Source organism: Lepus europaeus, chromosome 1 (genome assembly GCF_033115175.1).
Source record: "Lepus europaeus isolate LE1 chromosome 1, mLepTim1.pri, whole genome shotgun sequence".
Taxonomy (NCBI): Eukaryota; Metazoa; Chordata; class Mammalia; order Lagomorpha; family Leporidae; genus Lepus; species Lepus europaeus.
Window position 1 is genome coordinate 176,291,774 of NC_084827.1, and position 141,763 is coordinate 176,433,536.

Genomic DNA, 141,763 nt, shown 5'->3' on the forward strand with positions numbered 1-141,763 from the left:
ACGCTGCTGGATCACCGTGGTCAGAAGACCCTCTCAGTATCAGGAAAGCACATCTATTTTTACTTCCTCGGAATCCTCTGAGATTAACTGGCTGTTTCCTTGGTCCAATTTGACCAAAGGAATTACCAGTTATTGCTGAATAGGAACCAGTGGATGGGGAGTCAGGGAGACAGGTCGTGCACAGCCTGACCATACAGGGTGCCTGGACCCTGGCGTATTCAGAGCATGGACTGGGTGTCTCCAGTGTGCTCAATCTATCCCGAGTGGAACTAGTGATCCCAATAGATGTGGACCATCCCAGCCACAGGGATTTGGCTGATCCTCTTACTACTGAGAAGAGCTATTTGGGCCATGGTCTGTGCATGTCATCACTTAAAAAGCCAGTGTAAGGGATCTGAGCAGACGCCATCTTTGAATACATTTTCTTAAAAAAAAAAAAAAAAAAAGCACAAGAATTCAAAAGCACCCCATCAAACCAAGAGCTGCCTCCCAGCGCAGAAGTCTGTGGCTGTTGCTGCCAGTGGGGGTAACGTGTCCAGGGGAGGGTCCCCCCAACTCCAGGGTGTAGGTGTAAACTATGGGCTTCCCAGGGGTCCGCACACTTTCTCTGCTTGCAGAAATCAGGCCAAACCAAAGCCCTAACTTCTTTGCATTAAGTGATTCGTTGCGAACAACACAAGTATTTCTGTCCAAAGTTGGAAGCTGTCATTATCACTTTTTGGGGAAAAAAAGCCCACATACATTGAGAGAACAGTTTATTTCACTTTTCATCACAATGAATGGCTTACAAACGAGGCGAGTGTGCCTCCTGGGGCCGGCGGGGCAACACCCCCACGCGTGGTTCATGTAGACTTTTTCCTGTAACTCCTTTTTGTTTTTATTTTGAAATCCATACATAGTCCTTTAAAAAAACATATTTATTTGAGGCTGTGCTGCCTGGGATCCTCTGTGCAGGCTCTAAAGCTCCTTGTGACTGCCCAGAGAGCTGAACTCTAGCCCGCAGCCTGCGCAGGTCAGGAATGGGACTACCCTTTGGCCCGCTAAGCAGCACACGGCGGGAGACCGCAGCCACCCCGTGAGTGGACGTATGTTCCTACCTGGTTTACCAGATGCCTCTCCTCACCAGTGTTTCTCAACGTCTGGCCCACAAATGCCTGCGTCCGTCTCCTCGAGGGCTTGCACCTGCAGACTTCGGGACCCCACAGCTCCTGAACCAGGATCCGCGAGTGGGGCCAGTGCCTTCAGGGTCCGAAAACCAGGGCCTGTGGATTTCCTGCCCACTGTCATCCCGGCTTGCGGGCCGTTCCTGAAGGGCCGACCTCCTGCATTGCTCGTTTGTGGTAAAACACTGACACCTTCGAGCTGGGTACTCACCCGCAAAGAGCGGGTAGGCTTCTGAGAACTAGCCTGTACTTCCTGTTTTTCTCAGAGTGGCTAGCTGAGACGGTGCCTGACAGCCTCGGGTGGCCAAGAGGGTAGAACGCCTTTCTTCCCTACAATGTGCCCCGTCCCTCTGGGAGCACCCCAACCCCCCAGGGGTGGAATTCTGGGGAGCAGGTAGGGCTCAGGAAAAGGGAAGGAGCTGGGTCCACTCTGAGAAGAGAGCTGGCATTTCCAGAAGGCAAAAGGAAACCGATCTGTTACCACCGTGTTTCCTCACGTGCTCTTTGGTATCTGGTAAAGAGCCCTGGAAGACACCAGGTCTGCCATGAGGAACAGAACCCGCGTGCAGAGCTGGCCGCCGAGAACGCCCTGCCTCTTCTCCTTACCCTGGCTGCAGGCAGATCCAGGCAAGGGGCAGAGATGCAGGGCAGGAATCCAGGAGCACGGGTGACACCAGAGACAGCTGTGTCCCCAGTGGCCTCTCCTGCTCTGTCGCCTCAGACCTTGCTACTTTGGTAACTAAGAAACTTCTCATTGGGGCCAGCACAGTGACATAGAAGGTTAAGCTTCTGCCCACAGTGTCGGCATCCTACATGGGCGCTGGTTTGAGTCCCAGCTGCTCACTTCCAATCCAGCTCTCTGCTATGGCCTGGGAAAGCAGTAGAAGATGGCCCAAGTCCTTGGGCCCCCGCACCCGCATAGGAGACTTGGAAGAAGCTCCTGGCTCCTGGCTTCAGATCTGCAAAGCCCCAGCCAGTGTGGCCATTTGGGGAGTGAACCAGTGGATGGAAGACCTCTCTCTATCTCTGTCTCTGGCTCTCCTTCTTTGTAACTCTTTCAAATAAATAAGTAAATATTAAAAAAAGAAAAAGAAACTTGTAATTGTTGGCATTTTATAAAGGACAGTGAAGGTTACCAGTAGCTCACAGGGAAGTTCCTTAAAAAAAGGATCTTTCTGGTTTCCTTGTATGTTAGGGCTGACAGCGCAGCCCAGGTAACCGCCAGCCTCCTCTGACCACTGCCTGATAGCCACCTGGCCTCCCCCTGCCCAGACACCTTTCCGTCGTCCTGCAGTTAGGATCACTGTTTAACTTCTAGTCTCTCACGGGGGATACAGGACAAAAGTCCCTATTCTAAAACCGAGAACTTCTACCCTTTCTGGAAACCTCTTGAACAAACGAACACTGTAAAGGAATGGATAAAGGCAAAAGCAGCAAACCAAGGGTGCGTGTTGTTGTGGATGAGAACCACTGAACATCAGGTTTCAAAGACTAACGTCAAGGTCATGGGTCTTGTCCATGTACGTTCCCCGTTCGTGGAAGGCGGCATTCAGGAACAAGACCGACCAGTCGATGCCCACACTAGAAGGCAGCTGTGAGCCTCGTTCTGAGAAATCTCTTTCTTCCGGTCACAGAGGCAGGTTCAAGCTCCAGAAAGAAGGAGAGATGAAAGCAATGCCATGCTAAAGACTGTAGGAATTTTTTAATTCATTTGTTTTAATTACAATCCGTAATAATAATATCACAGTCTATTTTACAAGTTAAGTGTATGAGAATGTATGAAATAGAAATGATAGGAAAAAACTAGGCGTGGGTCAGGAATATGAAGTTTTCCAAAACCAAGGGCCAAAGGAAGACACGCAGCCCGCAGGGCCCGAGGAGGAGGCAGGGAGGGAGCAGGTACGGCATCTGCTCGCGGTATGTCCTTCCTCGTGTCTGCACGGGAAGTAGTCGAGGCACGGCCCCTGCCTTGGTCTGGGGTTGGGTATTAGTCTGGTCAGTGAGAAAAAAGCCATCTGGTTACCTACACTGAGCTGGTCCCCTGGTGGCCGCAGGTGGGTTCTGCCATAGAGGGAATCAGGGGTGGAAGTGCCAAAAATCAAAGGTGTGGAGGGAAAAAACAGGAGTTTCCTCCTCCCTCCCATAACCCCCAATCTTGAAATGCACACACATTCTTCTCTCAGACGTAGAAAAGTCTCACTCTGGATGTGCTTACAAGAAGATCGTCGTCAAAAAACTTTGTTTCTATGATAACGTTCCCACTGGAAGCAGGGGAGAAAAAGGGCAAGAGAGAGTGAGCATGTTAGGCACGAGATTCCACTCCCACACACCAGTCTCTCTCTGGCTGCGCTCGACACGTGTTCACCCAGAGCCTCAGCCTGGGGACACTCAACTCCCAAATCCTGGCCTGGATGGGGTTGGAAGCCTCACGTGACGTCTAACGTACGTGATGGTGCTAGCCCTCTCAAGCCAGCGCGTGTCCCGGGGGTCTCTGAAGCCCTTGCTGGCAGGCTCTGCACGCAGGGAGCGTGAGGATCTGACTGCCTGACTTTTGGACGCTGGCTCCGCGGACAGCGCTGGCTGGATTACGCACGGAAGCCTGCAGACCCTAGGGTGGTGCCTCCCCCTACCATGCCTGCTACAGTGGACAGCTGGGGTTTGGCCTGCCTGCTTCTCCTCTCCTGACTTTGGGTAACAGCACTCTGCTCTCCATTTGGGGGTCACTCCCCATTCCTCCAGTCCAGGAATCAGCGGAGTGGCTCCTCCCTTCCTTGGCCAAGGGGTGGGCCCAGGGCCCATCTAGGCCAGTCAGACGCTCTCCTTGACCAGGGTCCTTCCCACGCCCGCTCCTCGAGGAAGGCGCCATGGATTCCTGCCCTGCATCTTCCAAGCTGTCCCAGCTTGTCCCCTTCCTCCTTCAACTATTAGCCAGAGTCTGTTTCTGTGGCTTGGGGACAAAACAATGCACCTGCACTGTGATGCGTTTTCCTTGGGGGTGTCTCAGTGACCTCACCAAACCACTCTTGAGCTGAGTTAAGGGCAGCTGTTTTGTGGGCTTCTACAAACTATCATGTTTGAGAGGCTCTGAAAGGGGAGACGTGACTTAAAGACGTTATCAAGGCTGGTGCTGTGGCATAGCAGTTCAGCCACCACTTGTGGTGCCAGCATTCCAAATGGGCGCCTGTTGGAGTCCCAGCTGCTCTATTTCTGATTCAGCTCCCTGCTAATCCACCTGGGAAAGCATCGGAAAATGGCCCAAGTGCTTGGGCCCCTGCACCCGTGTGGGAGACCCAGAAGAAGCTCCTGGCTCTTGCTTCCATCTGGCCCAGCTCTGGCTGTTGTGGCCATTTTGGGGGTAAACCAGCAGATGGAAGATCTCTGTCTCTCCCTCTCTCTTTCTGTAACTCTGCCCTCAAAGAAAATAAATCATAAGAAAAAAAAGAAAGAAAAAAAAACCTACCTCACAACACCACCACATTAGTTTCAGAGGGAAAAATATATTAAAACCATAGCATAGCATACACATAGGTAAATACATAAAGACATTAAAACAATGTTATCACAGACTTCCTGGTTTTATTTCCTGAAAGAAATCAGGCCTGACCAAGAAGTCTAATGAAGATTAATAAAATATAAACACAAATAAAATGCCCTCTTATACTACTCGGTACTTTTCCAGAATAGTTAATAACTAATAGGTACATTTCTGCTTGTAATTAATTGCTAAACGGGTAAATAAGGTAATCAACATCTGACTGGCTGACGGAATATACAAATATATTCTGTTGCAATTAAAATCTACTAGGGTACGCATTTAGCCTAGCAGTTAAGATGCTGGTTAAGACCCTCGCATTCCACGTGGGAGAGGCTGGGTTCAAGTCCCCGCTCCACTCCCAGTTCCAGCTTCTTACTAATGTATATCCTGGGAGGTGTCAGGCGATGGCTCAAGCAGTTGGGTCTTTGCTACTCATAAGGAAGATCTGGGTTGAATTATCAGCTCCAGCTTTGGCTTTGCTTAAACCCTGGCCATTGTGAGCAGCTGAGGAGTGAGTATGCCTGCCTGCCAATCTCTATCTCTTGAACTAAAACAAAAAACAAAAAAAACCAGGGCCGGCATTGTGGCATGGTGGGTAAAGCCACCACCTGTGACACTAGCATCCCATATGGTGCTGGTTAGAGACCTGGCTGCTCCATTTCCAACCCATCTCCCTGGTAATGTGCCTGGGAAAGCAGTGGAAGATGGCCTAAGTGCTTGGACCCCTGCACCAACGTAGGAGACCCAGAAGAAGCTCCTGGCTTCAGGCTGGCACAGCCTTGGCCATTGTGGCAATTTGGGGAGTGAACCACTAGAGGGAAGATCTCTCAGAGTTACAGAAAGGCAGAGAGAGAAAAAGAGAGCAATCTTCCATCCGCTGGTTCACTCCCAGCCATAGCTAGGCTGATCCAAAGCTAGAAGCTTCCTCTGGGTCTCCTAAGCAGGTACAGGGGCCCAGGGACTTGGGCCACAGAGAGAGCTGGATTGGAAGTAGAGCAGCTGGGACGTGAACCAGCGCCCATATGAGATGCTGGTACTGCAGGCTGGGCTCTAACCCGCTGCTCCACAGCGCTGGCCTCTTGTGTTACTCTTTCAAATAAATAAATAAATCTTTTAAAAAAATCCATTAGAGAAAAAGCTATTAAAAAAAAAAAAAAGACCCTATTTACAAATTCTGTGTGGCTTTCACAAAGAGCCTCCTGGAAGAGATGATCCGATGGCACAGTCATCTGTGGACTCCTTGTCAGGACCCACCACTGACACACTAGAGAAAGACTAACATCAATGCCTGAGAAGATGGCACATGGGCAGTTACTATGTTTTCAGACATTTCTTTGAGCAGAAAGCACTATTATGAAGTTATAATTTATTTTCTGAGAAACTGTACCCAAACATTATCCTCTAAGCCAGAATTGGGACTTTAGCGGATTCCAGAAAAGTAACCCAAAGTCCAGAGACACCAAAAGCATGACAATCAGGAAAGGGAAGAAATTAGCATGAATTTGGTATATATAAGATTTATTTTTCGATTTGTTTGAAAGGCAGAGTGACACAGCAATCGATCCTCCATCTGCTGGTTCACTCCCCAAAAGCCCACCAGTGTGCAAGGCTGGGTCAGGCCAAAGCCAGGAGCCATGGGGCCGGTGCTGTGGTGCAGCGGGTTAACCCCCTGGCCTGAAGTGCTGGCATCCCATATGGGTGCCAGTTCTAGTTCCAGCTGGTCTACTTCCAATTCAGCTCTCTGTTATGGCCTGGGAAAGTAGTAGAAGATGGCCCAAGTCCTTGGGGCCCTGCACCCATGTGGGAGACCCGGAAGAAACTCCTGGCTCCTGGCTTCGGATTGGCACAGTTCCAGCCGTTGCGGCCAACTGGGGAATGAACCATTGGATGGATGACCTCTCTCTCGCTCTCTCTGTGTAACTCTTTCAAATAAATAAATAATTTTTTTTTTTTTTTTTTTTTTTTTTTTTACAGGCAGAGTGGACAGTGAGAGAGAGAGACAGAGAGAAAGGTCTTCCTTTTCCGTTGGTTCACCCCACAATGGCTGCTGTGGCCAGCGCACCGCGCTGATCCGAAGCCAGGAGCCAGGTGCTTCTCCTGGTCTCCCATGCGGGTACAGGGCCCAAGCACCTTGGCCATCCTCCTCTGCCTTCCCGGGCCACAGCAGAGAGCTGGACTGGAAGAGGAGCAACTGGGACAGAATCCAGCACCCTGACTGGGACTAGAACCTGGTGTGCCAGCACCGCAGGTGGAGAATTAACCTATTGAGCTGTGGCGCCGGCCATAAATAATTAAAAAAAAAAAAAAAAAAAAGCCAGGAGCTAGAAACTCCATCCTGGTCTTTCACATGGGTGGCAAGGACCCAAGCCATCACCTGCTGCCTTCCCAGGAAGCTGGATCGGAGTGTGAAGTAGCCAGGACTCAAACAGGCACTCTGATGTGGGAATGGGGTCCCAAGCAGTGGCTTAACCTGCTGTGCCACCCACCTGCCCCAGATCTGGTGTCTATTAAGTGCCAGCTTCCTTCCATATCACCTCATTTTATCTTCACCACACCTCTGTGGGAGAGAAGTATTCACCCCGTGTGTGGAGATGGAAGACGAAGGCTCACAGAGGTACAATACATCCTGCCCAAGATGGCTTAGCTGGTCAGGGTGAGTCAGGACTTTACAACGAGGCCTAATCCAAAGTTTTCTACTCTTTCTCTCTGTCATGCTGTCTTTCTCCTAAGACAAAGGTCAGTAACCAGTAAACTAAGATACCTGGATACTCTCTTCCCATCACAGCTCAACCCAGTTCCCTGCTCACTGAACAGAGCCAGGCGTCCCACCGGCCTGGAATGTCTGCTTCTAGACACACTTCAGTTTGCTGCGACCTGCGCACTCACGTTAGCACGCTTGCTGGCATCATCTGGGACTCGGGCGCTGCCTCTATCAGCGACTGCCAGGTGTTGGTGGAGTGGGGAATCACAAAGCCGAATTCGAAGAACCATTCTGAAGGAAGAAAGAAGAGCTGCGGTGAGCAGGTGCCCCCACGTAAAACTTAGGGGATCTTTGTCCCTTTCCTGTGAGATGAACCTTTCCTACCCTGAGAACCACCAGAGGAAGCTACCAGAAACCTCGCAGATCAGAGGCATAAAAAAGGAAAGTGTGGGTTCTGACGCACTGGAGTCTACAGCCCAGGGCCAGCCAGCAGGATGTGAGGCTGGGTGTGGACACCAGAAGTAGCCTTCTCCCTTGGAATTTTAGCTTGAAGGTGCCTGGGTGCCCTTGTCTGCGCCACGGTGAGGACTCAGCTCAGGGTGCAGAGCCAGGCCCACCTTAGGAGACTGTGTGTAGAGCACAGTATGCAGCCCTGCTCATGGCCACGGCCTCCACGAACACACGGCAACACCACAGCAGCGCCGAACCATGCGCCCACAGCCAGGCTCTGAGCGCCAGAGACCCTGAAGCCCCTGGTAGTGGCCTGGTTTTGTTTGGTTGGCTGGACTGGGGGTCCCCAGCTTTGCAGTCCTACTACAAACTGACATGAGAGGAGAGGTATGGAAGCCCTGCCTTGTCTGCCGGCCCTGCCACCCTACGCCCTGCGTTCAGGCATGCAGGCCGCAGGATACCTTCTAGGCATTGCCCTTTGAAGTAAACTTTCTGCTCCAGGCGGAATTTTTCCATTTGCTCTGCTGAAGAGAAGTTCAGCTCTCGGGACACTGCTTTGCACTTGAGGATTTTCTTGGGAACACGGGCTGATAAGAGAAAAAGAAAGGTTGAAGCCATTCTACATAAAAACCACATGCCTATGATGCGTCTAGTTTCTGGGCGTCCCTTACAGCTCATGTAGGGGACACATTCCGCACGTGCCATTTCTGACAGTGCCTTGAGAACTGCACTGCACTTCTCCGTGGGAGGCAGAGGCCTCTGACTGGCCACTCCTCTCTGAAAGATCTGGGGGAGCCCAGGTTCGCCAGCCCAGGGCCTCACCGCTACTGCCCCAGGCCCAGGGACACTGGGCTATCTTCTTTGTATTCCACTCTGCTGGTCTCAACCTCTTAGTTTTTCTTTTACTTCATGGAGATAAAAACACAAGTTTTGGGGAAAAAATTGAGGTCTTAGTTTATATATGGAGGTATGTTCTAACGCTAAAATTTCAGTACAAAATGGGTTTTGGGAAGTGGAAGAAAGAAATGTAGAAAGGAACAAAAATGGCAACAAAACGTGAACCAGCAGCCGTGTCCTGGGAGCTCACCCCCTGTTAGGCGAGCGCTGGCTTAGCTCCCCGTTGCCCAGGCTCTGTCCTGACGTTGGTCACAGCCCTGCACACACAAAGTACCTTCATGTTCCACCCCAGGGACGGACAGGTCTTCAGTTCCTTGCCAGAGTATCTTCCCTGTCTCTGCATCCCGGAGGTTCATCCAATTTCTGATCAAGCATGATTAAGGAAAACAAGCTCTGAGAATGATCCTACGTGGTACTCTGGGTGTCTCCTGTCTGCTCTTCCCATCTCTCCGCAAGTCGGCCAAACTGCTAAGCAGACAGAATGGAGGAGTCCAGGTGTCTAAAGGCAGAAGCAGAGACCAGATGTTCTATTTACAACACACAAGGAAGGTGCTTCAATAAGTTTGTGGAAAAAAGGAATTAAAACACAAGTTTATTTCGGCATACAAATTTTGAAATATATGCGTAGTTTTTTTCATGTTACACATTTTCTTTTCTTTCTTTCAGATTTGTTTATTTGAAAGGCAGAGTTACAGAGAGAGAAGAGAAAAGAGAGAGAGACATCTTCCATCTGCTGGTTCACTCCCTAGATGGCTGTAATGGTCAGGGTTGGGCCAGGCAGCAGCCAGGAACCAGGAGCCAAGAGCCACACCATGTCCGGCTTTTAACCCACTTCCAAAGGGGAGTGGTTAATTAACCTGATTGGCTGGTGGGCACCCAGGTGTGGCCAGGTAGGGGAATGAGGCCACACAGGGGCGTGGAAAAGGCATCAGGTAGGGGCATGAGGTCACACAGGGGCGTGGCAAAGGCGTGGTCTTACAGTCACAAATCTAATCAGTTTTAACCTGTATGCCTGCCTACTTCATAAGTACTTGGGCCCCTGCACCCAGGTGGGAGACCCGAATTAAGCTCTGGGCTCCTGGCTTCAGTGTGGACCAGTCCCAGCCCTGGTCACTGAGGCCATCTGGGGAGTGAGCCAGAGGATGGAAGAGTTGTCTCTTTTTCTATAACTCTGCCTTTCAAATTAATTAATTTAAAAAAATTCCCCACATTCAAAGTGTCCAGCAAATGCCCAAGTCATATTGCAGTAATTTGCAAAGCATCAAAGATAGAGAGAAGCTTCCTTCTGGAGGAAAACAAGTTACTAGATAACAGTCAAAGTCAGAATGGATTAAAAAAAATCAGAATGAGTAAGACTTTTTTTTTAAAGAGGAATTGATGGAACAAAGACACAAGCCTCAGCCGTTCTGTCTCACTGCCCAAAAGTTAGATAAACACTGGAATGTATTCCTTGCCCTTGAATCTCAATTGGGTCCCACACCCTATTGCCTTCATACCCCACCCCTCACTGCCACCTCAAAGACCAGTCGCTGAAACACCTGAAAGACCAGTTCCAGGAATTCACCTCCGCCTGCAGCCCCCTACCCCCACCCCCAGCCCTAGCCCTCCTAAGATATAAAAAGGCCCGGCCCCTGGGGTCAGGGCCTTCTGCCATGTGTTCCATCCATGTGCACATGGGCAGTTGGTCACCCACCTCTGCGAATTTATTTTCTCTGAATAAATTCAGTCTGGCTGTAAATTCATATACTGCCTCCTTTCTATTCTGCACGTGTTTTCCTAACAGATTCCTGGAAGATAGAAAATCGAGTAGTGCCTTAGAAATTCCCAGAGAAATGATTCTTGAAACAAACAAAACAATTTTGTTGTCTCAATAAACTAAGGATAATACACACTCCATCAACATGACTGGGAGAACCAAGGAAGAGAGCATGGGAACCTAACACAAGAAGCTGGGGAAGGCCGGCGCCGTGGCTCAACAGGCTAATCCTCTGCCTTGTGGCGCCGGCACACCGGGTTCTAGTCCCGGTCGGGGCGCTGGATTCTTTCCTGGTTGCCCCTCTTCCAGGCCAGCTCTCTGCTGTGGCCTGGCCTGGGAGTGCAGTGGAGGATGGCCCAAGTCCTTGGGCCCTGCACCCTCATGGGAGACCAGGAGAAGCACCTGGCTCCTGGATTCGGATCAGTGCGATGCGCCGGCCGCAGTGGCCACTGGAGGGTGAACCGACGGCAAAAAGGAAGACCTCTCTCACTATCCACTCTGCCTGTCAAAAAAAAAAAAAAAGCAGCAGCAGCAGCAGCAGCAGCTGGGGAAGCGAATCCCCCAAGTGACAGTGGAGGAAGGTCCAAGACAACAGGTCTTTGCCAACTGGCCCAGTGTCCAGATGGGAGCAGGGCAGAAGCACAGGGAGAGGTTTGTTTCTAAGCTGAAATTCATAGAATACCTAACATGTTTATGTGGAAAGGATATTTATTTCATTAGGAGAGATTTGGGGGTCAAATTAAGTACAAAGTACAGAAAACCTCGGCAAATGAATTGAAACACAATATAATTATTGATATTTGGGAAAAACCAAAGCTAGTACTGGAAGAAAAAAGTAGTCACAGTACACTGCATGGCTTTACTGCAAAGTGTTGACATAGCCATGATGAGAGAAACACAGGCTATAGTTGCAGAACAATAATCTGGGTGTGCCGTGCTGAAAAACCAAACACCACATCTCACAGTGGGAAGCTGAGGACAGAGCCAGAGTGCTCTTGGGAAATATCAACATAGGGACAGGGGCCATTGCTGTGGTATAGAAGGTTAAGCCTCCACCTCCAGTGCTGGCATCCCAGACGGGCGCCTGTTCCAGTCCCGGCTGCTCCACTTCCAATCCAGCTCCCTGCTAATGCGCCTGGGGAAGCAGCGCATCCTGCACCCATGTGGAAAGACCCAGAAGACGCTCCTGGCTCCTGGCTTTGGCCGGGCCCAGCTCTGGCTGTTGTGGGCATGTGAGGAGTGAACCAGTGGATGGAAGATTTCTCCCTTTCCTCTCTATTTCTGCCTTTTAAGTGAATACATAAATAAATCTTTACAAAAAAAAAAATCAAGATAAACACCAATTAAATTGGCTAAACATAATTGAAAATACAGAGTCTTCAAACAACGCCCTGAGGAGTAGGTGGGCATTTGGTGTAGCAGTTAAGCTACACTCTACCCTGGAGTGTCTAGATTGCTTTTTTTTTTTTTTTTTTTTTTTATTTTTGACAGGCAGAGTGGACAGTGAGAGAGAGAGAGACAGAGAGAAAGGTCTTCCTTTGCCATTGGTTCACCCTCTAATGGCTGCCGCGGTAGCGCTCTGGGGCCAGCGCACCGCGCTGTTCCGATGGCAGGAGCCAGGTGCTTATCCTGGTCTCCCATGGGGTGCAGAGCCCAAACACTTGGGCCATCCTCCACTGCACTCCCTGGCCACAGCAGAGAGCTGGCCTGGAAGAGGGGCATCCGGGACAGGATCGGTGCCCCGACCGGGACTAGAACCCGGTGTGCCGGCGCCGCAAGGCGGAGGATTAGCCTGTTGAGCCACGGCGCCGGCCTTTTTTTTTTTTTTAATAGATCTTACACCTGCTGGTTCATGCCCCAAATGGCTGCAATGGCTGGAGCTGGGCCAATCGGAAGCCAGGAGCCAGGATATTCTTCTGGGTCTCCCACGTGGGTGCAGGGGCCCAAGGACTTGAGCCATCTTCCACTGCTTTCCCAGGCCATAGCAGAGAGCTGGATTAGAAAAGGAGCAGCAGGGACTCGAACCGGTGCTCATATGGGATGCCAGGGCTTTCCCACTACACCACAGGTGCCAGTGAAGGGCATGTTGCCCTTTCCCTAACCCCTCTACTCCCTGGTTCCTCCCTCTTGTTGAGACCCTTGGTGCCAAACCAGACCCTTCCAGACTCCTTGCAAAGCAACTGGCAAAACAGATAAACTGCACAGGGCAGCTTGTGAACCAGACAAGAGGAAAGTTCCCAGAGGCTTTAAATACCTAACACCCCCTCCTCCCCGGCACTGGCAAATTCCCTCCTTAACCAGATAAAAACAGCTCTACCTGCGCCCTGTGCACAGTGTCTTTGAAGACTATCCCCACCTTTTTGCTTCAATAAAGCAACCTGTCTCTGTTGAGGTCGGTCTCCTTCTTCCATCTCTCCTTTCTGGGGGTGTGAAAGGCCAGAACTATTCCAAACCTAACAGCAGTCCCTAGCTCTTCTCTTAATTCCAGCTTCTTGCTGATGCAGACTTGGGAGGCAGCAGTGGGCATCTCAAGTGGTTGGTTCATGCCACCCCCTCGCGGAAGACCTGGACTGAGTTCCCAAGCTCCTGGCTTCAGCCCAGCCCAGTCCTGCTTGTGTGGCATCTAGGAACGAACCAGTAGATGGGAGCACTCTCTCGCTGCCTCTCATGTAAAACTCATGGAAAATACATATTATGAAAAATCTACGCATGCCTTTCAAAAATTTTTGCACCAAAGTAAACAGCTCCAGGTCTCCCACGTGGGTAGTAGGGGCCCAAGGTCTTGGGCCATCTTCTGCTGCCTTTCCCAGTCCATTAGCAGGGAACTGGATCAAAAGCGGGGCAGCTGGGACTTGAATCAGAGCCCATCTGGGATGCTGGCACTGCAGGCAAAGGCTTAACTTACTATGCCACAGCACTGGCCCCAATACAAACACTTTAAAAGGTGAAAAAGGGCCGGCACTGTGGCTTAACAGGCTAATCCTCCGCCTTGCGGCGCTGGCATACCGGGTTCTAGTCCTGGTCAGGGCGCTGGATTCTATCCCGGTTGCCCCTCTTCCAGGCCAGCTCTCTGCTATGGCCCAGGAAGGCAGTGGAGGATGGCCCAAGTCCTTGGGCCCTGCACCCGCTTGGGAGACCAGGAGAAGCACCTGGCTCCTGGCTTCGGATCAGCGAGATGCGCCAGCCGCAGCGGCCATTGGAGGGTGAACCAACGGCAAAAAGGAAGACCTTTCTCTCTGTCTCTCTCTCTCTCTCACTATCCACTCTGCCTGTAAAAAAAAAAAAAAAAAAAAAAAAAAGTAAAAAAGTAGATACTGAGCTTCAGAATTAATATAATTAACTTTTTTTTTTTTCTGTCTGGCAACCAAACTCTCTTCCCAATGGTACCCTGTAACCCTGTAGCCTCGAAGATGGCCCAAGTACGTAGGCCCCTGGCACCCACATGGGAGCTCCAGGCTCCTGGTTTTGGCTTGGCCCACCCCCAGCTGTTACGGCCATTTGGAGAGGGAATCAGTAGACAGAAGATCTCTCCCTCTCTCACTGTCACTCTGCCTTTCAAATAAAGAAAAAATGTTAGAAAAAAAAGAATGGGTATTCCAATAAGGGATGCTGGCAATGTGAGTGGTGGCTTAACCCACTGAGCAGGTCCCATGTGCTACTATTTTACTGCTACAAATATGTCTGCCATCTCTATATGTGAAGAGAAAGCTTCCCTAGCTGGAGAAGGAAACAACACATAGGATTGCTGCCCCAGCCTGCCCTGAGCTCATATCTACCCAGAACCGTCTGGACCTCCAAGCTCAGGGCTTTCCTGTCCTCTTCAGCTTGCTCTGCACGGGCTTTGCATTCTCTTCCAACAGTGTCCTGTTTACCCAATACGGCAATGCAGGGCGTCATTCTCAAACTAAACAAAGCTAACGCCACGTGTACAGTTCCAGGCTCACAGGCAGGTGACGCATTCTTGTTAGTCAAATGGCGCTGCCTTGCTTGTGGTGCCACCTAACCCCAGACGCCATCTTAGGCCCTGGCCCCTGTCGCCAGTTGCAGGATAGGCTTTGGCCCTAAACCTCATGGTCCAACCACCGGTGTCAAGCTGCACCCCCACCCTAATGGGATTCGCTACTCCTACTTCCCTACGCCCACCTGGAAAAGGGATATCAGGACCCGTTCCCGGACACGTGCCCCTTTATCCTCCTTTGTCTTTCCCTCGGGTCTGTCGGGTTCCCCCAGTAAACCCTTTCCCTTACTCCGGTGTGTGGTGTTTTGTGGGCCTTACAATTCTAGCACAGGTACTGCAAGGAACAGGAGTCCCCCAACAAAGTCACAGCTGGATCAGACCTAGCAACCTGCAGAAAAAGCATTACTGCCACAGGCCCAGGCGAGCAAAGACAAAGCATGGGACCAGGGCTTACTCTTCAATTAAGTGATAAAATCAAGAAAGCTTTAGCGTCTTCTGATACCTAGTAGACAGTGATTTTAAGATTCTTCCACTTCAGAGCAGGGGAGAGAAGCAGCTAAAGATGTGATCACCACCACACAGCTGTCTCTTTTCGTAAACCATCAGGTTAAGGACACAGGGAAATACATTTTATACAAATATCGCTGGCCAGTTTAATTATTCACTTTTCTTGCATGTACTAATCTGGAAAATTTCCTGTCAATATTTATATTATGTGCTTCATTTAAAATCCTAACAAGACTTGTAAGATGTTATCCTCAATAAGTGATACAAAATTAGAGAAATACAAAGATTCCCATCCACCGATGCTGGCCCCTTACGGCCCCTCTAATTTTAGGGGTGAAAAAGAAGGCTCTTTGTACACTGTGGAGAAGCAACACCATTCGGGAAACATAAAAACCATAAATCATAAAAATGCAAACCCTTAATAGCCCATTTGTAAAAAGAAACACAAATGACTGAGCTAAGTGTCTTACAGTAACAAAGCTGTCCTCAGAAGAGGAAACATTTGAAAGGAAAGGCAAACTTTGGTGTCTCAAGGCCCTCTGGCTGAAAACATTTTTGTTCTAACAGCTTTTGGCTAGCTAGATTTTTCGGACAAAAGAAGCCGGAGTTTTAAGACTCAAAGGTCAAGTCACTTCCAATCCTGAGAGAGGAGGATTAGGCGGACAAGCTTTAAAGGGGGAGGGGGGGCTAGTACTATTTATAAATACCACCCTCTGGGTCAGCTGGGTCTTTTCTCATTTAAAAGCTCCCTGGTGATTTAGACCAGGGATGAGCACGAAGGAACACTCCTAGACAACAGGAAGCCTCCTGCTCAGCACAGGCTGTCCCTGTCCCTTCTACTTTAGAACTGGGCTCACCTAAAGAAGCACTCGCATATGTAAAAGTAAGACATCTTTAAAATAAGCTTCAGAGCACAGCCAATAGTATGCAAAGTACTAAGCCCTAGGAAAGGTGGAAAAAGGAAGTGAACATTCCCTAGACATTTGGCAGAATGGGGGATCCTTAGTTCAACGTGGCAGGTTACTTGAATTCTCTAATATTTTATTTTTTTAAAAAAGATTTATTTATTTGAGAGTTACAAAGAGAGGGAGAGACAGAGAGAGAGAGGGCTTCCATCCGCTAGTTCATTCTCCAAATGGCCACAATGACAGGAGCTGGGCTTGATCTGAAGCCAGGAGCTCCTGCTGGGTCTCCCACGTGGATGCAAGGACCCAAACACTGGGGCCATCTTCCACTGCTTTCCCAGGCCATCAGAAGAGAGCTGGATGGGAAGAGGAGCAGCCGGGCTTGAACTGGTACTCTGATATGGGATGCCAGTGTCACAAGCAGCGGTTTAACTGCTGTAGCACAATGCCGGCCTCTCTCGTGTATCTTAAAGAACAGGTATGCTCTGGCGCGATGCAAGTGCAGCCAGTGCAGGAGCTGGGGACAGAGCTGATGTAGAGAAGGCAGTGAGGGCCTACAAGGAGTGTGGGAAGGGAAGGTTTGGGGATTGGAAGACACCAGTTAGAGGAATGGGGTACTCCTTAGGACACACTGTTGAAGGGGTGGCGAAGGGAAAGAGAGAAAAGGAGACTGTAAGAGAGAGAGAGAGGAGAGAGGAGAGAGATGAGAGGAGGAGAGGAGCCAAGAGATAAGAACCAAGAGAGCACGTGTTCAGGAACAGGCCCTTTTAAAACTTCGCCCAAGGGCGGGCAGGGAAGCAGGAGCCCAAATCCCATTAGGATGGGGGTGGAGCTTGACCAGAGGTTGGGCCATGTGGCTAGCTGGCTAAAACTGTGCCAGTTTCCTAACACACAAATGTAGGAAAGGGGGTACAAGGATTTAAAGTATTTTGTAACAATCCTCTAGAATTTTTGGAATCAGTATAGTTCTGGGAGTCTTAGTTTTAAATGGAAATGGTCAACATCATTTTTTTTTTTTTGCTTTACACCCTGTCCCCACCCAACTGCCCAACTTTTCTATAATAAACAGACCCACTGCCCATGCTGAAATCGGACATGACCCCCTAAAATTTACACAAAAATGTGGCCCCTTAAAGTTCCCCAGAAGCACCATCTAGGGTGCCACACGTGCTACTGTTACCGGAGAAATGCAGGGTTCTTGTCTTCCCGCAAGAAAGAATTCAGGCGTGAAACAGAGAGTATGGGAGGTAAAATAGCAAGGTTTATTAGGGAAGGAACACCCGTAAGGACGGATGGGCACCTCTCCAGACAGAGCCTGAGAGACTGGGGGCGGGGGGAAGGAGCGAGGTTACATGTTGAGTGGAGAGATTACACCTGACCAGGCCAGGCGGGTGGCTCAACAGAGGCAGAGGGCTGAGCACGCAGTCCGGTTGAGGCCGGGGTGGGGGTGGGGTTAAGGAGACGGGTCTTGCTTCCCCACCTCTGCTCCTCTTGGAACAAAGGGCTTTTTGGATGTAAATAGAAAAATTTCTCCCTGAGTTTTCTCTAGAAGGTCTGAAACAAAGGACTTTATGGATGCAAATGTTATCAGACCTGAGGAAGGGAGCAGGGTCTTTGAGATGCAGATACTGGGCTGCACTTGGGAGATTGTGGAAGATTGTCAGGCAGAAGGGGTGGGCACCTCCACCTGGCAGGTTATCAGGTAGAAGGGGGCAGGGCAGGATGTGAATACTGGGCTGCCCCTAGAAACACCAACGGGATGACATTGAGATGCAGCATATGCTGGACATAGATGTTGTTATGTCGCACACACATAAGCTCATAACTGACTTCCTACCTAACACTACCAGAATTTGGGGTGCCATCCGATTTCACCATATGCTTATTAATAAATCCCCAATGTAAATAAGCCCGAGAGGGTTCTTGCCTAATATTTAGAGAAGAATTCTAAATACCAGCACAGAGAACCAGCCACGTGGAGGAGCATCTAGGCTAGGAAGCCTAGGGCACGCCCTGGAGGCACAGGGCTACAGCAAGCCCCCTCCTGGCAAGAGGCCAGGGCCGAAGAGAAGGGGCCGGACACACCATGTCCCAGGCTTTTAACCCACTTCCAAAGGGGGAATGGTTAATTAATCTGATTGGCTGGTGGGCACCCAGATGTGGCCAGGTAGGGGCATGAGGTCACACAGAGGTATGGGGAAGGTGTGGTCTTCCAGCTCACAAACTTAATTGATTTTAACCTGTATGCCTGCCCACTTCAGGTGCCACTTACCAGGTGCTATTGAGCTCGACTACCTCCGTGAAATTAGGGTTAAATTTCTACCTTTTTTTTTTTTTTGACAGGCAGAGTGGATAGTGAGAGAGAGAGAGAGAGAAAGGTCTTCCTTTTTGCCGTTGGTTCACCCTCCAATGGCCGCTGTGGCCAGCGCATCTCGCTGATCCGAAGCCAGGAGCCAGGTGCTTCTCCTGGTCTCCCATGTGGGTGCAGGGCTCAAGGACTTGGGCCATCCTCCACTGCACTCCCGGGCCATAGCAGAGAGCTGGCCTGGAAGAGGGGCAACCGGGATAGAATCTGGCGCCCCAACCGGGACTAGAACCCGGTGTGCTGGTGCCACAAGGTGGAGGATTAGCCTGTTAAGCCACAGCGCCGGCCAATTTCTACCTCTTAAGTCTTCACAGGTGAATATGAAAGACATGCCTGACTATTCCAATAAGCCAATCAGAAACCTTCAGTACTTCAAAGCAAAAAGGATAAGTAAAACTTTTGCCTTTGTCTCCTTAAGGCAAACATGCTGTACCTGCCTTTCTTGATTATCTCTGGGAACTGTTATTGATAATAAAGCTACCTAATGACTTCTTCTATTATAATTCTCTATACTCAAGCCAAATGGGTTTATAATCTACATAAGGGTAGCCTATCACTTCCCACTATCTGGGAATCTGTAAGATATGTTGTTTTCATCTAAAGGGGCACCCCACCTACAATCGGTTTTGCTCCAGTTTTGCCTTTGCTAATTATATGTTTCAGAAGTCGACTTCTAGGAGTAACTGACCATGCAGGGAACACAGATGTTGGCGATGACCGAGACTGCTCCAGCTCACAGAGCAAATTTTTTGGAAAGGATAGGCAGAGACTTCCAGACCTTGGATAGGCAGGGCCTGCACTACGCCCCTCAAAAGCAGGAAGCAGTTACAGAAGAGATGATTCGATGTCCATCAACTCCCTTTAGGATTAAAGGGATGGAGTCTGAGGGGGGAATGAAGTGGGCAGGCATACAGGTTATAATCAATTAGGTTTGTGAGCTGGAAGACCACACCTTCCCCATACCTCTGTGTGACCTCATGCCCCCCTACCTGGCCACATCTGGGTGCCCACCAGCCAATCAGATTAATTAACCACTCCCCTTTGGAAGTGGGTTAAAAGCCTGGGACATGGTGTGGTGTGTCCGGCTGCCCCTTCTCTTCGGCCCTGGCCTCTTGCCAGGAGGGGGCTTGCTGTAGCCCTGTGCCTCCAGGGCGTGCCCTTAGGCTTTCTAGCCTAGATGCTCCTCCACGTGGCTGGTTCCTGGTGCTCGGTATGAACAGATATTTACCTCTCTCTTAGATAAAGCCCTCACTCTCCTATGCACCTGACTAAATAAAGGCTTAAAATGTACCATGCTGCCTCGTTTCTCTGTGCTGGTATTTAGAATTCTTCTCTAAATATTAGGCAAGAACCCTCTCGGGCTTATTAACACTGGGGATTTATTAACAAGCATATGGTGAAATCGGATGGCACCCCAAATTCTGGTAGCACATGTGGCACCCTAGATGGTGCTTCTGGGGAACTTTAAGGGGCCACATTTTTGTGTAAATTTTAGGGGGTCATGTCCGGTTTCAATGCCAGCCCCTCACTGGCCAGCTGAAATTATGATAAAGGAAGAGTGGAGTGAGAGGGAATGGGGAAGGCAAAGAGAAGAGACAAAAAAGAAACACGGGACAGGGACACACACAGAGGGAGGAAAAGACAGGCAGGGAGTGAAGCAAGGAAAAGACAATGAGAAAAAGACACCCAGCTCCGGCCATTGCAGCCATCTGGGGAGTGAACCAGAGGATGGAAGACCTCTCTCTCTGTCTCTGCCTCACTGTAACTCTGCCTTTCAAATAAATAAATAAATCTTTTTTTTAAAAAAAGATACAAATAGAAATGCTCCACTGGCACCACAGCTCACTAGGCTAATCCTCCACCTGTGGCGCCGGTACTCCAGGTTCTAGTCCTGGTTGCTCCTCTTCCAGTCCAGCTCTCTGCTGTGGCCCAGGAAGGCAGTGGAGGATGGCCCAAATGCTTGGGCCCTGCACCTGCATGGGAGACCAGGAGGAAGCACCTGGCTTCAGATCGGCACAGCGCTGGCCATAGCAGCCATTTTGGGGGTGAACCAACGGAAGGAAGACCTTTCTCTCTGTCTCTCTCACTTCACTGTCTAACTCTGCCTGTCAGAAAAAAAAAAAAATACATACAACTCAACCAGGAGACAGGGCCAGGACAGGCGGAACCAAAGGGGCTCAGGAGGTTTGGGGATGAGAGCCCCTGGTCTACTCTTCCATTAACAATGGCGGCTGCCTTGGTTGTGGCCTTCACAGAATGGTTTGAGCTGATAGGCAGGAGAGAATGAGGAAGGAGACTGAGCACTGCAACTGTTAAGCTTCTTCCCTTTTCTTATTCAGTCACTTATCTACGCGAGTCCATTATCAAATACCGACACCCAAGTTTTTATCTCCAACATGAAAATATTTTTTTTTTCAAACTTGGGGGAAGAGTATTTTTTTTTTATTTTTCATTTAACAGATAGAGTTAGACAATGAGAGAGACAGAGAGAAAGGTCTTCCTTCCGTTGGTTCACCCCCCAAATGGCCGCTATGGCCGGCGCTGCGCCGATCCAAAGCCAGGAGCCAGGTGCCTCCTCCTGGTCTCCCACGCGGGTATAGGGGCCCAAGCACTTGGGCCATCCTCCACTGCCTTCCCGGGCCACAGCAGAGAGCTGGACTGGAAGAGGAGCAGCCGGGACTAGAACCCGGTGCCCAAATGGGATGCCGGTGCAGCAGGCGGAGGATTAGCCAAGTCAGCCACAGCACCAGCCCCAATATTTCAACACTAAGCATTAGCTTAAAAATACTTATTTGGTGAGTGAAATTGAGAAAAAAAAATTTACTTGGGGGGCCCACATGGTGGTGCAGCAGGTTAAGCTGCCACCTGCAGTGCAGGCATCCGATATGAGCAGTTGGCTATTCCACTTCTTTATTATTATTATTATTTTTGACAGGCAGAGTGGACAGTGAGAGAGAGAGAGAGAGAGAGAGAGAGAGACAGAGAGAAAGGTCTTCCTTTTGCCGTTGGTTCACCCTCCAATGGCCGCCGCGGTAGCGCGCTGTGGACGGTGCACTGCGCTGATCTGAAGCCAGGAGCCAGGTGCTTCTCCTGGTCTCCCATGGGGTGCAGGGCCCAAGCACTTGGGCCATCCTCCACTGCACTCCCTGGCCACAGCAGAGAGCTGGCCTGGAAGAGGGGCAACCGGGACAGGATCGGTGCCCCGACCGGGACTAGAACCTGGTGTGCCGGCGCCGCAAGGCGGAGGATTAGCCTAGTGAGCCGCGGCGCCCGGCCGGCTATTCCACTTCTGATCCAGCTCTCTGCTAAATGTTTCTGGGACAACAGCGGATGGCCCAAGTCCTTGGGCCTCTACACTTCTGTGGGAGACCTGGATGGAGTTTCAGGCTCCTGGCTTCAGCCTGGACCAGCACTAGCGGTGCAGTCATTTGGGCATGACTCAGCAGATGGAAGATCTCTGTCTCTCTGTAACTCTGCCTTTCAAATAAATAAACCTTTAAAATTTTTTCCTTGGGACCGCTACATAGGAGTCCTAGGAATTAATTTGGTTTGGGTGGGGCTGGGAGAGGAGACCAGAGGGCATGTTGATGCAGAGTTACAAGGCAAAGCTGGGAGGGGCAAACACAATTGGCTTAGGGCAGTACAGACCTGCAGTGCAGTCCGACCTGGCAGCTATGTATTCGGAGATAAAGTCATTTAGCTTGCCTGGGTTCTGGTTCATAAACAACAGATAATATCAAGGTATTACGATTGTTATATGAAATGCCCACAAATGATATGTAAATTATAACACATGATACAAGTATATAACACTATAACAATTTTTCATGATTGGAAAAGGCAAAAAAATGAAAGTAACTTCTTCTGAACTATTTCAAATTCTTTAATGAAAACACATATTATCTTATTGTCTTTTAAAGTAATCTTCAATAAGGGAAAAGTGACTGAAAACGAAGTTGTAATAACAAATGTTTGACTTTGGTTTTGTTCATCTGAAACCAGTAATTCCCAGAAAATCTGCTGCAGTTTTCTGTGCTACTCATATAAGAGTACTTCACAACACTCATGGGGGCTAGTACTGTGGTGTAGCGGTTAAATGGCTGCCTGAGATGCTGGCAACCGATATGGGCACCAGTTTGTGTCCCAGCTGCTCCAGTTCTGATTTAGCTCTCTGCTAATGTGCCTGGGAAAGCACCAGAATACGGCCAAAGTGTTTGGGCCCCAGCCACCCAGGTGGGAGACCTGTACTAACATCCTGGCTCCTGGTTTTGGTCTGGCCCAGCCCTAGCTGTTGAGGCCATTTTGGGAGTGAACCAGTGGATGGAAGATCTCTTGCTCTCTGTAATTTTGCCTTTCAAATAAATAAACAAACCTTAAAAAAAAAAAAAGTTCATAGAAAATGGAATTAAAAGATGAGCTTATTTTGGTACAAAACACAATTGTGCCACAATACTGGCCCCAACACCTCTACCTTTTTTTTTTTTTTTTAATATTTATTTGAGGGGCCGGTGCTGTGGCACAGTGGGTTAACGCCCTGGCCTGAAGCGTCGGCATCCCATATGGGTGCCGGTTCGAGACCTGGCTGCTCCACTTCCAATCCAGCTCTCTGCTGTGGCCTAGGATAGCAGTAGAAGATGGCCCAAGTCCTGCACCCGTGTGGGAAACCTGGAAGAAACTCCTGGCTCTGGATTGGTGCAGCTCTGGCCGTTGAGGCCAACTGGGGAGTGAACCATTGGATGGAAGATCTCTCTCTCTCTCTGCCTCTCCCCTCTCTGTGTAACTCTGACTTTCAAATAAATAAATCTTAAACAACAACAACAACAACAACAACAAAAAACACAACCAACTCAAAAAAATTACAAAGCCCAAATAGCCCATAACCATTAAAACAAAAATAAAGATTTATTTGAAAGACAGAGTTACAGAGAGAGGTAGAGCCAGAGAGAGAGAGGTCTTCCATCCGCTGGTTCATTCCTCAAATGACCACAATGGCCAGAGCTGAGCTGATCCGAAGCCAGGAGCTTCTTCTGGGTTTCCCATGCAGGTGCAGGGGCCCAAGGATTTGGGCCATCTTCTACTACTTTCCCAGGCTATAGCAGAGAGCTGGATGGGAAGTGGAGCAGCTGACTTGAACTGGCGCCCATATGGGATGCTGGCACTGTAGGCCGGGGCTTTAACCCACTGTGCCATAGTGCTGGCTCCAAAACCTCTACTTTTTTTTTTTTTTTTAAAGATTTATTTATTTGAAAGTCAGTGTTACACAGAGAAGAGAGGCAGAGAGAGAGAGAGAGAGAAAGAGGTCTTCCATCCGTTGGTTCACTCTCCAGATGGCTGCAATGGCTGGAGCTGTGCTGATTCGAAGCGATGAGCCAGGAGCTTCCTCTGGATCTTCCATGTGGGTACAGGGGCCCAAGGACTTGGGCCATCTTCCACTGTTTTTCCAGGCCATAGCAGAGAGCTGGATTGGAAGTAGAGCAGCTGGGACTTGAACTAGCGCCCATATGGGATGTCAGCACTACAGGCAGCGGCTTTACCACTGAGCCACAGTCCCAGCCCCAAGACCTCTACTTTTTAAATTTTATTTATTTATTTATTTATTTATTTTGACAGGCAGAGTTAGACAGAGAGACAGAGAAAGGTCTTCCTTCCATTGGTTCATCCCCCAAATGGCTGCTATGGCCAGCGCGCTGCGCCGATCCGAAGCCAGGAGCCAGGTGCTTCCTCCTGGTCTCCCATGCAGGTGCAGGGCCCAAGCACTTGGGCCATCCTCTACTGCCCTCCTGGGCCACAGCAGGGAGCTGGACTGGAAGAGGAGCAACCGGGACAGAAGCGGCGCCCCAACCGGGACTAGAACCCGGGGTGCTGGCGCCGCAGGCAGAGGATTAGCCTAGTGAGCCGTGGCGCCGGCCAGACCTCTACTTTTAAAAATATAATTTCTCTGATCTCATCTCTTCATACAATTAATTTTTTTCATTTTTTTCTCTTTAAAGCCAAAGAATTTGTAATGCATCATGGTTGTTATCAAGGGCACTTCACAACAAGCATAAGTGTTCAATATTACCTCAAGCAAGGGTTAAGACCAAACTAACTGCATCAGAAACAACACAGCAGTATAATTTCATACAACCAAGAGAGCGTGAAATTCTGTAATGGTAGCAAGAGTTGGCAGAGGTGGCTCTGTCAATTTGTTCCTGTCGACATCATTTCCCTTGGTTTCAGTCAGTAGCCCAGGGGAGGGCCACAGGGTGTGCTTCTGACTGGTAACAACAGCAGAGGCCATGGAGTCCCTCCCCGGCCTAACCTGGCTCTGCGCCTTCCCTGGAAACAGGGTAAAACTGGGGACACGCCAGACCAAACAGAACGAGTAATCAGTAGTATCATGACACTTTTGGTTGGCTACTTGGGGAGCATGGAACTGTCCGCCACAAGAAGGAATAAAATGAAATTCTTTAGAGCTGGCGTTGGCAGGGAAGTCCACTAAGTGTCCCTGTTTTCTTTGCTTGGTTTCTCACTTTATTCTTTTTCTGCCTGCAGCTGGGCCTGGCTGGAGGTAAAAGCTAAAAAGCAGCAGGCTCCCTGACACTCAGAATAATCACAGAGCATTTTATCCAGGTAAAACAGTGGCTAACGGTGCTGTGCCAATGCTGATCCCCTCGTTTTGATATTATACCATGGCTACGTAAGATGTTATTTATCGTCAAGGGACTCTGGACCAAGGGGACATGCAGACTCACTCTGCTATTGTTGCAGCTTCTTATGTGTCTAAAATTATTTAAAACTAAGTTTAAAAGTTTCAGGGCTGGTGCTGTGGCGCAGAGGGTTAAGTTGCTGCTCGGGACACCTATATCCCATATCAGAGTGCCGGTTCAAGTCCCGCTTGCTGAGGACGACAGACCAAGTACTTGAGTTCTTGTCACTCATGTGGAAGACCTGGAAGGGGTTCTGGGCTCCAGGCTTCAGCCTGGCCCAGCCTTGGCTGTTGAGGCCATTTGGAGAGTGAATCTGTAGATTTATTTGCCTTTCAAGCAAATAAATGGATATTTAAAAAAATTTAAAAGTAGGGTAAGCATCGTGGCACAATGGGTTAAGTGGCAGCTTGGAGACACCTGCATCCTGCACTGGAGTGCCTGGGATGGAGCCCTGCTTCTCCTTCAGGTCCATCTACCTGCCCGTGTGCACCCTGGGAGGCAGCAGGTGATGGCCCACACACCTGCGTTCCTGCCTCCCATTTGGGAGACCTGGATGGAGTTCCTGGCTCCTGGCTTCTACCTGGCCCAGCCCTGGCTAATGCAGGCATTTGGGGAGTGAACCAGTGGAAGGAATATCTCTCTCTTTGTCTCTCTCTCTCTCTCTCTGTTGCTCTTTCAAATGAATAAATCTTAAAAAAAAAAAAAAAAAAAAAAAAAAAGGAGTCAAAGACACCCATAAGTACATCCACACCAGAGGGCCACTCTTTTTTTTTTTTTTTTAAGGTTTATTTATTTATTTGAAAGTCAGAGAGAGGAGAGGCAGAGAGAGAGAGAGAGAGAGAGAGAGAGAGAGAGAGAGAGGTCTTCCATCCACTGGTTCACTCCCCAGTTGGCCGCAATGGCCGGAGCTGTGCCGATCTGAAGCCAGGAGCCAGGAGCTTCTTCCAGGTCTCCCACGTGGGTGCAGGGGCCCAAGGACTTGGGCCATCTTCTGCTGTGTTCCCAGGCCATAGCAGGCTGGACTGAAAGTGGAGCAGCTGGGTCTCGAACTGGCACCCATATAGGATGCCGGTGCTTCAGACCAGAGTGTGAACCCACTGCGCCACAGCGCCGGCCCCTGGCCACTGGCTTCTAAGACAACATTTCAAGACTCAGAGGCTGTGTTTTTCTTTATGGCCTTCACTTATGCTTAAAACACAAGTTAGACTTTCACTTATGGCACCGGCATCCCATGTAGGCGCCAGTTTGAGCCCCGGCTGTTCCACTTCCAATCCAACTCTTTGCTAATGGCTTAGGAAAGCAATGGAAGATGGCACAAGTTCTTAGGCCCCTGCACCCACATGGGAGACTGGAAGAAACTCCTGGCTCCTGGCTTTGCATCAGCCCAGCTCTGGCCTTGTGGCTATTTGGGGAGTGAACCAGCGGATGGAAGATTTCTCTTTCCCTCTGTATAACTCTGCCTCTCAAATAAATAAAATAAATCTTTAAAAAAAAGCATTATCACTCAACTTTTTTCATTAATAGTATCAGAAAAGTGACCAGTGCTGTGGCATAAGTGGGTTAAGCTGCTGCCTGCAGCACTGACAGCCCATATGAGCTCCAGTTCCAGTCCTGGCTGTTCGACTTCCAATCCAGCTCCCTGCTAATGTGCCTGGGAAAGCAGTGGAAGATGGCTCAAGTCCCTGGACCCCTGCAATTCACCTGGGAGATCCAGGAGTTCTTGGCTCCTGGCTTCAGAGAAAATGATATTTCAGTACAAGGGTACTTCAAAAAGTTCATGAAAAAATACAATTAAAAGATAAATTTAGTCTTATCTTTTAAAAAAAAGATTTATTTTATTTATTTGAAAGGCAGTTACAGAGAGAGGTAGAGACAGAGAGAGAAATGTCTTCCATCTACTGGTTTATCCCCACTGTGCCACAGCACCGGCTCCTATTATCTTTTTAAAGATAAAAGGAAATAAAATAAAAAAGACAAAGATAGGTTTACTTTTATCTTTTCGAAACATTGAAATTATATATACAGGGTCTTCAAAAAGTTCATGGAAAGTACATATTATGGGGGTCGGTGCTGCGGCATAGCGGGTTAAACCACGGCCTGCAGTGTCAGCATCCCATATAGACACCAGTCAAGTCCTGGCTGTTCCACTTCAGATCCAGCTCCCTGCTGGTGCTCTTGGGAAGGCAGTGGTGGATGGCCCGAGCGCTTGGGTCCCTGCACCCACATGGGAGATCTGGAGGAAGCTCCTGGCTCCTGGCTTGGGCCAGGCTCAGCCCCAGCTGTTGTGGCCATTTTGGGGGGGTGAAATAGTGGGTGAAATATCACTGTCTTTCCTCTCTCTATGACTCTACCTTTCAAATAAATAAATCTTCAAGAAAAATAACAAAAAAGTACATATTATGAAAAACAAGGCACATTTCAAAAGTTTTTGCACCAAAATAAAATTACTATCCAATTTTCCGTGAATTTTTTGAAGTACCCTTGTAACATCATATTAAAGATTTCCATAAACAAGTGGAATTAAAGAGAAACTGCAGGAAGGGCCAGGAAAAGGAGTTTTTGGACTTCTTATTTCTTGTTCTCTGTTGTCAAGGTGATTATTCTCATCCTGAGAAATAAAAGTTTTGAGGTGGAGAAAAGTGCTGGGAGCTGGTGCTGTGGCATAGCAGGTTAAGCCTCTCTGCCTGCAGCGCTGGCATCCCATGTGGGTACCGGTTCTAGTCCTGGATATTCCTCTTCTGACCCAGTTCCCTGCTAATGGCCTGGGAAAGCAGTGGAAGACGGCCCAAATGCTTGGGCCCCTGTACTCATGTGGCTGTGTCGCCTGACATTAAGTACACTCCGGTATTCTAGAAGCTACAATAATTAGTACGGTGTTAGCATACAATAGGCAGATTTATGTATTAGATAACCTATGTCTGACATCAGCATATATTAATACTTAAAATGTTTATTAATTAATATTTTAAAATATATATTTATTTTATTTGAAAGGCAGAGTTACAGAGAGGCAGAGAGAGAGAGAGAGAGTCTTCCATTCGCTGGTTCACTCCCCAAATGGCCACAATGGCCAGAGCTGTGTGGATCAGAAGCCAGGAGCCAGGAGCTTCTCCTGGGTCTCTCTGCGCAGGTGCAGAAGCCCTTCTTCTATTGCCTTCCCAGGCCATAGCAGAGAGCTGGATTGGAAGTATAGCAGCCAGGAATTAAACCAGCACCCATATGGAATGCTGGCACCGCAGGCGGTGGCTTTATCCGCTATGCCACAGCACTGGCCCATTAATTAAGTTATTTGAGAGGGAGAGCAACAGACAGACAGACAGACATTGACAGAGAGAGATTTTTCATCAGCCCTGGGATGCCGGCTCTACAGGTGGTGGCTTTACTTGCTGGGCCACAGTGCCAGCTCCCCCACCCCACCCCCCGATTTAATTTTAAAAGTTTTTACTTCAGAAAGGAAAAACAAATAAAACCTTCTATATATCAAAATCATCATAAACAAAGTTGAGTCAAATGAAAAACTAGAAAAATATTTATAATATGACAAGCAGAGGGATAAGGTCTCCAATATTTAAGGCGCCTCTAAGATGAGGATGAATGGATAAAGACCTCCAAAGAACACCAGCTGAAGGAAACATGAGGGCAACGTAAGCTTTCACCTGTCAAGCTGGCCCCTGAGTCTGGCCCTTAGACAAGGACAGCTATTCCCTAGGGGGTTCCTGGGCAGCTGGCCTCCAAAGGGGGAGTCAGGTTTCCCAGGGTGCAGGAGGCTCCGTGACAGCTCCCGGGCTTAGAGGTTTTTGTTAACATAGAGGTTTTTGCCAGGGCAGTGGAGGTGTTGGAGAGACCTTCCTGGGTTGACAAGGCAAGGACATGAGACCCCAGAAAGGACTGACCCTTGAAGGACTCTGTTTTGGGAGGTGCACAATGTTTATGGGAAGAAGAGGCACGGAGACAGAGACAATCCTAAGGTTTCCAGTCTGTTGAACAAAGCTATTCTGGCACCAACACTGCCTGAGGAGGTTTCGGCTCTCTGGATGCTGTCTTTCCTGAGCTCTCCTGAGCTCTTTCCAGACAGCCCCCAGGTCCTAACATTTCTTCCACTCCCGGGCACTGTCGGGTTCCCACATTGCTGGACTTCTGCAAGAACTTCCTGACCTCTTCGTCTCTCTCCCTACTTCCATGTCAGAGAAATCTTGCTTTTCTTTTTTCAAGATTTATTTATTCACTTGAAAGTCAGAGTTTTTCTTGAATTGCACCTGGATCATGTCACCTCCCTGAGCAGCACTTTTCAATGCTCTCCCTCGCCCTGGATCAGTTCCAAATCTCAATTCTGAGGTTGTCACTCCCCTCAGAAAACATCTGCTCCAGCCCAAGTAGGTCAGCGGCTGGCCTGTCCTGCTGGTGACAAACCTCTATGCGCTTCTCAACCCTGACTTCCCACCTGAACATCTTTTTCCTTTTTCTTTCTTCCCCATTTCCCAGCATTCTTTCACGGTCTGTCTGTTCCATTCTCTCTCCTCCCATCTTTCCACGATGTGGTTAGACCACAGGCATGGACTCTCCCAACCCTGGACATATCACGGCTCTGCCATTTAGTAGTTCTGTGACTTTGGGCTGAGTTTCTCAGTAAGCTTAGTATGCCTCAACTCCAAAGTGTAATAAATACTTCCACGATTTTTGTGAAGATTCAATGAGATTCAATGTATGTAAAACTAATAGAGCACCTGGGACACAGCAAAATCCTCACTACATTAGTATTTGTGTTATTGTTCACAGGTGTCTCAGCGCATAAGGCCTTTCTCACTAGCCTGTGTGCACTGTCATTTTCTCTTAAACTTTTTACATTTAGCTCTTGTTTCCTCACACGTTATGTATTTCACTTTTTTTTTTGACAGGCAGAGTGGATAGTGAGAGAGAGAGACAGAGAGAAAGGTCTTCCTTTTTGCCGTTGGTTCACCCTCCAATGGCCGCTGCGGCCATTGGCATCTCGCTGATCCGAAGCCAGGAGCCAGGTGCTTCTCCTGGTCTCCCATGCGGGTGCAGGGCCCAAGCACTTGGGCCATCCTCCACTGCCTTCCCAGGCCATAGCAGAGAGCTGGCCTGGAAGAGGGGCAACCCGGATAGAATCCGGCGCCCCGACCGGGACTAGAACCCAGTGTGCCGGCGCCTCAAGGCGGAGGATTAGCCTGTTAAGCCATGGCGCTGGCCGTATTTCACATCTTAACAGGTGTGGGGGTAGGCACTATGGTGTAGTGGGTTAAGCCGTTGCCTGCATTTGGGCACCAGTTCGAGTCCTGGCTGATCCACTTCTGATCCAGCTCACTGTAAATGCTCTAGGGAAAGCAGCGGAAGATGGCCCAAGTGCTTGGGCCCCAAATCCATGTGGGAGACCCAGAGGAAGCTCCTGCCTGGCCCAGCCCCAAATGTTTCAGTCATCTGGGGAGTGAACCAGCTGATGGAAGACTTCTCTCTAACTCTGCCTTTCAAATAAATAAACCATAAAGAAAGAAAGAATTTGATACTTAAAAAAAAAAAAGTAGGTATGCCAAGTCCTGTATTAGATGCTTTACATACACAGACCCTACAGTGTTAGGTCTTCTGTCTCCATGACTTCACTATCTGGACGGGAAAACCCAGTTTTGTACATATTAAAAACTTGATCTAAAATGAAGCAGCTAGTGAATAGGGGGATGAAGATACAGGTGCTATTTTTGATTGAGTGCTTTTAAATCTTAAACATCCCTAGGATTCCTATGAATTATCACTGGGCAGTGCTAAGGAGCAGTTCTATGGCTGCTCCCTCACCAGATGTCCCCCAGGAGAACGGAGCATCACTCCCCAGACGGCCAGAGCCTGTGCTCCCCACAAGGATTGCCATTACTTTTTGGCTTTCAGAAAGCAGCTTCATGCTTTGTTATAAGAAGAGAAAGATCCTTTCCAAAGTCAGAAATCATGCCATCAGGCATCAAGAATAAAACACAAATTTCCACCACCAAAAAGCACCCTTTATCTTCTTGTAGTTTTCTGAGAGAAAAAAAGGGACAGGCTCTTAACAGAGAGAGCCAACCCTCCCGAGTACAGAAAAGGGCAACTTTTCCCAAAGGTAACACATAAAAGAGTGTGATGTTAGGAGTCAGAAAGATAAAATCTTTTTGGGGCATGAGAGGACAAACCCCCATTCTTATTTATTCTTTTGTCTGATCTATTAAATGATAATGCCATTGGATACAACTGAATTTTTTAAGTTGAGGGAATACATAAATAAACTGATATCATAATTATGTTTACAAGCTGATTTTCAGTTGAATCAACATAGTTTGGGCCTTTTTAGGAGCCTGTAGCTTCCAGACTGTGAAAACACATGGCCTCTGAGCTAACATGGATTTACTAACTCTCAAACTGCTTTGGCTGACGTAGTTTAAAGAATCCCTCCAAAACAGCCTAGCAAGGGAAGCCAACAACCATAAAACAAAACAACAAAAAGTACAGGCTTAAAGGATATAAAAAAACAACAGGTTCTGCTTCCTATGAAATAAAGAAACACACTTTCCCTGCTATACTCTCTCTAACCGTCTGGTATATTTCAGCAGTCAGAGAGTGGAATATACACCCCCAACAGTGGGGATGTCAGTCTTCGGAACACTCTGGTGTGTGGATGCTCTGTTTAGTGTTTCTGACTCCCAGGGTTAGGAGACTGGGAGCGATGGCTATCAGGGGTATTGGGGTATCCTTCACTTATCATTTTCCTCAGAGGCTGTTTGTGGGGGAAGGGCAAATAACTTTAAAATACCTCTCATTAATCTCTCCTGTAGGTTAAAAAAGATTTGCACCATTGTGGTGCAGGGGGTTAGACTGCTGCTTGTGATGCTGTCATCCCATATTGGAAAGCAGGTTCGAGTCTTGGTTGCTTTGCTTGCAATCTAGCTTCCTGCTAATGTGCCTGGGAAGGCAGCAGAAGATGGCCCAAGTACTTGGGCCCTTGCCACCCATATGGGAGACCTGGGTGTTTTTGGCTCCTGGCTTCATTCTGGCCTAACTCTGGTTGTTGTGGCCATTTGGAGAGTGAACCAGCAGATGGAAATCTCTCTCTGTGTCTCTCCCTCTGCCTTGCACATAAATAAATCTTAAAATCCTGCCTGATTTCTTTGCAGAAATTGACAAACAGATCCTAAAATTTACATGAAAATTAAGGGACTCACAGATGCTAAACAATCTTGAAAAGGAGAACAAAGTTGAATGACTCACTCTTCTGGATTTCTAAACTTATTACAAAGCTACAGTAATCAAGATAGGGTGGTAGAGGCATGGGCACAGACATGCAGATCAATGGAATAGAATTGAGAGTCCATAAATCAATCTCACACTTCCACTCTATTGATTTTTGACAAAAGTGATAGCCAAGACAATTCAGTTTGAGAAAGGACAGTCTTTTCAACAAATGATGCTGGGTCAATGGGCCTGCTAATGAAAAAAATAAAGTTGGGCTCCTACTCTCACATCCTGTATAAAGATTAACTTAAAATGGCTCATAGACTTCAATGTAAGAACTACAATTATAAAACTCTTAGCTGGGCAAGCACCGTGGCTTAACAGGCTAATCCTCTGCCTTGCGGCGCCGGCACACCGGGTTCTAGTCCCAGTTGGGGCGCCAGATTCTGTCCCGGTTGCCCCTCTTCCAGGCCAGCTCTCTGCTATGGCCTGGGAAGGCAGTGGAGGATGGCCCAAGTGCTTGGGCCCCTGCACCCACATGGGAGACCAGGAGAAGCACCTGGCTCCTGGCTTCGGATCGGCGAGATGCGCCAGCCGCAGCGGCCATTGGAGGGTGAACCAACGGCAAAAAGGAAGACCTTTCTCTCTGTCTCTCTCTCTCACTATCCACTCTGTTAAAAAAAAAGAAAAAAAAAAAAGAAAGACAATGTGGCAATTCCTCAAATGGTTAAACATAAACTTACCATTTGGCCTAGCGATCCCACTCTTACGTATTTATATATCCATGAGAAATAAAAACATGTTCACATAAAAATATGCCCATGGGTATACATACACTTTTCATAATAGCAAAAAAGTGCAAACAACTCAAATGTTCTTCAGCTTATAAGAGGGTAAAATGAGGTATATCTACAAAATGGGCTTTTCAATCATAGAAAGGAATTAAATACTGATATATACTACAACAAAGATAAACCTTGAAAACATGCCAAGTGATTCTATGATTCCATTTATATATAATGTCCAAACCAGGTAAATCTATAGATAGAAGACAGACTAATGATTTCTTTGGACAGATATGGGAACATAGGGAAGGTGGGAGCTGATTGCTAATGAGTACATCTTCAGGGTGATGAAAATGCTCTAAAAGTAACTGAGTGAATGGTTGGACAACATTGGGAATATATTTAAAAAATCAATGAACTGGATACTTCAAATGGGTGAATTGTATAGAACATGGATTATATCACAATAAAACCTTTATACATTTAAATTTTTTCTTAATTTGAGAGGCAAAGAGACAGAGCTCCCATCTGTGGGTTCACTCCCTAAATGCCTGCAATGCTCTGGGTTGGGCCAGTTGCTGAAGCTGGGTACCCAACCTAGGCCTCCCACATGGGTGGCAGGAACCCAATCAGCTGAGCTGGCATTGCTGTCTCCCAGGGTCTACATTAGCAGGAAGCTGGAGTCAGGAGCTGGGTATTGGATATCAAACCCAGCTGACAACCACAAAGCATTTTTGACTAATAACTAAGAAGTATGTTTTAGGGCCGGCGCAGTGGCTTAACAGGCTAATCCTCCGCCTTGTGGCGCTGGCACACCGGGTTCTAGTCCCGGTTGGGGCGCCAGATTCTATCCCGGTTGCCCCTCTTCCAGGCCAGCTCTCTGCCATGGCCCGGGAAGGCAGTGGAGGATGGCCCAGGTCCTTGGGCCCTGCACCCGCATGGGAGACCAGGAGAAGCACCTGGCTCCTGGCTTCGGATCGGCGAGATGCGCCGGCCGCAGCAGCCATTGGAGGGTGAACCAACGGCAAAAAGGAAGACCTTTCTCTCTGTCTCTCTCTCTCACTATCTACTCTGCCTGTCAAAAAAAAACAAAGCCCCTCAGTAATGAGCATTGTCTGCTTTAAAAAAAAAAAAAAAAAAAAAGTATGTTTTAAGGCAGTAACTGCCAGGCATTCAAAACTCAAAAATGTGTTTCACTTATCCACCTAATATTTTACTATCAGTGGTCAGAGAAATATTTCTTCAATTTGTATTTTCATATTTTATTTAAGAGTCAACTCACTATGATGACAGAAATATAGGGTATACACAACCCCTAAAGCATAGTATCCATTTTGATCATAAATACATTTGATCTAAAAATCTAATCCCCAGGGCCGGTGCTGTGGCGCAGTGGGTTAATGCCCTGGCCTGAAGCACCAGCATCCCATCTGGGCGCCGGTTCAAGACCCAGCTGCTCCACTTCCCATCCAGCTCTCTGCTGTGGCCTGGGAAAGCAGTACAAGATGGCCCAAGTCCTTGGGCTCCTGCACCCATGTGGGAGACCTGGAAGAAGTTCCTGGCTCCTGGCTTCAGATCGGCGCAGCTCCAGCTGTTGCGGCCAATTGGGGAGTGAACCATCAGATGGAAGACTCTCTCTCTCTGCCTCTCCTCTCTCTGTGTAACTCTGACTTTCAAATAAATAAATAAATCTTTAAAAAAAAAATCTAATCCCCAAATTTTGAAATAATTTTAGATTAAAGTTTCACAATTCCTTTCCTTTCCCTCCAGAGTATGCAGGACAGTTACCTATTTTACAGTTATTAAATAATATTAACTTATTATATATTAACTAATATTAACTTATTATATGTGATCAACTTATAATAAAGAGATAAGCTAATGCAGATTTGAATATGACCAAAGGGTTTTGGATCACAAGACTAAACTGGACATTTCCCATGTCCAACATTTTCTGAACACTTAGGAGTGTTAGGCCCAGGGCTAGGATATACAAGAATTAATAAGAAATGGCCCCTGCACATGGTCTTTGGAGTTCCTCCAGGTAGGGAAAATCACCAAGTAAAAAAATAATTACAATGCAATATGAGAAGGACTATCTATAATGGAGGTTTGTGCGAAGTACCATCTCTGGCTTGCCTGTGATAAGGTCTTGTGAGATAAGATAAGCATCAGTGTCTAAAGCATGTCTCTGAAATTGAATAGCCACTCACTAAATTGTATCATCTGTCAGTACTAGGTTATACTCAGGTGTCTCCTCTCTTTCTCATTTGCATACCCAGACAAGATTGCCAAGATGGATAGGGCTCCAGGCTCAGGTTAAGCTAAAAGCTCAAACACTACTCAAAGAAACACACACGTTGTCACAACCTTATTCAACAGGGACAGCTCCTGAAGTCTTTAGGAATATCTTGTAATCTTTGTCTTTGGAGGAAATGCTAAGTTTATAAGCTCTGTGGCAACTTCAACTCTGTGAAAAAAAAAAAAAAATCTACCTTATTCCTCAGAAACTAAAAACCGCATACTTCTGAACTTTATACCTAGATTCTGGCGCAGAAAAGGCAAAAAGGGGTAAAATTATGACAGAAAACCATTTCTCCTGCAAGCCATTGTGCATCTGGAGAATGTATATTAGCCTGCAGTGCCACAGGGTAGGCCCCAACACCTCCCTTTAAACATCTCCCCTGCTGTGGATAGAGCTTCCAAACACTAACTTCCAAGAGTTAGCCGGTCTCTTAAAGATCTCACATCAACATGTAAATGTATTTTTAAGGTAAAAATCCAGTCATCTTGGATAAAGAATATATACACATACATACATATATATGTAAATGTATATTTAATGGATGAGAAAATGATTATAATGATATGTGAAATCACATGATAAACTTTTCTAAATTAAGAAAGTTTATAAAACATGTATAATGTGATAGCATTTATTTTATTTATTTGAAAGAGTTACGGAGAGAGAGGTTTTCCATCTGCTGGCTACAATGGCTGGAGCTGAGCTGATCTGAAGCCAGAAGCCAGGAGCTTCTTCCAAGTCTCTCACATGGGTGCAGGTGTCCAAGGACTTGGGCCATCTTCTGCTGCTTTCCCAGGCCATTAGCAGAGAGCTGGATCAGAAGTGGAACAACTGGGACATGAACCAGTGTACATACGGGATGCCAGCACTGCAGGCTGTACCACAGCCCTGGCCCCATGATTGCGTTTATTAAAAAGTATATATGGGCAGTTGTTTGGCACAGCAGGTAGGCTGCTGCCTGGGACACCCCATCCCATATCAGAGTACATGGTTTCAGTGCTTACTCCACTTCAGATGCAGCTTCCTGCTAATGGGTGTCTTGGGAGGCAGCAGGTGACGGCTTAGGTAGTTAGGTCCCTGCCACCCATAAAGGAGACCTGGATTGAGTTCTGGGATCCTGGTTGTGGCCTGGCCCAGCCCTGGCTGTTGCATGTATGTGGGCAATGAACCCGCCACTGTGCATGTCAAATGCAATTAAAATTTAAAAATTTCATTCTTATGATCTTCTAATAGGCTTAAAAAGAAATAAATATACACATATAAGAATTCTTTACCAAATACCATGAGCTACTAGAGAAAGTTTGGAAATTAGAAGCAAAAATATATAAAACAGCTATAATCCTATAACTCACAGATTACAATCTAATATTTTGATATATATTTCTATTTTGTATGCATATATATTTCCTCCCCTAGATATAATTGTAAAAATGTTTTTAAGTCATCAGCTTTGTATCAATTAATCTATATGATAGTGTAAGAAACCAAGGCAAATTAGAAGATTCACGTACAACAGTGCTTCTTAACTCATATGCAAGCTAGAATCACTTAGAAAATTCTAAAAATTTTATTTATTTAAGAGGTAAACAGGGAGAAAGAGAGAAACAAAACATATACAGAGAGAGAGCTCCCATCCACTGGTTCACTTTCAAAATGCCTGCAAAAGCCAGGACTGGGTCAGGCAGAAGTCAGGAGCCAAGAACTCAATTCTGGTCTCACACTTGGGTGGCAGAGACACGACTACTGGAGCCATGAATGCTGCCTCCTAGGGTACACATTAGCAGAAACCTGGAATCAGGAACCAGAGGTGGGTATCAAACGCAAGCACTCAAACTGCATATTAACTGCTTAGCCAAATGGCCACCTCATAGGGAACTTTTTTTTTTTTTTTTTTAATGTTTATTTACTTGAAAAGGAAAAGAGACTGAGATCTCATCTGCTGGTTCATTCCCCAAATGCCTGCAACAGCTAGGGCTGGGTCAGACCAAAGCCAGGAGCCAGGAATTCCACCTAGGTCCACCATCACATGCTGGCACCCAGCATGCACATCAGCAAGCATCTGGAATTGGGAGTGGAGCTGGGACTCAAACCCCTGCACTCTGACACCAAGTGGCATCACAACCAATGTGTCAAACACCCAACCCCTGGGGGAAATTTTAAGCCTCCCAATGCATGTATACCTGATCCTGCAGCCCAATCAAATCAGTCTCTGGAGACGGATCCTCAGCATCAATATTTTTCAAAGTTCCCCGGGTGACTCCACTGAAGCCAGGGGTAGAGAACACCCATTGACAGTTTCCCTGACCTTGAGCAAAAGATGATGTACAGCAGTGCCTTCTTAAAGTTCCGTGTTCATATGAAGCACCTGGGGATTCTGGCTCGGTAGGTCGGGGGCAGGACCTGAGATACTGCATTTTTGCAGCTCACAAGCAATGCCAGTGCTACTGGTCTAGGGACCACACTGAGTAGCTTTAGAGTTCTGGGAAAGAAAACTCTTAGAGAACAGAAAGAAAAAATTATAGCCACTGAAGCCCACACTCTCCATCACTGGGCAGTGTGGGTATGGTCTATAGTAGATTCAAGAGGCATCTATAGTAGATGCAAAGAGGCAAGGTTGGGAATCAAATCAGGCATTTCTAAGAAATAGCATTTTAGCATTGGAAAGGTTTGAAACAACAACTCACGTTTGTAGGGAAAAAAGTTATTTGAGCTTATGAATTTGCATGCACAAAGACGGGCAGGCGGGCATGGGGAAGAAGAGTGGTGGGCAGTGAGAGAAAATGATCAAGTGTCTAAAAACACCACGATGGACAAATGAAACCTGTGGCTACAGAGCTGGAAAGGGATACAGAAGCACTACAAAGGGACCTGCAGAATCTATTTCTTTGCCAAAAACATGTTTGGGAAGCATACAGCTAATAAACTGAAGCTGGTGTAGATTAATAACTACCTTCCATCAACTCCCTCCTGGGGAAAGAAGAGACCCAGGAGTATAATTCTCCCCTGGCAGTGCTCTGGGAACCAACAACAAACAGTGAACTATTTGCCCAAATGCTGCTCTCCATGCACAGAAGAACATCAAGCTCAAACATGGGGTCCCATTGCAGCTGCCTGGCAATACCTTTCTGTGAATTTCTAAACTCCAGACTTCACCAGAGTTAGAACCAAAAAACAGGGGCAGGAGGGTATTTTTTTTTCCCCCCCTCAAGGACTTTTCCATGGAAATTGGAAATTACAGTACATTGTTTAGAATGACGAAGTAAATATTTAATATAGAAATACTAATAAGTCACCACAAGACCTTTCTTCCTCCAAAATAATTTCTAAAAACAATATAATAGGAAAACTTTCATATATAATTATCTGAGGCAATTATATAAATTGGCTGGTATACTTTATCAGACAATCCTTACCAAATGGGGCATATCTAACGACGTGAATAAGAACTAAATGAACAGAAGAAACTAAAAAAGACTCTACCAAGAAACAAAAAAATCTCTTGTCAGAAGATTCATGGAACATATCTCTTGGATGTAGGAATCTTTGGCAGAAAAACACCAACCTTTACATTCAGCACTTACATACTGTATGGTAACAATGGCTAACGTGTATTGAGATGTGAATACTACACTATGTGCTTTTTCTACATCTAAATCTGAATTCGTTCTCACAATTCTATGGAAAGGACATTATTACTGAAGTCCTTAAATGGACAAGGAATCCATGGTTTGAAGATGGTAAGCACATTGCTCAAAGACTTAAATGTGGTAAAGTTGGTAAAGTAAGTGGTAAAGTTGGTTTTTGCCTGATTTTAGTGGCTATATTTTTACATTTACATACCACCAGCCATCCTGCATGCTCAGTTTGTCCCAGGGAGAGACAATGTTCAAGACTGTAGGACCAAGAGAAATAAGTCATGATCCCTAAGTTTATGACACAAAACAAGCAGTCCCTCCAGGACATGAGGCTAGAAAGACACTTTTTTTTTTTTTTTTTTTTTTTTTTGACAGAGTGTACAGTGAGAGAGAGAGAGAGACAGAGAGAAAGGTCTTCCTTTGCCGTTGGTTCACCCCCAATAGCCGCCGCGGCAGGTGTGCTGCAGCTGGCGCACCGCGCTGATCCGAAGGCGGGAGCCAGGTGCTTATCCTGGTCTCCCATGGGGTGCAGGGCCCAAGCACTTGGGCCATCCTCCACTGCACTCCCGGGCCACAGCAGAGAGCTGGCCTGGAAGAGGGGCAACCGAGACAGAATCCGGCACCCCGACCAGGACTAGAACCCGGGGTGCCGGCGCCGCTAGGTGGAGGATTAGCCTGTTGAGCCACAGCGCCGGCCAGAAAGACACTTCTAAACACTGCAGAGGGTCTGGTGCTGTGGCGAAGTAGGTTAATCCTCTGCCTGCAGTGCCAGCATCCCATATGGGCGCTGGTTCTAGTCCCGGCTGCTCCTCTTCTGATCCAGCTCTCTGCTATGGCCTGGGAAAGCAATAGAAGATGGCCTAAGTCCTTGGGCCCTTGCACCTGTGTGGGAGACCCAGAAGATCCTGGCTACTGACTTCAGATCCGCCCAGCTCTGGCTGTTGTGGCCATTTGGGGAGTGAACTAGCAGACAGAAGACCTTTCTCTCTGTCTCTCCCTCTCACTATCTATAATGCTACCTCTAAAATAAATACATAAAATCATCAAAAACAAACATTGTAGAGGTCTTTTGGTGCCATGGAAGACAGCTTGGATTATACTGCTAGTGTATTCCACAGGTCAGAACTCATTTACTTTTGGGGTTCCTGATTCTTGATCTTTTCTATTATCCTTGATAGACAAAAAACAAATTTACAACGAGGACATGCTCCATGTCTCGAGACACTATTTTCTAGCTGGGGCAACCTTTCCAGAAATTACTGAACCACATCAAGCTATATAAAATTGATAAAGCCGTAGGAATGTCCAGATAACAGAGCTAGTAGCAGCTGAGGGGTTAGCCTCTTCCACATGCAATGACAGAGTGCTGCCTGACAACCTCATCCTTGAATACACCTGTACTGAGAGCACAGAAGTTCTCATCTCTAAGTTTCCATTAAACCTCCAAAGGTTAAGGGAAATCCCATCGATAATATAGATTTACTTATTTGAGCCAGCGCCGCGGCTCAATAGGCTAATCCTCTGCCTTGCGGCACCGGCACACCGGGTTCTAGTCCTGGTCGGGGTGCCGGATTCTGTCCCGGTTGCCCCTCTTCCAGGCCAGTTCTCTGCTGTGGCCCGGGAGTGCAGTGGAGGATGGCCCAAGTCCTTGGGCCCTGCACCCCATGGGAGACCAGGATAAGCACCTGGCTCCCGCCTTTGGCTCAGCGCGGTGTGCCGGCCGCAGCATGCTGGCTGCGGCGGCCATTGGAGGGTGAACCAATGGCAAAGGAAGACCTTTCTCTCTGTCTCTCTCTCTCTCTCCCTGTCCACTCTGCCTGTCAAACATAAAATAAATAAATAAAGAAAGAAAGAAAAAAGATTTACTTATTTGAAAGTCAGAGTTATCGAAAGGGAGGGAGGGAAGGCAGGAAAGAGGGGGAGGGGGAGGGGAGGGAGAGGGGGAGGGGGAGGGGGATGGAGATAGAGACAGAGATAGAGAGATCTTCCATCCACTGCTTCACTTCCCAGAATGCCAAAGCCAGGAGCCAGGAGCTTCTTCTGGGTTTCCCACGTGGGTGCAGGGGCCCAAGCATTCAAGCCCTCTTTTGTTGCTTTTCACAGGCCATTAGCAGGGAGCTGGATTGGAAGCTGAGTAGCTGGGATTCGAACTGGTGCCCATATGAGATGCTGGCATCGCAGGCAGCAGCTTTATCTGCTATGCCACAACACTGGCCAAAGGTCAATAACTCTTAATCTATGTTTCATTATCAATGAAGACCGTCTTTTTTTTTTTTGCACAACAGAGGGTTAGCTTCCTAATAATCTTGCTTAATAATTTAGAGTTATAAGGTCAAGGGAGAGATGGACAATAATTCCAGCCTTTTCAGGCTTCTATCTATATGTAGGCCTTACCAGTAAACCTCAAACAAAGAGGAAACAGAGTAGAAAAACTAATATTTGAGTACCAATGTTCACTAAATATGCCAAGTGCCGTGTTCACAGCTCCCTTATTTCTGTTTTTCAATCTTATTTCATACACATCCCCAAATGAAGTAGTGGTGCTCCCTGGGAAATAACATAGCTAGCATTCACACAAGGTCTGGCTACACTGCCTGCCCTTGGAAGTGTAGCAGGCAGTTGCAGTGTCTTGGGAACTTTTGGAAGGACTTGTGTAAAGAGCTGGAAACTGCTGAGGGAGCTGATGAGGATGAGGAAGAACGGTTAGTGGACTCCCAAACACACCACAGAAATGGTCCTTTGAAGTCTCCTGTGAGGATTCTCTTGTGATATACTTAGTAGACAATGAGATGATATATTGAGTTACTGAAGCTGTGCTTATCCACATGGATAACAAAATTCTATTTTGAATTTTTTTTTAAGATTTATATTATTTGAAAGAGCTACAGAGAGGTAGAGGTAGAGGTAGAGAGAGAGAGAGAGAGAGAGAGGTAGAGAGAGGTCTTCCATCCCATGGCTCACTCCCCAGGTGGCCACAATAGCTGGAGCTGCGCTAATCCAAAGCCAGGAGCCAGGAGCCTCCTCTGGGACTCCCATGTGGGTGCAGGGGCCTAAGGACCTGGGCCATCTTCTACTGCTTTCCCAGGCCATAGCAGAGAGCTGGATCTGAAGCGGAACAACCGGGACTAGAACCGGCGCCCATATGGGATGCTGGCACTTTAGGCCAGGGCTTTAACCCACTGCACCGCAGCGCCGGCCCATATTATTTGAGTTTAAATAATTCAAAATAATGATCTCCTTTGAATATAGCTGTATGTTTGACAATTAAAACATAGATTCCCTGTTTTTCTATCCACTGAATGACACCATGAATTATTTTATTTGAAGGAAATTCAAGAACTTACAATTTGGTTATTTATTTAATTTAATTTAATTTTATTTTTTGACAGGCTGAGTAGACAGTGAGAGAGAGACAGAGAGAAGGGTCTTCCTTTTCCATTGTTTCACCCTCCAATGGCCACCGCGGCCGGCGCACTGCTGATTGGAAGCCAGGAGCCAGGTGCTTCTCCTGGTCTCCCATGCAGGTGCAGGGCCCACGCACTTGGGCCATCCTCCACTGCACTCCCGGGCCATAGCAGAGAGCTGGCCTGGAAGAAGTGCAAGCAGGACAGAATCCGGCGCCCCGAACCGGGACTAGAACCCAGTGTGCCAGCGCCGCAGGTGGAGGATTAGCCTATTGAGCCAAGGCGCCGGCCACAATTTGGTTTTAAGAACTTAAGATTTCGGGCCGGCACTATGGTGTAGCAGATAAAGTTGTCACCTGCAGTGCTGGCATCTCATATGGGCACCGGTTCAAGTCCTGGCTGTGCCACTTCCCATGCAGCTGTCTGCTACTGCACCTAGGAAAGCAGTGGAAGATGGCCCAAGTTCCTGGGCCCCTGCACTCACATGGAAGACCCGGAAGAAGTTCCTTTGGATCAATCCAGCTCTGGCTGTTGAGGCCATTTGGGGAGTGATCCAGCAAAGAGAAGTGCTCTCTCTCGCTTTCTCTTTCTCTCTGTGTAATTCTGCCTTTCAAATAAAATACATCTTAAAAAAAATTAAGATTTAAAGTATTATAAAGCAATCTGAAATTATCTGAGTTGACATAGAAGACTTGTTACAAAGGTTTTGGTAAAAAGACTTCTTAACCTATTCAACTAAGTTTTTTTCAAAGATTTTTTTATTTGAAAGAGTTACAGAGAGAGAGGCAGAGGCAGAGATCTTTCATCTGCTGGTTCACTCCCCAGATAGTCACAAAAGCCAGCAATGGGCCAGACTGAAGCCAGAGCTTCATCTGGGTCTCCCACAGGGGCAGCAGGGGCTCAAACACTTTGGCCATCTTCCACTGTTTTTCCCAGGCCATTACAAGGAGCTGGACTGGAAGTAGAGCAGCCAGTGCATAAATCAACGCCCATAAGAGAACAGCAACACAGGCAGCAGCTTTATCCTTAAGCCACAATCCTGGCCCCTCAGCTAATCTTCTGAGAAGACACAGAGAAAACAAGAAAATCTCAGGCAGGGAAAGAATGTGACAGTAGGGTCCACATCACAATATAGAGAAACACACTGATCTGAAGCCGGTCTCGGTCAATCTCGATCTGCTTGGGACAAGAAGTTCAGATAAGCCAGCTGACAGCTTTCTGTAGTCATTTACAGTAAGTTATATATGCAGCAAGATCAAAACCTGATTTCAAAGAAATTCATGCAGGGAGTTTATTAGTATGTATCTACCTCTCTGGAGAGTCAGAAGAAAGATGTTTGGAGTTAGCAATGAGAAAAAGTTGTATTCAGAGGGTAATGTTATCATAATACTTTACTTTTTCAATCATTTCCCTGTAGTTCTCCAAAGAGAGCATCTGTCCTTTTTCCTTTGCCTACTACTATAATCATGTTCAAGCACAAGTTGTATTGGGGATTCCACAGCTGGGCTACTCCAAATGTGGTCCACACACTGGTGTTGGACTGTGAATCCCTTTTGTGACTAATCTGAATGACAGTTGAGAGAGAAAGAAAGAGGTCTTCCGTCTGCTGGTTCACTCCTCTAATGGCTGCAATGACCAGGTCTGGGCCAAGCAGGAGCCAGGAACTTCTTCCAGGTCTCCCACATGGGTGCAGAGGCCCAAACACTTGGGCCATCCTCCTCTGCATTCCCAGGTGCATTAGCAAGGAGCTGGATCGGAAATGGAGCAGCTGGGACTTGAACGGGCACCCATGCAGGCACTGAGACAGCAGCTTAACCTGCTATGCCACAATGCCAGCCCCTTGATTCTAATAAATTTTTTTAAAGATTTATTTATCTGGGGCCGGCGCCGTGGCTCAGTAGGTTAATCCTCTGCCTGCGGCGCCGGCATCCCATATGGGCGCTGGTTTGAGTCCCAGCTGCTCCTCTTCCAATCCAACTCTCTGCTATGGCTTGGGAAAGCAGTAGAGGATGGCCCAAGTCCTTGGACCCCTGCACCCAATTATGGGAGACCGAGAGGAAGCACCTGGCTCCTGGCTTCGGATTGGTGTAGCTCTGGCCGTTGCGGCCATTTGGGGAGTGAACAAGCGGATGGAAGACATTTCTCTCTGTTTCTTCCTCTCACTGACTGTAACTCTACTTCTCAAATAAATAAATAAAATCTTTTAAAAAAATTATCTATTTGAAATGAAAAGTTACAGAGGCAGAGGCAGAGAGGTCCTCCATTGGCTGGTTCATCCCCAAATTGGCCACAACAGCTGCAGTTGGGCTGACCTGAAGCCAGGAGCTAGGAGCTTCCTCTGGGTCTCCCATGCAGGTACAGGTACCCAAGCAGGGAGTTGGATTGGAAGTGGAACGGCTGGGACCCTAACCGGCGCCCACATGGGATGCTAGCACTGCAGGTGGTGGCCTTACCTGCTATGTCACAGTGCTGACCCCAATCCTAATAATTTTAAAAACTTATTTTTTCTGTCATTTTTCCAATAATTAATTTTACTGTATTTCACTAAAATATTAGTCTGTGAAGGATTAGAAATAAAAACCTGGCTGTTCACCAGCTCTACTCTAGGGGGACAGGAAGAATAAGACATGACTTCTACTCTTGATAAGGCCTGGCTAGCCTTGTATGTCCCCAGAAAAGGTCCTTCCACAGTGGTATTTTGGCACAGGGGTTAAGTTGCCACTCAGACACCCACATCTCATATCAGAGTGCCGATTTGATTCCTAGCTTCTTTCCTGATTCCAGCTTCCTCTTACTGCACACCCTTGGAGACAGCAGGTAATGGCTCTATTAGCTGGGTCCCTACCATCCATGTGGGAAACTTGGATTGAGTTCTAGGTCCTGGCTTTGGTCTGGTTCTATCTTAGTTGTTGCGGGCATCTGGGGATTGAATCCGTGGTTGGGAGATTTCTCTCTGCCTTTCAAAGAAGGAAAGAAAGAAAGAAAGGTCAGGGTTCAGGCTGGGCTTTTTGGTGCAGTGGGTTAAGCCATTACTTGAGACACCCACATCCCATGTTGGAGTGCCTGGTTTGAGTCCTGGCTACTGCATGCTTCTGATCCAGCTTCCTGCTAATGTGCATGGGAGGCAGTGGATGATGGCCCAAGTACTTGAGTTCCTGTCACCTGTGTGGGAGACCTGGGTGTAGTTTCCAGTTCCTGGCTTTGTCCTGACACAATCAAACATTTGGGGAGGGGCTGGCACTGTGGCATAGTAGGTTAAGCCTCCTCCTGTGGCACCGACATCCCATTTGGGCACCAGTTCAAATCCCAGCTGTTCCACTTCCAATCCAGCTCCCTGCTAATGGCTTGGGAAAGCAGCAGCAGATGACCCAAGTGCTTGTGCCCCTGCACCCACATGGGAGACCCAGAAGAAACTCCTGGCTTCTGGCTTTGGATTGGCCCAACTCCAGCTGTTGCAGCCATTTGGAGAGTGAACCAGCAGATGGAAGATCTTTATCTCTCCCTCTCTTTTTCTGTAACTCTGCCTCTCAAATAAATAAAATAAATCTTAAAAAAACACTTGGGGAGTAGATTAGTGAATGGAAGATCTATCTCTGCCTCTGTGTTATGTTTTTCAAATAAATATATGAATAAATCATTTTTCTAAAATATTTAATTTTCAATCCAAACACATTTTATTTTTATTTATTTATTTGAAAGGCAGAGTTACTGAAAGGCAGAGGCAGAAGCAGAGAGAGATATTTTCTATCTACAAGTTCACCCCCAAAATGGCCGCAACAGTGATAGCTGGGCCAAGTTGAAGCCAGGAACTTCATTTGGGTATCCCACATGGGTGCAGGAGCCCAAGGACTTGGGCCATCTTCTGTTGCTTTCCCAGGTACATTAGCAGGGAGCTGGATTTTAAGTGGAGCAGCTGGGACTTGAACTGGCGCCTATGTGGGATGCCGACATTGCTGGCTGCAGATTTACCTGCTGTGCCACAGTGCTGGCTCCTGAATAAACAAATCTTAAAAAAAAAAAAGTCCTTCCATCCTCAGATACACTTTTCTGAGGAACATACAAGGCCTAGGATTTGTAACCAGGTTTGGTGAGTACTGGTTTTTAAGAAATGAGTTGCGAATAGTTTAAGAAAACAAGAAACAAGGGTAGGATAGGGAGGTAGTGACAGTAGGAAGGGCTGTTTGATAAAGAACAGGAAAACAACAGGCAACCAGGAGGCCATTAGATTACCAAATTGCTATAAACTTGGCACAAGAAAGTCAAGATAGCAAAGCAAGGCTTAGAGGAGGGAGAAAGTCTCTGCCATCTATTCCGTTCTCCAGAGTGCTGTCTGTCCCAGCAACACCTCCCACCATGGCCGCCTGTTTGTATCTGCACCATGTATATACGTGTTTGCAAGTCAAAGTCCACTGACACAGTATTATTTTTCTCTTCCCAGTGCTGTGTATATAACTGACACTCAAGTGTGTACTGAGACTGAACACTGAACATCAGAGAGCATGTCAGAAGGTTGGTCAGAATTCTCTCAGTCTGAGCAGCCAGAAAGCCAGGTTTATTAAAGAGTGTCCACGCGCCAACCCAGCACAGCTGTTCATTCAAGGTTCAGCAGCTCTAGAAAGAGCACCTTCGAGCTGGAGATCAGCTAAACACACACACACACACACACCCCACCCTCTCCAAGGAAAACAGTCAAGTCAGACAGCTGAACTGTAGGCAAAAACAACATATTAGAATTTAAAAGTCCACTCTGCATTAAGTTAGATCTATGACTTTGCAGGGCATTTGTAAATTATATATGTGTATGAGGCTCTAAGTAATTTTAAGGTAAGTAGATTTTCCAGGTAAAATGACTGACTCAGCATATAATGATATATGCTAATGTCTACCCTAGCAGACCAGAAAATATGAGGTAAAGCTTTAATACCGAGGTCACAGGCATAAAGAAAATCCTCTCTTCTCATTCCTTTGAGGGTAGAAGCAGCTGCCCGACTAGCATTCAAACAATGGAGTTTCTATTTTGTGGTATCCTGAACATTTTCATCAGAGGAATGCCTTTCTTGGCTCAGCTTTCCTTGATTTTGGTTGTGGCTTTTTCTTCTTGTTCTTTTTGCCTTTTTACACTGTGATTTCATGTTCTCTCCCCTCTCAAATTCTCTCTTCCTTGTTCACTTTCTGAACTCACTTCCTTCTCTTACTTCCACCTTCATTAATTCTTAAACACCACTTCTGTAAAAGCCCTTCCTCTATGCTTTTTCTGCCCTGGTGTTGAATTATACAAAGCATCTGGTCCTTTAGTACATTCTTAAGAACCAATTCTAACTCACAGATATGTAAACACAGTAACTTCCCAGTGATCTTCCCATTTATTGGGAACAAGGTGAGAACATACAAATGGATCCCGGAGAAAGCAGGTTTCTGTACCCTTGACATACAATACGCAGCAGTGTGACCACGGGTGATATCCCTGTGAAAACAGTACTCTGGCCTGGAGTCCCTGTGGTTGGGCAGTGTACAATCAAAATCCAAACTGGCCTGGGAAACAGTGGAGGCAAGTCATTTAGTAAAGAGAAAAAGGTCACTCACGACACATAACACAGTTTTCTTTAACAAAGTCGGACAATGAAACAAACCTTTCTTTTTCTAGCAGCTCCATTATTCTTATATGTGCAGTTACACACCCGAAACTGGTCAGAAACAAGTTAGAAGAGACTTATCCAAAGAGACTCTTAGAGACTCCCTTTGCATTCTTTTTCTTCCTAGCATCTCCTGGTGGAAAAGATTACACAAGGTCCTTTCCCCAGAGTGTTTCCAAAAGGGCTACTGTTTTCTTTCACATTTGGAGGTACAGGGGTGTTGCCTTGAATCCTATCAAGATCTACATTCAGAGATTTCTGAATTTCACCCAGTTTTTAAAAAATGCTACAATATTAAGAGGTCAATCACCTTCTTCAAATTATAACCTTAAAAAAAAAAAAAAAAAAAAAAAGCAGCTGGCCTGCAGCTCACTAAGCTAATCCTCCACCTGCGGCACCGGCACCCTGGGTTCTAGTCCCGGCTGCTCCTCTTCCAGGCCAGCTCTCTGCTGTGGCCTGGGAGGGCAGTGGAGGATGGCCCAAGTCCTTGGGCCCTGCACTCGCATGGGAGACCAGGAGGAAGCACCTGGCTCCTGGCTTCAGATCGGCACAGCGGCACCGGCCGTAGAGGCCATTTGTGGGGTGAACCAATGGAAGGAAGACCTTTCTGTCTCTCTCTTTCACTGTCTAACTCTGCCTGTCAAAAAAAAAAAAAAAAAAAAAAAAAAAAAAAAGCAAAGCCAAAGATGATTTTGGTTTTTAAACAGAAACTGAGTGTCATCTAGGGGCTTCCTCTGTCACTCCCACAGCCACAGAATTACCTTCCAAAACTGTGAAAAAGGGCTTTCAGATATCTGAACAGGAATAAAAAGAATCACTAAGACTTTTTTGCAATATTTATTTATTTCTTCATTTGAAAGGCAGGGAGTTACAGACAGAGAAGAAGGGGGAGAGGGAGGAGGGAAGAGACAGAAATCCTTCATCTACTGGTTCACTCTCTAAATGGCCACAATGGCCAGGCCAAAGCCAGGAGCTTCATCCAGGTCTCCCATGAGGGTGGCAGGGGCCCAAGCACTTGGGCCATCTTCCAATGCACTTCCGGTTGCATCAGCAGAGAGCTGGATGGGAAGTGGAGCAGCCAGGTCTGGAATTGGCACCTATTTGGGATGCAGCACTGCAAGCAGCAGTTTAACCCGCTGTGCCACAGCACTAGCCCTGACTGGCTTTTCTGCTATCCTGAAATATTAAAACTACAAATTTGCAAAATAGAAAGCAATCCTGAACTTCAAAGCAAAGATAAATAAATGTAATAATGCAACAGCAAGCATAATAGATTAGAAAAAGCTATAGTTTTTGAAGTGAGTTGGCATGTAATATTTCATACAAATTGCACATCTATGTAAATCAGACAGAACATCAACCTTGTTTTACAGATAAACAACCTGCACAAAGTTGGATGGTTTAAATAAGTGATTTCCATTACAAAAAAAATCTCTGTATTCACTCAAGCTATTTCCCTAATGTCTGCTTTATAGGTTACCAGATTCTTTTTTTTTTTTTTTTTTAAGAAAAACCTATACTCATTGACTTAATTTCACCACCTATCATTCATTTTCTTTTTCTTAAGATTTATTTATTGGGGCCGTCATCGTGGCATAGCAGATAAAGCTGCCACCTGAGACAAGGGCATCCCATATGGGTGCTGGTTCAAGTCTTGGCTGCTGTACTTCCCATCCAACTCCCTGCTAATGGCCTAGGAAGGCAGTAGAAGATGGCCCAACTCCTTGGGCCTCTGCATTATATGGGAGACCTGGAAGAAACTGCTGGTTCCTGGTTTCAGATCAGCGTGGCTGATCTGGTTTTCAGATTGCAGCCATTTGGGGAGTGAAACAGTGGATTAAGATCTCTCTCTCTCTCTGTAACTGTGTCTTTCAAATAAATTGTTTAAAAAATATTTTAAATTTTAAAAGATTTTTTTAAAAGATTTTTAAAATAAATACACCATTTTTTTAAAAAAAGATTTATTTATTTATTTTGAAAGGCAGAGTTAAGAGAGTGGCAGAGGCAGAGAGGTCTTCCATCTGCTGGTTCACTCCCCAACTGGCCACAACAGCTGGAGCTGGCGGATCTGAAGCCAGGAGCCTGGAGCTTCTTCCGGGACTCCCACATGGGTGCAGGGGACCAAGGACTTGGGCCATCCTCTACTGCTTCCCTAGGCCACAGCAGAGAGCTGGATTGGAAGTGGAGCAGCTGGGACTCTCACTGGCATCCATGTGGGATGCCAGCATTGCAAGCAGTGGCCTTACTCACTATACCACAGCACCGGCCCCAACAAGATTGATTTATTTAAATGAAAGGCAGAGTTAGAGAGAGAGGGAGAGACAGAGATGTCTTCCATCCTTGGGTTCACTTCCCAAATGGTCACAAATGTGGGGGCTGTGTCAGGCTGAAGCCAGGATTCAGGTTCCTGGAACTCCATCTATATCTCACAGGTGGACTGCGGGGACTTAAGTAGTCGGGCCGTCTTTCTGCTGCTTTACCAGGCACATTAGCAGGGAGCTGGACTGGAAGTGGAGCAGCTGGGACTGAAACTGGCATCATATGGGATGTTGGGGTCATGGGTTTTTGTTTAACCCACTGTGCCACAAGGTATGCTCCTATTACCTACTTTCTAATCTTAGCAGATTATAATTAATTTCTTAAAATACTTGTATCTATCATCCTTAAAAAGATTGCCAATGACCTAGAAGGAAGGTATCGGGGACTCTCAGTTGATTTTCAAATGTTTGTGGGATGAACGAACTTTTCTGCAATTTCAGGACTTGTTTCTGAGACTCACTCTTCCTCATTCTTGAGTAAGACTCACTCCGAAACTCTCCCCTTCCTCATTTTGTGAGAGTCACTTTTCTTCTCTGTTATCCCCTGGTATTAAAAAAAAAAGTTTAAGTTGAAAGTTGGAGTTACAGTGAGGGAGAAACCAAGAGTGAGAGGTCTTCCAACTGCCAGTTCATTCCCAAAATGGCTATAAAGAACAAGGCTGAGCCAGGCTGGAGCCAGGAACCTGGAGCTGCTGCTTCCCGGTCTCCCACATGGGCACAGGGGCCCAAGGACTTGGATCATCACAGCTGCTTTCAAAGGCGCATTAGCAGGGAGCTGCATGGGACATGGAGCAGCCAGGACTCGAACTGGCACCCATATGAGATGCTGGCACCCAGGCTGGGGGTTTTAACCCACTGCATCACAGTGCTGGCCCCTGCCCATCCACATTTTTAAAAATTAACTTTAATTTACTTGACAGGCAGAGAGAAAGACAGACTGACCGACAGAGAGCTCCCATCCACTGGTTCACTCCCTAAATACCCCCAACAGCTAGGGCAGGGCTGGGGCAAAACCAGGAGCCAAGAACCCAACTCAGCTTTCCACTTGAGTGGCAGCGACCCAACTACACGAGCCAATACCTGATGCTTCCCAGGGTATACATTAGCAGGAATCTGGAATTGAGTGGAGCTGGGACTTCAATCCAGGCATTCTGATATGGGTTGCAGACATCTTAACCACTAGGCCAAACACCTGAACCTTCATCCATATTTTTTATCAAAGAATTACAGAAAAGGATATAGTCTGTTAGATTCTAAATGCATACATACCTATCGAAACCTTTCAAATTAACCCTGTGGTGTGATGGTAAAGCCACCATATGGGTGCCAATTTGTGTCCTGGCTTCTCTACCTCGGATCAAGCTCCCTACCAATGGCCTGGGAAAGGCGGCAGAAAATGGTCCAAGTGTTTGGGCCCCTGGATGAATCGCGTGGCTTTGGTCTGGCCCAGCTCTGGTCATTGCAGCCACCTGGGGAATGAATTAGAAGATGGGCAATCTCTCTCTCTGTCTCCCCCTCTCTCTGTGTAACTCTGATTTTCAAATAAATAAATAAGTCTTAAAAACAAAACAAAACAAACAAACAAAAAAACTAACTCTAAAAACAGTAAAAGAAATGCAAAAACAAAAGAAGGAAAAAAAAAAACCCCAAAACAAAAACCAACACCTAACCCTAAATGTGTAACATTCTTTTTTTTTTTTTTTTTTTTTTTTTGACTATAGAGTGGATAGTGAGAGAGAGAGACAGAGAGAAAGGTCTTCCTTTTTGCTGTTGGTTCACCCTCCAATGGCCGTCATGGCCGGCGCATCTCGCTGATCCGAAGCCAGGAGCCAGGTGCTTCTCCTGGTCTCCCATGTGGGTACAGGGCCCAAGCACTTGGGCCATCCTCCACTGCCTTCCCGGGCCATAGCAGAGAGCTGGCCTGGAAGAGGGGCAACCGGGATAGAATCCGGCACCCCAACCGGGACTAGAACCCGGTGTGCCGGCGCCACAAGGCAGAGGATTAGCCTGTTAAGCCACGGCGCCGGCCCTAAATGTGTAACATTCTATAACAGAAACCCTAGAGTTGGTTCCAAAATTTACCCACAACATACTTTCCACAGAAATTTAAGGAAAGGTTCCAGAACAAAGCTGAAATAACTTAAGCTACAGGGTAGCTCTGTTCTGACAAAAGCCAGGAGATACCTGCTTATCTGTCCTGACATCCAAATGGATCTTGTGAGATTCTCTCACCTTTTCCTATTAATGAGATGATCAGAATTTCTCATCTGAAGACTATGTCCTTAGGGATAAATTTTGTGAGTAGCTTTCCTAGATAAAACTATATGGACACCACCTTGTATTCATCAGACTTTGGGCAACAAACTCCTACATTAGATCACCATGATAGTTGTTAATCAGATTCCTATGAATAGCTACTTCTTGACGATGAAGAATTATGTTTAAGATGGGAAAGATATTCAAGCAGAATATATTCACCTGCTGCTTAAATGCTTTCTGGAAAATGTGTTTGTTCTTAGGCAACTCTAAAATAAACTCTGCCCCACTCCTGTGAAAGTAAAGAAAAAACAAAGACCAATATAGGGTATCTGAGCTCAATGGAAGAGAAAAATTTTCAAGTGAAAAATAAATCAGACTGTGAATTAAACATTAAGGAAAAAAAAATTTTTTTTTTTTTTGACAGGCAGAGTGGACAGTGAGAGAGAGACAGAGAGAAAGGTCTTCCTTTGCTGTTGGTTCACCCTCCAATGGCCGCCATGGCCGGCTTGCTGGGACTGGCACACCGCGCTAATCCGAAGGCAGGAGCCAGGTGCTTCTCCTGGTCTCCCATGGGGTGCAGGGCCCAAGAACTTGGGCCATCCTCCACTGCACTCCCAGGCCACAGCAGAGAGCTGGCCTAGAAGAGGGGCAACCGGGATAGAATCTGGCACCCCAACCCGGACTAGAACCCGGTGTGCCGGTGCCGCAAGGCGGAGGATTAGCCTATTGAGCCACGGCGTTGGCCAACATTAAGGAAAATTTTAAAACTCAAACTCAATAATATAGAGACAATTGTATAGCAATAAAAACAAACTCTCCAGAGATGCATCATAGTACATTGTAGAAAATGTAGGCTTTGTAGGGAGATAAATCAATTTAAATGAAGATTTTGGGGCCCAGCACTATGGTGCAATGGGTAAAGCTGCTGCCTGCAGTACCGGCATCCCATATGGAGGCCAATTCAAGTCCCGGCTGCTCCACTTCTGATCCAGCTCTCTGCTATGGCCTGGGAAAACACTGGAAGATGACCCAAATCCTTGGGTCCCTGCACATGAGTGGGAGTCCCAGAAGAATCTCCTGGCTCCTGGCTTCTGATTGGCACAGTTCTATCCATTGAGGCCATCTGGGGAGTTAACCAGTGAATGGAAAACCCCTTGCCAGCACTGTGGCGCAGTGGGTTAATCCCTTGGCCTGAAGTGCCGGCATCCCTTATGGGTGCTGGTTTGAGACCTGGCTGCTCCACTTCTGATCCAGCTCTCTGCTATGGCCTGCAAAGACAGTAGAAGATGGCCTAAGTCCTTGGACCCTTGGGCCCCTGCACCTGCGTGGGAGACCTGGAAGAAGCTCCTGGCTTCAGATCGGTGCAGCTCTGGCTGTTGCGGCCAACTGGGGAGTGAACCAGCAGATGGAAGACCTCTCTCTCTCTCTCTGCCTCTCCTCTCTCTGTGTAACTCTGACTTTCAAATAAATAAATAAATCTTTAAAAAAAAGAAAAGAAAACCCCTCTCTGTGTGTCTCTCTGCCTCTACATTTCAAATAAATAAATAAATCTTCAAAAAAAGTAAAAATAAATAAGTAAAGATTTTGCTTTTATCCCAAAAACAACCTTGATAATTGTCAATTTTCTCATTTATAAAATAGGGATAATAGTACACAATGTTGTTGAAATAATGCCATAAAAATACATCAAAGTACTTTGAAAAACTTAAACACACTATAGGAATATCAGATATTATTAGGCCACCTCTTTTCTTCTTGTGGCTGTATTTGTAGTATTATTTACTTTCTATTTATGTCAAGTTCTCAAGACTTTATATTCAGGGCAATAATTTCTCTAATTCTGAATCAGTGTAATCACAACACACTCAACAACAAAAACTTCATCAATACTGAAATCTGAGAAAACAGTTGTCTTCAAAACAGAGGCAACGATATGTTTTAATTACATCAAATCACACAAAAAATGCTTTGCCTATTTTAGGTGTAGAACCTATCTCAATAGAAATACCTGCTGAAAAGAGTTCTTGTCAGTTGAGAAAGGTTATCACTAAATCAAAGAACTGCAGTGTTGGAAAGGAATTTGAGTCTTTCTGGAGATCATGTACTTGAAAACACACACATTTGGTGCATACACAATTTCCTTCTGCAACACTCTTGATGGACAGCCATTTATCTGCTGCTTAAAATACGTCCTGGAATTAGGTAACTCTGTTAAAAACTAGGCTAAGTTCTGTCTCCTATAATTTCTACCCTTGTGTCTTGTACTCTGAGAGCCACACAGCTCACAATTTTTCCTTTTTAGGATAGTTTTTTAAACTGTACATGAGAACACACACATCCCTTGCCCTACTCTTTCCATCTTTAAGTTCAATGCCCCCAGTTCCCTAATTACTGAATATATTGCAGGCTCCTTTTAAATGTTCCTTATTTGGGTAGGATCCACATGGCTACGCCCTGTTCACTTAAGACTAAAAGGCTCCCAAGTATGGGGCAGCACTGTAGCATAGTGGGTAAAGCAGCCGCCTACAGTGCTGGCATCCCATATGGACACTGGTTCAAGACCCAGCTGCTCCACTTCCGATCCAGCTCTCTGCTATGCCTGGGAAAGCAGCAGAAGATGGCCCAGGTCCTTGGGCCCCTGCACCCACATGGGAGATCCAGAAGGAGTTCCAGGCTCCTGGCTTCGGATTGGCCCAGCTCCAGCCATTGTGGCCATAGGGGAGTGAACCAGCAGATCGAAGACTTCTCTCTGCCTCTGCCACTCTCTAACTTTGCCTTTCAAATAAATAAACTTAAAAAAAAAAAAAGGGCTCCCAAGTATGCTCATTTAGTAGACCATCACCTTCGCCAAAAATGTGCTTCTTTAACCCAACCCACTGAGATCTGCATGGATATTGGAGTATAATATATTTGCTTTTCCTCTCAGCTTCAAAATTATCAGCAGGTTAAAAGCAAAAAGAGAATGCTGCTTTTGAAATCTTGACAATTTGAGTCTTAAGCATTCACACAGTGGTTAGAATAATCGAGCTGCTGGACAAGATGATCTTTAAAATCCCTTCCTGGGGCCGGCACTGTGGCGCAGTGGGTAAAATCCCTTCCTATGATGCTAAAGCTCAGGAATAGAGAGTTCTATACATTCAGAAGTCTTGTCCTCCCTTACCATGGAGATTTCAGATTGAGAATGCTGACCAGTGAGGTCTTCAAGCCCAGTAAGAAGCTAGAGGGTTGATGTTATGGCACAGTGAGTTAAGCTGACTCTCACATCAGAGTGCCAATTCGAGTCATAGCTGCACTGCTTCAGATCTAGCTTCCTGCTAATGTGCCTAGGAAGGCAGTAGAAAATGGTCCAAGTACTTGAGCCCTTGCCATCTACATCAGAGACCTGGATAAAGTTCTTGGCTCCTAGCTTCAGCGGCCAGGAGGTAGTGAAGGAGTGGATGGAAGATTTCTCTGTCACTCAGCCTTTCAAATCAATCAACTTTTTTTTTTTTTAATTTGACAGGTAGAGTTATAAACAGTGAGAGATAGAGAGACAGAGAGAAAGGTCTTCCTTCCGTTGGTTCACTCCCCTAATGGCCGCCACGGCCGGCGCTGTGCCAATCTGTAGCTAGGAGCCAGGTGCTTCCTCCTGGTCTCCCATGTGAGTGCAGGGATCCAAGCACCTGGGCCATCCTCTGTCCCCCCCCGCCCCCCCCCCCCCCAGGCCACAGCAGAGAGCTGGACTGGAAGAGGAGCAACCGAGACAAGTACCTGGCACCCTAACCAGGACTAGAACCCGAGGTGCCAGCGTCGCAGGCGGGAGATTAGCCAAGTGAGCCATGGCGCCAGCCTATCAATCAATCTTAAAATAAAAACAGAATTGCCAAGGCTCAGCACCAAATTCTATCAAATATAGTGATGGTACAAGTGAAATTTTGCATGAGTCTTCCTATAATTTTTGCAGAAGCTACTATAATGTTTCACTTATAAACACAATCCTGGAAAGAAACTAAGGTCTGATCTGAATAAGACTATAAATATCCAAGCAGGCATTTGGTGCAGCAATTAAGATACCATTTAGGATGCTCACACTCCACATCAGAATGCCAAGGACTGAGTCCCACCTCTGCATCCACCTAATTAACAGGTGATGGCTAATTAGGGAAGCAGCAGGTGATGGTTCCAGGAGTTGCATCCCTGCCATACACATGGCTCCCAACTTCAATCTTGCCTAGCTATGGCTATTGCAGGCATTTGGGGAGTAGATGGAAGATCTGTGTCTTAGTCTTATCTGTATCTTTCAAATAAAACAGAGAAAAAAACAATGAAACCTACTCCAAATTCCTCTTTAAAACACAAAAACGGGGTTGACACTGTGGCACAGTGGGTTAAGCAGCTGTCTGAAAGTTCATATCCCATATGGGTGCTGGTTCAAGTCCCAGCTGCTCCATTTCCAATCCAGGTCCCTGCTTACGTGCCTTGGAAAGCAGTGGAAGATGGCTCAAGTGCTTGGGAGTTTGTATGGATGAATGAAACAGCTCCTGGCTGCTGGTTTCAGCCTGGCCCAGCCCTGGCAGTTGTGGCCATTTGGGGAGTGAGCCAGCAGATGGAAGAGCTCTCTCTCTCTCTCTTTCTGTAACTCTTTCAAATAATAACTACATTTTTTTATTTTTAAATTTTTTAAAGATTTATTTATTTATTTGAAAGTCAGAGTTACAGAGAGAGAGAGGAGAGGCAGAAATAAATTAGACGCCAAATAAATTAATCTTAAAACACACACACACACACACACACAAAGCAGGAATGTCTGTGTAAAAATCTTAAGTAACATAATCAATGGTACATTATACTCAATCCACTCAGAATAACCATAACAATTTCTCTAATCTATGCACAAGGAAAATACGCTACCAATTACAATATACATGGCATCCACAACTAGACAGTCTGTGATCAGTGTTCATGAGCTGTATGGATTGTATGTTTTGGTTGCTGTCCAAGAACTTTGGTTGATAGACAAAAGCAATTTTTTTTTCAAGAGAAGTTGAATAGTTGACTACTTTCAATAAGGTAACTTAAGTGAATAGAAGATGTAAAGCCAACAATTGTTGACTGGAGAGTCAAAGTGCTATGAGGAAGATATGGGGGGGCTGGCGCTGTAGCACAGCAGGTTAATGCCCTGGCCTGAAGCGCCGGCATTCCAAATGGGCGCTGGTTCGAGACCTGCTGCTCCACTTCCAATCCAGCTCTCTGCTGTGGTCTGGGAAAGCAGCGGAGGATGGCCCAAGCCCTTGGGCACCTACACCCACGTGGGAGACCCAGAGGAAGCTCCTGGCTCCTGGCTTTGGATCGGCGCAGCTCCGGCCGTTGCGGCCAGTGGGAGTGAACCATCAGATGAAGACCTCTCTCTCTCTGCCTCTCCTCTGTCTGTGTAACTCTTTCAAATAAATAAATAAATCTTAAAAAAAGAGGCTATAGGGAACCAAACTGTAGGACAGGAAATGCAAGAATACAAGACGTTGCTTTCAGAAACCTTCTAACCCAAACAGGTTCTTTCTTTTTGTGAACTTGCATTAAGTTGGAATGAGATATGTCCCTAGACAACCAGATAAACCGTAGGCATACATCAACGCTCATTAATTTCATCACTTACTCAGAGACACAACAGAAATATTACAGTTTCTTAGTAAGAAAATAATAGGAACGGGGGTTGTGTGTAGGTTGTTAAGCTTCTGCCTGTGGTGACGGCATCTCATATGGATGCCAATTCAAGATCCAGATGCTCCACCCAATCCAGCTCCCTGCTAATGGCCTGGGAATGCAGTAGAAGATGGCCAGAGTATTTGGGCCCCTGCACCCACATGGTAGAGCCAAAGAAGCTCCTGGCTCCTGGCTTTGGATGATCCCAGCTCTGATCGTTGCAGCCATTTGGGGAGTGAACCAGTGGATGGAAGATCTCTTTCTGTCTTTCCCTCTGTAACTCTGCCTTTCAAATAAATAAATAATTTTTAAAAATAAATCTTTAAATAAATCTTTCTTTTTAAATAAAGGGAAAACATGGGGCTGGTTCTCTGATGTAGTGGGCAAAGCTGCCGCCTGTGGTGCCAGCATCCCACATGGGCGCCAGTTCCTGTTCCGGCTGCTCCGCTTCCGATCTAGCTCTCTGTTGTGCCCTGGGAAAGCAGTGGAAAATGGCCCAAGTCCTTGGGCCCCTGAACCCATGTGGGAGACCCAGAGGAAGCTCCTGGCTCCTGGCTTCGGATCAGCCCAGCTCTGGCCATTGTGGCCACTTGGGGAGTGAGAAAAAAGATGGAGGACCTCTCTCTGCCTCTCAAATAAATAAATAAATAAATAAATCTTATTAAAAAATAGATAATAGCATGATGGCATGTTATATCTCAGAAAAGTGACTGCATGGTCATATTGACATCATTATTACTAATATTAATAATAAATAAATGACAGCAGTCAACATTTATTATTTGCTGTGGGCCATGCACCGTGCCAAGCAGTCTGTATGCAGTCTCCCTGAATTCTCTAACAATGCTCTGAAGATGCTAGCTGAGGCCCGAAGCACTTGAGGCTCTGCAGAGTTACACCACGGAGGAACCTGGTCTGAACTTAAGGTCTATGCTGTTCACTAGTGTGCCCTATGCTCTCCTGAAGTGTAGACTCTGGACAGATGCCAACTACTTGCCATAGAGCCTACACACATACTCAAAAATACACACACAGCAAAGGAGAGTATCTCCCTCAAAAGTTGCCAACACTGAGTATTATCAATCTTTTAAATTCTTACTAATTGGGAATAAATATTTAAATTATTTGAAAGAGTTACACAGAGAGGAGAGAGAGAGAGAGAGAGAGAGAGAGAGAGAGAGAGAGAGAGAGAGAGATGTTCTCCATCTGCTGGTTCACTCCCCAATTGGCCACAGTGGCCAGAGCCGCACTGATCCAAAGCCAGGAGCCTCCTCCAGGTCCCCCTCGAGGGTGCAGGGACCCAAGGTCCGGGGCCATCTTCCACTGCTTTCCCAGGCCACAGCAGAGAGCTGGATCAGAAGTGCAGCAGCTGGGACTCGAACCAGCGCCCATATGGGATGCTGGCACTGCAGGCAGTGGCCCCATCTGCTACACCACAGTGCTGACACCTGGACTATTATTTTAATAAAGGTGAGTATTGGCCGGTGCCACGACTCAATAGGCTAATCCTCCGCCTGGTTCTAGTCCCGGTCGGGGTGCCGGATTCTATCCCGGTTGCCCCTCTTCCAGGCCAGCTCTCTGCTGTGGCCCGGGAGTGCAGTGGAGGATGGCCCAAGTTCTTGGGCCCTGCACCCGCATAGCAGACCAGGAGAAGCACCTGGCTCCTGGCTTTGGATCAGCACAGTGCACTGGCCACAGCGTGCCAGCTGCGGCGGCCATTGGAGGGTGAACCAATGGCAAAGAAGACCTTTCTCTCTGTCTCTCTCTCACTGTCTGTCCACTCTGCCTATCCAAAAAAAAAAAAAAAAAAAAAGGTGAGTATCTCTTCATTTACTCATTTTCATTCATTTTTATTCTTCTGGGGACCTTTCATATAATTTGATCGTAAGTTAAATATATATTTTATTGATCTGTATTTTCATTTATATTGAAGATACTATATTAATATCTGGAGCACAAGTAAATGAAGACAATTAGCCAACCATTAAAAAAAAGTTAACAGGCTGGTGTTGTGGTGCAGTGGATTAGCCGCAGCCTACAACATCAGCATCCCATATTGGTGCCAGGTTGAGTCCTCCCTGTTCCACTTCCAATCCAGCTCCCTAATGAACCTGAGAAAACAGCAGCAGATGGTCCAAGTGCGTATGGCCCTGCACCCACATGGGAGACCGTGATGGAGTTCCAGGCACCTGGTTTTGGCCTGGGCCAGCCCTGACTGTTGCAGCCATTTGAGGAGTAGACTAGTGGATGGATGGTCTTTGTCTCTCTGTCTCTCTCTGTCTCTCTGTACTTTGCCTTTCAAATAAAAAAAAAGCTTTAAAAAGTTAAAAAAAAAAAAAGTTAAAGCACTACTTCATATCTTTTATCAAAGCAAATTCCAGATAGATTACAAATAAATTATAAAAGTATAATCCACCATTATGGCAGACTGCTGCCTTTTTTTCTTTTTTAAAGATTTATTTATTTGAAAAAGTTACACACAGAGAGAAGGAGAGGCAGAGAGAGAGAGAGAGAGAATCTTCCATCTACTGCTTCACTCTCCAATTGGCTGCAACGGTCGGACCAATCCGAAGCCAGGAGCCAGGAGCCAGGAGCTTCTTCTGGGTCTCCCACACAGGTGCAGGGGCCCAAGTACTTGGGCCATCTTCTACTGCTTTCCCAGACCACAGCAGAGAGCTGGATTGGAACTGGAGCCAGGACTCGAACCGGCGCCCATATGAGATGCCAGCACTGCAGGCGGTGGCTTTACCCACTACACCACAGCGCTGGCCCAGAGTCTGCTTCTTTATATTAACTTGATAAAGCTAAATATTTATGTTGATGAAAAAGTAACTTGAAAAGGCAAAACGGTGCATTACAGATTATGCAAGATAGCTAGTAAAAGAGCAATATGGATACCAGCGCTGTGGCATAGTAGGTTATGCCTCCACCTGCAGTGCTGGCATCACAGCACTGGTTTGAATCCCAGGTGCTCCACTTCTGATGCAGCTCCCTGCTAATGGCCTGGGAAAGCAGTAAAAGATGGTCCAAGTGCTTGGGTCCCTGCACTCACGTGGGAGATCTGGAAGAAGCTCCTAGTTTCTGGCTTCAGATCGGCTAAGCTCCTGCCATTTGGGGAGTGAACTAGTGGATGGAAGACCAATCTTTCCCATCTCTCCCTCTCTGTCTGTAACTCTTCCTCTGAAATAAATAAAATCTGGGGCCCGCACTGTGGTGCAGCAGGTTAACGCTCTGGGCTGAAGCGCCAGCATCCCATATGGGTGCCCCGTTCTAGTCCCGGCTGCTCTTCTTCAATCCAGCTCTCTGCTATGGCCTGAGAAAGCAGTAGAAGATGGCCCAAGTCCTTGGGCCTCTTCACCCGTGTAGGAGACCTGGATGAAGCTCCTGGCTCCTGATCGGCACAGCTCCGACCCTTGTGGCCATCTGGGGAGTGAACCATCAGATGGAAGATCTCTCTCTCTCTCCCCCTCCCTCCCTCCCTCCCTCTCCTCTCTCTGTGTAACTCTTTCAAAAAAAACAAAATATTTTTAAAAAAGAGTAATATGACAGGGGCTGGCACTGTGACACAGCAGGTAAAGCCACTGCTTGTGATGCTGGCATCCCATATGGGCACTAGCTCGTGTCCCTGCTGCTCTACTTCCGGTTCAGCTCCCTGCTAATGGCCTGAGAAAAACAGCAGAGGATGGCCCAAGTGCTTGGGCCCCTGCACCCATGAAGGAGACCCAGAGGAAGCTCTTGGCTCCTGACTTCAATGTAGCTCAGTCCCAGCTATTGCAGCCATCTGGGGCATGAACCAGTGGATAGATTCTCTCTCTCTCTCTTTGTAACTCTTTTACATGAATGAATGAATAAATAAATAAATTTAAAAAGGAGTAATATGGCATATCTATGTCACTGAAAACAACTGGAGGAGCTGGCACTGCGGTGTAGTGAGCTGGGCCTCCACCTGCAGTGCTGGCATCCCATATGGACACTAGTTCATATCCTGGCTGCTCCTCTTCCAGTCCAGCTATCTATCTGCTTATGGCCTGGGAAAGCAGTGGAGGATGGCCCAAGTGATTGGGCCCCTGCCCCAACGTGGGAGACCCAGAAGAAGCTCCTGGCTCCTAGCTTCGGATTGGCCCAGCTCCAGCTATCTGGGGAGAGAACTAGTGGATAGAAGACCTTTCTCTCTTTCTCTCCCTCTCTGTGTCTGTAACTCTGTCAAATAAATAATAATAATAATAAATTGGAAATAACTATCTCAGAAATTATGAACATGGTAATTTATTACATTAAAAAGTATGTTACAAGGCCGGCGCCGTGGCTCAATAGGCTAACCCTCCGCCTTGCGGCGCTGGCACTCCAGGTTCTAGTCCCGGTCGGGGCGCCGGATTCTGTCCCGGTTGCCCCTCTTCCATGCCAGCTCTCTGCTGTGGCCTGGGAGTACAGTGGAGAATGGCCCAAGTGCTTGGGCCCTACACCCCATAGGAGACCAGGGTAAGCACCTGGCTCCTGCCTTCGGATCAGCGTGGTGCGCTGGCTGCAGCGTGCTGGCCATGGCAGCCATTGGAGGGTAAACCAACGGCAAAGGAAGACCTTTCTCTCTGTCTCTCTCTCTCACTGTCCACTCTGCCTGTCAAAAAAAAAAAAATAAATAAATAAAAAGTATGTTACAAAATAATACTCATAATCCCATTTTAATAAAAGCTCTAAACATTAGCCATATTAGGCTATATTAAAATGTTAAGAAAGGTCATTTTCTAGGTAGTTTATAATAGGAAAATTAAAAACAATTTTCCAAAATACACTGCTTTTTAAGGTATCTCCTCTAACCAGACATAAAAATAGCTAAGCTTCTGAAATGAATTCATTTTTGTATTCTTCAAATACAGAGTACTCTCTTCTTAACAGACACCTTTGTTGAGTGAATGATACGGAGAATGTGGGATTACAAATAACAATCGAAGCTGCTTAAAATAACCAAATCCAAAACGTTTGTAGGAGAATTACATTTGTTCCCCAAGTCATATTTCATTCATGGTTTTAATTTACAGCTAGGAAATGTGCTTTTAACAAACAGAAAAGAAACACAGATAATGAGTGTCAGTTAAAAAATGGTGGGGTGTAGATGACATGAAAATCTTACAAATATTTTATTTTTGAAATAACAAGGCAAATAAAAAAGCTTACACTAAATTTTCTCTGACCATATCTGATTTATGTAATTTGTAATTCACATTTATTTGGTTTCTACTTGTATAATGGACAGATGGGCAATGTTCTGTGTGAATAAAAGGAATGCAAATATTTATAGGGCCCTTACAATGACTTTAAACACATGTACTCTGTTCATGAAATACCAATCCTACTGTGAACTATACTAAATCATACTATAAAACTATAGTAGTTAAACTAAATGTGCACAGGCCCAGGAAGCGACAGATGGATCAATGAAATAAAAATATTCTAAAAATAAAATCCATCTCCTATGGAAACTTTCTGTAAGACAAAGATGGCATTTCAAAACAGTGAGGAAAGGACGGACCAGCTATTTAGTGAATAGTCCTGGGACGACTATGGAAGCAGCGGTTAGATTTCCACCACACACATGTAAACACCCTGCAGTTAGGTTGAGGAGCTAAATATTGAAAAGAGAAGAAAACAGGCTATTTGATTAATCTTGGGATAAGCAGGTCTATTTAAACAATATGCCACATGCAGAAGAAGGAAATACTAATAATTCTGAAATAATTTAAAAATCCTGTTCAACAAAGGAAGGGGACAAGCAATACACTGAGAAAAAATACCTGCAACATACTTCATAGCCAAAGGATCACTACTAAAATGCAAAAGAAACAATCAAATATGAGATCTGGAATTTCTCTCACAACAATAGCGAGCACACGATGCTCACACCAGGTGCTTTTCTGAATACTTTAGAGATCAATTCATTTCATCTGACAACCAAGTATTGTTATTATTTTTACAGTTGAGAAAACTGAGGTAGAGGTTACAGAAATTGTGCAGGGATACGGGGTCAGGAATGTAAGGCTAGAATTCCAAGGTAGGCAGTACTGCTCCACAGTCCAGCACAGCTCTTAAGCGCTATGCCACATCACCTCTCCAGGGAACTATGGATCCAGGAAAATACAAATGAAAACAGGGGATCATTTGTTGTCTACATTGGCAAAAACAAAAACCAAAAAGAGCTGACATAGTCACTGTAAAATTGAGTGGTGTCAGCCATGTTGGTGGGAGAACATAACGGCGCTTTCTTTTTGTAGTCATAAACCATTCTTACAGAAATCAATACTCTGAAACAAAGTTCAGAAGAGCCACTTAACTCACCCAATAGGTGGAAGAGTCAGGTAGTTTCTCACTGTAATGTCAGTTTTTTTTTTTTTTTCCTCTGAAGAGAGCAGCAAATCCTACGGTTCTCGCTTTCCTTATCTCTCTTAATCCTCAGATGCTAGTAAAGGACACGGAGGACCAGCACTCTCACTTCACTGCTTCCCAACTGTACGCGGCTGCTCCCCTGTCCCAGGGCTGACCTAGCTCCACTCAAACTTTCCCTGAAAGCCTGTCTGTCCATGCAGCGACATCCCAGCTGAACTGGGTAATTCCCCATTCCTGCCAGTGGGCTGACACTCGCCTGCTCTCTGCTCTTTCATATCTGTCCTCCGCTTCTTTCTCACCAAGTTCAAGAGCCAAGACCGAACGCACGGTGAGAAGCTCAAGTGCTCCTTTTCTGCCTTGTTCAAAAACCATCTTCCGGGGGTTTTCAGAAATACACTAATCGCAATCCGAAATCTCAAATTCTCTGGTTTACTGTCTGCAACACACATGGGAAGTTTAAAGTATGCAAGAGAAAAAATGAAATCCATGTCATCGCTCTCCGAACACTTGAGCTGTGCCTATCCCTGTCGAGGCTCCATTATGAAGAGAAACCCAGAAGGGAACATGGAGCTTTGAGAGGCTGTTCCTGAACCCCACCACATGAAAGTACTGAAAGCTGAACACAAATGAAGGCTGCAGAGCTAACACAGCCTTGGGTTTTTACACAAGCTTAACAGGTTTCCACTGGAGATTTTCATCTGTACATCCCAAACCTCCTGCCCCTCTTCTCGCACTGTGTTCTACTACCAACTTGGTTTCTGGCTATGACAAAATAATTCAAATGTGTAGGGGTGAAATGGGCACTGTGACAACCCGACAGGTGGGGGTCGGAGAACAGCGCTTTGCTAAGCACCCAGGGGAGGGTCCCCAAAGCGATGTCGGTATTTTCACCCAAAGCGATATTTAAGAATGTTCCTCACTGAACGGATAGGGTGCTAAGAAGAGATTAAGGTCAGTAGGAGAATGTAAAATTGGAATACGCAAGATCACATTGGCCAGACTAACCTTCCACTAAAACACCAAGCTCTCGGACTACCGGCTCCACTCAGGCCCGAGGCAGGGGCTTCCACAGCCGACCGGGTCCCCAACGCAAGCCAACCCTTGCTGGACAGCTCCGCCACGACCCCGGCGGTAGCCACCCCTAAGGCACCCCGGCCAAGGCACCTGGAGGCATCCCACCACCCGCGAGCTCCACGTCCTCACCGGGCTGCAGGGAAGACCGAGGGGCCCGCCCCCCACCGCCCTGGGCTACTCCAGCCCTGGAAGCCACAAGTGAGCAGGAGAAGTTGTGGCAACCAGACGGGGTGAGGCGAGGTGAGGCGGGGTGAGGCGTGGGGGGGCAGAGAATTTAAAAGCCAGGCATCGGCGCTGGTCCCACGCAAGGTCGTTCATCCCAGTCGCTTCTCTGCTCCCCCGGGCGGGCTTCCCGCCAAACACGCCGCCCGGCTTCGAGGCCAGCCCGCCGCGCCCCCTCAGCCCTTCCCGGCGGGCCGCGGCCCCTGCCGGCCGGAGCTCCGAACCCAGCCCGCCTCCCGACGCCCAGCGCCCCTCGCCGCCCAGTCCCCGGGGCTCCGGCCAACGTCCCCCTCCGCCCTCAGGACGCCCTCAGGACGCCCCCGTGCCGCCTCCCGCGCCCCGCGGCGCCGGGGCCCGGGACACCGGCCCTTCCTGTCCCCCCTCGCTGCCCTTCTGCTCGCGGGCCCACCTGGCGCCCGCCCCAGCCCCCGGCCGGTCTCCTCAGGGAGCGACCGCCTCCCCAGTCCTCCCGGCCCCTCCCCGCTCCCGGGCGGATACAGTTTGAAGCCTCTCAGGATCTCCCTGGCCCGCTCGTCCTTGGCTGACATGTTGCGGCGGCCGCCGCCCGCGGCTCTCTCACGCTGCCCTGCGGAGCCTCGCGGACCGTGCCCAGGAAGCGAGCACAGAGCCGCAGCCCGGCCTGGAGACCTCGGGCAAGCAGAGGCAGCGGCCAGACCCGGACCGGCCTCTCCCTCCCCTCAGCTCCCGCTCCTGATCCCTTCTCCTTCCCTCTGGTCGCGGAGCGCCCGCCCCTAAGCCAATGGAAAGCCCGCCTCGGCGATTGGCATTCTCACCAGCCAATAGCAACGCTCAGCGGCTTCGCAGGGGGACGAAGAGCATCCATGGGAAGCGCCCTCCCCGAGAAGTCCCACAGGACAAAATTTTCACTGGGTGTTGTTGCCTAGAGTTTGCCCCAGTGGGGGCTTGGCTTGACATCTGCAGAGGCTCTAGGGGCCTGCTCCTGCTGCTGGGCTCACTAGTCTCCTGAGACGACCGCAGGTTGCATCGTGCTAAGGGGCAGAGGACTACATTTCCCAGAATTCCAGTAGAGCGCCAGGGGACCACAGATCCCAGCACGCAGCAGAGAGGCCCAGGGACTACAAATCCCAGCATTCGTCGCGTCCCGAGGCTCTGTAACTTAGGCTCCAGTGTGCCGCGCAGTGTGCGCAAATTCATAAACCTGCCGGCAAGGTCGGTGGTTTCTGAATCCCGAGACTGGAAACCAGGCGGGAAGACCCTGCGGCCCGGTGCAAGACGATGACAGCCCACAGAGAATTAACTTCTGTTTACATGGAACTCAGAAATCGCCTGCAAATCATGGTAAGGTTGCAAACAACAAAAACACCGATTAAACCACGAAAGAATGTAACAAAACGACTTCTTCAAACCCTGCTTGTTTGTTGGGCTGGGGCGCCGTTTGCGTGTTTTGCGGGGACCTCTGGTGTGTTCCTGCCTCGGACCAGGAGAGCTATCGATTGTGTGCTCTGTCAATACGGGAAGGTACTTGAAAGAATTTGCTAATCCTGCCCCTGCTGTTTTTACGTGCGAGGGAATTGAGGCCCAGAGAGGCGAGAGACCGGCCTCAGGTCACTGCAAGTTGGGGCAGAGTTAGGATTCGGCCCCGCAGTCTGGGAGGTGATATTTTTAGCAGTATGGCAGTGCGATTGCTGCCCGCCTTGTTGAGTAGTTTGCCCATCCAAGGTTGGAACACCCAGAGGGGTAAAGCATTTATTCGGTGGATTTCTGGCAGGTGAGGAAGTGTGTGGTACTTGTTTATCTTCAGTTTTGGTAGGGCTTGGTCTTTTGATTTGTTCTTTCTTTGTCGCTCAAGGTGACATTTCATGTGATTTCAGGAAGTGGGTGAAGTCGCAGGGTGAGCCGGCGCTTCCTGGGAGATGCTCTGTGTGTTTTCCTAGGACTTTCTTCCTCTTGTCCCGCTCTGCACCCGTCTGGCACTCACTCAGCTTTTCCTTCTGGGTAATTCAACAAACGTGCTTTCTGCTTCTGTGATTTGTCGGGCACTTAGTGGGTAGAAGACATGGTCCCTGCCTCCACAAAGATGACTGTCTATTTGTATTTAGGGAGACTCCACTGAGAATCACGATGGAGTGTGACAAAGGGCATCAAGGTGACAGCAGTATGCCACGGAGGGCTCTGATGGAGCGATTTACTATAGCTGGCCAAAGCTGATGGAGGAGGTGGCCTTTGAGCTTGAAGGATAGGCAGGATTTTCTGTTAAAAATTTTATCTAAAAATATTTTGTTAATGAGATAGAATACTACATTTGGTAAGGGAACACTTTTCACATATGTGAAAACCCCTGTTGTCATTCCCCAAATCAAAACATGGGAGACTTCCAGCCACGCCTTCTGCCCGTTTGCAATCAGTATTGCATCCTGACATCCAGAGAAAAGCAATGCTTCTGACTTTATTTCTGCAGATCAGTTTCATCTGCTCTTGAGTTCCATTTTAAATATAATCAAACAGTAAGGACAATATGTGTCTGGTTTGTTTTGTTCATCAGTATTTTTGTGAGATTCATCCATGTTGTGTCATTTTTTTTTTTTTGAGTAGTATTCCATTGAACACACACACACACATTGTATACCACAGTTTATTCTACTGTTGGAGGGCATTTGGGTTCTCATCCTTTTTGTGGCTGTTATAACGCTGCAGTGAGCTTTCTGGCTTCTCTTTGTAGATGTTGGTGTGCTTTCCTGGAAGGGCTGCCGGCCTGCAGGCTACGCACATCCCCAGTGAGAGCAGATACTGCCAGTTTTCCAAAGTGGTTGTAACAGTTTTATGCCTGCACCAGCAATGTGGGAGGGTTATGGTTGCCTCTGATCCTTGTCAACCCAGAGCGTTTGCTGTCACTCTTGTTGGCCTTAATCACACTTTTCCTGAGATTAAGCCCCTTTTCATTTGCTTATTGCTACCTGAATGTCTTCTCTTGTGAAGTGCTTGCTTTTTACAGATTGGGCTGTTTGTCTTCCTATTAATTTGTAGTTCTTTACATAGTCTGGGTAAGGACCCAGTTGTCTACATGTCTTTGTATCTTTCCCAAGACTGTGCCTCGTCTTTTCACTCTCTTTTCAAACAGAAATTCATGGCTTTAATGTAGTGCAAACTCAGTGCTTTTTGCATGAATTTAAGAAGTTATTGTCTGTGGAGCTGGTGGGATTTTTACACCCAAATATAAGAGAAAAGCATTGCAAAGAAGAACAGAGAAGGAGCCCGAGCACAGGGCTGGTGTGGTCAGGGGGGGATAAACGCCTGGAGCTTGGGCGGGGAGGGTGGCGCGAGGCACAGCTGGGCTGGGAGGGATGGGAGGGAGGACCCCAGGAAGGGCTTTGCCTGGAGCCTTGGAGTCTGGACATTGCTCTGGAGGAACCAGAGGCTTTGCTGGGACACGTAAGAGCTCACGCTGGACTCAGTTGCCTTCTTCCCACCCCCAAGTGTTGCCCCTTCTCCACCACGTACTTTGTTCACTTAGCACCTCCAGGTAGCCCTGGCTGCCCAGGCCAGAATCCTGGGGCGTATCTTCCTACCTTCTCCCTGAGTTCAACTGATCACCAAGTCTTACAGTTTCTGTGGCTTAACGTCTCCAACAACGCTCCTCCTTTTCCATTCCCAGCCGCCACTGTCTTTGCTCGAGATCACACGATATTTTATCCTGAATCACTCAGTCACCTCCGTGGTTGGTTTCCTTGCTTCCCTCTCTCTACAGCCCCTTCTTATAGCACCTAGTGTGATCATTCCCAGATGAAAAAAGCCTAAATAGTTCCCCAGTGCCCGACAGAGTGAAAACCTCATGCATCTGGCTTATACCCCTTGCAGTTTGCATTCTTTCCCCAGATTCAGTGTAAACTCCAGTCTTCAGAAGGCTGCCCTGAATCACCTTTCCCCAGGGCGCAGTCAGGAGAGCTTCATCTGGACCCCCAGGGTGCTTGTGGCAAGCCTGTCCTAGCCAGGCAGCTCTGTCTCCTCCTGGCATGCTAAGCTCTTCAAGGCGGGAACTTGGCAGCATTTAGTTTTTTCCTGGTATGGGGACTCGAACTCTGTGCTCCCCATTGCTCACTCCTGAACCCTGGGTTCCAGCTTCACTGGGTTTCTTTCCCCCATCAGTGTATCCTGCACAGTGCAATTGTCTGGGATTATGGGCACCCCTCCCCATTCTCCTACTTTATGTCTGGAAAATGGTCCTTGTTTTCTTCCCTAATCTCTTCTCTTCTGTGCTTCCAAAGTGTTTCTCTCCATAGCACTTAAACACATGGGAGCTTTCTGAGCATAAGGATCTTGTGTTATCTTCACATCATCTGAACATGATAGGCACCAAGCACATCCGTGAAGGGGTTGGCACCAGGCTCCCTAGCGTCAGCCCTGTCTGATCTCTGTCAGGCACAACAGGCAAACAGGGCTCTTTTCTTCATGTTCAAGAGGGGAAAGCCTGGTGTGTATTTAGCTGACCGGTTTCCCCGGGGAATTGGTAAGCACCAATGCAATGCCATGTATGTCATTTTGGTCACAGACCCATTGCTGGCTCAACCCACCCCTTGCTTATTTTAAGATCTTTTCTGAATAGCGCTCAAGAACTATTTGACTTCATATAGCCTGGGTTCCAGTGCTGGCTTTGCCACTTACTGATTTTTGGATTTTTAGGCGCAGGCATCTCCCTGGAAAAATGGGACTACTATTTCAGGCCAATAGAGTTAACGAGAATTCAGTGAGCTAATACACGTGCAGTACTTGGCACATGGAAAAAGCGCTCAACACTCGACAGTGGTTGTTGGGCTTAATATTCCGTAGCCAGGGTGGGTAGACCAGTCGGCTGAGAAAACTCTCGGGGTGGACTTTGGGCCCACGATGGTGGGCCCCAGTACTAGCTAGACCGCATTCCTGTACCCGGGCCCCTCGCCAGCCCCCGGCTCAGTCCAGGTCCCCCGCCGGCCGGGACCCTCTTCCCAGGCCCTTGGCCCCACTGGAGGCCGAAGGCTGCGAACGCGGCGGGGGAACCTTCTGTGGGCGGAACTCGAGTGCAGCGGCGGGAGGCTTCCGGGGGAGCCGCACGGGCGACGGGTCGGCGGAGGCAGAAAAGCGCCGGACGCCGGGCCGATCATGGACGCTTGACAACCTGCGGGCAGCGCCGGGAGGCCGAGCCAGAGACGAAGAGGACCGAGAGGCGGCGCGGACAGGTAGGGGCCGGCGTGCCAGTCTCGGCCGAACAGGGCGGCTTCGCGCCCGCCGCCCAGCCCCCGGCCCGGGGAGCGCGCCGCGCGGCTCCTCGCCCCACGCCCGCGGCCCTGCCCGGAGCATGCCGCCCGCACTGAAGTCCACCCCAGCTTCCGACCCCTTGCTTTCGCGCGGTGCCTGCTCTGGCTGCCCCGCCCCCCCAAATCTACCCCTGCGCCAGCGCCCGCCCGTCAAGTAGCGCCCTCCCGGACGGGCATTCGTCTCCGCCGGGTCCCCAGCCTACTCCTCTGGTCCTCCAGGTCCAGAAGCCCCCGGGCGTCGCTCCTCAGGCCGAGCTCTTTGGAGGGGACCGAAGTGTCCCCATTTCCCTGCCCCCTCTCCGCTCCCAGCTCCCTTCCGTTCAGTCCCGTGGCCGGGATCCCCATTCGCCCAGCGCCCTTTGGACAGGCGTTCGCGCGCCTCCTCCCCTAACTGGTATCACCTGCCGCCCTCCCCTCGCCCCTTCCCCCTGCCCTCAGAACCCTTTGTTCCCCAGCACGCCGCTGTCCGTGTTTCTTGGGTAACCCCAAGCCAGGCGGCCAGTGTGTTTCTCCACGGGAAGACGCGGTTTCTCTTGCATCAACTGCCTTCCCCGGATTGTTCTCTGCTTCGTTCTGCTGTACAGGCCTGTCAGCCTGCATTGTATCGGTCTGCCCCATAGGGGTCATTCTGGGGGGCGGGGAGAAACCTTTCCTCCGCGGGACCCCTGTGGAGTAGTTACACAGTGCGTCTGCGTGCACTCTGGGTCATTAGCTCGCACAGGTGGGGGAGCCTCATGACTTCGGCCTCTTCCCCCTAGTCCGTTCATTGTTTTCCCGAGGTCCTGTACAAGTTCGTTTTAAAAATGATGCTTCCCCGTTTTGTATACCTAACTGAGTTCTTTGAATACACCAGGCATCTTTCTTGTCTGCTTTTTACGTCTCTCACCTGTGTTGGATGTAGATGGGGTTCTGGGGACGTGCTGGACGTCGTAGCTGATTCCTTGTGCTTACATTTGCTGCCTCTGTGTATGGGCAGCGGCTCCTGGTTCTTAACCAGAGTCTATGAGTGAGGTGGATATAAACAGCTTTGTTTTTCTTTTGTACTTGCTATTTTTTAAAAAAGATTTATTTGAAAGTGACAAGAAAGTGATCTTGCATCTGCAGGTTCATACTCCAAATGCCTGCCGATCAGGTGAAGCCGGAAGCCAGGTTCTCCACCTGGGTATCTCATGTGGGCGGGAATCCAAGTCCCTGGGCCCTGGGCCGCAGCCTCCCAGGTGCATTAGCAGGGTGTTGGATCCGAAGTGGAGATGGGACTCTGCGGGTGGTCACAGGCACAGACCTGGCTGGTTGTGCTTTTCGATCATGTGTTGGATGCTGTGGAGAGTGGGTCTGGCACCCTTGTTGAGCGTGTCTGCATGCGCGTGGTGGCTGACTTGGCTGGGTGGTTCATCGCCTTCGTGACCACCGTGATGCCTTTGCAGCTGGCTTCCCGTGTGATGCCCACAGTCAGTTCTCCAGCGTGGGATGTGGGCATCCTGAGCAGCAGCTTAACCACTGTGCCACAGTACCCGCCCCTGTGCCACAGTACCCGCCCCTGTGCCACAGGACCCACCCCTGTGCCACAGTACCCCGCCCCTGTGCCACAGTACCCGCCCCCGTGCCACAGTGCCCGCCCCTGTGCCACAGTACCCACCCTGCCCCTGGGCCACAGTACCCGCCCCTGGGCCATGGTCCCTGCCCCTGGGCCACAGTGCCCGCCCCTGGGCCACAGGACCCGCCCCTGGGCCACAGTACCCGCCGCTGGGCCACAGGACCCGCCCCTGGGCCACAGGACCCGCCCCTGTGCCACAGGACCCACCCTGCCCCTGGGCCACAGGACCCGCCCCTGGGCCCCAGGACCCGCCCCTGGGCCACAGTACCCGCCCTGCCCCTGTGCCACAGTACCCGCCCTGCCCTTGTGCCACAGGACCCGCCCCTGGGCCCCAGGACCCGCCCCTGGGCCACAGGACCCGCCCCTGGGCCACAGTACCCGCCCCTGGGCCACAGTACCCACCCTGCCCCTGGGCCACAGTACCCGCCCCTGGGCCATGGTCCCTGCCCCTGGGCCACAGTACCCGCCCCTGGGCCACAGTACCCACCCTGCCCCTGGGCCACAGTACCCGCCCCTGGGCCACGGTCCCTGCCCCTGGGCCACAGTACCCGCCCCTGGGCCACAGGACCTGCCCCTGGGCCACAGTACCCTACCCGCCCCTGGGCCACAGGACCCGCCCCTGGGCCACAGTACCCACCCTGCCCCTGGGCCACAGTACCCGCCCCTGGGCCATGGTCCCTGCCCCTGGGCCACAGTACCCGCCCCTGGGCCACAGGACCTGCCCCTGGGCCACAGTACCCTACCCGCCCCTGGGCCACAGGACCCGCCCCTGGGCCACAGTACCCTACCCGCCCCTGGGCCCCAGGACCCGCCCCTGGGCCACAGTACCCGCCCCTGGGCCACGGTACCCGCCCCTGGGCCACGGTACCCGCCCCTGGGCCACAGGACCTGCCCCTGGGCCACAGTACCCACCCTGCCCCTGGGCCACAGTACCCGCCCCTGGGCCACAGTACCCGCCCCTGGGCCACGGTACCCGCCCCTGGGCCACAGGACCTGCCCCTGGGCCACAGTACCCGCCCCTGGGCCACAGTACCCGCCCCTGGGCCACAGTACCCTACCCGCCCCTGTGCCACAGTACCCACCCTGCCCCTGGGCCACAGGACCCGCCCCTGGGCCCCAGGACCCGCCCCTGGGCCACAGTACCCACCCTGCCCCTGGGCCACAGTACCCGCCCCTGGGCCATGGTCCCTGCCCCTGGGCCACAGTACCCGCCCCTGGGCCACAGGACCTGCCCCTGGGCCACAGTACCCTACCCGCCCCTGGGCCACAGGACCCGCCCCTGGGCCACAGTACCCTACCCGCCCCTGGGCCCCAGGACCCGCCCCTGGGCCACAGTACCCGCCCCTGGGCCACGGTACCCGCCCCTGGGCCACGGTACCCGCCCCTGGGCCACAGGACCTGCCCCTGGGCCACAGTACCCACCCTGCCCCTGGGCCACAGTACCCGCCCCTGGGCCACGGTACCCGCCCCTGGGCCACAGTACCCGCCCCTGGGCCACAGGACCTGCCCCTGGGCCACAGTACCCTACCCGCCCCTGGGCCACAGGACCCGCCCCTGGGCCACAGTACCCTACCCGCCCCTGGGCCCCAGGACCCGCCCCTGGGCCACAGTACCCGCCCCTGGGCCACGGTACCCCGCCCCTGGGCCACGGTACCCGCCCCTGGGCCACAGGACCTGCCCCTGGGCCACAGTACCCACCCTGCCCCTGGGCCACAGTACCCGCCCCTGGGCCACAGTACCCGCCCCTGGGCCACGGTACCCGCCCCTGGGCCACAGGACCTGCCCCTGGGCCACAGTACCCGCCCCTGGGCCACAGTACCCGCCCCTGGGCCACAGTACCCTACCCGCCCCTGTGCCACAGTACCCACCCTGCCCCTGGGCCACAGGACCCGCCCCTGGGCCCCAGGACCCGCCCCTGGGCCACAGTACCCACCCTGCCCCTGGGCCACAGTACCCGCCCCTGGGCCATGGTCCCTGCCCCTGGGCCACAGTACCCGCCCCTGGGCCACAGGACCTGCCCCTGGGCCACAGTACCCTACCCGCCCCTGGGCCACAGGACCCGCCCCTGGGCCACAGTACCCTACCCGCCCCTGGGCCCCAGGACCCGCCCCTGGGCCACAGTACCCGCCCCTGGGCCACGGTACCCGCCCCTGGGCCACGGTACCCGCCCCTGGGCCACAGGACCTGCCCCTGGGCCACAGTACCCACCCTGCCCCTGGGCCACAGTACCCGCCCCTGGGCCACGGTACCCGCCCCTGGGCCACGGTACCCGCCCCTGGGCCACAGGACCCGCCCCTGGGCCACGGTACCCGCCCCTGGGCCACGGTACCCGCCCCTGGGCCACAGGACCTGCCCCTGGGCCACAGTACCCGCCCCTGGGCCACGGTACCCGCCCCTGGGCCACAGGACCTGCCCCTGGGCCACAGTACCCGCCCCTGGGCCACAGGACCCGCCCCTGGGCCACAGGACCCGCCCCTGGGCCACAGTACCCTACCCGCCCCTGGGCCACAGGACCTGCCCCTGGGCCACAGTACCCTACCCGCCCCTGGGCCCCAGGACCCGCCCCTGGGCCACAGTACCCACCCTGCCCCTGGGCCACAGGACCCGCCCCTGGGCCACAGGACCCGCCCCTGGGCCCTGGTCCCTGCCCCTGGGCCACAGGACCCGCCCCTGGGCCACAGGACCCGCCCCTGGGCCACAGTACCCTACCCGCCCCTGGGCCCTGGTCCCTGCCCCTGGGCCACAGTACCCGCCCCGGGCCACGGTACCTGCCCCTGGGCCACAGGACCCGCCCCTGGGCCCCAGGACCCTACCCGCCCCTGGGCCACAGGACCCGCCCTGCCCCTGGGCCACAGGACCCGCCCCGGGCCACGGTACCTGCCCCTGGGCCCTGGTCCCTGCCCCTGGGCCACAGTACCCTACCCGCCCCTGGGCCCCAGGACCTGCCCCTGGGCCACAGTACCCTACCCGCCCCTGGGCCCCAGGACCTGCCCCTGGGCCACAGTACCCTACCCGCCCCTGGGCCCCAGGACCTGCCCCTGGGCCACAGTACCCTACCCGCCCCTGGGCCCCAGGACCTGCCCCTGGGCCACAGTACCCACCCTGCCCCTGGGCCACAGTACCCGCCCCTGGGCCACAGTACCCACCCTGCCCCTGGGCCACAGTACCCACCCTGCCCCTGGGCCACAGGACCCGCCCCTGGGCCACAGGACCCGCCCCTGGGCCACAGTACCCTACCCGCCCCTGGGCCACAGGACCCGCCCCTGGGCCACAGGACCCGCCCCTGGGCCACAGTACCTTACCCGCCCCTGGGCCACAGTACCCGCCCTGCCCCTGTGCCACAGGACCCGCCCCTGGGCCACAGTACCCACCCTGCCCCTGTGCCACAGGACCCGCCCCTGGGCCACAGTACCCACCCTGCCCCTGGGCCCCAGGACCCGCCCTGTGCCTGTCATTTTTAAGGACTCAGAAGGTGGTGTCCCCAGGAGTGGCACAGATGGGGAAGAAGTGGCTTTTACAACATGTTTCACAGCTCAGCACTGAGGCTGAATTCCAGGTTGGACCCTACCCGTCCACAAGGTGGTTGTTGCCTCTGCTCAGGAGCTGCTTTGTCTGTAAACGCTGTAAAACTGAAGTGTTCCGGTGTCCGAGCCCGTGTTAAATACAGACAGACTGCGCAAAGGAGAAGGAAGAATGACCGACTCGCCTTTTCTTTTGGACAGACCTCAACGCCAGAGAATGGCAGGTGAACAGAAACCTTCAAGTAACCTCCTGGAACAGTTTATTTTACTAGCCAAAGGTACCAGTGGCTCAGCCCTCACCGCTCTCATAAGCCAGGTGTTGGAGGCTCCGGGAGTGTACGTCTTCGGGGAACTGCTGGAGCTGGCCAATGTGCAAGAGGTAGGAGTGGTTTCCAAGCAATTTTTCTCCTCTTTGTCATCGCAAGCCCTTCTGTGACTCCTGGTTTCCAAGGACTTCAGTGCTGAAGTCCTGTGGACCTGTGAGCTGCTCTGTCGAGGGACGGATTGGACTTGGTGAGGCAGGGAGGAGATGAGGATGCTGCCTTAGGCGCCTTTCATTCAATATTTTCATCTGAACTTGGGGAGGATTAGATTGGGTTGCTAGGAATGAATATGAAAGATAGTGAAAAGACTGAATTATCCTGATAAATTAGAGAAAGTTGTGCTTTAAGCATGGGCTGCTGTTTAATAGGAGTAGTTTCAGGGATTCTTCAGACAAAAATTGCACTTCTAGTGCAATATAAACAAGAAAGATTGGTCAGGGACCTACAGAGCAGAGAGATACTGCTATTGAATAGGAGATGGGCGCGAATAGGACTAGGTTGTTGTGCTGAACAGATGTGTTAAGATTAGATGTGAAGAGCTGGGAAGTAGTCTAGTTTTCTTTGCTTGTTTATTGTTAGGACCTTGAATTTCCAGTTTTGGTCATCATGTCTCAAAAAGGAAAAGATTCACTGAAGAACGACCAGATAGAATAGAGATGTAAAGCAACGTACAGGGCACTTTCCAACCTCTACCTGTCACTTGGGACACTTGTGTTTTTATTTGCTTATGAGGGAAGTTTGCAGACACCTCTGTTGCTTGGAGGTGGTACTCAGGCACTCTTGGTATGTTGGTGGGCGGGTCTGCCTCTGCTCTGCGGGTGGTCACAGGCACAGACCTGGCTGGTTGTGCTTTTCGATCATGTGTTGGATGCTGTGGAGAGTGGGTCTGGCACCCTTGTTGAGCGTGTCTGCATGCGCGTGGTGGCTGACTTGGCTGGGCGGTTCATCGCCTTTGTGACCACCGTGATGCCTTTGCAGCTGGCTTCCCGTGTGGTAACCACAGTCAGTTCTCCATGACCACCTATTGCACAGGCCCATGCATGGCTCCTCTCCCTATGATGGCCAGAGGTGGAAAGAGGCACTGTAATTTTTTTCTTTTTTCCTTTTTTAAATATTTATTTATTTGAAAGTCATAGAGAGAGAGAAGTCTTCCATCCGCTGGTTCACTCCCCAGTTGGCCACAATGGCTGGAGCTGTGCCATCCGAAGCCGGGAGCCAGGAGCTTCTTCCTGGTCTCCCACATGGGTGCAGGGTCCCAAGGACCTGGGCCATCTACTGCTTTCCCAGGCCACAGCAGAGAGCTGGATCAGAAGTGGAGCAGCTGGGACTTGAACTGGTGCCCACATGGGATACCTGCACCACAGGCAGCGGCTTCACCCGCTATGCCACAGCGCCAGCTCCGGCCCTGTAATTCTAAATTTTATTATTATTATTATTATTTTTTGTTAATTACTCAAACGTTTCATGTTTTTATTTAGCTTCCTGACTTTGTGCTTGTGCCTTCAGCACTTTCACAACATTTTCCTGCTCCTCGATAAGGAAAGCTTGCTCCTGTCACAGACACATTTAGCGCACACGGAGCCACCGCAGGCCCTGCCGACGTGTTTTCATTTTAGACAATCTCATCAGAACTTTAGGTCTCACAAGGCGAACCCCATGAGGTCTGCCTGGGCACACGCCACATGCAGAGTTTGGTGCCTTCCCAGCCTTCTTAGTAGAAAGGTAAACAGTGCTGTGACAGTTCTGTTACTAGGACTTCGGGACAGTCTGGTTTTGTTGGAGGCTGTATTGTAGGAGAGCCTCCGGCGGTATGTCGAACGCTGGACCATTGTGGCCGCCTCTAAGCACCGTCCCGGAAGAGGAAGTTTATTATTTTTTAAAAAAGATTTTATTTATTTGTTTGAAAGGCGGAGAGAGAGAGAGAGAGAGAGAGAGAAAGAAAGGAAGAGTGTTATCTTCCATCCACTGGTTTACTCTCCAAATGGCTACAACAGCTGAGGCTAGGCCGAGCAGAAGCCAGGAACCAGAAACTCCAGCTGGGCTTCCATGGGCAGCAGGGGCCCAGGTATGTGGGCCGTCCTCTGCTGCCTTCCCTGCCACATTAGCAAGGAGCTGGATCGGAAGTGGAGCAGCTGGGGCTTGAAGCAGCACCCCAGGACGGGATGCCAGTGTTACAGGTGGCATCTTACCCCCCTGCTTCACAAAGCTGGCCTGGGAAATTGTTAGCCTCCGTGTGTCTTGCTCGCAGTGAGTGAGCTCTGTGGGGATCAGGTCTGCTGTGGTCACCATTTCCTTAGGGCTGAACACATGAGCTGACATGCAAGGCTTTCAGAGATGGACAATCAATCCTGTAAGGAAGAGTTAAGGAAACTGTTCTTCAACAGAAATAGCAGACAGGGTAATATGTTCGTTCAGATTCATAAAAAGCCTCAATGAATACGTATAGGATTTTTCACCCCTAGTACAGGTGCCCAAGCACTTGAGCCATCTTCTACTGCTTTCCCAGGCCATGGCAGAGAGCTGGATCAGAAGAGGAGCAGCCAGGACTAGAATCAGCGCCCAAATGGGATGCTGGCACTGCAGGCAGAGGATCAACCTACTGTGCCACGCCACCGGCCCTCTCTTCTATTTTTAATTCAGGGACCTCACGAAATTTGTGGTAACGTGGGAAGGTAGACTGAGATATTAGGATGCCAGAACTCTTACTGGGATGCTTAGCAAATCACCTTTCTCTCTCCATGCTGTGTTTTTCCATATGTGAACCAGGAGTATAGCTACTAGTTGCTTTTTAGTGGTCTGAAATTATGAATGCAGTTCTTGGAACTTCTTTTAGAAAGTGGCTACAGTGGAATAGTACTGCTGTTGGTAGCTGCAGAACCCTACTTGTCATCCTGTCTAAACTGTAGAGTTTGCCAGGTTAGAAGAGGACAGGAGCATTTTTGTGAGTGAAGGAGACATTCAGTCAGGGCAGTTGCGAGCGGAGCCATTCTAGGCAGTACAGTGGCTCCTTGCCGACAGCACCAGTGAAGAGTCAGTCATTTTAGTGAAAGTTCTTACTGGGAGCAGCCTTATGCGCTGGTTTCCTGTCCCAGTCTGGCTTTTCTTCACATCGTATGCTGTGCTAATCTCTCCCAGGGTTCACAGTCCACATGTAGTCCTGAAACGTGGAGTCAACCGTAACCCTTGTTCCGTTAGGGTTGATAGGGGCTCATGCTGCACCTCCTGAGCTGATGTGTGGACAGGGCCGTTTCAGTCTGTGTTTTAATGCAAAGGGGATCCTGAGAAAGCGTTAACTGTGTGCAGTGCTTAATGGTGTGTGTGTGTGTGTGTGTGTGAGAGTGTGAGAGTGACACACACAGAGGCGGCTATTGGGCATGCCATGTGGCGTGTAAGAAATCTTCCTGAGTGGGAAAATTTAAGTTTGAGGCGTTAATAATCAGATTTGTAAAAAATATTTAATTATTTATTTGAAAGAATTACCCACAGAGATGGAGAGATGGAGAGAGAGAGAGAGAGAGAGAGAGAGAGGTCTTCCATCCTCTGGTTCACTCCCCAGTTGGCCACAATGGCTGGAGCTGCGCTGATCTGAAGCCAGGAGCCAGGAGTTTCTTCCAGGTCTCCCACGCGGGTGCGGGGGCCCAAGCACTTGGGCCATCCTCCACTGCTTTCCCAGGCCATAACAGAGAGCTGGATTGGAAGTAGAGCAGCCGGACCTGAACCGGTCCCTATATGGGATGCCAGCACTGCAGGTGGCGGCTTCACCGGCTACGCCACAGCACTGGCCCCCCAATTTGTTTTTCTTCCCAAGAATCAGAGAGATGGAAGGGACTCCACCTAATCAAACAGTGTGGAACAAACAGCCAGGGCATCTTGGCGAGGGGGTCCCCCATCGTCGGCTTAATCACTGCAGTGACTGGAGACAGCTTGATCTGTGCTGAACACTTTCCTCTTCTCTTCAGCTTGCGGAAGGAGCTAATGCTGCTTATTTGCAGTTGCTGAACCTGTTTGCCTATGGAACATACCCTGATTACATAGGTGAGTCGGTTAAGATCCTTCAAAGACTTGTTTGCAGTGTGTCGCTCAGTGTGGAGCATCACTGAGGTTCCCGGGATGAAGGGAAGGGGAATAGTTTCCGCTCTGCCGAGCTCTGTGGGCGGCTCAGGAGTGTCCCTTCTCGCCTTGTGTTTTACCCAGTGGGGACTGTCTGTAAGCTCGCCTGTGATTAGTGCCCCTGTTTGCTTTCCAGGTGAGATTCTTGAGGACTAGTGTTTGTAGGGTGCTAGGAGTGCTGGGAAGTGTCAGAATACCTGCTTGTAAACTCCTTCAGAGTCTTATCAAAACAGTTGCTGTGTTTAAGGACACTTGGAAAACAAATTAACCAGTGACTCACAGCTGAGCCCCCATTAAGCTGCCATTAGCTTAATAATCTGATTTTTGGCTCGTGTGTTCTGTTACGTGAGTGCTGTCAGGTTGTGTGGACAGTTTCCTGTCTTGTTCTCCCACTTAGAGGCGTCCAAGTCCTTGGATTCATTACAGAGCATGGGAGTCATTATAAATTAGAGTCTTGCTATCAGCAAAGTCCACATCCTAGCTTACCTTCTGCCCTCACCATTTTTGCCCACGTCCCTAGATGTTTCTGGTGGTGTGACAGCCCTGAGGCTGAAGGCCTTCCCTGCCACGTCCCTGACGTCCTCTTCTTTGCTCTGCTCCCTTCTGCTTGCTCCGTGCTGCTGTCGGCCTGGACAGTTTGCTGCTTTTTGGGATAGCAGTTTCTCCTGGCCCCCGCTGTGTTCCATGAGTGTGTCCTCCGTTTCTCCCCGTCACTGCAGAGGCAGCACTGCGAGGCTTTGGAGCCAGACTGCTGCGTTTGTGTTCTAGCTCCGGTTCTGCTGGGCGTGTCCTTTACCACTTAGTCTGCCTTTTAATTTCAGAGGCAGAGAGAGCAAGAGAGCTCTCCCATCTGCTGAAAGACTCCCCCTGGCAGGGACCAGAGCTGGGTGTCCCTTGTGGGTGGCAGGCACCCAGTCAGTTTGTCCCCCATGATCTTGAGCAGGAAGCTGGATTCCGGGGCCAGAGCAGGGGATCAAACCCAGGCACTCTGATGCGGAATGCAGGTGTCTTAGCTGCTGGGCCAAACACCTTCCCCCTCATAGTCTTGTGTGCTTCAGTGTCCTTACCTGTAAAATGGCAGTAGTAATACAAGTCTGTGATTCTTTGTGCTCCTGGAGATGAAGTGATTGAGAATTTAGAATTTGGGAGACTCTAAAAAGGTAATATGCATATGCCTTTTTATGTAACATTCCCGGAGGAATGCAGGCAGCATCTGTTACCAAACACACTTGTAATTTTGCCGCAAATCAAGTGAATATTCCCAGCAAATCGGGTGAGGAGCCTGCCTGAGTGCAGGTCAGGAGTTGCCACCAGATGAAGTTCAGCACCGGGCTTTTTATTTTTAATCAGTTAGGATTCAGCTTTTTTGGAATCCAAATTTATGGCTAAGGGATTGAGGATCCCTGGGCTCTGTCTTGTGGTGGGGTTGTGAGGATTAGCTGGGGGTGTGTCCACGTGGACCTGTGTGTGATCCACACGCCGCGAGGCCAGGGTTCTGTGTTAGCACAGCTGTTAACGTGACTGCTGGTGCTGACCTGTTGCCCGGCCTGCAAATCTCAGACCAATCTCTGCCGTGGAGCTTTTCATTCTTTCAGCTCCTGTGCGTCCCAGATGAGGCTGTGCTCACTCCCTCTTGCTCGCTCTCTCCTTTTCTCCTTCCCCTCTCCTCCCTGCCCCTCCAGCTCACCCTCCTTTTCCCCTCTTCCCCCCCCCCCCAGCTTCTCTCCCCTCTGGTAGTTTATTCAGCCTTGTGTTTGCAGCTATTGAAACATCTGATTGAAAGGCTGAGGACAGCTCCAGGGCCACTGAGTTGCTCCTGCGGGTGGCTGGTGCCTCTGGGGTTGTGCAGTGTAGCGGCCCTGACAAAGCCCGTCTTGTTCAGCCTTGGGTCCCTGAAGACAGTGCATTGCACAGAGCACCTGCTCAGTGAAGATGTGTTGGACTGAATTGGACTTCACAAGGGGCTCGGCGAGTAGTCCGTTCAGATAATTGTCGTATCATTGTGTTTGCATGCCTGCCTTTTCAGGGGACTAGGGGTACCAGACTAAGTCTTCTTGGGAAGCCTGTGGTCTTCCAGAGAGGTCGGGAGTTGCTCATGGAGTGTTTGCCCGGTGAAAATGCAATGCCATGGCAGTGATTTACTGGTAGATTTGGCTTGGGGTGTTGGTGAGCCGATTCCATAAAATAAATCCTAATTGTATTTTGTGTCTTGATTTTTGTGGTGGGTGGGACTGAGCAGCCAACAAGGAGAGCCTGCCAGAACTGAGCACAGCTCAGCAGAACAAGCTGAAACATCTGACCATCGTGAGCCTGGCCTCGAGAATGAAGGTACAGTCCTGACCCCTTTCCCGTCTTCCTCCTCACCCCGAGTCAGGGGTCTGGGTGTCACTGAGGGAGCTCCCAGCTACGTACAGGAGGGTCACATCATCAATGCCCAAGAATTACTTGGCAAAGGAAAAGAGAAGATCAAGATGGTGTGCACAGTTCCTCCACATCCATCCAGGATGGCATGCATGGCAGTGGTGGTGGTCAGTGGGTGCTGTGGTGCCTGTGAGCATCTTGCTGTGCTTATGTGAGGCTGCTGTTGAAAGATTCCCTTTTTTCAAACAACAAAGCATCTCACAGCAAGTTCACAGCTTCATCTGCTGCTTGGTGCACAGTGAATTGTGCCCTCCTGGAGGAAAAACTTGCTGTACTGGATTCATTTTTAATATACTGCCTTTTTCTGAGATTCCTCAGGTTTGTTACACTGTTTGGAGAACACCTTAGTTGGCTTGAGGTCTTATTTGAGGGTATCACGGTTCACTTTAGACCCTCTCCTTCCATGAGATGCCACGCCCCTACCCCTGCTCGCGCTCTGTCCCAGTTGGTTTAGAAGAAGCGTGCAGCTGGCTGCTCACAGCCGTTAATAAGAGGGTCCACATTCTGTTAATTAATTTTGGTTTTGGCTCTCCGCCTAACCTCAGCCTAGCTGTGTAAGATTTCCTGGGGCTATGTGGAGAAGGTTTTCTGTTTGCATTTCCCCTCTGATTGAGCTTGAGAATTGTATATTTGTTTGTGGGGTCGCCATTTCCATTGTACCTGGTCTAATCACAGATTTCTGACTCTGGCTGGCATTTCAGGCGGAAGGCCTGTTTTCTTGTCCTGACTGTGGGCTCTCAAGTAGAAGTAAGAGTGACTTTCCGTCATTGTAAGCCCCTCTGCAGGCCCTGGTTATCACACTTTGGCCTTAGAAAACCCTTCTGGGTTTGTTTACTGTTAACGACTTCTCTTTGTACATCTGTTTCTACAGATTTGATCACTGTGTTAATTTCAAAACTAGTTGTGATGTATTGGAGGATTTTTCAGACAACTTGCTGTGTAGATCTGTTGTCTTGGAGTCATGCAGAGTGTTAGTACAGTCTCTCTCTCTCTCTCTTTGCATTTTCCTTTATTTATTGTTATTTTAAATTTTAGTTTCCTTAAGACTATTTTATAGTTTGTTCAATCATTGTCTTTTATTTTTATTTTTATTTTTATTTGACAGGTAGAGTTATAGACAGTGAAAGAGACAGAGAGAAAGGTCTTCCTTCTGTTGGTTCACCCCACAAATGGCCGCTATGGCTGGCGCGCTGTGCCGATCCGAAGCCAGGAGCCAGGTGCTTCCTTGTGGTCTCCCATGGGGTGCAGGGCCCAAGCAGTTGGGCCATCCTCCACTGTCCTCCTGGGCCACAGCAGAGAGCTGGACTGGAAGAGGAGCAACCGAGACAGAACCGGCGCCCCAACCGGGACTAGAACCTGGGGTGCCGGTGCCGCAGGCGGAGGATTAGCCTAGTGAGCCATGGCGCCAGCCTCAATCATTGTCTTTTTAAAAAAATTTATTTAAGTTATACAAGTTTCATATATTTCATGTATGCAGATTTAGGACATAGTGACTTAATGGGAGTCCCTACCCCCATGGCTGTTCCAACCCTTCCTCCCCCTCCCTCTCAGATTCCCGTTCTTAATTTTTACAGTGATCTGTTTTCGGTGTACTTAGTGCTCGAATAGTTAACCCTACTCCAGGAGTTCAACAAATAGTATGAAGAGAAAGAAAACAGAAATACAGCCTCTTAAAGGACTGTGAGTGGGGAAAGAAAATAGGGTGGTCTCTGAGCTGGCAGTGCCTGCTGGTCACCTGTAGGTGGCGGTGCTGGCCTGCAAGTTTAGCTTGTGCTGTGCTGGGCGTGCAGCACTTCTCTCCAGTGCGGGGTCTCTGGAGCTTTGTGACGATCTGTGTTTTATGCAAAATCTGCAAGTTTTCAGAAGGTGGTGGAGAAGCCTACACTCTCTGCTTTGGAAGGAGTCTGGACTCTGCAGTTAGGCTCTTGAGTCTGAAAGAGGAAGGCCAGGTGGAGTCCAGCAGGCAGAGGACCGGGGGCGCCTTCTTAGATGGCTTGAGGTCTTGTTTTAGTCCCTTCGGCCTCACAGGTCACTTTTCTCTGTGCCTGGGTAGTAATCATTACCACTCACCTGCATTGCCCACGTCCGGAGGCAGCTGTGGGTATGTGAGTAATGCCTGCGTTTTGCTCAAGCTTACCAGATGATTTTTATAACTGTCACATGGCCTTATCTACAGTGTATTCCCTACTCCGTGCTGCTGAAAGACCTGGAGATGCGGAATCTCCGGGAACTGGAAGACCTCATCATTGAGGCTGTCTACACTGACATCATCCAGGGCAAGCTGGACCAGCGAAACCAGCTGCTAGAAGTGGATTTCTGCATTGGCCGTGACATCCGAAAGAAGGATATCAATAACATTGTTAAGACCTTACACGAATGGTGAGGCTGAAAGAGGATCCTTTGAACCTGTGCTTGCAAAAATGTGACCTGTTGGTGTCAGCTGAGGGTGTGGGTTAGGCCTGGGGGCTGGAGCCTAGGGACCGTGAGCCACAGAGTGTGACCACGGTGTGACAACAGCCATGCAGTCCCAGGAATCATTTGAGGCCATGCATGGAATATTGGAGAACTATGTTGTGGGGCAGTGGTTCCCCTTTTCAATGGGGATCCGTTTCAGGACTCTGGTGGATGCCTGAAGCTGCAGATAGTGCCAAACCCTGTGTGTGCAAACCCTGTGCTTTGTTGTCTCTACATGTCTGTGATAAGGTTTAATTTATAGATGAGGCACAAAAGAGATTATCGACAACAACTGATAAAATAGTTACAACAGTGTACTGTAATAAAGGTCATGTGACTGGTTTCTCTCTGCCTCTCTCTCAAAATGTCTTGCTATATGTACTCACCTTTGTGTTCCTTGATAGCGTGAGATAATCCAGGGCTGGTGTGGTGAACGAGGTGAATGACCTAGGCATTGAGACAGCGTTAGGCTCTCACGTCAGGGTTCCTTGCACACAGCACTGTGATGCTCAAGAGCTGGTCAGGAGACGGGTGGCTGCTCAGTGGCTGACAGGAGGGCGTGTATGCAGTGTGGAGGCCGTGGCGTCCAGGCAAACGGATGATTCACTTCCCTGGTGGGCAGTAGCTGCATGGCGTGAGGTTTCATCAGGCTGCTCACAATGGCATGGAGTTTAAAACTTACACATTGTTTATCTGGAATTTTTCATTTAATGTTTTCAGACCATGGTTTACGGCTGAATGCAAAAAGAATTGGGGGCTGGGCATTGGCCTGGAGATAAGACACTGGTTAGGGTGCTTGTCATACGTTGGGAGTCCCTGGGTTTGATCCCTGACTTCAACTCCTGACACAGCTTTCTGCGCACGTGGACCACAGGAGGCAGCGGGATGGCTCGTGTAGTTGGGTTCTGCCACCTACATGGGAGACCTGGCTTGAGTTCCCAGCTCCTTGCTTTGGTCCCAGCCAGCCTCAGCCCTTACAGGCATTTGGGAAATAAATTTGTGACGGGAGATATTATCTCTCTTTCTTTCCCTCCCTCTCTCCCCCTTCCTTCCCCACTATTCCCCCCCTCCCTCTCAGCCTTTCAAGTAAAATAAATCAAAAGGAAAAAAAAATTTTAAATACTTGAAACGTTTGCATTTAGTCTGTTTTAACAGAATTTCATGGGCTGGTGTTGTGGGGCAGTGGATTAAGCCACCACCTGTGACGTTGGCATCCCATTTGAGTGCTGGTTTAAGTCCCACCTGATCCAGGTCCTTGTTGGAGCACCTGTGAAGGCAGTGGAAGATGGCCCACATTCTTGGGCCCCTGCCACCCACTTGGGAGGCCTGGATAAAGCTCTTGGCTTCAGCCTGGCCCAGCCCCAGGTATTGCAGTCACTTGGGGAGTAAACCAGTAGATGGAAGATTTTTCTCTTTCTTTCACTTTTCAAATAAATAAATAAATAAATCTTTCAAATACATAAATAAATAAATCTAAAAACAAAAACCACTGAATTTGGTATTTGCATGAGCTGTCACACATTTCATGGGGATTTGTTGTTGGGACTTAGAGAGGTTTTTTTTTTTTTTTTTTTTTTTGACAGGCAGAGTGGATAGTGAGAGAGAGAGAGACAGAGAGAAAGGTCTTCCTTTGCCGTTGGTTCACCCTCCAATGGCTGCTGTGGCCGGCGCATCTCGCTGATCCGAAGCCAGGAGCCAGGTGCTTCTCCTGGTCTCCCATGCGGGTGCAGGGACCCAAGCACTTGGGCCATCCTCCACTGCCTTCCCGGGCCACAGCAGAGAGCTGGCCTGGAAGACGGGCAACCGGGACAGAATCCGGCGCCCCGACCGGGACTAGAACCCGGTGTTCTGGCACCGCAAGGCGGAGGATTAGCCTGTTAAGTCACGGCGCCGGCCAAGAGAGGTTTTTGAATTGAGGGGCTATCTTCCCAGGCAGGCATATAGCAGATGGAGGTTATAAAACAAGAGGCCAGCCAGCTTTATGCAGAGGGATGGGGACACTGTTCTGCTCTTGTTGTTTTTTAAAGATTTATTTATTTTACTTGAAAGTCACAGTTACACAGAGAGGAGAGCAGAGAGAGAGAGAGAGGTCTTCCATCCACTGGTTTACTCCCCAATTGGCCACAACAGCTGGGACTGCGCTGATCCAGAGACGGGGGGTTCTTCCCGGTCTCCCACGCAGGTTCAGGGGCCCATACACTTCGGCCAATCTCTGCTGCTTTCCCAGGCCATAGCAGAGAGCTGGATCGGAAGTAGAGCAGCCAGGACTCGAACTGCCGTCCATATATGGGATGCTGGTACTGCGGAGGTGGCTTTACCCGCTATGCCACAGTGCTGGCCCCCGTTTTTAAACAGACAGCATCTCTGGCTTATTCTGAAAAGAGCATATCCAGGGATGAGCAGCCTAGCTTTGACTCCCTAGGGTCTGATGTGCCTGAGTTTGCCTCACTTAACCACTGTTAGAGTCTTCCCCGACCCCTCAACCCATATTCTGTCCCAAGTGTGGCCCTAGATGCCCTCCCTTTATAACATGCGACACAAGCCGGAGCTTTCAAAAGATTGTAAAACAATACATCAGAATAAATAGGAGCTAAATGTAGAAAAAAGCCATGTAATATAAAAATGCTGACATACTGGGGCCGGCGCTGTGGCACAGCAGGTTAACGCCCTGGTCTGAAGCACTGGCATCTCATATGGGTGCTAGTTCTAGTCCCGGCTGCTGCTCTTCCAGTCCAGCTCTCTGCTATGGCCTAGGAAAGCAGTAGAAGATGGCGCAAGTCCTTGGGCCCCTGCACCCGCATGGGAGACCCGGAAGAAGCTCCTGGCTCCTGGCTTTGGATCAACGCAGTTCTGGCCATTGCAGCCATCTGGGAAGTGAACCAGAGGATGGAAGACCTCTCTCTGTCTCTACCTCTCTCTGTAATTCTGTCTTTCAAATAAATAAATCTTTAAAAAAAAAAAATCTATCCTGACCCCTTTCTATCCTGACCCTGTCCTGGCACTATCCTTTCTATCCTGGCACTATCCTGACCCCTTTCCAGCATATTCACTAGTAGGCATTCTTTTATGTGTTGTATTTGAAAGGCAGAAAGAGAGGGAGAGAGAATGGAAGAGATAAGAGACCTTCTATCCACTGGCTCGTTCTACCACAACAGCTAGGACTGGACCAGGCCAAGGCCAGCGGCCTGCAGCTCAGTCATCTATGTCTTTGCATCCCAGGTGTGCATTAGCAGGAGGCTGGAATCAGAAGCAGAGCCAGGGCTGAGCCCAAGGGATATAGGATGTAGGTGTCCCAAGAGGCATATCTACCCCTAGGAGAGATTTATAAAACTCCTATTTAGGGGATTGGAATTAGATAGGAAACAAAATTGCTTTATAGAGAGATCCAACAAGTATGATACAACTTTGATAACTTTCGAATCTTGAGTCATTTTGAATTTTGAATCATTGTTCTATCAACTTTTTTTTTTTTTTTAAGATTGATTTATTTTATTTGAAAGCCAGATTACAGACAGGCAGAGGCAGACAGAGAGAGAGAGAGGTCTTCCATCTGCTTGTTTACTCCTCAGATGGCCGCAACAGCTAGAGCTGTGCTGACCTGATGCCAGGAGCTTCTTCTTTTGGGTCTCCCACGTGGGTGCAGGAGCCCAAGTATTTGGGCCATCTTCTACTGCCATAACAGAGAGCTGGATCAGAAGTGGAGCAGCCAAGACTTGAACCAGCGCCCATGTAGGATGCTGGCACTGCAGGCGGCGGCTTTACCCACTACACTGCAGTGCTGGCCCCAACTTTCTTGTTTCATTTATTTGAAAGGCAGAGTTACAACAAGAGGGAGAGACAGATTTTCCATGTGCTTGTTCAAATGGCTGCAATGGCCAGGAGTTGGGACTCCATCTGAGTGGTCCAGTTACTTGGGCTGTCTTCCACTGCTCTCCCAGGCACATTAGTTGGGAGCTGGATTAAAAGCGGAGCAGGTGGGTTTCATATTGGATAGAGCATCCAGAGCCCATATGGGATGCTGGCCACAACCCCAGCCCCTCAGTTTTTATTTCTGTTTTAAATTTTTCAAAATAAGAAGTTGGGAGCATGACAAGCAGAGACATGACAGTTAGAAAGTAACTTAAACTTCTGAGGAAAGGGGCACTGCAGAACAGATGGAGACTTCAAAAAGTTCACTGGAAAATGGAATTGAAAGATAATTTTTTTTGGTGTAAAAAAATCTGAAATCCATGCATATGAGAAATTGTCAGAAGTTCATGGAAATTCATGTTAGAAAAACACTACTTATGGATCAGAAAATTTTTTTTGCACTAAAATAATATCTTAATTTCATTTTCCATGAGCTTTTTGAATTACATGCAAAGGATGCTTTTAGAAAGGGTTTTTTTTTTTTTCTGTTGAGAAAAGTAACTCATCAGTGCCACCTGTGAAGTATCTCCTCCTTCCTTCCTTTACATTCTGTGAACCATTTCGTGCGGGTGCAAATGTTGAAAGTCAAACCGATGTTCTAGGAAGCTCCCTCCAGATGGCTGTGTCTGTCTCCTTGTGTCCTCCGCAGTGTGTTTAGATACGCTTGTCTTTAGAAAGGACTGCAGGAGGGATGAGAGCCTTGGCTCGGGGGAGGGGGTTGGGAGCAGTCCGCACAGGGCGCTGGGAGGGAGATCTCGGGGCCTCTGCGGCTAAGGCTGGTGCTCTGCTCGCCAGGTGTGACGGCTGTGAAGCGGTGCTGCTGGGCATCGAGCAGCAGGTCCTGAGAGCCAACCAGCACAAAGAGAACCACAACCGGACCCAGCAGCAGGTGGAAGCAGAGGTAAGGGGGACGGGGTGTTTGATCCTCTCTCTCTCCAGGTGGGCCTGTCTTCCTTTTTTTTGGTGTTTTTCTTTTTTATGTGAGTGTTGGTGTAGGTTAAAGAAGCAGTTAGCCAACAAGCAGGCCCTGGGCCTGGTGCCGGGACACAGGGATGAGTGGGATATAGTTCCTGCCCTGAGTGCTGTCGGCCTCCCTTCTGATTCCTGATCGGCAGAGGATGTGCAGGCCGCAGAGCAGAGGAGGTTGAAATTTCGCAGAATACCTGCACTTTGCAACTGTAGCACCAAAAAAAAAAAAAAAAAAAGAGTCTGGGGGATGGATCTTAAAAATGGGCAAAAGAGGGGCTGTGGCTGTGGTATAGTGAGTAAAAGCCACCGCCTGTGGCACTGGCATCCCATGTGGGCACTTGTTCAAGTCCTGGCTATTCCACTTCTGATCTGGAGGATCTATTTATTTTCATTTGAAAGTTACCCAGAAAGAGGAAGAGACAGAGGGAGAGAGATCTTCTATCCACTGGTTCACTCCTTAAATGGCCACAATGGCTGAGGTTGGGCCAGGCCAAAGCCAGGGGTCAGGAGCTTCCTCTAGAAATCCCAGGTGGGTGCAGCAGCCCAAGCAGTCAGGCCATCCTCCGCTGCTTTCCTAGGCACAACAGCAGGGAGCCGGATTGAAAGTGCAGTGGCCGGCTCTCGAATCTGCATCCATTTGGGATGCCGGCTTTGCAGGTGGTGGCTTTACCCACTACACCACAATGTAGGCCCCTCAAATAAATAAGTAAATTTTTAAAAAAGGGACAAAAGGAAGGTTGGCATTTGGTGAAGTGGTTACTGGGACACCTGCATCTCATCAGAGTGCTTGGGTTTGAGTCCTGGCTCAGCTTCTGACTCCGGCTTCCTGGGAGCAGTGAGTGATGGCTCAAATACTTGTTTCGTGCTACCCGTGTGAGTGGTATGGATTGAGTTCCTGGCCGCTGGCTTCAGCCTGACTCAGCCCCACCTGGTGCAGGCATTTGGGGAGCAAAGCCATGGAATGGACGATCTCTCTCTGTCTCTCTGCCTTTCAAATAAATAAAAACAAATATATTTTTTAAAATAGGGAGATGGTGGGTACCAGGTACAATGGAGGGAGGGGTGCAGGTAAGCAGGGGTACGTGGGCTTCAAGGCCTTGGTAGGGTTCTGATTTTTTTTTTTTTTTTTTAAAGATTTGTTTATTTGAAAGGCAGAGTTACTGAGAGAGGGAGAGACAGAGAGATATCCATCTGCTAGTTCACTCCCTACATGACTGGGCCAGTCCACAGCTAGGAACCAGGAGCTTCTTCCAGGTCTCCCACTTGGGCCATCCTCCGCTGCTTTCCCAGGTACATTAGGAGGGAGTTGGATGGCAAGTGGAGCAACCGAGGACACAAGCCAGCACCCATATGGGATGCCAGTGTTGCAGTTGCTGGCTTCACCTGCTACACCACAATGCTGGCCCCAGGGTCCTGATTCTTAAGTGGTGAGGCAAGTGTATAGCATTCTCTCTGCCCTAAAGAAGGAGAGTTTGTAATGTGTGGGTATGTATTATGAACTTTAAAAAATCATGAATAAAAGTGAAAACATTTGGTGGTTGAGACTCAGTGAAGGTAAGCAGGTGGGAATGGTTTTAGTGACATCTGGGTGTTCAGGACATTTTTTTAGCCTCTTGGATGTGTGCAGGCTTCAGCCTTTATGTTCTGGGTGCTTGTTTGTGGGCCTGTAGCCTGACAGGTGCAGTGCCCTCAGAATTTGTTTGGAACCCTTAACGTCAGAAGCTTTGATCATTATCCTTTTCTAATGTGGATGGGCTGTACGTGTTAATGGTGTTTCATGAGTTTTTACAAATCAGTTGTCCAAGAGTGTGGCAAAGAGAGGCCTAGAATTGCAGCTGAGGAGCTTAAGAAGTGAGTGTATGTGAAACTTGGAGAGTTCCCTTGCCCCTTGGAAATATAACCTGTGTCTTATTTGTCTGTAAACCCAGCTCCTTGTCCTACACCTCAGCCATGTGCAGTGCGCACTCAGATGCTGTGCTGAATACTTCCGGTACACCAAGGAGGGTGTCAGCGGCTGCTGAACTGGGTTCTTCATGGACTCGAGCTCATTTATTTTGAATTCACCCCCCCCACACACACACATATACGCTCTGTGGGTGTTTGGTCTATAGTCCTTTTTTTTTTTTTTTTTTTGACAGGCAGAGTGGACAGTAGAGAGAGACAGAGAGAAAGGTCTTCCTTTGCCGTTGGTTCACCCTCTAATGGCCGCCGCGGTAGCGCGCTGCGGCCGGCGCACCGCGCTGTTCCGATGGCAGGAGCCAGGTGCTTATCCTGGTCTCCCATGGGGTGCAGAGCCCAAACACTTGGGCCATCCTCCACTGCACTCCCTGGCCACAGCAGAGAGCTGGCCTGGAAGAGGGGCAACCGGGACAGGATCGGTGCCCCGACCGGAACTAGAACCCGGTGTGCCGGCGCCGCAAGGCGGAGGATTAGCCTGTTGAGCCACGGCGCCGGCCATTTTTGTTTTTTTAAGATTTTATTTATTTGTTTGAGAGGTAAAATTACAGACATTGAGAGGGAGAGACAGAGAGAAAGGTCTTCTATCCATGGTTCACTCCCCAACTGGCCATGACAGCTGGAGCTGCACTGATCTGAAGCCAGGAGCTTCTTCCAGGTCTCCCGCGCGGATGCAGGGGCCCAAGGACTTGGGCCATCTTCTACTGCTTTCCCAGGCCACAGCAGAGAGTGGATGGGAAGAAGAGCAGCCAGGACTAGAACTGGGGCCCATATGGGATGCTGGTGCCACAGGCAAAAGATTAACTTACTGTGCCATAGCCCCAACCCCCATAATTCATTTTTTAATCCTCCTACTTCTGGCCACAGTGTGTGAACTACATTTAACAGTAGCCAAAACAAGCCTGTCGCCTCTCTAGTCAGCTGAGTGCAGTCACCCTCCCATCGATGGTGACTTCCTCTCTGGCCCGGGAGGAGGTTCAGAGCAAGGGAGCAAGAGTTAACCACTATCTTTCTGTTTGTTCTTCCCTGCAAGTCAAAGCCTGGAGGAAGAGGTGAACCACAGCCTTGGAGTAGGCCTGAGTCAGACCAGCGGTCCTTATCCTAGCTGGAGGCACTGGGCGGGCTGGTCCTTGTGGCTGGTTTCTGCTGCTTGTCCCCCAGGCTTGCTGATTGTGTTAGGCTGTTAGCGGAGATGAATGTTACCAGTTGTAGAATTTTTAACCGTTCAAGTTTATTTCTGTGATAAATGGCGTATTGGACAAAAGGCAAATATGAACAGAACTAGTACAGAACTTGGCGCATGCTCGAAGCACACCTCACGCTTGCACAGCAGTGCAGGTCGCTCAAGTCATGGTGGCTTAGAAAAGAGTGCCTGGCAGCGCACTTGTTCATCTGTGTGGAAAACGCAGCTAGCCCTGTCGGCAGAGCCTGATGCTGCCAGCAGGGGGCAGTAAAGATTTAAGTCTGAGGGAAAGCCGAGGCAAAAGCCAAGGCTGCCTCCACCACCAGTTCAAACCATCTGCTGGCTTAGTCGTCTCCTAGCAGATTGCGGACAGTTCATGTGGAAAAGTGAGAACCTGGTGGGAGCTCAGAGCCTGGTCAGTTCTTCCATTCCGTGACGAATGACCTGGCTCCTAAGTACAGAGTGTCGATGCTGGAGCCACACAGGAGCTGTCCCCAAACACCCCTTGTCGTGAACAGAGCAAGTCTGCAGAGAACGAAGGGGGCTGTGTCACGTTCTGCCTGTGCTCCTGCCTCTGTTACCCTGGGCCCAACTCCGTAAGCCATTTCTCAGCTTGGTTGGTGGTCTTTTCTCTTCTTGTCCTTGAAGTAGATGGCTTGTTCTCAGAGGGGACAACTTGGTGTCCCTCCTCCCCCAGATCTTAGATCACAGCTTCCGTCCGGTGAGCTGCAGCTTCCAGTGCGCTTCCTGGCAGTGCAGGCTGCCCGATCAGAAGCCGCCTGAGAGTTGGTTCCTTGTAGTGTTTCCTCGAAGTGGCGCATGCCACTTGGTTACAGCTGCAGCATAGCTGAGGGAGAGCGCGCAGGAACGGCACGTGCCGTCTCGTTGTCTCTGAGCAGGCGCTCTGGAGGGGAAGCTGTGGGCGTCGCAGCATCACAGAGCACCTCCCTTATCCTGGATTTTGGAACATTTGTGTCTTTCTGTTTGAATGTGTCCTTGTCTGATGTTCTGTGACGTTTGTCCACAGCTGTTGCTGCGTTTACGAAGTAGAATATCTCACTCAGGTGGGCAGGTCAGGATAGCCGCCGAGGAAGCGCTGTTTTCCGTTAGGTAGACAGTGCCCCGGGGGGCCAGCTGGTGGCAGGTCTTGAGGCTTGCTGGCATTACCGTGTGCTGACAGCGCGCCTCCTGGCGCCTCCTGGACAGGGCTCTCTCCACCTCTCAGCTTTCCTTTTCCAACTGCAGGCTCTCTGGCTGTTCCCTTTTACTTTGCCCCACAACCGAAGGAAGTCTCCTTGCTCTAGGGAGCTCCTCTCTTCTTTTAATGAATCTTTAAGTCTCTGATGGAGCGAAGCTGCATTTTTGCTGGTGGGAGCAATCCCATTTGAAAATTCCTGAGGTTCACGTTTTGAAGAGTGACAGAGGCTAGACCGTCTGGAGTGAGTGGCATGGGGAAGGCCTGCAGCCAGGCCACTCAGAAGAAAATCAGAAGGGACGAGGTCAAATTCAGGCCAGAAGACGAGTCGGGGGATTGGTGTGTGTTGTCAGTTGAAGGCCGGCACCGTGGAGGAGGGATTGGACTTCTCAAGTCTGCGAGGCTCACATGGGTTTGACTGTCGGGCTGACCTAAGCAGCTGATCTGGCATTCGGAGCAGCCGTCCCCGTGTGGACCTGCCCAGCTGCTGCAGAAGCTGCTGGATTCCGCTGTGAGCATCGTCAGTGGTGCGCCAGCCCCCTGTGCACTCTGTGTGCTGAACGTGGTGGCAGTGATAAAGCCGACGTGAGCAGGGCACCTCTGCGTGGAACCCAGTGCGAGGGCGCAGCCTTTCCCCTCTGGGGCTGAGTCTTCGCGAAGAATAGAGGGCTTCCTTTCTTAGGCTCAGGAGACACTTTCCCAAGAAGGCGTTTTTTCTCCCGTGCAGTGTTATGCCTCCAGGTGATGATGACTGTAGCCGACTTGGGTTCCTGGGGTCTTCCTGGAGGAGCACAGAGACAGGGTGGTGTATGAGTGGCTGCGAGTGAGAGGCTGAAGGGAGCAGGTCCGTGTGGGTGGAGCACTCTGCTCTCCGGGCCAGGTCTGAGGGGCTAAAGAGCAGTGCTGCCTGGGCTGGAGTAGGTTCCTGGGAGGCAGAAAGGCAGAGGGGAAATAGCTGCTTCCAAGTCTGGTCCAGGACCAGCGTGGCTTGACCCAGGATAAGGAGGGAGCAGTGTGGGTGGAAGTTGCCGGATCTTGAGAGGTTCTCTCAAACTAGAGAAGGAACTCGGTTCTCCCCTGAGCCAGCTCTCCTTTGTCTTTTCTTCCACGCCAAGGCCACTGAGCACCCAGAACAGCTCATCAGGAGGGTAGTTGCTCTAAAAGGAAACTGCTTGAGGAAGTAAATGAACCTTTGAATGGGCCTCCATGCTTCTGTCTTATTTTGCTCAAAGCTTTTGTCAGGATCTTGGATCAAAGGCCTTTTAACAGAATCGAGTCACTCACTATGAGATAGGGTGACTCTGCTCTCCGGGGTGGGTGGGATGCATGACAGTCCAGCAGAGCAACGGGCAACTGGAGAAGAGCACTTATGGGTTCCCTCAGGACCTGGAGTGAGAGGGAACCTGTGAGTACAGCTCACTGCCTGGGAAAGGGGGAACCTGTGAGTACAGCTCACTACCTGGGAAAGGGGGTACCTGTCAGTACAGCTCACTGCCTGTGAGGGGGGGAACCTGTGAGTACAGCTCACTGCCTGGGAGGAGGTGGGGAACCTGTGAGTACAGCTCACTGCCTGGGAAAGGGGGAACCTGTGAGTACAGCTCACTGCCTGGGAGGAGGGGGGGAACCTGTGAGTACAGCTCACTGCCTGGGAAAGGGGGAACCTGTGAGTACAGCTCACTGCCTGGGAGGAGAGGGGGGAACCTGTGAGTACAGCTCACTGCCTGTGAGGACGGGGGGATCCTGTGAGTACAGCTCACTGCCTGGGAGGAGAGGGGGAACCTGTGAGTACAGCTCACTGCCTGTGAGAATGGGGAGAACCTGTGAGTACAGCTCACTGCCTATGAGGACGGGGGGAACCTGTGAGTACAACTCACTGCCTGGGAAAGGGGGAACCTGTGAGTACAGCTCACTGCCTGGGAGGAGGGGATCCTGTGAGTACAGCTCACTGCCTGTGAGGAGGGGGGAACCTGTGAGTACAGCTCACTGCCTGTGAGGGGGGGAACCTGTGAGTACAGCTCACTGCCTGGGAGGAGGGGGGGAACCTGTGAGTACAGCTCACTGCCTGTGAGGGGGGGAACCTGTGAGTACAGCTCACTGCCTGGGAGGAGGGGGGGAACCTGTGAGTACAGCTCACTGCCTGTGAGGACGGGGGGGACCTGTGAGTACAGCTCACTGCCTGGGAGGAGGGGGGAACCTGTGAGTACAGCTCACTGCCTGTGAGAATGGGGGGAACCTGTGAGTACAGCTCACTGCCTGTGAGGACGGGGGAACCTGTGAGTACAGCTCACTGCCTGGGAAAGGGGGGGAACCTGTGAGTACAGCTCACTGCCTGGGAAAGGGGGGGAACCTGTGAGTACAGCTCACTGCCTGTGAGGACGGGGGGAACCTGTGAGTACAGCTCACTGCCTGGGAGGAGAGGGGGAACCTGTGAGTACAGCTCACTGCCTGGGAGGAGGGGGGGAACCTGTGAGTACAGCTCACTGCCTGGGAAAGGGGGAACCTGTGAGTACAGCTCATTGCCTGTGAGGAGAGGGGGGAACCTGTGAGTACAGCTCACTGCCTGTGAGGACGGGGGGATCCTGTGAGTACAGCTCACTGCCTGTGAGGAGGGGGGGAACCTGTGAGTACAGCTCACTGCCTGGGAGGAAGGGGGAACCTGTGAGTACAGCTCACTGCCTGGGAGGAAGGGGGAACCTGTGAGTACAGCTCACTGCCTGTGAGGGGGGGAACCTGTGAGTACAGCTCACTGCCTGGGAAAGGGGAACCTGTGAGTACAGCTCACTGCCTGGGAGGAGGGGGGGAACCTGTGAGTACAGCTCACTGCCTGGGAGGAGGGGGGAACCTGTGAGTACAGCTCACTGCCTGGGAGGAGGGGGGAACCTGTGAGTACAGCTCACTGCCTGGGAGGAGGGGGGAACCTGTGAGTACAGCTCACTGCCTGGGAGGAGAGGGGGGACCTGTGAGTACAGCTCACTGCCTGGGAGGAGGGGGGAACCTGTGAGTACAGCTCACTGCCTGGGAGGAGAGGGGGGATCCTGTGAGTACAGCTCACTGCCTGGGAGGAGGGGGAAAACCTGTGAGTACAGCTCACTGCCTGGGAGGAGAGGGGGGACCTGTGAGTACAGCTCACTGCCTGGGAGGAGGGGGGGAACCTGTGAGTACAGCTCACTGCCTGGGAAAGGGGGAACCTGTGAGTACAGCTCATTGCCTGTGAGGAGAGGGGGGAACCTGTGAGTACAGCTCACTGCCTGTGAGGACGGGGGGATCCTGTGAGTACAGCTCACTGCCTGTGAGGAGGGGGGGAACCTGTGAGTACAGCTCACTGCCTGGGAGGAAGGGGGAACCTGTGAGTACAGCTCACTGCCTGGGAGGAAGGGGGAACCTGTGAGTACAGCTCACTGCCTGTGAGGGGGGGAACCTGTGAGTACAGCTCACTGCCTGGGAAAGGGGAACCTGTGAGTACAGCTCACTGCCTGGGAGGAGGGGGGGAACCTGTGAGTACAGCTCACTGCCTGGGAGGAGGGGGGAACCTGTGAGTACAGCTCACTGCCTGGGAGGAGGGGGGAACCTGTGAGTACAGCTCACTGCCTGGGAGGAGGGGGGAACCTGTGAGTACAGCTCACTGCCTGGGAGGAGAGGGGGGACCTGTGAGTACAGCTCACTGCCTGGGAGGAGGGGGGAACCTGTGAGTACAGCTCACTGCCTGGGAGGAGAGGGGGGATCCTGTGAGTACAGCTCACTGCCTGGGAGGAGAGGGGGGACCTGTGAGTACAGCTCACTGCCTGGGAGGAGGGGGGAACCTGTGAGTACAGCTCACTGCCTGGGAGGAGAGGGGGGATCCTGTGAGTACAGCTCACTGCCTGGGAGGAGAGGGGGGACCTGTGAGTACAGCTCACTGCCTGGGAGGAGAGGGGGGACCTGTGAGTACAGCTCACTGCCTGGGAGGAGGGGGGGAACCTGTGAGTACAGCTCACTGCCTGGGAGGAGGGGGAACCTGTGAGTACAGCTCACTGCCTGGGGAGGAGGGGGGAACCTGTGAGTACAGCTCACTGCCTGGGAGGAGAGGGGGGACCTGTGAGTACAGCTCACTGCCTGGGAGGAGGGGGGAACCTGTGAGTACAGCTCACTGCCTGTGAGGACGGGGGGATCCTGTGAGTACAGCTCACTGCCTGGGAGGAGGGGGATCGCATTGGAAGGAACAAGCACATCCCCGAGGAAGTCTGCAAAGCAAGCAGCGGGCGTCGGCCTGAGCCCCAGTGAGAACATGGCTTGGTGGATGAGCCACAGGCAGTGTGCTTCCTAGGGCAGGCCAGGCACTGACCCCTCAGCTCAGCTGCTCTAGAGCCACTGTAGAAGATATGCTGGTTATTTATGTCTTACCAGATTGTGATGACTTTATACTCCAGAAACACAGGGACATGGGAGTGAATATAGAACTGTATGGGGCTGGCGCTGTGGCATAGCAGGTAAACCCACTGCCTGCAGTGCCAGCAGCCCACATGAGCACTGGTTCTAGTCCTGGCTGCTCCTCTTCAGATCCAGCTCTCTGCTATAGCCTGGGAGAGCAGTAGAAGATGGCCCAGGTCCTTGGGCCATTGCACCTACATGGAAGACCTGGAGGAAGCTCCAGGTTCCTTGCTTTGGATTTGCCCAGCTCTGGCCATTGTGGCCAATGGGCGAGTGAACCAATGGATGTAAGACCTCTCTCTTTTTCTTTCTCTGCCTCTCTGTAACTCTGCTTTCCATATAAATATGTAAGTCTTTAAAAAAAAAAAAAAAGAAAAAGAAAATAGAACTATAGGGCCAGCCTTGTGACATAGAGGGTAAAGCAGCTGCTTGTGATGCCATCATCCCATGTGGATACTGGTTTCGGTCCCAATTGCTCCACTCCTGATTCAGCTTCGTGCTAATGGCCTGGGAAAGCAGCAGAAGATGGCCGAAGTCCTTCGGCCACTGCCACCTACATGGGAGACTCAGATGAAGTTCCTGGCTCCTGGCTTCAGCCTGGCCCAGTAGGCCATTGTGGCAGTCTAGGGGAGTGAACTAGCAGATAGAAGAGCTCTCTCTCTCTTTCAGTAGAGTTAAAATTGAGTGAGTGAGTCAGTACAGCAAACCATGCAGGGTAAGCTGATCGTTTCGTAAAAATTATTATAAAACTTGAGAAAGTAAGTTTTTGGTGTTATTAGCTGTGGTGAAATTAAGAAAGCTATTTTGGGAGGGTTCTATTTTTTAATTTTTAATGAAGGTACTTTGCTAAATGGGAAGGTAAGAATTAGCTCGACAAGAAGCCACTTTTGGAATCAGAGGCCTAGAAAAGAAAATCTGTTAGTTTTCTAATGTCTTCTTTGATTACGTCTTGCCCGCTTTGGGGAAATCTCACACGCTCCCTCAGCTCATGTTAGGTTGCCAGATCTTTCAGTGCTTTAGCAATCAGAGGTGAGTGACGTGCAAAGACAGAAACGTGAGTCGTGCTGTTCCCACTGAGGTTTTAATCAGTCTCCCTCCTGATCCTTACAAAGCATTTCAGACGAGCAGCCTTGAATGTTATTTATGAGGCAGTTATACCTGAGAAATCACATTTCTTTCTTTCTTTTTTTTTTTTTTTAATATTTATTTATCTGAAAGGCAGTGTTAGAGAAATGGAGGGATGGAGGGAGGGGGAGAGAGAGAGAGATCACTCTTCCATCTGCCTCCATCTGATGGAGTCAGGAACTTCATCCAGGCCTCCCATGTGAGTGCAGGGGCTAAGGACTTGGGTCATCTTCTACGGCTTTCCTAGGTACATTAGCAGGGAGCTGGATTGGAAGTGGAGTAGCTGAGACTGGAACCAGCGCTCACCTGGGAGGCCAGCATTGCAGGCGGCTGCTTAACCCATGATCCCCAACTCTGGCCTCAATCACGTTTCTTGGTCTCTCCTTCAAGGCCATCAAAATATGACTCGAAGTAAGAGAAATAAGCAATAACAAATGTCCTTCTTAGAGAAGGGGGATAGAGAAGCCATCCACTTGCTGCACAGTCTTCCTTGTCCCACACACCACCTGACTGCTGGATCAGAGGCACCCGCGCAGCAGTGAGTGCCAGAGCGCGCTCTGCCTGGCACCGGGTGCCTGCCCTTGATGTTGACGGCCCAGCCCTCAGTCCTCTGTGAGTCTCCTTTCAGAAAGATGAGTGTGCTGAGTGAGCTTGCAGTGGTTTGGGGGCGTGGCTGATTCCTGCATCTCAAAATGACAACGACAAACAACTGCCCGCAGTCTCATCGGGGTTGACTCTGCAGATGCTCGCTCTCTCCAGGAACCAAAAACTTGTCTCACTCGAAAGCACTGTTTCCTCTGCGTTTGGACCCTCTTACTTGGGTTCCGACTTTCTGACCTGTTCAGAACTTGTGGCCCTGCCCACTCCTCCCTGCTCTGTAGAAATCCAAGCCTCTTGCCTGTCAGAGAACACGGAAGCTGTGGAACATGGGAAGCACCTTTCTTCCCACCAACAGACACACACCTCATTCTGCACCAGCCTTCTCTAATGATTTTAAACCCAGGCTAATATTTGGTTGGCCAGCTCTCCCCCCCCACCTCGCTTCTCTCCCTGCTTTCCTTCCCTGTGAGCTGAAGAGCAGAGGTATAAAAGACCCATTAGACCAGCGTCAGGAATGTGTGTGCCACAGGCATGGGGGAGGTACACATCAGGGCAGTTATGCCTGAGAGGGCGACATAGCAACACGGACTCAGCTATGAGAAGTGCATCCCCTCTCCCAGAAGTGTTTTTGGAGCTGTATTCCCAGACGTTTGGTGAAAAACAGCTGAGCACAAAATTCTTGGGTCCCCTTTCTGTTTCTTAGGACATGGAACCATTAGTTTCTTTCACCTCCTTGCTGTATCTCTGCCGGATGGTCCGCTGCACCTGCTTCCACTAAGACAGCATTGGTTCCACGTGTTTGCGTGGTTCATTTCCATGTGTCTCCCAGGAGTAGCTCCTGCTCATTGCTCCACATCTGGATTTCTTTTGTTTCTCTCTCTTTTGGTTCTTTGAAAGGCAGAGAGACAGAGACAGAGATCTTCCATCTGCTGGTTCACTGTGCAGATGTCTAAAGCCAGGAGCCCAGAACTCATTCCAGGTCTCCCGTTTGAGGGGTAGGAACCCAAGTACTCGAGCCATCACTTGCTGCTCTCCGGGGTACATATTAGTGAGAAGGTGGAATCAGAAGCAAAGGAGGGATCGAACCCAGGCACTCCAGTATGGGTTGTGGGTGTCACGGCAGTTGAGATGGATTTCTGTAGATAATTTCCTGTTTCTTTGCAGAGCATTTTGGCTGCTTCTCTGTGTGGCCGTCCTCATACTGAGATCAGGTTGACGCCAGTTCTGTGTCTTTCTCCAGGTTACCAACATCAAGAAGACGCTCAAAGCGACCGCGTCCTCCTCGGCCCAGGAAATGGAGCAGCAGCTGGCCGAGCGGGAGTGTCCCCCTCATGCTGAGCAGAGGCAGCCCACCAAGAAGATGTCCAAAGTGAAAGGTCTGGTCTCCAGCCGCCACTAGGGCTGGCTGGGGCAGCTGGTACTCACCAGGCCTGGTCAGGCGGGGAGGGGACACCAAGGGCCCATTCCTCCCCCTCTCTACCTGCAGTGAGTTCCAGAGCTGCCCGTTTCCTCACCAGCGCCTCCCCGCCCTGTTGGTACTGTTCCAGAAAAACCGTGACTCCTTCCCCTGCCCCACTCCCTCCCTCCCAGTTGCTCCCTTCAGACTCAGGGGCTCCACGGATGCCATCCTTGTTACCGGGTAGACACTGCCCGGCTTCCCTCCAGGAGGTTCTGGTCTCTGTGTAAGGGCTTGGCTCCCTCCAGTTTTTCTTTTGCTCATGCCATTTGGTCAGGCTGTCCACGAGCCCAAGTCAGCTGTAACCGGCCCACAGGGATGGCTGCGGAGTAGGCCCCGCTCTGAGCGAGGGAGCCGCTCTTTCTGCAGCCTGTGCACCCAGGGTTCCCTCCGTGGTGCAGGCGATCTCTAGCCAGGTATCCAGGCCCCTCTCTTCCCTCTCCTGCCTTTCCCTGTTGGCAGCTCCAGTTCAGGCGATGGAGGGAGGTGACACTGGGCTGCATTTACTAAACCTGCAGGTTTTCAGCCTCATAAAGCCAGCTCTGGTCTCCGCTAGCTGGGAGTGCTGGACTGGCTCAGCATACGTGGAGGGGCCGCGGGGGCTGTGGGCAGAGGGGATCTCCCGGCCTGGTTGTCCTCTACTGGCCGCTTCTCCGGCTGCTCAGCTGCCCACGGGGGCTGACTGCCACCACATGCTCTCCAGGCTCTTTCATGCCTCCCGGCTGCCCTGCAGTGGGGTTGGTGGGGCCAAGGCCCTGTGGGAAGGACTGTGGCTGCTTTTGTCTCTTCCCCTCCACCCCTTCCTGGCCGGTGACCCAGAGCCCCTGATGATGGCATCCTCCTGGCAAGAGAAAAGGACTTGACTAGACTTTCTGAACTTGAACAGTGTCAGGTTATATTTTAATTTTTTTTTGTACAGGTTCTGATTCTAATACATTTCAACATGCTTTTTCCCCCTTGTGTCAATATTTGTTAGGACTGATCGCCGGGGGTTTTCACCTGGTTGGAGGGTGGCATGTGTGTCTCTGTGTGCGTTTCGTTCTGTTTTGTTTCTTAAGGGGAGGTGGAGGTCCTGGACTGATACTAAAGTTCACTGAGGAAAAAGCACATTTTAGAACAAAAAAATAAAAGTGTAGATTTGCTGTATGTGGCTGTGAAGTGTGCAGTTGCATAGCAGGTGAACCTTGGGGGTGGAAATGAGGGTGGTTCAGAGGGATGGAATGCTGGTTCAGTACCGTGCTGAGAGTGGATTTCTCCTCTTCCTAACGTGGCCAGTACTGCCTGCTTCTAAGCTGTTCTGCCTGCCCACACAACACGTCTACCTGGAGAGTAAACTCCCAAAGTGTGTTTCTTGAATCCCTTTTTCATCTGCTCTGTGGGAAGGGGTTCTGTCATGAAATAAGTGGGGTGCTCCCTGCACCCCCTGTCCTCATTGAAAACTCGTTACTAAGATCTCAGGGAATTGCTGGGCTTGGGAGCCTATTGTGTCCACACTGACGGCACCACTGACCCTTTTTGGGGCCTGCCTAATGGAACACGTTTTGCTAAAGTGTGAGAAAACGTGTATTTCTTAAAAACCCTCTGAGAAGCTGCACACCTTCCAGCCCTGTAGATTTTCCCAGCTGTTCTTGGTAGACTCGGTCAGTCACACAGGTTGTCTGTCATCTTTATTTTCCCATTGGGAAATGCAGCTTGACTTACATGAAATGTGTGGTTCTTTGTTGTTTGACTGCCCAAGGCCCTGAGGAGCTGTAGGGCCATCTTTCCCATGGCTCTGCTACTTCTTCGGGAATAGTGAGGTAACAATGAGGTAACAATACCAGCACGTGTGTAGAGAGCTTTATACAGTACAGTGGGTCAGTCGGTCCCTTCCATGCCCTTCCAGCCAAGCTTCCGAGGCTGATGGAGGTGAGGATTAGTACAGTCCCCGTCACGTTACTCATGAGCCCTGCAGACCCAACGTCCCCCGTGGGAAGTGGCAGGAGGCGGACTCACAGACCTCCCGACGTGTCCATCTGCCCTGTGTCCTCTGTGGTGTTCTGATGGAGACTCTGCTCTCCAGGCTGACCCCTGCTTGTCCCTCTGAGTACCCGTCTTGCTTACACCTGAAATCCTGCACACCTCAGCCTCTTTCCCAGGCCCGCCCAGCCGCTTGATAAGGAAGCAGAGTGTGGGGCTGGGGACTCTGGGAATTGTGGGGCCCATGACCGAGTTGGAATGTTGATGGCTCTGCTGGGACTGACTGCAGTCTCCCATTGGCATGCCGTGGCAGCTGGGCGCAGGTGTCCTGCACACAAATACAGCATTCAGAAGAGATGCTTCTGTCACCAGTGGAACACCTCAGGTGGGGAAGGGGACCCTGTGGTATTACAGAGAGGTCGGAGTGCCTGGGGCCTACCTTAAGTCTGGTATTTCTGCCCCGACCCCTCTTTGCTCTCTGCTGTAGGTTCCAACAGGAAACGTTTCCTATTTGGGTAACAAAGCTCCCAAACAGGGCATTCTTGTGTCCCAGATCTGAGGTGATCGTCTCTCATTGTAGGGTTCTCTTCTCCCCAAACTTCCGAGTCCTAGAAAATGGAGAGGTAACCACAGAAGCTAAAAGGATAAACTGCTCTGATGTGTTTACATATTTGCTGTTTTCACCATTTCTGAGGTGCTGGGTTATTTTAAACCAAACCAAAGTGTTCTAATTATTGTATTAAAAAAAGAAAAGTTAAAAACTGTTGGGGCTGGCACTGTGGCGTAGTGAGTTAAGCCACCACCTACAACCTGGGCATCCAATATGGGCACCAGTTAGAGTCCCAGCTGCTCCACTTCTGATCCAGCTCCTAGTGCCTAGGAAAGCAGCAGACGATGGCCCAAGTACTTAGGCCCCTGCACCCATGTGAGAGACCCAGAAGAAGGTCCTGGCTTTGGCCTGGCCCAGCCTCAACTGTTGCCATTTTGGGGGTGAACCAGTGGATGAAAGATCTCTCTTCCTCCCTCCCTCCCTCTCTCTCTCTTTTTTTTAAAGATTTATTTATTTATTTGAAAGTCGAGTTACTCAGAGAAGAGAGAGGTCTTCCATCCACTGATTCACTCCCCAATTGGCCACAATGGCCAGAGCTGTGCCGATCTGAAGCCAGGAGCCAGGAGCTTCTTCCAGGTCTCCCACGTGGGTGCAGGGGCCCAAGGAGTTGGGCCATTTTCTACTGCTTTCCCAGGCCATAGCCAAGAGCTGGATCGGAAATCGGCCCCCATATGGGATGCCAGCGCTTCAGGCCAGGGTGTTAACCTGCTGTGCCACAGTGCTGGCCCCCTCTGTCTGTTTTTTTTTTTTTTTTTTTAAGATTTTATTTATTTGACAGGTAGAATTACAGACAGGGAGAGAGACAGAGAAAAAGGTCTCCCTTCCATTGGTTCACTCCACAAATGGCCGCAACGGATGGAGCTGCGCCGATCTGAAGCTAGGAGCCTGGTGCTTCTTCCCTGGCCATCCTCCAGTGCCTTCCCAGGCCACAGCAGAGAGCTGGATTGGAAGAGGAGCAACCAGGACTAGAACTGGCTCCCATATGGGATACTGGCGCCGCAGGCAGAGGATTAACCTAGTGCGCCACGGTGCTAGTCCTCCCCCCACCCCCCATCTTTTTCTCTATATAACTCCGCCTTTCAAATAAGCAAAAAAAAATTTTTTTTTGAAGTCTAGTTTTGAAAAGCAGAGAGAAGGAGACAGACATAGCTTTATCCTCTGGTTCACTTCCCAAATTCCCCAACAGCTGGGACTGGGCCAGACCAGGAGCCTGGACCCAATCCAGGTCTCTGACATGTGTGGCCAAGTCACTGCTGCTCCCAGGGAGTACATTAGGGAGCTGGAATCCGGAGCAAAGCCAGGACTGAACCCAGGCACTCTGATGTATGATGCAGGCTTCCCAAGTGGCGTCTCTTCCTTCCTTCCTTCCTTCCTTCCTTCCTTCCTTCCTTCCTTCCTTCCTTCCATCCTTTCGCCACAGAGAGGCAAAGAGAGAGAGGTCTTCCATTTGCTGGTTCATTCCCCAAATGGCCACAGTGGCCAGAGCTGCGTCAATCTGAACCCAAGAGCCAGAAGCTTCTGGGTCTCCCACATGGGACAGGGGCCCAAGGACTTGGGCCATCTTCTACTGCTTTCCCAGGCCATAGCAGAGAGCTGCATCGGAAGTGGAGCAGCCAGCACTCGAACAGGCACCCACACCTGTACTTAAAAGTCTTTGTTCTAACAGCCTGAGACAACTTTGTTTAAATCATGCAGCAGGCCGGCACCGCGGCTCACTAGGCTAATCCTCCGCCTTGCAGCGCCGGCACACCGGGTTCTAGTCCCGGTCGGGGCACCGATCCTGTCCCAGTTGCCCCTCTTCCAGGCCAGCTCTCTGCTGTGGCCAGGGACTGCAGTGGAGGATGGCCCAGGTTCTTGGGCCCTGCGCCCCATGGGAGACCAGGGGAAGCCCCTGGCTCCTGCCATCGGATCAGCGCGGTGCGCCGGCCGCAGCACGCTACCGCGGCGGCCATTGGAGGGTGAACCAGCGGCAAAGGGAGGACCTTTCTCTCTCTCTCTCTCTCACTGTCCACTCTGCCTGTCAAAAAAAAAAATCATGCAGCAATTGAGGGATTTTTTTACTGGTCTTGGAAGGAGCCATTGCACAACTCCTGGTATTGGAGTGTCAAGTATAGCAAGCCCTAGGTAATCTGTGTTTGTACCCCTGTCTTCCTGGGGTTTCTGGGTGTGGTTATGAGCACCTACTTCATTAAATCTCTTTTTGTAGCTATGCTTAAAATATGCAGATTGAGATATATTGTAGTGTAAGTTTCATTTTACATCTCCTTTATATTACATTTAGACCATTAAGTGAATCTTTTTTTTTTTTTTTTTTTGATAGGCAGAGTTAGTGAGAGAGAGAGAAAGGTCTTCCTTTTCCATTGGTTCACCCCTCAAATGACCACTATGGCCGGCGCGCTGCCCTGATCTGAAGCCAGGAGCCAGGTGCTTCTCCTGGTCTCCCATGCGGGTGCAGGGCCCAAGCACTTGGGCCATCCTCCACTGCCTTCCCGGGCCACAGCAGAGAGCTGGACTGGAAGAGGAGAACTGGGACAGAACTGGTGCCCCTACCGGGACTAGAACCCGGGGTGCTGGCGCCATAGGTGGAGGATTAGCCTAGTGAGCTGCGGTGCCGGCCACATTAAGTGAATCTTTTAAAATGATTGTTAAGTACCTTATCTATGACTTGACCTTGGGACAGAACTGGTTGATGATCACAAAGTGTTATGAAAAGAAAGTGTTGGATCGTACTCTTGGGGAGAACCGCTGTCCTTGGTTAAGGATGAAACGGACAAGGAAAGAGAAGCGGCAGCCCCCCGCCCCCGGGGATGCATCTGAGACTGCCCACCGTTGCGTTGCACTTCCCTGTGGGCTAACCCAGTGACTGCCCTTCCTCCTAGTCCAGCTACTGCAGAAGTCCCTCTGCTTGTGGGTGGTGCCACTGCAGATGCCCGGAGCTGTGAGCCTGTCGTGTGCCCGGGCCAGCTCGCACCCTTTCCCTACAGCTGTTCCAGAGTTCCCTGTGTGCTTAGTTCACCCTGCCGCACCCCTGCACTCGAGGACCAGCTCAGGGAGACCCTTAGTTTCTTGTCTCCCACCTGCAGCCTTGTCCACCTCCTTCCATTGTCTCCCTTGTGAGTGTGAGTCACCCGTTTCCTCAGTCCCCTGCCTTTTCTGCAGGTTCATTCTGCACCTCTCACCTGTCCTCTGAGGTCTGTGATGAAGGATTTTACAGCACAAGGTGTCCTTTCTGTGGCTGGAGTCCCTTTCCAGCCACTGCGGCTTTCTTCCCCAACAACAAGCTTCTTGAGCTGGTCTCCCTTTCCTGCCTCCCCCGCCCTGAGTTCCTGGCATTTAGCTCACGGGCCGTGGACCGTGTTCTCATAAGGAGACCACTGACCTCCAGCTTGCTCCCCCAGCCTCTGCCCTGCTTCATCTTGCTGTTACAGTTTGCACTGTTGAGCCCACTTCACGCTTCTCTTCAGTGGCATGGTCCTGATCTCTCCAGGTTCTTGTGTGCTTCTCTGCTGTTCTGCAGAGTCTCCAGGGCACGGCTTCCTTTGAGGCTGGTCAGTGGGACTCCTCGGCTCCACAGCGACCTTATCTGCACAGCCTCCGCAGGCTATGCGGTCTACTCCCATGGTTCCACTTCCGTTTCTAACACCCACATCTCCCTGGCTCAGTCAGCCAAAAAGGCCAGCCAGCTCTGCATTTCTGCTGGCCATCTCCTGTGTCCAGTGTGCTCTCCAGGTGTGCATACTCACTTCCTGGGACCATCCTAGCAACATAGAATAGACTAGATGGCTTGAATTGAAATTTGTGTCTTGGGGCCAGTGTTGTGGTACAGTGGGTAAAGCCACCGCCTGCAGTGCCAGCATCCCATATGGGCGCCGCTTCAAGTCCTGGCTGCTCCACTTCTGATCCAGCTCTCTGCCATGGCCTGGGAAAGCAGAAGATGGCCCAAGTCCTTGGGCCCTGCACCCGCATGGGAGACCCGGAAGAAGCTCCTTGCTCCTGCCTTCAGATCAGCACAGCTCCAGCCCTTGTGACCAACTGGGGAGTGAACCAGCGGATGGAGGACCTTCCCCCCCACCCCTCTTTCTGTAACTGCCTTTCATATAAAAAAATAAATCTAAATTAAAGAAGTTTACTTCTCACAGTTCTGGAGGCTGCAGGTACAAGATCAGGGTGTTGGCAGCTTTGCTGTCTCTTGCCTTGGCCTGAAATGGCCATCCTTTCCTCACGGTCTTCACAAAGTCCTCCCTCAGTCTTTTCTCTGTCTGGTTTCTTTGTGTTATAAGGACGCTGGTCGGATTGGGTGAAGGTCCTGTCCTTATGATCTCATTTGACCCCAGCTACCTCTTTAAGGGCACAACCTGTAAATGACAAGGGTTTAGACTTGAGCATCTGAACTTGGGGGGAGGGGAGCCACAGTTCAGCCCATAATAGTCCAGACATCCTGTTTCATTCTTAGTTACTGATTGCTTATCTGATTCAACACATTCTGAGTATTGTACATTTATTTATTTACTGATTTAAAGATTTATTTATTTGAAAGAGGGAGAGGAAGAGAGATCTTCCATCTGCTGGTTCACTCCCCAAATGGCTGCAACAGCCAGGGCCGAGCCAAGCCAGAGCCAGGAGCTTCATCTGGGTCTCCCACATGGTTACAGGGACCCAAGGACTTGGGTTATCTTCCACTGCTTTCCCAGGTGCATTAACAGGGAGCTGGATTGGAAATGGAGCGGCCAGGACTCCAACCAGTACCCATCTGGGATGCTGGCATTGCAGGCTGTGGCTTAACCCGCTATGCCACGATGCCAGCTCCTCGGCTTTAGTATTGTTTGAACCAAACCATTCCTGCCTTGTCTGCCACCTTGACCATTTGAAAATGTACTCCCTCATTCAGGGCGTCCCTAGGATGATACACTATATCCAGGGGTGCAGACACAGAAGGTTAAGAATGGAAGGTTAAGAAAAATGGAAGGAAGTTATAAAGATAAATGCAGAACTAAAGTAATTAACAAATGAAGATTATGAGTTAAGGTTTTTGGATATAATGAACAAGGAAAATAAGTGTCAAACCTAATTAAGAAAAGATAATAAATGAGTAAAGAGATTAGTTATGGCTTTAAAAATGTTACCAACTGTTAATTTGAAATTTGATGATCACAATTTTTTGGAAAGATGTGAATGACCATAATTTATTCATAAGAGATAAAATATTGGAACTGGCTAATTAATAAATGAAATGCAAAAGCCCTGGGTAGCTCTCCAGTGATGAAATACCTCTAAAAAGGCTCTGGGTTCATAGTCTGTACAGATAAGTGTTTGTCATTAAGGGATTTGGTGAGTCCTCTCCATAGTGGACTAGATTTTATTTATTTATTTGAAAGAGTGGAAGAGAGAGAAAGAGAATCTTCTGTCCGCTGGTTCACTCCCTAAATGGCCCCAACAGCTGGGGCTGGGCCAGGAACTCCACCTGGGTCTCCCATGGGTGACAGGAACCCAAGTATTTGGCCACCGTCCGCTGTCTTCCAGGCACATGAGCTGGAAGCCGGATCAGAAACAGAGTTGCTAGGACCTGAGACAGACACTCCAGGATCGGATGTGCGTGTGCCAAGTGGAAGCTTAACCTGCTGTACCACAGTGTGCATCCTGCTGACCAGGTTTGTTTGTTTTTAATGAATGGAAAACTCGATTTTTAAAAAAATGTTTCTAGTGGCAGGCATTTGGCCTACCAGTTAAGATGCAATGGTTAAGACACCCATGTTCCAGGTCCGGCGCTGTGGCATAGCCGGTAAAGCCACTGTCTGCAATGCCAGCATCCTGTATGGGCGCTGGTTAGAGGCCCAGCTTCCGATCCAGCTCTCTGCTGTGGCCTGGGAAAGCAGTGGAAGATGGCCCAAGTCCTTGGACCCCTGCATCTGCAAGGGGGACCCGGAAGAGGCTCCTGGCTTCAGATCAGCTCAGCTCTGGCTGTTGTCTCCATTTGGGGAATGAGCTAGTGGATGGAAGACCTCTTTTTCTGTCTCTCTAGTGCTTCCTTTCAAGTAAGTAAATCTTTTTTTTTTAAAAAAAAGGACACCCATGACCCATATCAGATTACCTGAGGTTTGAGTTTAGCTCCAGCTCCTGATTCTGACTTCCTGTAATGTAGCAGGTGACGGCTCAAGTGATTGGGTCCCTGCCACCCATGTATGAGACTTGGAGCGAGTTCTCAGCAGCAGGCTTTGGCCTGGCCCAGCCCTGACCATTGTGGGCATTTGAGAAGGGAGCCAGCAGGAGTGCTCCCTTTCCCCCACCCTCTCAGTCTCTCAAACAATAGGTTTTAAAAATGTTTTGGGACTGGCACTGTGGTGCAGCAGGTTAAAGCCCTGGCCTGAAGTGCCAGCATCCCTTGTGGGCGCTGGTTCTACTCCCGACTGCTCCTCTTCTAATCCAGCTCTCTGCTATGGCCTGGGAAAGCAGTGGAAGATGGCCCAAGTCCTTGGGCCCCTGAACCTACGTGGGAGACCCACAAGAAGCTCCTGGCTCCTGGCTTTGGATCGGCGCAGCTCTGGCCATTGTGACCATCTGAGGAGTGAACCAGTGGATGGAAGACCTCTCTGTCTCTACGTCTCTCTGTAACTCTGTCTTTCAAATAAATAAAGTAAATCTTTATTAAAAAAAAAAAGTTTTTAGTTTACCACTACTACTGATCCAACAAAGACCAGTAACCTTTGAATGTAGATGAAAATAATTGTAATAGATGAAAATAATTATAAAAAGTTAGACATATGAGTCCAACTGAATTCAATATATAATCCTAAGCTGAGAAAAGGATGTTTCCCCAACATGTTAAAGTACCATGTGTCCTGGGGAGTCCGGCGCTGTGGTGGAGTAGGCTAAGCATCTGCCTGCGGTGCTGGCATCCCAGGTGGGCTCAGATTCACGTCCTGGCTGCCTCAGTTTTTTTTTGTTGTTTTTTTTTTTAAAGATTTATTTCTTTGAAAGAGTTACAGAGAGAGGCAGAGCCAGAGAGAGAGAGAAGTCGTCCATCTGCTGATTCACTCCCCCCAAATGTCCGCAGTGGTCAGAGCTGAGCTGATCTGAAGCCAGGAGCCAGGGGGCTCTTCTGGGTCTCCCACGCAGGTTCAGGCGCTCAAGCACTTGGGCTATCTTCTACTGCCTTCCCAGGCCATAGCAGAGAGCTGGATTGGAAGTGGAGCAGCCAAGACTTGAACCAGCGTCCATGTGGGATGCTGGTGCTGCAGGCCAGGGCTTTAACCCACTGTGCCACAGCGCTGGCCCCTGCTCTACTTCTGATCCAGCTCCCTGCTAGTGTACCTGGGAATGCAGTAGAAGATGGCCCAAGTGCTTGGGCTCCTGCACCCACTTGGGATACCCAGAAAAAGCTCCTGACTCCTGGCTTCGGATCGGCCCAGCTCCATCCGTTGCAGCCATTTGGGGAATGAAGAAGTGGGTGGAAGACCTCTGTCTCTTCCTCTTTCTGTAACTCTACCTCTCAAAATCTTAAAAAAACAAACAAACAAAAAAAACCGTATGTATTTGAATCCAGTAAGCACAGTGCCATTTCAGTAAAAGCTAAAGCAGGGGTCATGATTTGCTCCTGACCATTCTGAGTAAGTATGAATTAGAATAACCAGTGGTTCTGGTGGGAAGAAGCTGCCGCTGATCTGCTGTGGTCCCCAGAAAAGGGCGCACCTGTGCCTGTCTGCACCTCTTGGCCTGTGACTCTGCTGCTTGCTCTGCCCGGGCTTCTCCCCTCCCTCTCTGTCCTGGCACTGCTCATCCACGAAGACTTCTTCTGCCTCCCGACGCCAGGGATAGTTGCTCCTGCTGTGCGCCACTTTGGTACCCATGCCTCTTTCTGTTCGCAGCTTTACCTTTTGTTGTTGAGGCGTCTGTCCTTGAACTACAGTGTGGCTCCTTGAGAGCAAGGGCTGTGCCCATTACCTCGCGTCCATAGAGCCTTGTGTGGCGCTCTGCTTGTTGAAGACCTGCAGGCCATGCTGTGAGTCCTGCAGGTGCGTGAGGGTCCAGTGTGGGTGGAGGATGGATTCTGTGCTCCCCAGGAGCTCCGGAAGTTGGAGTCCCCCTCTGTCTTTGGCTGACACTGGTCATTGCCAAAAACATCCTGTTGTTACCAACAAACGTTCATCAGGGAGTTAGTGCTAAAGGATGGACCTGTGCCTACTTAGGCTTGTCCAGCGCCGAGCACTTAATGCGTACCTGGTGCAGGGTTAAACAATGTCACAGCTAGCTCTGAAGTGGGCAGTGAAAGCTGACACTAAAAATTGTACGTATCGATGGAGTAATACATGATGTTTCCATACATGTGTACATTGTGTAATGCCCACGTCAGGCTCAAAATAACTCTCTTTAAACATTTGTTTCTTTGAGGGAAATCATTCACAATCCTTTGTACTAGCTTTCTTTTTTCCCTCTTTTTCTCTCTCTCTCTTTTTGTTCATACTAGCTTGTGTGATGTATACAGTACATTGGCATCTATAGTCACTCTGTTGTGTAAAAGAGCACCAGTCTTTATGTCTCTCATCTAACTTAGTACCCACTGACCAACCTTTCCTCATCTCTACCCTCCTTTCTCTCCCAGCCTCTGGTAACCACTCCTCTACTCTGAACTACTACTACTTTTTTTTTTTTTTTTAAGATTTATTTATTTATTTGAAAGGCAGAGTTAGAGGCAGAGGCAGAGAGACAGAGAAAGGTCTTCCATCCGCTGGTTCACTCCTCAGATGGCACAACGGCTAGAGATGCACCAATCCGAAGCCAGGAGCCAGGAGCTGCTTCTGGGTCTCCCATTTGGGTGCAGGGCCCCAAGCACTTGGGCCATCTTCTACTGCTTTCCCAGGCCATTAGCAGGGAGCCAGATCAGAAGTGGAGCATTCTGGCACTGCAGGCAGCAGCTTTACCTGCTATGCCACAGTGCCGGCCCCCTACTCTGAACTTCCATGAGATCGAGATCAACTTTTTAAGGTCCCGCGTATGAGAGATCATGCAGTATTTGTCTTTTTATACCTGGTTTGGGGGGCTGGTATTATAGTGTAGTAGTTTAAGCTTCCACCTGTGGTGCCAGCATCCCATATCCAGCTCCCTGCTGATGGCCTGAGAAAGCAGCAGGAGATGGTCCAAGTGCTCGGGTCCCTGTACCCACGTGGGAGACCCAGAGGAAGCACCTGGCTTCAGATCGGCTCAGCTCTGGCCATCGTGGCTATTTGGGGGATAAACCAGCAGATGGAAGACCTTTCTCTCTCTCTCTCTCTCTCTCTCTCTTTCTCTTTCTCTGTAACTCTTGTCTTTCAAATAAATAAAAAATAAAATCTTAAGAAATTAAGAAAGTAGCCCCATTTATAATAGCAATACACACATAAAATATGTAGTAATGAATTTGACAAAGAGGTGAATGATCTCTACAGTGAAAACCATAAGACACTGACAAAACAGGAACACTGACTGAGGAGGACACAAAAATGGAAAAGACGTCCCATGTTCATGGGTTGAAAGAATATTGAAATGTCCATGCAACTAATACATCTGTACATTCAATATAATCCCCCTCAAAACACTAATGGCATCTCTCTCAGAAATAGCAAAAACAGTTTTCTTTCTTTTTTTTTTTTTTTTTTATTTTTGACAGGCAGAGTGGATAGTGAGAGAGAGAGAGACAGAGAGAAAGGTCTTCCTTTTTGCCGTTGGTTCACCCTCCAATGGCCGCTGCGGCTGGCGCATCTTGCTGATCCGAAGCCAGGAGCCAGGTGCTTCTCCTGGTCTCCCATGCGGTTGCAGGGCCCAGGGACTTGGGCCATCCTCCACTGCCTTCCCGGGCCATAGCAGAGAGCTGGCCTGGAAGCGGGGCAACCGGGATAGAATCCGGCACCCCAACCGGGACTAGAACCCAGTGTGCTGGCGCCGCAAGGCAGAGGATTAGCCTGTTAAGCCACGGCGCCAGCCAAAAACAGTTTTCTTAAAAAAGATTTAATTATTTATTTGAAAGGCAGAGATACAGAGAGGGGGAGAGAGAGAGAGAGAGATTTCATCCTCTGGTTCACTTCCCAAATGGCTGCAATGGCTGGGGCTGGGCCAGGCTCAAACCAAGAGCCAGAAACTGCTTCTGGGTCTCCCATGAGGGTGCAGGGGTCAAGCACTTGAGCCATCTGCTGCTGCTTTTCCCAGGCTCATTAGCAGTGAGCTGGATTGGAAGTGGAGCAGTAGAGACTCAAACTGGCGCCCATACGGCACTGCAAGTGGAGGCTTAACCTATGTCACAGCTCCTACCCCAGCAAAAACTGTTCTAAAATTTGCATGGAACCAGGAAAAAAAAATCAAGTAGCCCAAAACAATTGAGCAAAAAAAAACAAATCAAGAGGCATTATACTTCCTGATTTCAAAATAGACTACTACCACCAGGAGTGGGTGTTTGGTGGGGTGGTTAAGATGCCTGCGTCTCACATGGGAGTAACTGGGTTGAGTTCTGGCTCTGCTCACTGGCTCCCCCAGTGGCAACATTCTGTAAAACTAGCAAATGACAACCAGGATATTGTTGATTTAATAACAGATCTTCAGATCAATTCAGATTTGCTTATTTGTTTATGTGTGTTACATTCTGTATAATCTTTTTTTTTAAGATTTATTTTACTTATTTATTGGAAAGGCAGAGTTACAGAGAGGCAGAGGCAGAGAGAGATAGAGGTCTTTCATCTGCTGGTTCATTCCCCAGGTGGCTACAAAGGCCCTGTGCCGATCTGAAGCCAGGAACTTGGAGCTTCCTCCAGGCCTCCCATGCAGGTGTGGGGGGCCCAAGGACTGCTACTCCTACTGCTTTCCCAGGCCACAGCAGAGAGCTAGATTGGAAGTGGAGCAGCCAAGACTCAAACCAGGAGGCCCCCACATCAAAGAGTCATCTGGTCCAAAATGTCATAGTGCCGTGGGTGAGAATCCCCGCTTAGGCTGGCCTCCTGGGGAGACACCGTGGGGATGCCCAGCTGGCCAGGCTGGAGGGCTCTTCACACCGCATGTCCTCTGAGAGTTCCCTGCTTGGTGAAGTGCGGAGAGCCCCCTAGGTTTTCTTGGCTGTTGTGATATAATAAGAAAGCTGTGTTTTGTGTCCTTCCTGGTTCTGGCACAGAGCTCCTAAGACCCTGGTAATTTCCTGAGTGCCAAGGGAGAGAGGAGCATTGCTAGGGCTTGGATATTAGTAAGGGAGAGAGGAGCATTGCTAGGGCTTGGATATGAGTTGCGTGTCCCCCAGAGGCCCGTGTGTCACAGGCTTGGTTCCTAAAGCCCTGTGTTAATGGATCAAGGGCAGAGACTTAACCCAGTTGTGATACTGGTGGGGTCTTTGGATTGGACCGGGTTGCTGGGATGGAGCCCTCTTATCGAATGCTGATGGCTTTATGAAGAGGGACACACGGACTGGGAGGAGTCGCGTGCTCCCTGTCTCTGCTTCCTGCCTCGCCGTGTGATCATTCCTTCTCACACCGCCTGCCTTCCACGGCCCTCACTAGGTAGATGCCAGAGCAGTGGAGCCCCAGGATCTCGGGCTGTGACCCTCTATAAAACCGTGAGCCAAACAAACCTCTTCTGTCCTAACTAGCTGCACGTGGGCATTTTAGTTACAGTGACAAAGCTGACTAACACAAGTGTCTTTCTGCGTCCATTTCAGCCACAGCCACCCGAGTTTATGCTACTGAACTAATTCTTGATGAGCCCTGGACAGCTGCAGTGTGATGGTTGGTGTCCAGAGGTGCCAGCCGCGTGATGAGAGGGTTGGAACTTTCAGCCCCACACCGCCAACCTCCAGGGAGAGAAGAGGGGCCGGGAATCAAGCAGTGGCCAGTGATTTAATCCGTGTAGCCTAGGGACCTCCATAAAATCTGTGAGTGGAAGAGTTATGAGATCTTCTGGGTCCACATCCCGGGAGGGTGGGCACCCCAGCCTCACAAGGGCAGAAACTGCTGTGCTCAGGACCCTTCCAGGCCTCACCCTGTGTAGGACTTCAGCCATATCCTTGATAACAAGCTGCCAATAGTGGGTGAGTGTCTCCTGAATGCTGTGAGCTGGTCAAGCAAACTGAGGGGTGGTGGGACTCCTGAGTCGTAGTCCAGGCCCGCGGGAGTGTGGGTCACATGGAGAGCCACTTCTTATGCTTGCTGACTGAAGTGGGGCTTCTCTGATGGGACTGTACCCGTAACTGCAGGGCCTGTGTTCACTCCAGGTAGCTGGTGTCAGAAGTGAGTTAGATTGTGACATACCCAGTTTGATGCCCACAGGTAACTGGAAAAGGGTCGTGGTGTGGAAAACCCACTCATTTGGGTCAGAAGGTGTTGTGAGTAGAGAATAATTTTTTCTTTCAACTACACGTGCACGCACGCGCACACATATACAACCCTAGCATGGGTTTTCTGTCCAGGGCCCTGTCTTAGCACTTTACATGGATCCCATCACTCCGTTCTCACACTAACCCCACAAAGGCACGTATCGCCTCTGAAGGTCAGAGTGGTGATTTGACTTCCCAAGGTGACACAGCCGAAGACGGGGTGGTCCCTGCTCCACCACCCAGCAGGACTGCCTCCCTAAGGTCTCTGTTATGGAAGAGAAATCCTTCCCTAAACCCACCATACTTCCGGGGTGGATGACATTTGCATTGTTGTGTGGAGAAGCAAGTCCCAGCAACATTCACCCCTTTGCTTCCACACTATGCCTAAAGCCTGTATTGATTTTTTCATTCAAGTATTGCGTGCCTACGATCATGTCAGACATTGTTGTAAACACTGAACAAAACAAATGACATCTGACTTCGATGAGCAAATAGACAACGAACAGAGAAGCCAAGTGTGGACGTGTGTGCAGGGGGCCGGGGGCAGGGTTTCCGGCAGCAAAGGCAGCCCCTTGGACGTCAGCTTCTGCCGGTGGACAGGCCTGAATTTGCCAGATTTTGAGATGCTTGGGTGGCTTCTGGGAGCTGGACGGGGGACGTGGCCTAAAACGTGCGATGGTAGAGCTGATCGGATCACAGCTTCTTCACCCAGTTGTCCGATGATTTAGTTAGGAAAACTCCGTAGAAGTGGAGTGCTTGAGATTCCGAGTGGTTGGGGTTTTTAAAGCTGCTGGTGTGAGGAACCTATCTCCACCTACACTCCCCCAGGTGTGCAAGCCATAGCTTTGCTGAGGTGCCCCAGTGGCTACAGGTGCTGCCAGCATGGATGCTTCCCACTCCTGGGCCAGAGCAGCTGCCTCTGTTGACCCCAGGGGCCGCTTTCTGTGTGTGTCCTGCTGTGACGAGTCATCTGTCCCCAGTCTTTCCACCTGCACTGACTCTATGGCGGGTGGATTTAGTTCACGTTGCTTTCTCAAAAACATTTAAAAAAATTTACTTGAAAAACAGAATTCCCATCTCTTGGTTCATTTCCCAAATGTCTGCAATACCCACAGTAGAGAGTCATACCCAGGAGCTCAGTCATACCCAGGAGCTCAGTCAGGTCTCCCTGTGGGAGCAGGGGTCCAGTCACCTGAGTCATTGTCTCCCCGGGTCTGCATTAGCAGGAATGCTGGAAACAGGAGCCAGGACTGGGGGTTGAACTTTTGTACTCTGGTTATGGACATGGACATGGGTGTCCTAGCCAGAGCCTTAACCCCTAGGCAGATGTCCACTCTGCATTTCTTCAGTTACCGATGAAGGCAACTATTTTTATATGCTGATTATCCATTGCATTCCTTCTTATTTATTTATTTATTTGACAGGCGAAGTGGATAGTGAGAGAAAGAGACAGAGAAAAAGGTCTTCCTTTGCCGTTGGTTCACCCTCCAATGGCCGCCACAGCCAGCACGCTGTGGCCGGTGCACCGCGATGGCAGGAGCCAGGTGCTTCTCCTGGTCTCCCATGGGGTGCAGGGCCCAAGCACTTGGGCCATCCTCCACTGCACTCCCAGGCCACAGCAGAGAGCTGGCCTGGAAGAGGGGCAACCGGGACAGAATCCGGCGCCCCAAACGGGGTTAGAACCCGGTGTGTCGGCGCCGCAGGTGGAGGATTAGCCTATTGAGCTGCGGCGCCAGCCACATTCTTTCTTTTTATAACTTCCTTGTTGTCTCTGAAACATTTTCCCCCTAATCCTTGTTCTGGTCTCTAATTTCAAAGCACTACCCAGGAGTGACCAGCAGAGGGCAGCAGTGCATCAGGGTGCTGAGGGACCGAGGCCCGGACCTGAGGGTTTCTGTGGGCAGGGGCAGAGCCTGGGCCCTGGGCTTTGTCATCAGTGGACTTGAAGGGTACTTAGAACACGGGGTAGTTATTTTCCTCTCCAAATTGGAGTTCTTGAGAGATTATGAAGTGGGAAGGGAACAAGAAGGTGACTTTCAAAGGTACATCTGTAGGTCCCAGAGTGGTAGGTAAATTCTCTCCCATAGGAGGCATCCAGGAGCCCTCACATGGAAGCTTTTATTATTATTATTATTATTATTATTATTATCATCATCATCATCATCATCACTGTTATTATTTTGTGAGGCAGAAAGCTCACATTTTCTGGTCCAATTCCCAAATGCCTGCAACAGCCAGGAGCAGGCCTGGGCTGAAGCTAAAAGCCAAGAATTTGACCCAGTTTTCCCAAGTGGGAGGCAGGGGCCCAATTACTTGAGCCATACCTGCTGCCTTCAAGGGTCTGTGTCGGCAGGAAGCTGGAGAGCGGAGCAAGAGCTGGGGTGATGCAGGCCCTCCGGTGTGGGACGTGGTGTCTTAACTGCTCGGCTAAACACCTGTGCCTTGGGCGCTTGCTGCAGCTGCTGAAGCCCTGCGTGGGCAGCCCACAGCCTGTATCAGAATTCCTGGCTCCCCTTCAGCACAGAATGCACACCCTGGGAGGCAGCAAAGGATACTCAGGTGCTCGGATCCCTGCCACCCCTGTGGGAGACCCAGATTGATCTCTGTACTCTTGGCTTTGGCCTGGCCCAGCCCTGGCTCTGACCGGCATTTGGGGCGTGAACCAACGGGTGGAAAATCTCTCTGGCTGGCTCTCTGTCTCTCTGTCTTTGAAATAAATTGAAAATAGAAAAAATGAAAAATAATAAACACCTATCCTGGAAAGCACTTTTCATGTTGTTGTGACACTGTGAGGCCCAGGCTGTTGCCAGAGCATGGGCTGTGTGTGTGTGTGTGCACACACTGGGATGCACCAGTATCCATCCCACTGCCCAGAAAGGTAGCAGAAATAAGCCACCTTGTCTCTTTGAACTGGTCGGCTTGCAGTATCTCTGGGAAACAAGCAGCTGCACAGGGAGGGCCCAGTGGTGACGCAACCGCGTGGGCTATGGAGGGACAGGGCCTGAGAAGTCAGCCCTTGTCTCCTTCCAGGGGTCAGGTGAACCTGGGGGACATGCAAAGCCTCTGAAGTTGTATGCAGGCTGTGTGATGACATGCCAGTCAGAAACAAACCACGTGTACAAAGTGTCCCGTAAGCTTCGATTGCCTGGTGATGGGTAAGTACCCTCTGTGATGGTCACACACTGGCGAAACCACCTTATGAGACGTTTCTCAGAACGCGTTCCCGTCATGACGAAGCGGAAGAGCGTTGGGGCTGGTGTTGGGCTCAGCTGCTGTAGTCACCTCTTGCTACACCAGCTTCGGCCTGGCCCAGCTCTCCTTCTGGAACCCCGGTTCAAGTCCCAGCAGCTCTACCTCTGATCCAGCTCCCTGCTGATGCCCCTGGATAGCAGTGGAGGAGGACCCAAGTGGTTGGGCCCCACCACTCTTAGAAGCCCGGATGGTGTTCCTGGCTCCTGGTTTTGGCCTGGCCCAGCTCTTGCCGTTGTGGCTATTTGGGAAGTGAACCAGAGGATGAAGGAGCTCCCTCTCTATCCCTTTGCCTTTCAAATAAACGTTTTTTAAAATTTTTTGAGGGGCTGGCACCATGGCTCATTTGGTTAATCCTCTGCCTGTGGCACTGGCATCTCATGTGGGCACCGGATTCTGTCCCGGTTGCCCCTCTTCCAGGCCAGCTCTCTGCTGTGGCCCGAGAGGGCAGTGGAGGATGGCCCAAGTGCTTGGGCCCTGCACCCCATGGGAGACCAGGAAGAGGCACCTGGCTCCTGGCTTCGGATCGGCGTAGTTCTGGCCGTGGCGGCCATTCGGGGGGTGAGCCAATGGAAGGAGGACCTTTCTCTCTGTCTCTCACTGTCTAACTCTGTCAAATAAATAAATAAATTTTTTTTGAAATAATTACAGAATCAGGAGAAGTTGCAAAAGTAGTAGAGAGTCCCTGTGTACCTTTCAGCTGGCTCCCCTACCAGGAGCGTCCTACAGAACAACACAGTGCAGTAGCCAAACCAGGACACTGACATCGGTGCCGTGCAGGCCTTCTTCTCAATCCACGAATTCCACGTGTGTGTGCCTAGGTCCATGTGCACGCACGTGTGTCATTGACTATGCAGTTTATCACAATCAAGGCAGAGAACTGCTCCATCACCACAGAGACCCTTCATGCTGCTCCTTCCCATCCTGTCCTTAATCCCCAGAAACCACATGTCTGCTCTCTGTACTTGTAATTTCGTCATTTTGAGGAGTTGCTTATGAGTGTCTTTAAAAGCATGCAGAGCAGTCACCATACTCCCAGAGGCACCCACAAGATTGCAAGAGCCTGGCGTGAATGCCGCAGAAGCCAGCCAAGACCACCGTGTTCTCTGCCAGGCGGTGCCAGGTGCTCTCTGGGTGTGAGGAGCTAACCAGCCCCCGTCGATTGATTACTGAACGAGGTTAAGAAACCTGCCAAGGCCACGCTTGAGCGGGAATGGGGCAAGAGGGGATGCACACACACGGAGGACTCAGCTGGCAGCTCCGGCCGTTGCGGCCAATCGGGGAGTGAACCAGCGATGGAAGGCCTCTCTCTCTCTCTCTCTGCCTTGCCTTCTCTCTGTGTGCAACTCTGACTTTTAAATAAATAAATAAATCTTAAGGAAAAAAAGAAAAAGGTCATTAGGACGAGGACACAGAGTTGTGTTTTTTATAAAAATTGCAGATCCCTAGACACATGGTTCAGTCTTGCCCACTTGAGAAGCATATCTTTCATCTCTCTCTCTCTCTCTCTCTCTCTCTCCATCTCTTTCTGGGCCACTTGACTGTGGCAGTTCCTCTCAATGCGCCGCTTGCCCTCTGTACAACTCTTTGTCAGTGGATCTAGAAGCGTGATCAGATTCTGCTTGGGTTTCCTCGGCGAGACTCGAACTTGTGCTGTGACCCTGTGCGTGGGGCACGTCCTGCTGGCTGTCTCTCGTGCTGTGCACACTGTTGAGGCTCAGGGCGGAGGTCCATTAATTCTCTGGCAGTTGCAAAATGGTGACAACTGATTACATATTTTTTCATTGTTCTATGATTCAGATTCTTACTTTTCAATTTCTACGTAAATAGGCTTCGAGAAAATGGTCCGTGCCCAGTAGGCAGATGACGGCAGCGTTAGTGAGGCGGGCCCATGCCTTTCAGGAGGTAACAGCAAGAACACCAGCGGCCGCCACCCCAAATGCTGTTTTACTTCTGCCATTTCTTTTCACTTATGTCTGGCATCCCAGCTCCCATAGGAGACGTGGGGTAAGTGCTCCCTTCTTCCCCTATATTTACCAGTTTACAAAACAATGAGCTGGTTCCTTGTTACCCTCTGGAGATAACCAGTTCACTTTTTCAATATCGTGACACATTCATGGATTTAAATATATTTGGTGGGTTTACATTTGTTGCAGTTGTCACTACAGTCAAGGCTCCTTGGGTACACGTTCTGCCCAGGCCTGGAGTCAGCCCTGACCGTCGCAGAGAAAGGGTGTTTCCTGGCCACGTGTAGGTACCAGGGCTGCTCTCTCTCACTGGGTTGTCCGTGGTTTCTAGGCCTTTCAGTGGACAGAGATAACGTACCTACTGGAATAGTTGGAGAGTTCTCATGCTTGTTATGGCTCTTCTGCATGTGTACCCACAGGGCTTATGGCCAACACATACCGTATTCTCTTCCTTTTAATCCTCATATCGTTTTGGTTTGACAAGTGCCTGTGTATTTGATGCTGTCCACTGGCTGTCTCCAGAATTTGGGGTGTTTGAGGCTTGCTCTCTAACGAAGGGCTTGGAGGGAACAATTATTCCGCGAGTTCTTATACACAGGTAACACTTTGTATCTTTTTAAAAAGATTTATTTATTTGAAAGGCAGAGTGGAGAGGGAGAGGGAGAGCAAGAGTGAGAGAGAGCAAGCGAGAGAGAGAGAGAAATCCTCCATCTGCTGGGTCACTCCCCAAGTGCCTACAACAGCCCGGGCTAGGATCTCCATCCTGGTCTCCCACATGGGTGCAGGGACCCAAGCACCTGGGCCACGTTCCACTGCCTTCCCAGGCCATTAGCAGGGAGCTAAGTTGGAAGAAGAGCAGCCGGGACTTGAACTGGCCCTCGAGTGTGGGATGCTGGAGTCGCAAGTGGCGGCCTAACGCACTGCGTCACAGCACCTGTCCCTGTGTCGTTTGTATTTGAAAGTGGTTTTCCTGGATCTTGGGTCGCAGTTTGCTCCCTTGGATACAGTGCACCAAAGCCGTGCAGCTGAGAGCCTGGTGACCTAATTTCCTTTCTTTTGTAAGCCAATTCTGCTTTCTGCCCTTGATGCTTGACGTGTTTTCCCCATTAACATCCAGTAGACTAACTAAAGAATGTCTTGTTGCTAATTCTGAGTCCCTTTTCTCAGGTATTTTATGCCCTGTTTTAACACATCTGTGGCAGTTATTAACCTGACACATTTCAGTTCCAAGTGGGTTCGTCACCGTGGCCTGCAGTGACGGAGCCAGCCCAGTAACCGGTTCTCTTTTCCCAGCTGCCTGATGTTAAACATTGTCAGCAGAGGGCGCTAGAGGGACACTGAAGGGAAAGCGCTGTCTCACCAGGTTCATGCTGTCGGTTCAGGGTTCAGTTCGAGCCGTGCCTGGGGCGAGCAAGCAGCACACGGCACCTCCGTGTGGGGAGCTGCCCTTGGCAGCAAGGCGGGCAGCCATCTCAGCAAACTCAGCTGTCCGGTTATCCCACAAGGTCTTGATCTCCACTCTGGCAGTGAGGGGCTTTTCCTGGGCCATCTGTGAGCTTCTGAAATGAGATGGTTTAAGGAACCTTTCCTGGCCAGCGTCGCGACTCACTAGGCTAATCCTCTGCCTGCGGCGCCGGCACCCCGGGTTCTAGTCCCTGTCGGGGCGCCGGATTCTATCCCGGTTGCCCCTCTTCCAGGCCAGCTCTCTGCTGTGCCCCGGGAAGGCAGTGGAGGATGGCCCAAGTGCTTGGGTCCTGCACCCCATGGGAGACCAGGAGAAGCACCTGGCTCCTGCCTTCGGATCAGCGCGGTGCACCGGCCGCAGCACGCGGCCATTGGAGGGTGAACCAACGGCAAACGAAGACCTTTCTCTCTGTCTCTCTCTCACTGTCCACTCTGCCTGTCAAAAAAAAAAAAAAAAAAAAAAAGGAACCTTTCCTAACTTCACAGTCCCTTCTCACCTGTTATTTTCACATGGCATTTTTAAAAAGAAATATATGTCATAGTATTAGAACTAGTTAACAGATTCAGCAAGGTTGCTGGATATAAGGTCCATATAGAAAACCACAGCAGGCCGGTGCCATGGCTCACTAGGCTAATCCTCCGCCTGTGGCACCAGCACCCCGGGTTCTAGTCCCGATTGGGGCGCCAGATTCTGTCCTGGTTGCTCCTCTTCCAGTCCAGCTCTCTGAAGGCAGTGGAGGATGGCCCAAGTGCTTGGGCCCTGCACCCCACGGGAGACCAGGAGGAGGCACCTGGCTGCTGGCTTCGGATCGGCGCAGAGCGCCAGCTGTAGCAGCCATTTGGGGGGTGAACCAATGGAAAAGGAAGACCTTTCTCTCTCTCTCACTAGAACTCTGCCTGTCAAAGAAAAGAAAAAAAGAAAACACCAGCAGAGCTGGGACTTGAATATTTGATGCAGGCATCCTAGGCAGTATATTAATCATACAGCAAACACTGGAGCCGGTGCTGTGGCGCAGCAGGTAGAGCGCCACCTGCAGTGCCGGCATCCCATATGAGCGGCGGTTCGAGTCCCGGCCGCTCCACTTCCCATCCAGCTCTGATCTATGGTCTGGGAAAGCAGTAGAAGATGGCCCAGGTCCTTGGTCTCCTGCACCCACATGGGAGACCTGGAAGAAGCTTCTGGCTGCTGGCTTTGGATCAGCGCAGCTCCGGTCGTTGTGGCCAGTCGGGGAGTGAACCAGCGGATGGAAGACCTCTCTCTCTCTCTCTCTCTCTCTCTCTCTCTCTCTCTCTCTCTGCCTCTCCTCTCTATGTGTAACTCTGACTTTCAAATAAATAACTAAATCTTAAAAAAAAAAAAAACCTGTCCCAGAAATAAATTTAAAAACAGAAGTGTAAAACATGTATTCTTAAAACCATAAACTATTAGTGGAAGCAATTTAAAAAGATGTAAGTAAATGGGAGACAGCTTATGTTCATGCTCAGAAGACTTGCTACTGTGAAAATGGCAGGAACCCAGGCCGACCTAGAGGTTCAGAGCAGTCCCTCTCAGAACTGTGATTCGCAGAAACTGGCAAGCTGCTCCTAAAGGTCCCAGGGAAACTGCAGGGTCCCAGGACAGTCAACAGTGTTGGCAAAGAAGGAAGCTCACATATCTGCCTCCCAAACTTGCAACAGCCAGCAAGACAGTGTGGTAGTGGCTTACGGGTAGGCCTGGAGTGGAGAATCCAGAGACAAACCCCGCCATTTACAGTAAACTCATTCTTGACAAGGGTCCCACAGCAGTTTGAAGGTGATAGAGGCAGGAGACATCTAAAAGGTGACCCGAGGCCGAGGGTCAGGGATGCAGAGGCCCAAGAGATAAGAAAAGTGAGCCTGGTGTCCAGAGAGAGAACTCCAGCCTGGCCAACAGAGGAGCATGCCTGCAACAAAACGCTCACAACTCCAGACAGAGACGCTGCGAACCAAACAGGATGTGGTCACGGCTGGACCCCTCCAGCTCCAGACGCTGGCTGCTGGCAGTGAGAAGGTCACGGGTGACTGCCATGTTAGCAGAAACCCTAGGCAAGCTTGCTCCCAGCCCGGAGGTTGTAAACCCCTAGTCAACGTACCCTGGAGGTGTTCCTGCTCAGGGACCACTCCCCACCGCCCCCTCCCCCCCAAATGTAGGATGATCCTTTGCTTCCATAAAACCTTGCTCTCTACTCACCTGTCTTTGTGGTCTCGGACGTGAACCTGAACAGCTAGAACTACAGATGGGGGACGAAACTGTCTTGTCAACCAGTGGCAACAGGGCAAAAACAACTGAAGCTGTACACATACCTCACGTTACACAAAACTGTTTACTCAAAGGGAATCATAGACCCGGATATAAGAGCTAAAATAATGAGATTCTTAGAAAAAATATGGCCACATCTTTGTGACCTTGGATTTGGTAATGGCTTCTTATAATCCCCAAAACACAACCAACCAAACAAAATAGAGGTAAATTGGACTTCTTCCAAATTAATAGCTTTGTGCTTCGAAAGACACCAACATGAAAGTGAAAAGGTAATCGAGGGGGGCTGGTGTTGTGGCACAGCAAGCTAAGCTGCTGCCTGCAGTGCACCGTTAGAGTCCTGGCTGCTCCGCTTCCGATCCAGCTGCCTGCAAATGCACCTGGAAAAGCAGCAGAGGACGGCCCGACTGCTTGGGCCCCTGCCACCCACTGGGGAGACCTGGATGGAGTTCCTAGCTCCCAGCTTTGGCCTGGCCCAGCTCCAACTGTTGTGGCCATTTGGGGAGTAAACAGGTGTATGGAAGGTCTCTCTCTCTCTGTCACTTTCCCCTTGGTATAAATAAATGAATGACTTTAAAAACTATGAAAGGATGGGGCCAGTGCTGTGCCGTAGTGGATAAAGCCATTGCCTGCAGTGCTGGCATCCCATAGGGGCACCAATTTGAGATTTGGATGATCCACTTCCGATCCAGCTCTCTGCTTATGGCCTGAGAAAGCAGTAGAAGATGGCCCAAGTCCTTGGGCCTCTGTACCCATGTGGGAGACCTGAAAGAAGCTGCAGGCTCCTGGCTTTGAATCAGCCCAGCTCCTGCTGCTGCGGCCATTTGGAGAGTGAACCAGTAGATGGAAGATTCTCTCTCTCTCTCTGCAACTCTGCCTTTCAAATAAATAAATCTTTTAAAGGAAATACGAAAGGGCAACCTATTGATAGAAGATACTGTTTGCAAACAATGGATCTGATAAGGGACAGGTATCTGGATAAGTAAAGAACACCTGCAACTCAATAATAAAAAGATAACTCGGTTTTAAAAATGGACAGAGGATCTGAATGGACATTGTATTTGTCCAATTTCTGTTACTCGAGCTAAAATACCCGAGAGGAGCTTCCAAGGAAAGTAAAGCTTTATTTCAGCATGTAGTTGGGAGATGACAAGTTCAGGAGTAGGTGACCCGCTGGTACAGTGTCTGGTGGCAGCTGCTCAGGTGTGGAAGGCCAATCGTGTAGTGAGCCAGGAAGCAGAGAGAAAGGCTAGGCTGAGTTGATCTCAAATATTCAACCCTCTCTCTAGAACCACCTTTCAAGGGCATGCCCCCAGCGATGTCACTAGGTCAAGTCTCCACTCTTAACCCACCCCCCATTAACATGAGACAGCAGAGCTTAAACAGCTCGCATGCGTCCTGGCTCGACTTTTGGTTCCAGCTTCCTGCTAATGTGCAGGAGGCAGCCGGTGATGGCTCAAGTAGTTGGGTCCCTGCCACCCACGTGACAGCAGCACTGTAGGCTTCCCAGGTGCTCTGGGTAACCTGGGAGGCAGTCTTTTCTTGGAGTTTCAAGCAGCAATTGAGAGTGAGTACGCACGCCAGCAGGGCCTCTGGGGCCTGAACGTAACTTCATCCCACAAAGACAGTGCGTATGGCCGGAAATGCGCACGTCTCGCTGTCCAGGCCAGCAGCCCAGGGGCAGGGAGTGAGTTATCAGTTACTGCACCCCAGGAAGGCTCAGTCCGTCCACGTGCTGCAACACAGGGATGGCAGCCTGGGGGTGGCTCTCTGCCTGTTCGGTTTTTCTCCCGAGAGGCAGCTGGGAGAGGGTTAAATTCCATGCATGAAAAATGTGTTCAGAGACATGAGTGAGCCCTGGCTTTCTGTGACCTCATAAAAATGCAAATACCCCTTTTCTCATCTACATGTGAGCCCAGAAGAATTAACCTGGCCTCACCCCTAATTTCTGTGGGGTATAATCGCCCACTTAGACTCTGGCGCTGCCATCAGAGCACCCTCGTCTTTGTCACTGTCACTGCCCAGCTCTGCAGCTTGCTCTTCGCGGCCCTTGGAAGATGCGCGGCCCAGGAGCGTCACACAGTGTCGCACAGCAGAGCGGCCTCTCTCACCAGGTGTGCATTCCCTTCTTAGCTAAAAAAGATTCCAACCTGCGTTCCTTTGGAAACAGTGGGCTCCCATGATTGTTCTTTTCAGCTTTTCCCTGGGGCCTGGCATTCAGGTCCCACAGTAGAGGCCTGGTCCCAGGGGACCCCAGGAGCAAGTGCTTGGTGTAGCCATGAACACATCACTTGGGACACTTAGGTTTCGCACTGGAGTGCCTGGGTTTGAGTCTGCTCCACTCTGATTCTAACTTCCTACTAATGTGCACCCTGGGGGCTAGCAGGTGATGGCTTAAGGAGTTGGGTCACTGGCACCTTTGTGGGAGACCTGGACTGAGTTCACAGCTGCTGGCCAGCCCAGCTCTACAGGCATCTGGGGTAGTGAACTGTGGGAAAGGGAGTTTCCTCTCCCTCCCAAGTAAGTAAGTAAATAGGTAAGACTTCAGAAAGTTTGTGGAAAGATGAAATTAAAAGATGAGCTTTGGGCCGGCGCCGCGGCTCAATAGGCTAATCCTCCACCTTGCGGTGCCGGCACACCGGGTTCTAGTCCCGGTCGGGGCACCGATTCTGTCCCGGTTGCCCCTCTTCCAGGCCAGCTCTCTGCTGTGGCCAGGAGTGCTGGTCCAAGTGCTTGGGTCCTGCACCCCATGGGAGACCAGGAGAAGCACCTGGCTCCTGCCATTGGATCAGCGCGGTGCGCCGGCCGCAGCGCGCCAGCCACGGTGGCCATTGGAGGGTGAACCAATGGCAAAAAGGAAGACCTTTCTCTCTGTCTCTCTCTCTCACTGTCCATTCTGCCTGTCAAAAAAATAAAAAATTAAAAAATTAAAAAAATTAAAAATAAAAATAAAAAAATAAAAAAAAGATGAGCTTTGGGTAGGTATTTGGCCTTGAGGTTTAGCCACTGATTGGGCCACTTCTGTCCCATCTGAGAGTGCTTGAGTTCAATGCCAACCTCCAACTCCTGATTTCAGCTTCCCACTAACGTCAACCCTGGTAGGCAACAGGTGACTTCCCAAGTTGTTGGTTCCTGCCATGCATGTGAGGAAACCTGGATTGGGTTCCCAGCTCCTGGTTTCGGCCCCACTGGCTTTGTGAGCATTAAACCAGCAGTTGGGAGTTCACTTGCTCTCTTTTTGCCTCCGAATATCTCATAAATCAATAAATGGTTGTTTAAAACTTACTTTGATGCAAAAATTTTGCAGCCATACGTGAGTTTTGCCTAACCCACATCTTCCATGAACTGCTGCAGTTCCGTGCTTTGGGAAGTGGAGTGTGGCATGTCCGAGGCGCAGAGGCACACCTGCGTGACCGGGCAGGGTTGTTTCTCTGGGAACCAGGGCTGGAGGGAGAGCTGCCCCCTCCCCCAACTCCAGCGCACGCCTGGCGGTGTGGCCGACCCAGCCGCTCCAGCTTAACTTCACAGTACCTTAGGCCAAGTGCTATTCTGTGCTTTGGTTCTCCCTCCCGCTACCCTTCCCTGTCCAAGTCTCACCTTTCTTCAAGGCCACACCTCAAAATTTCACCTCCACTCAGTGTCTCTCCTTCCACACTCCACCCTCACCCTGGGCTGCTCGCAAAGCACTGACCTAAGATGCTAGGAAGCCTCTGTCGGAGCCTTGCCCCTCCCAGCTACACCTGGTCCCAGGCACCTGTGTCGCCGCCACCCTCTGCCTGCAGCAGGTGCTCAGTGTGCCGGGAGCTGAGCTGTGGCGCGTCCTCGTTGTCGTGGGCTGAGTGAACCTGTTGCTTTTTTTTTTTTTTTTTTGAGGAGGGCCTGAGTTTACCCCTTGCCCATTTATTTTTAAGGCTTTGGTGTTTGCCCTACTAATATTTACGGGCTGCTTATTGAATATTAATGTCGATATTTTTCATGCTGGGATGAGACTTGGAATTGTGGTAAAGGAAAAGAACTGCCTACAGGAGGTGTAGATTCCTGCCAGAAGTCTTATCTGCGTGGGACGTTCCTTCTCCCGCCAGAGCCTTGGGGGCAGCACAAAGTCTCGTCCTTGTTCCAGGACCTCGTGGGCGCTCTCCTGGGCAGCCCGGGGGAGTCTTCCCTGTCCTACACCCAGGCGGTGGGAGGTGCGTTATGAAGTTCTTGGGGGGATTTCAGGAACTGCACGCCCAGGAGGCCCTCCACCCAGCAATATTCCAGAAAGGGGAGAGGGCTCATACCATATCCATCAGATCTCCAGGCTGAGTACAGGGGGGGGCTCCCGGTTCTTTCCTGAGCCCGCCCCCCTCCAGGCCTTCGGGAAACCTCCCTAGCAGGCTTCCTGCTGTTCTCTGTCTGAATTCTTCCTCGCACCTCTGAGCAGCCATTTCCAGTAACAAAAGGACAGCGTTTTAGTCCTCACTGTGTCTGCAAATATCTGAATAGCCAACTAGAACTATGCCACAGACGCCTGTTTGGGGCAGGTGTCCACACACAGCAGTTACTGCCTGTTTAAAAACAAGACGCAGACCTCCCGGTGTAACCGTCAGAGGATACATCTCCTTTTCTCCTTTTCGCAATCTGACGAACAAAAGCTGATTGCTGAATTACGTTCAAACAGACAAACGCCTGCCTTAGCAGTCAGGGGGAGGGGAGTCACCAGAGCTGACCGGAACTGTGACCACCGACTGTGGGAAGCCAAGCCTTGGATGGAAGAGGCCACAGCCAGCAGGTCTCAGGCCATCTTGGAACTCTGCCGGGCAATGAATCGGGCGCATTTTCCTTCCTGACTCCCCCCAGCCCCCATCCATGCCTTAAAAAACGCTCTTGATAATTAGCAAAGGGGGAAACACACCTTTGAGACCCTTGCTGCCACCCCCAAGGTTGCCTCAACTCTTGTGTCCGGTGGGCTGGCTGTCCGACAACAAGGACTTAAGTAGTTGTTGCTATCATAGGTTTAGCAACTACAGACGGAATTTAAAGGAGGCAAGACTCAAAAGCAGTAATACTGCTGACACTGGACAGCCAGCAACCCCTGTGAGCACCAGCACGGCTTAGGAGAGTCCTCACCTTGGTGAGCGATGGAAATCAGCCTTGAGCCAGCAAAGTGAACGCAAGAGGGTTGTGTTAAAGAAAGAGGCCAAGGCACTGTGGTGCAGAGGGTGAAGCTGCCACCCGTGACACAGGCATCCTATGTGTGCCCTGGTTCGAGTCCCGGCTGCTCCACTTCTGATCCAGCTCCCTGCTAATGCACCTGGGAAAGCAGGGAAAGATGGCCCAAGCGCTTGGGCCCCTGCCACCTACTTGGGAGACCCAGTTGGAGTTCCGTGCTCCTGGCTTTGGCCTGGCCCAGCCGCTGCTCTTGCAGCCATTTAGGAAGTCAACCAGAAGATGGAAGATCTCTCCCTCTCTCTGTAACTCTGCCTTTTAAATAAATGAACTAAAAAAGCAATCTTTGAAAAAGGGAAGAAGGAGCCAAGAGCTGGCTGCTGCATGTTCAGCGCAGGCCTGCGTGCTGTTGGGGCTTTATGTTTTTGGGATCCTGATTCCGCATCTTAACTCTGGAGAAGCAGTGGCGACTTTCAGGAGTTAGGGATCCACTTCTTTCTCCTCAAATGGTCACTTGCACAGGTTGTCATGACAGTCGTGATCCGCCGTGGTTTTGTGGGAAAGAGCCCACCTGAGCCCACCGCCCCACAAAGGACAGACGCAGAAATCTGAAGGAAGCACGAAGCAAGGCTTTGCAGACACAGCTCCCTCTGCGGGTGAGAGTTAGTGATTTCAGGAGAGAGGATGTGCTGGCCGCAGATCTGGATCAATAAAACTGCAGGGCGCCTTTGTGTTGGACTAAGCTCCTGCGTTTGGCCCCGACAGACCAGGCTAAAGTTCAAAATGGAGTCACTCATGTTAGTTCCACATTCTCAGCGGAAACAAAGCTGTTTATCTGACCCTCCAGAAATCAGGATTAGAGAGGTAACAGCCAAATTTCCCGTTTCCCACAGGCTGATTTCCATTAGCATGATAATGAACTTCCCTGGGCTTCAATCCCTACACAGAAGAAGTGACCCGGAATAACTCCCGGTAACCAACCAGTTGCCTTCCTGTTGCTCTGTCTCCTTGTCCTGCTGATAGAGACAGGAGTTTTTTTTTTTTTTTTTTAAGATTTATTTGAAAGGCAGAGTTACAGAGAAAGAGGGAGAGGTCTTACACCCGCTGGTTCACTCCCAAAATGACTGCAACGGCTGGAGCTGGGCCAGGCCAAAGCCTGGAGCCTGGAACCCCATTTGGGTCTCCTATGTGGGTGGCAGGGGCCCAAGTACTTGGGCCATCGTCCATTGCTTTCTCAGGCACGTTAGCAGGGAGCTGGATCAGAAAAATAGCTGGGACTGGAACGGACAGTTGTATGGGACGCCAGCATGGCAGGCGGCGGCTTCCCCCGCTGGGCCACAGTGCTGGCCCCGACAGAACACTCTGCAACACTGCCTCAGGAGAGTGACTTTGAAATGGCCTGGTGGCCTTTTGTTTTCCTTTCTGCTTTCTTCCAGCCCTTCTCTGTCCATAAAACCAAGCTGCTTTGCTTGGACCATCACAACACTCACTCTCTGAATGAACGATTTCCTGATTCTAGAACCGAAAGCAAAGCCAATTAAGATTTTTAAGCAGTTGTAATTTTGTCGTGGGGATGGGGATCCCCAAATTAAGTTGTGGGGATCAAGAACCCTGGCTGGGCTTGGAGAGACCCCCCCGCCCCCCGCTACACCTGGTCTAGGCTCTTGTCTTCCTGTGGGTAAGAATACAACCGGGAGACATGGGCAGAGGGAACAGAGAGCAGGGTTTGTTAAAAGGCAAATGACAGCGTAAACTCGACAGTCTTGACGCCTGTTTGAAACTCCTGTAGTTCACAGCTGCGGTCACGGAACTGTAAGGATGTGTTCTTTCCTTTATTCACTTTTTAAATTTTTAATTTTTATTTATTTATTTATTTTTAATTTTTTTGACTGGCAGAGTGGACAGTGAGAGAGAGAGACAGAGAGAAAGGTCTTCCTTTTTGCCGTTGGTTCACCCTCCAATGGCTGCTGCGGCCGGCGCATCACGCTGATCCGAAGCCAGGAGCCAGGTGCTTTTCCTGGTCTCCCATGCGGGTGCAGGGTCCAAGCACTTGGGCCATCCTCCACTGCCTTCCCGGGCCATAGCAGAGAGCTGGCCTGGAAGAGGGGCAACTGGGATAGAATCCGGCGCCCCAACCGGGACTAGAACCCGGTGTGCCAGCGCCGCAAGGCGGAGGATTAGCCTGTTAAGCCACGGCGCTGGCCTATTTTTATTTTTTTATTTTTGACAGGCAGAGTGGACAGTGAGAGAGAGAGACAGAGAGAAAGGTCTTCCTTTTGCCATTGGTTCACCCTCCAATGGCTGCTGCGGCTGGCGCATCACGCTGATCCTAAGCCAGGAGCCAGGTGTTTCTCCTGGTCTTCCATGGGGTGCAGGGCCCAAGCACTTGGGCCATCCTGCAGTGCCTTCCCGGGCCACAGCAGAGAGCTGGCCTGGAAGAAGGGCAACCAGGACAGAATCCGGCACCCCGACCGGGACTAGAACCCGGTGTGCCGGCGCCACAAGGTGGAGGATTAGCCTAGTGAGCCGCAGTGCCGGCCCCTTTATTCACTTTTAAAACATTTATAACTAGTACTCCAACAGTATTTTTTTTCACTTTGTGTTACTATATGGGGGCAAACTGTTGAAATCGTTACCTAATATATACTAAACTGATCTTATGTATATAAAGAGAATTGAAAATGAATCATGATGTGATTGGAAGGGGAGAGGGAGTGGGAAAGGGGAGGGTTGTGGGTGGGAGGAAAATTTTGGGAGGGGGAATCCATTGTAACCCATAAGCTGTACTTTGGAAATTTATATTCATTAAATAAAAGTTTAATTAAAAAAAAAACATTTATGGACTTGAGAACAGAGACCGAGCGTGCACTCCCATCATTAGTTTGCTCTCTAAATGCCTGCAACAGCTGGGGCTGGGCTAGGGCCAGGGCCGAAACAGGGAGTGAGGAACTCAATCCAGGTCTCCCACATGGGTGGCAGGGACTCAACTACTTGACCCATTACCACTGCCTCCCGCCTCCCAGTGTCGCATTAGCAGGAGGCTGGAGTCAAGGAGCCAGAGCCGGGAATCAAACCCAGGTTCTCCAACATAGACTGTGGGTGTCTCAACCATGAGACCCAACACCTGCCCCCTGAGGATGTTCTTGGAGCAGACGGTGGGCCGGCGTTGAGGCCAGCATCCACCGGCTCTCAGATGGCCGGTGTCAGCCAGTCAAGTCTCCTTCCCCGAGTGGGGAAGCCACTTGGCATGCGCACTGACGTCTTCACTGGCCCACTCATTTCTAGGAGTCCTGTCCTAGGAAGATAATTCTAAACACGGTGAAAGCACAAAGCCCATTTACGCTCACTATAACATCATTTTGCTAGGGGGAAGAAACCAGAAGTGACCTAATTGTACGTGTGTGGGTTTAGGCCAATATGTAATGTACTCGCACTCCACTTCGGGTTTTCTGGTTGCAGGAACAAAAGACGCACCTGGGACTTGTTGCAAGGATGTGGGAGCCTGGACTGGGAAGGCTGCTCAGCCCACGCGGCCTGGGGGCTTCTGCCCTTTCTCCAGGGTCTCCCCGGAGGCCTGGCCCAGGGCTGCTCTGGTTGCTCTGTGCATCTGCTCCAGCCTTCACTTGCTCCTGGCGGTCTCCCTGTGGCCGACACCCAGCACCCATCGCCTCTCTTGCTTGCTAACAAAATCACTCGAGGCCTCCGCCTCCGGAACAGGCAGCCACGCCGTGCAGGTGCGGGCCTCCGGTGATCTCTCCTCCCCAGGCAAACTGAACATTCCTTCACATGCCATCTGAAGACAAAAATCAAAACTGCTCTCACATTCTTGTAAAACCATTCCATAAAACACACACTGCTTGTCAAATTTATAAATAGCGAGACGCCGTCAGTCTGCTACATCTGTGCTTTTGCTAAATCCATCACATCGGTCATTCAGAGAAACTGGTGAAAGAATCCGAAAAATGCTACATGTTGGCAAAACAGAAAATGACTTTTAAAAGAATTCCAGAAAAATCAGCCTAAACCAAAGAATTCTTAGATGTTATAAATTTGAAATATCGTTATATAATGAGTAGAGTCCTAAAATGCTAGATTGACTTTCTAGTTTTCAACAACTTGAACGTTTCTTAAAATGCTGGTAAGTTATTAAAGAACATTCAATATTTTAAAAGCATATTCTCTAAAGTGGTGTTTGGAAAGTTGGTGTGCTAGCCAATTGGATGACTTGGCCATTTGGTGACAGGAGACGGCTCCTCATGGAGTTTATTGTGAGGTCTGTAGTGGTGTGCTGGGGCCTTGGAAAACCGTGGAGGCTCTTGTCTGTCTGTCTCTGTGCATCTCTGTCTCTATCCCCTTTGTCTCTGTCTCTCTGCGTCTCTCCACTGCCACCTGTCTCTGTCTCTGTGTCCCGGGCTGTCCCGACTCCTCTCCACCTGTCCTGTGCCCCAGCCCCAGCTCCGCACACCAGCTGTCTTCAGCCCTCATTTCCCAGTTGGCAGGTGTGTCCAGCATGCCCACTGCCCCTGAGCCCAATTCCCCACCCGCCACTCAGCGTCCCTTTGCTCAAGGACACCGCTCAGGTTGCTAGCAGCAGAGAGTGTCAGGTGGCTCAGGTCAAGGTGTTGTGGGGGTATTTTGTTGTGAGGATGGGGAGCCCCTGCTGGGCTCGGAGAGACCCTCAGCTAGACTCAGTCCAGGCTCTTGTGTTCCCGTGTGTAAGAATACAAACGGGAGACACAGATGGAGGTGGGCAGAGGAGCAAGACATCAAAATGCAAAGGGATAATACACACAGGCGTGAGTGCAGGTGACCTCATGAGAGAACTGTCCCCACCCAGGCTTTTTATTTTTCTTAAAGATTTAATTTATTTATTTGAAAGGCAGAGTGATAGAGAGAAACATATGCGTGCACACACACACAGAGCGAGCGAGATCTTCCATCCACTGGTTCACTCCTCAAATAGCCACAGTGATGGAGGCCAAAGCCAGAAGCATGGAACTCTATCTGGTCTCTCACATGGGGCCCACATACTTGAGCCATCTTCTACTGCTTTCCCAGGCACCTTCCAGTTTTAGGATAGGTGTTGCCAAAGCAAGTACTCCCACGCACATGAGCAGGAAGCTGTAGCAGAAGCGGAGTGGCCAGCACTCAAGCTGGTGCTGGCTGTGGGCGGAGGCTTACCGCTGCCCCAGGGGGTCATCCTACACACAGGGTGAGGGTCGGGGCCGCAGCACACGTGGTGCTGTCCAAGGGGTCACGGTGCCTGCTGCCCGCCGGAAGAGTCTTACCTGCATGAGCCTTCCCACCACGTCCCATTCCATCGGCGTGGAAGGTGATGCGCTCTGGGCGGTGTGCATGGTTTTGGTGTGGTCATTCCTGGCTCCTGTTCCTCTCTAACTCCCTGCCTATCAAAGGGTTTCATGAATCAGGGGCCTGTGAGGACCTGCTGCCACGCAGTCCTCTCCTCCTTCCCATTGACCCAGCGGAGAGGCCCTGGCCTTGCCCAACCCACTGTTCCGGGCCCATCCCAAGGGGCTTCTGCTGTTCCCACCAGCAGCTCCCCTGCCCAGTGCTTCTGCGACCCTGCACTCTGCCTTGTGTTCCCTCAGAGCCCTTCAGCCTGGGAATTAATACCTGGGCACCTGTCTGGGGGCCCAGAAACCAGCACCTGAGTTCCCCAGGGGCAGGACTTTGTCTCAGCACTGCTCCAGCCCTGCTGCCTACAGTCAGACCAGGTGGGGGAGATGTCGTAGCCGTGGCCGTGGCCGTCGACGGCGAGCAGATGTCCGTTTTCTTGTCTCCACTTAGACCCTCAGGAAATCCTGGAGCTTCCGGGTGCTCTCTGCGTGCTGGTTGTCAGACTGATTTTTTGGGTGCGTTAGTTTTTTAGTTTGCTATCGTGGGGCGGGGGAGTGGCTTTGTCTCCTGTTTTGTGTTCTGAATGGTGGTATAGAGGAAAGGAATTGATATTTGAGTGTTTATTCTGCGTCCACTCACTTTTTTTTAAAGATTTATTTATTTATTTGAAAGTCAGAGTTACACAGAGAGAGAAGGAGAGGCAGAGAGAGAGAGAGAGAGAGAGAGAGTCTTCCATCAGATGGTTCACTCCCCAATTGGCTGCAATACCCAGAGCTGTGCAGATCTGAAGCCAGGAGCCAGGAGCTTCTTCTGGGTCTCCCATGCAGGGTGCAGGGGCCCAAGGACTTGGGCCATCTTCTACTGCTTTCCCAGGCCATAGCAGAGAGCTGGATGGGAAGTGGAGCAGCCGGGACTCAAACCTGTGCCCATATGGGGATGCCGGCGCTGCGGGCGGTGGCTTTACCCCGCTATGCCACAGCACTGGCCCCATGTCCACTCACTTTGAGCCCTCACTAATTCTGAGACTTTTATTTGCTTATCATATCTTATTATCTACAGATGATAATTTTAGTCTTCCTTTTCCTCCCTCTAGTTGTACCTCATTGTCAGCTGTCTCTTTTCTCTCTCTCTTTCTCTCTTTCTTCCTTCCTTCCTTTCTTCCTTTCTTTCTATTTATTTGAGAGGCAGAGTTACAGACAGTGAAAGGGAGAAACAGAGAGAAAGGTCTTCCATCTGCTGGTTCACTCCCCAAATAGCCACATTGGCTAGAGCTGGGTGGATCCGAAGCCAGGAGCCAGGAGCTTCTTCCTGGTCTCCCACGCGGGCACAGGGGTCCAAGCACTTGGGCCATCTTCCACTGCTTTCCCAGGCCACAGCAGAGAGCTGGATCGGCAAAGGAGCAGCTGGGACTTGAACCGGCGCCCATAGGGGATGCCAGCGCCACAGGTGAGGACTCAGCTCACTTCGCCACAGCGCCGGCCCCTCAGCAGTTTCTCACTACATTCAGTGGAGCAGGCCCCGTCTTACATAAACCTTCCGTTAGGGAAGACACTCAGGACTCCACAGAATACTTAGAGCACGTGACCATGATAGTGACACATCGCAACTTCGGGGAGGCTGCCCACGCCAGCCTGGGAGGAGATTGATAGCTCCCCGAGCTTATGTTAGGGAGGGAAAAAAAAGAGAAAGGATAAATCAAGTTGATACCTGATGAACTTTGTTCTCTTAAACTGCGAGCCAAGAGAAAGGAGAAAAAGGAAGTAATAAATTCAAACCCAACGGAGGAAGGAGCGGGACTGATACACTTAATCGATAGCACCTGGAAGGAAGTGGCCCCTCCGCAGAGGGGGGCAGGGGGGCGGCACATGTCCTGCCGCAGCCTGGCGCCCCCTTCTCATCACAGACCTGGGGCTCCCGCTCTGGCTCCTGCCCCAAACTGTCCCTTGGAGGAACGTGGTGAGGGGTGGGGGACGCTTGCCATCAGGAATGCGCCCCACAGACCCGGCTGCAGGGGGAAGGAGGCGCTTAGTCTGGGCTGAGCAGGAAGCCCCCTCCCCGCCCCGTCAGTGCCTCTGTGCTCACTCTGCCCACGGGGCAGTGGGGTCTTCCTTCCCTCTGTCTCGCTGCCTTCAGTGACATCTCCTTCCAACTCCACCCTTGTGGAGGAGAAAGCAAGAGCTTGGCTGGGCCTGCCCTCAGGCCGGAGCGCCTGGGGCTGAGATACCCAGGCTGGGCGGAGTGGGGAGCAGGCGGCCAGAGCGGGCTGGGGACGGGAACACTGGCTGTGCTCGGCCCCCCCTGGTTCTTTGTGTCTCTGCTGCTTGGAGGATCAACCTTGCAGGGAAAATTGCCTTGTAATCAGTCTTAAAAAAAATTAATAAGCTACCAGCCAGGTTCTAAAAAGCAGCAAGTGCAAATGAATATACTCTGGCAGAAGGAATGCGCTGATACAAAATGTTTTACAAGCAAATGAGGGTATCAGCTGCTCAGCAGCCCGCTTGTATGTTTTCCTAACAAAATGGAAATTAATATCCTCCCAGGGGCTCATCATCTATTCCTCTCACCTCCCTGTCGTCTGCAGCAGTTGTTTTTAATCGAGGGGAAAAGGCTCCCAGCTGCTCCTTTGAACAAGAAACTGAAGGACATCTTGGAGTGGATCTGGTTCTGCCGAGTCCCTAGGTGGCCACTCTGTGTGACCGTGGAGGGGGGGGTCGCCTGCATTTTCCAGGTGGGGGTCAGTGTGGACAAGGCTTAGCAGGTGCTGGCCTCCCCGGCGAGCAGAGATCTGGCAGAGGCCTATCAGGGCCTCCTGCAAGGAAATGGGGGCCCCAGCCCCTTCTGCCTGCAACCTGTGGGGTCATCGAGAAGGCTCTGGCCAAGGTCTCCTGGCTGGCACAGCGTAGGGTGAGCCTGTGAGTCCCGGGCTGCTGGCGTGGGGCTCTGGAGGCAGACCCAAGCTCAAGAAGGTGACCCCAGGAGACTGAGGCCAGAGCCAGCAGGGGCACCGCTGGAGCGGGCCACAGGCAGCCTGCAGACTGTGACCCTGGGTGGCAGCTGACTGGCCCTGCCTGGTGTGGGTTAACAGCTCAAGCTGTAGGGAGGAAGTTTCCGGTAACAGCAGCCGATAGATGTGCAACTGGAGATGCGGAGCCGGGACTCTCTCTACGTGCTCAGCTGGGGAAGCAGCTTACTCTCCCCGTGCACTTGGCATGTTGCGAAGAGAACAGCTCTGCGATGTCCTAAATTTAATTGTAAGGACCTGAGGGTGGACGGGAGGAGAGATGAGGGAGTTCATCTTTAGCCACAGGCCCCCAGACGACAAGATTTTCACATTCCTGGATGTATGTTGAAACCTTCAATTCCATCACAGTCCCCTGGGAGCCAGCTCCTGCTGCATCCAACCCCCGCCAGCCCACGAACAAGTCCTTCTCCTTCTCTCGTGTCCCCACTCTCCCCAGTTTCCCTGCTCCCAGGATCGACATCGCCAAGTCCGCACTGTGGACGTGCTCCTAGCTCAAGGCTGAGCAGATGCATCTTCCGTCTGCTCTCTCGTCTCGCTGCTGGAACACGTCTAAGTTCCCAAGTTTCAGGACAGAGTGACATTTTCCTGTAGAGGCCAAACACCTCTGGAGCTGTAAGAAGGTTAATAGAAGGTCAATCAGGGCAGAATCTGAGCGGCCCAGGCCCTGGAGACACAGCCCCCTGATTTTCAGAGAGTCCTGGGGAGTGGTCCAAAGCGGACAAGCTGTACTCAGAATCTGTAAGTACACGGGGAGCAGCCCTGGGTTTGGCCCCAGAAAGGCCGGCTTTCGGTGAGGGGGGCAAGTCCCTCACGGTCGGAGGTGACTTTCTTTAGAATAGGATCACATACAAGCACCTTCAGAGACACGGAGCCTACCCTCTCCTGGTCATTTTAAAGGACATTCCTGCGGATAGATGAGGCCCGCAGGGATAAAGATCAGGGATTGCTCGAGGGTGTCCCAGATGGCTAAGACTCCCCGGGCAGACATGTGCAGACCACCCAGGTCTAGCCGAGCTGAGGGTGCCATCGGCAGCTCTGCCTGGCCCCTCCCCCTGCAGGTCTCAGCAGGTGTTTCTCTCGAAGCTTTGGCAGGCGTCGTCGGGGCAGTTTGTTCTCTGGTCTAGCTGGCCTCACCTAAGGAGTGCCCGCTGCTGTAACGCATCCACCTCGGAATACGCCAGGCTCAGGCCAGACAGGAAGTCCCCAGTGGACGCTGAGGTCTGCCCCCGGCTCAGCCCTGAGCCTGGTCATCTTCTGGCTTTGCTGCCTTCAGCATGTCACTTCTGGGGTCACCAGGCTTGCTCCTATCAAGGTGGATGCCCGGTGAAGAGCACTGGGGATCACACACGCAAACGTGCACGCATGCCCACATGTGCCCACGTGTGCACAGGGAAGCTTTCTCTGGTGTCAGGCCTGGGAGCAGTGCACGTCACCGCTGCTCACGTTCTGTTGGCTGGAATTCAGCTACAGGATAAACCTAGCTGCAAAGGAGGCTGGGAAATGAGGTACAGCGATGCTTGGGGAGAGGAGGACATCGGTGAGCAGTTTGTACCTGCAGGGGCGGGCAGAAAGGAGTCTTTTCCCCTCTACCCTCCTGGGTTTGACTAACAGAAGACTGGCGAGTAGGAGAAAAACCAAAGTTTATTAGCAGGTGCATCTTGTGTGCACGTGGAGCACCCAGAGATGAGTGGCTGGGAGGTGTGCTTAGAGGTCTTTCCATTCTTTTTCTTTTGGTTTATTTTTTTTTAAAGGCAGAGTGACAGAGCAAGAGGGAGAGACAAAAGGAGAAAGAGACCTTCTATCTGCTGGTTCACTCCCCAAATGGTGGCAACAGCCAAGGCTGGGCCAGGCCAAACCAGGGGCCAGGAACTCCATCTGGGTCTCCCATGTGGTGGCAGGGACTCAAAGCGCTTGGGGCATCTTCTGCTGCTTTCCCAGGTGCATTAGCAGGGAGCTGGATGGGAAGTGGAGCAGCTGGGACTTGAGCTGGTGCTCTGATATGGAATGCTGGCATGGCAGGTGGCGGCTTAACCCGCTGTGCCACGATGCCAGCTGCTGGCCACTGAGTT

The 141,763-nt window shown here is 50.2% G+C and overlaps 2 protein-coding genes and 1 pseudogene across 3 annotated transcripts; 1 reads left to right on the forward strand and 2 right to left on the reverse strand.

The window, feature by feature from the left end:
• Nucleotides 1–2,850: 2,850 nt before the first annotated feature.
• On the reverse strand, nucleotides 2,851–66,540 carry PDE6D (phosphodiesterase 6D). The gene is made up of 5 exons (XM_062193425.1): nucleotides 66,326–66,540; nucleotides 9,021–9,109; nucleotides 8,311–8,436; nucleotides 7,585–7,690; nucleotides 2,851–3,424 (listed from the first exon to the last, which is right to left on the reverse strand). Exons 1-5 carry the CDS (start codon nucleotides 66,373–66,375, stop codon nucleotides 3,343–3,345), a joined length of 453 nt encoding a protein of 150 aa, XP_062049409.1. The 5' UTR covers nucleotides 66,376–66,540; the 3' UTR covers nucleotides 2,851–3,342.
• A 436-nt stretch (nucleotides 66,541–66,976) lies between these two features.
• On the forward strand, nucleotides 66,977–103,272 carry COPS7B (COP9 signalosome subunit 7B). 2 transcript variants are annotated; one of them, XM_062193434.1, is made up of 7 exons: nucleotides 66,977–67,147; nucleotides 76,414–76,591; nucleotides 80,495–80,570; nucleotides 82,885–82,973; nucleotides 85,243–85,445; nucleotides 90,225–90,330; nucleotides 102,105–103,272. In XM_062193434.1, exons 2-7 carry the CDS (start codon nucleotides 76,430–76,432, stop codon nucleotides 102,261–102,263), a joined length of 795 nt encoding a protein of 264 aa, XP_062049418.1. In that variant the 5' UTR covers nucleotides 66,977–67,147; nucleotides 76,414–76,429; the 3' UTR covers nucleotides 102,264–103,272. The 2 variants fall into 2 exon arrangements, with proteins under 2 accessions (XP_062049418.1, XP_062049424.1); XM_062193440.1 differs by lacking the exon at nucleotides 66,977–67,147 and adding an exon at nucleotides 70,928–71,019.
• LOC133767957 (large ribosomal subunit protein eL34-like) lies at nucleotides 78,006–78,371 on the reverse strand (annotated as a pseudogene).
• Nucleotides 103,273–141,763: the final 38,491 nt, after the last annotated feature.

Coding starts and splice junctions, on each gene's coding strand:
- COPS7B (XM_062193434.1), top strand. CDS start 76,430: ATGGCAGGTGAACAGAAACCTTCAAGTAACCTCCTGGAACAGTTTATT. Junction 82,974..85,242: donor GCCTGGCCTCGAGAATGAAG/GTACAGTCCTGA, acceptor CCTTATCTACAG/TGTATTCCCTACTCCGTGCT. Junction 90,331..102,104: donor AGCAGCAGGTGGAAGCAGAG/GTAAGGGGGACG, acceptor GTCTTTCTCCAG/GTTACCAACATCAAGAAGAC.
- PDE6D (XM_062193425.1), bottom strand. CDS start 66,375: ATGTCAGCCAAGGACGAGCGGGCCAGGGAGATCCTGAGAGGCTTCAAA. Junction 8,437..9,020: donor CCCTGGGGTGGAACATGAAG/GTACTTTGTGTG, acceptor TTCTCTTATCAG/CCCGTGTTCCCAAGAAAATC. Junction 7,691..8,310: donor CAAAGGGCAATGCCTAGAAG/GTATCCTGCGGC, acceptor TTCTTCCTTCAG/AATGGTTCTTCGAATTCGGC.